General features: G+C 40.3%; 3 protein-coding genes and 2 non-coding genes across 8 annotated transcripts; 2 read left to right on the top strand and 3 right to left on the bottom strand.

Annotated features, from left to right (window-relative positions):
• The first annotated feature begins 2,340 nt into the window (after positions 1 to 2,340).
• LOC131226563 (small nucleolar RNA R71) lies at positions 2,341 to 2,447 on the top strand. Its single transcript, XR_009161936.1, has one exon. It is a non-coding gene; the product is annotated as a small nucleolar RNA R71 (small nucleolar RNA).
• Positions 2,448 to 5,906: 3,459 nt separating this feature from the next.
• On the bottom strand, positions 5,907 to 6,013 carry LOC131226345 (small nucleolar RNA R71). Its single transcript, XR_009161736.1, has one exon. It is a non-coding gene; the product is annotated as a small nucleolar RNA R71 (small nucleolar RNA).
• Positions 6,014 to 16,514: 10,501 nt separating this feature from the next.
• Positions 16,515 to 18,055, bottom strand: LOC131224889 (3-ketoacyl-CoA synthase 7-like). Its single transcript, XM_058220335.1, has one exon. It carries the CDS (start codon positions 18,053 to 18,055, stop codon positions 16,694 to 16,696), a length of 1,362 nt encoding a protein of 453 aa, XP_058076318.1. The 3' UTR covers positions 16,515 to 16,693.
• A 40,523-nt stretch (positions 18,056 to 58,578) lies between these two features.
• LOC131226143 (blue-light photoreceptor PHR2) lies at positions 58,579 to 69,240 on the top strand. Its single transcript, XM_058221858.1, has 4 exons — positions 58,579 to 59,657; positions 66,760 to 66,989; positions 67,104 to 67,202; positions 68,879 to 69,240. The coding sequence occupies exons 1-4, from the start codon at positions 58,692 to 58,694 to the stop codon at positions 68,958 to 68,960; spliced, it is 1,377 nt and encodes a 458-aa protein (XP_058077841.1). The 5' UTR covers positions 58,579 to 58,691; the 3' UTR covers positions 68,961 to 69,240.
• A 1,827-nt stretch (positions 69,241 to 71,067) lies between these two features.
• On the bottom strand, positions 71,068 to 98,176 carry LOC131224780 (magnesium/proton exchanger 1). 4 transcript variants are annotated; one of them, XM_058220145.1, is made up of 10 exons: positions 98,040 to 98,176; positions 97,755 to 97,857; positions 95,598 to 96,049; positions 92,533 to 92,708; positions 84,666 to 84,784; positions 83,100 to 83,260; positions 72,882 to 73,009; positions 72,325 to 72,535; positions 72,058 to 72,187; positions 71,068 to 71,504 (listed from the first exon to the last, which is right to left on the bottom strand). In XM_058220145.1, exons 3-10 carry the CDS (start codon positions 95,989 to 95,991, stop codon positions 71,207 to 71,209), a joined length of 1,617 nt encoding a protein of 538 aa, XP_058076128.1. In that variant the 5' UTR covers positions 95,992 to 96,049; positions 97,755 to 97,857; positions 98,040 to 98,176; the 3' UTR covers positions 71,068 to 71,206. The 4 variants fall into 4 exon arrangements, with proteins under 4 accessions (XP_058076128.1, XP_058076125.1, XP_058076127.1 ...); XM_058220142.1 differs by having other exon boundaries at positions 72,325 to 72,541; XM_058220144.1 differs by having other exon boundaries at positions 72,325 to 72,541; positions 97,755 to 97,892.
• Between the last annotated feature and the right edge of the window lie 27,919 nt (positions 98,177 to 126,095).

The raw sequence follows: 126,095 nt of genomic DNA on the forward strand, positions 1-126,095 counted from the left end.
GACCAGCTAACCTTTCCAGGATCTGATCAATGAATGGTAAGGGAAAGTGGTCTTTCCTCGTGACGGTATTCAACTTCCTGTAGTCAATGCACATTCTCCAACTAGTAGTGACTCTAGTTGGCACGAGTTCATTATTAGCATTGGCTACGATGGTGATTCCGGACTTCTTAGGGACCACTTGAGTTGGACTCACCCATTGACTATCAGATATAGGGTATATAATACCCACATCCAATAGTTTAAGAACCTCGGCCTTAACCACTTCCTTCATGTTTGGATTTAGTCTACGTTGTGGTTGCCGAGCGGTTTTTGCATTATCCTCAAGATATATGCGGTGAGTACAAATCGAGGGATCGATTCCCTTGAGATCCGCTATCGTCCATCCTAGGGCTCCTTTATGCTCAATGAGAGTAGATATGAGCATACTCTCCTGTTCTTTCTCCAGGTGGGCAGAGATCACCACCGGGTATGTCTCATCTTGACCTAAATAGGCATATTTCAAATCAGAGGGCAAAGGTTTTAGGTCAAGCTTCGGCGGCTTGAGGTTAGACGGTAGAGGCACTACATCGGTTTGTGGTAATTCTTCAAATTGTGGCCTCCACCGGTTAACTTCAAGTACCGGTGCAGTATCAAGCAAGGCACACGTCTCCCTAATCATGTCATCATCAAAATCATGGGAGTGGGCTAGGCACGTCTCCAGATGGTCGGAGGATAAGGTCAGCGGTGTCGTATCTTCCACGAAAGAGTCAATCATATTAATGTCGTGAAAATCGTCATCATCCTCTGAGTTGCTGCTGTTATTAAAAAAATGTTTGACTCCAATGTCAAATTTTCAAAAGACATAGTCATGATACCATTCCTGCAATTGATAATTGCATTTGACATGGCAAGGAATGGACGACCAAGAATGACGGGAATCTGAGTGCTCATATTATTGATGGGTTCGGTGTCCAGGATGATAAAATCTACAGGGTAGTAAAATCTATCGACCTGGACTAACACATCCTCAATTATCCCTCTTGGTACACGAACAGAGCGATCGGAAGTTGTAGTGTGGTTAGGGTGGGTTTTAATTCACCCAAACCTAATCGTTTGTATACCGAGTAGGGAATCAGATTGACGCTCGCTCCTAAGTCAAGAAGTGCGTGATCAATTTGATGGTTCCCGATTACACATGATATGGTTGGGCTACCGGGATCCTTGAATTTCTGCGGCACGTCTTGCTTCAGGATGGCACTCACTTTCTCAGTCAAGAAGATTTTCTTTTGAATAATTTTTCGTCTTTTGGTTGTGCATAAGTCTTTCAGAAATTTGGCATATGAAGGTATCTGTTTAACGACATCAAGTAAAGGAATGTTGACTTTCACCTGTTTCAACACCTCTAGGATATCCTGAGAGTTAGAGAGAGGTTTTGGTGAAACCAACCGTTGGGGGAATGGAGCAACTGGCTTCTCTAGAAGTTTCGGTTCTACTTTTTGTGGGGCATCACTGGATCCATCATTGTTGTCCTCTTCTGGTTCTTGAGGCTTTTCGGGCCTAACCGGAAGAGTTTTATCAATGATCTTCCCACTCCTAAGAGTGGTGATGGATTTAGCATGCCCCATCTGATTTGAAGAGCTGGGATCATTATTCTCGTACTGCGGTTTAGGATTGGGGAGAGGTTGTGCAGGAAGCATCCCCTTTTCTATAACCGTCATACGAGAATCTATCTTTTGCATAAAATCTGTAATTCCCCGCATTGCCTGAGCCAGCTCTTGTATGGGATTTTGAACCGGTTCCTCTTGAGGTTTCACTTGATTTGGATTTTGATTGAAGAAACCTGGAGGAGTAGCCGTTTGTCCGTTCCTCCAACTAAAGTTTGGATGATTTTTCCAGCCAGGATTGTATGTATTGGAGTTAGGTTCAGTAAAAGGTCTTTGATAGTTGTTTACGGCATTGGCTTGTTCATTCAACACTCCTCGAAAGGCAGGTATTGTAGGACAGTTTTCAGTTGTGTGAATGTTGCAATCACAGATGCCGCAAACAATTTCATTGACCTTATCCTTCTTTCCTTCCATGGCCTCAACTTTCCTTATGAGCGTAGTCACTTTACACTTGAGATCATCCTCTTCTTTCAAGAGATATAATCCACCTTTCTCCTTTAATTGAGTCGGCCTAGACGTGGTGTTCGCCATTGGGTAATAGTCCCATGATTGTGTTTTTTCAGCGAGACTATCGAGGTAATCCCATACCTCGTCAACATCTTTATTAATGAACTCTCCATTACACATTGTCTCGACCATTTGGCGCATGGAAGATGTCAGTCCATCATAGAAAAAATTTGTAATGCGCCACGTTTCAAATCCGTGTTGTGGGCATAAATTGACCAAATCTTTGAACCTTTTCCAACATTAGAAGAATGTTTCATCTTCCTTTTGGGCAAAGTTCATGATTGCTTTTCTGAGGGTAATCGTTTTATGATGTGGGAAGAATTTTTTTATGAATTCCCTCTGCATATCGTTCCATGTGCCAATGGATCTAGGACGCAGTGAATGTAACCACGTCTTAGCTTTCTCTTTTAAGGAAAAAGGAAAGAGTTTCAGCCTAATTGTATCCTCAGATACATTAGGAAAACATAATGTAGCTATAATCTCATCGAACTCTTTCAAATGTAAATATGGACTTTCTGATTCAAGTCCATGGAATTTGGGAAGGAGTTGGATAACTCCTGGCTTGATGTCCATTTGTCCCGTGTTTTCAGGAAAAATCATGCATGAGGGCATACTCACTCCCACCGGTTGCAGATAATCTCGTAAAGTACGAGGCGGGGGTGCCTGTTGCACCTCATTCTCATCTTGGGTATCCTCCACCCTGGGTGGAAGTAGAGGAGGTTGGTCTTCAGCCATAACTTCAGTTAACTCAGGGGATTTCGAGCGGTGTCTAGTCCTGCGATGGATAGTCAACCCCTCAACCAATCCTCCTTCAGTCAAGAGACGTCGAGTGTCGTCACGGGCCCACTTGGGCATGAAAACACTCGCAGCCCTCAATTAAAAACCTAATCCCAAGAAAGGAAAAGAAAATCTAAGAAGAAAGAGAGAGTTGGAAAGAAATTACCAAATTGGAGTCCTAAGTTAAAAACCTGTAAAATAAAACAAAAATAAGTTAGATTCTAAAAAGAGAAGAATGATCCTTTAAAAGAAAAATAGCAGTAAATTAATTTCTAAAAGAAAGAATTCTTAAAAGAAAGTGGAAATTTCTAAAATATATTAGAAAATATCTAAACTAGAAAGTAAATTATTAAAAGAGAACTGAAAAATAGAAAGTAGGGAAGGAGCTTACCGAATTAGAAATTTCTATCTTAAAGGCCTACAAAATAGGAAGGTTAGTTTCTAAACAAAAATTCTAAAAATAAATTAAGAAACCAATTAGATTCTAAGAGAGTTAAAATTACTAAAAATAAAAGTAGAAAGTTAATTAAGAAATAACCTAGTTTCTATTTCCTACAGATGAGAGGATACTAGAATTAGAAAATTTCTAAGATTTAAACCTTAATTCTAAAAACAGAAAAAGTAGAGAATTTTAGGAAAGAATTACCAATTTAGAAATTTATGTCAGGATCCTACAAAACAGGAAACAAGTTAGTTCTAAAAATCAAATAGAAATAAAAATCTAAACTAAAGTTAATAAAATCCTAATCTCAAACTAATTCTAAAACTAATTAATTTCAAAGAATCGTAACCGTCAGTCCCCGGCAACGGCGCCAAAAACTTGTTCACTCCCCAAGTATAGGGTTGTGATGTAGTAATAAACTCGGTAAGACCGAGGTCGAATCCACAGGGACTGATACCTGTACGTTATCTGAAACCAAGTAGAACTAGAACTAGAACTAGACTAAGATGTGATCTAAACCAAATAGAGTTTAAGGAATAATTGTGGAATAATTATCTAAAACTTTAAGGAATTCAGAGGAAGGAAACTAGGGATTCAGAGGATCCACTTGTAGAGATCAGGGAGATCTTATGCCTGCGGCAAGGATTATAGAATTCAAACTGAACTTACTTGATCTGATTTTTAAGAGATGAGAAGTATATGAATTAGAATGGATTCCATCATCTAACCATGCCCAGGAGACAAAGCAAACAACAGGATAAACTAATTACCAACTAATCAACAATGTATGAAGATCAGGAAGGGTACCGTCATCCTACCATGCCCATGGAACAATGATGAACAACAGGGCTTCCTGGCTTCATAAACATAAAAAGGGGAAGAAAAAGGGATATTCAAAGCCGTTGCAGACCCATTGTAATTTCAGTCACAACAGACCATTAAAGACTAAAAAAAATTCCATTAATACAAATCAACTTCAGTTCATGAATTTAAATGAAAAGCAGAAATATAGTATCTCCCATCTCGCTACAGGCTTCACCTCTTAGCCCTAGCTAAGAGGTTTAGCCACACATGATATGGGCTAGAAAACAAAGTAAAATAAAACAAAAAGAAAAAGAAATAAACAGAAAAAGAATGCCAAACTCCACTCCTCGTCCAAGCTCCTGTTGCTCACGTCCAGCCTTCCAAATTGAATGCCGCATCTCTCTCCCGCACCTTCCTTTTTAAAGATGGAAAGCTCTCTCCAGAGCTGCTGTGGAGTCCTGAAAGGATTAGGCTGCGGAAACAGTCCTTCCGCAGCCAAAAAATGCCCTGCCCTCTGCTGTGAGGAACCTCACGCAATCCGGAATACCACGTCTCCGCGCTTCTTCTTCTTTATTTTTTTTCAAAAGGACAACGTCCTCTGGGAGTTTTCGTGCAGTCCTACATGATGAACGGTTCAGATCGTCCGTCCGATCGCTCCCAGGAGTGCACAATCCGCCGCAAAAATCGGACGGCTTCCGGTTGCGAAAATAGGGTAGCGTCATTGACGCTGTGACGATGGTGGGCCCCACTTCACTGTCTTTTTAGAAAATCCGAGCCGTCCATTGCGTTCTACTCGAAAAATCAGGTGGGAAGCACTACTTTTGGACCAAATTCCATGTGGCCCACAATACCTTCTACTCCGCCGTTCATCATGTCTTTAACGGTTAAGATTCTGTAACATTTTACATGGTCTCAAAAGGCCGCCTTGGTGAGGTAAATACCCCACCTACGCACACAATGGACGGTCCCGATTGATGTTATGCATGATGTGTGGGGCCCACAAGCAGAACGGACGTTGGTGTGGATCTTCACTGTAACGGCACTTGCCGTTTTGCGCAAGGAGTCGGTCAAATCCGACTTTGACCGAGAATCTCGGTCCAGTGTACACTGAGTGCGCATGCACTTGTGTTCGTGCGATGTTGATGTTTGTAAGAAATCTGCTCCATCCATCTGTTTTGACACGTAGTTTAAGGCGTTGAGACCAAAATTGGAGTATATCCAGATATCAGGCGGGGCCCACATAATGATTAAAGGGGCTGATCTGTCCATTGGGCCACTTCCACAGTGATCCAGGAGCTAAAATTTTACGTGTACGGTTTATTTATGGTCCTCGGGCCACGTATGAAGTTTCGAACTGATCAGATGGTGGAAACCCTATGATCTTGCATTCTGGAAACTTTTCAGGCCACTTGAGCTTCAATTCCTTGATTCTCTTGGGTCCCTGATGTGTAATTCTGTTGATCTTGGGTCTCTGGAGTCCGTCCCATGCTTTGGTGTCATTAGAGCGTTAAGTCCATGCTTTAAGCACCCATTTTGGTCCAGGCTCGTACATACACTCTGCATTATAAACACGATTAATCAGGCCATTAAGCAGTATCATGCATGTAAATCTATGCAATAAATGGGTCTGATATGCAATATTTGACCATACACTGCGTCCTAGATCCATTGGCACATGAAACGACATGCAGAGGGAATTCATAAAAAAATTCTTTCCACATCATAAAACGATTACCCTCAGAAAAGCAATCATGAACTTTGCCCAAAAGGAAGATGAAACATTTTTCCAATGTTGGGAAAGGTTCAAAGATTTGGTTAGTTCATGCCCACAACACGGATTTGAAACGTGGCGCATTACAAATTTTTTCGGACTGACATCTTCCATGCGCCAAATGGTCGAGACAATGTGTAATGGAGAGTTCATTAATAAAGATGTTGACGAGGTATGGGATTACCTCGATAGTCTGGCTGAAAAAACACAATCTTGGGACTATTACCCAAAATCAAACACCACGTCTAGGCCGACTCAATTAAAGGAGAAAGGTGGATTATATCTCTTGAAAGAAGAGGATGATCTCAAGTGTAAAGTGACTACGCTCATAAGGAAAGTTGAGGCCATGGAAGGAAAGAAGGATAAGGTTAATGAAATTGTTTGCGGCATCTGTGATTGCAACATTCATACAACTGAAAATTGTCCTACAATACCCACCTTTCGAGGAGTGTTGAATGAACAAGCCAATGCCGTAAACAACTATCAAAGACCTTTTACTGGACCTAACTCCAATACATACAATCCTGGCTGAAAAAATCATCCAAACTTTAGTTGGAGGAATGGACAAACGGCTACTCCTCCAGGTTTCTTCAATCAAAATCCAAATCAAGTGAAACCTCAAGAGGAACCGGTTCAAAATTCCATACAAGAGCTGGCTCAGGCAATGCGGGGAATTACAGATTTTATGCAAAAGATAGATTCTCGTATGACGGTTATAGAAAAGGGGATGCTTCCTGCACAACCTCTCCCCAATCCTAAACCGCAGTACGAGATTAATGATCCCAGCTCTTCAAATCAGATGGGGCACGCTAAATCCATCACCACTCTTAGGAGTGGAAAGATCATTGATAAAACTCTTCCGGTTAGGCCCGAAAAGCCTCAAGAACCAGAAGAGGACAACAATGATGGATCTAGTGATGCCCCACAAAAATTAGAACCGGAACTTCTAGAGAAGCCAGTTGCTCCGTTCCCCCAACGGTTGGTTTCACCAAAACCTCTCTCTAACTCTTAGGATATCCTAGAGGTGTTAAAACAAGTGAAAGTCAACATTCCTCTACTTGATGCCGTTAAACAGATACCTTCATATGCCAAATTCTTGAAAGACTTATGCACGACCAAACGACGGCAAAGTATTCAAAAGAAAATCTTCTTGACTGAGAAAGTGAGTGCTATCCTAAAGCAAGACGTGCCGCAGAAATTCAAAGATCTCTATAGCCCAACCATATCATGTGTAATCGGGGATTATCAAATTGATCACGCACTTCTTGACTTAAGAGCGAGCGTCAATCTGATTCCCTACTCGGTATACAAACAGTTAGGTTTGGGTGAATTAAAACCTACCCTAACCACACTACAACTTGCTGATCGCTCTATTCATATACCAAGATGGAAAATTAAGGATGTGTTAGTCCAGGTTGACAGATTCTACTACCTCGAAGATTTTATCGTCCCTGGACACTGAACCCATCAATAACATAAGCACTCAGATTCCCGTCATTCTTGGACGCCCATTCCTTGCCACTTCAAACGCAATTATCAATTGTAGGAATAGTGTCATGACTATGTCTTTTGGGAATATGACATTGAAGTCAAACATCTTTTTCAATAATGGCAGAAACTTAGAGGATGATGACGATTTCCATGACATTAACATGATTGACTCTTTCGTGGAAGATACGACACCTCTAACCTTATCCTCTGACTCTCTAGAGACGTGCCTGGCCCACTCCCATGATTTTGATGATGACATGATTAGGGAGACGTGCGCCTTGCTTGATACTACACCGGTACTTGAAGTTAACCGGTGGAGGCCACAATTTGAAGAATTGCCACAAACCGATGTAGTGCCTCTACCGTCTAACCTCAAGCCGCCGAAGCTTGACCTAAAACCTTTGCCCTCTAATTTGAAATATGCCTATTTAGGTCAAGATGAGACATACCCGGTGGTGATCTCTGCCCACCTGGAGAAAGAACAGGAGAGTATGCTCGTATCTACTCTCATTGAGCATAAAGGAGCCCTGGGATGGACGATAGCGGACCTCAAGGGAATCGATCCCTCGATTTGTACTCACCGCATATATCTTGAGGATAATGCAAAAACCGCTCGGCAACCACAACGTAGACTAAATCCAAACATGAAGGAAGTGGTTAAGGCCGAGGTTCTTAAACTATTGGACGTGGGTATTATATACCCTATATCTGATAGTCAATGGGTGAGTCCAACTCAAGTGGTCCCTAAGAAGTCCGGAATCACCATCGTAGCCAATGCTAATAATGAACTCGTGCCAACTAGAGTCACTACTGGTTGGAGAATGTGCATTGACTACAGGAAGTTAAATACCGTCACAAGGAAAGACCACTTTCCTTTACCATTCATTGATCAGATCTTGGAAAGGTTAGCTGGTCATTCTTATTACAGTTTCCTTGACGGGTATTCGGGCTACAACCAGATAGAAATAGCCCCTGAAGACCAGGAAAAGACCACATTTACATGTCCCTATAGCACCTTTGCCTATCGAAGGATGCCATTCGGACTATGTAATGCCCCTGCCACCTTTCAACGATGTATGCTTAGTATCTTTTCTGATATGGTAGGGCAATATCTAGAGGTCTTCATGGACGATTTCTCTGTTTACGGTTCATCTTTCAGCAAGTGCTTAGAGAGTCTTAAATGTGTGCTGAAAAGATGTGAAGAGAAGAACTTGGTACTTAATTGGGAGAAGTGTCATTTCATGGTTCAGAAGGGAATTGTCCTTGGGCATATCATCTCGTCCAAGGGAATCGAGGTAGATAAGGCAAAAATCGATCTTATCTCTAACCTACCTCCACCCAAGAACATCAGAGACGTGCGATCCTTCTTAGGACACGCAGGATTTTACAGGCGATTCATAAAGGACTTTAGTCTCCTCTCTCGTCCTTTATGCACTCTTCTTCAAAAGGATGCTCCGTACAAGTGGACTGAGCAATGCCAGGAAGCTTTCACCAAGCTTAAGGGCACGTTAACCACTGCACCTATCATGCAGCCACCCGACTGGAGCCTTCCTTTTGAGCTTATGTGCGACGCTTCTGATTATGCTCTTGGGGCGGTCCTAGGCCAGAGAAAAGATAAGAGGCCCTACGTCATTCATTACGCAAGTAGAACTTTAAATTCTGCCCAGGTGAACTACTCGACTACGGAAAAGGAACTCTTAGCTGTAGTGTTCGCCTTGGACAAATTTAGGTCCTACTTGATCGGATCCAAGATCATTATCTACACAGATCATGCGGCACTTAAGTATCTTCTTTCTAAGAATGATTCTAAGCCCCGTTTGATACGATGGATCCTTCTACTCCAAGAATTTGATTTGGAAATTAAAGATAAAAAGGGAGTAGAGAACGTAGTGGCCGATCACCTTTCTCGCCTTAATACCTCTGAGTCCCTTGAGACGACTCATATCAATGACATGTTCCCTGATGAACAACTATTTAGAGTCTCCCATTCACCTTGGTTTGCTGATATTGCTAATTATCTTGCTACAGTGCCATACCCACAGTGGACTCGCAAGATAAGAAGAAATTCTTCACCGAGGTGCGCAACTTTTTCTCGGGATGATCCTTACTTATTTAAATATTGCCCGGACCAAATCCTAAGGAGATGTGTACCGGATAATGAACATCCGAGCGTCATCTCCTTCTGTCACTCACAGCTGTGGTGGTCACTTTTCTCGCTAAAAAGACCACGGCCAAGATTCTGCAGGGTGGCTTTATCGGCCCACTATGTTTAGGAACACTCATGAGTTTTGCAAAGCTTGTGAGCGTTGTCAGAAATTGGGAGCATTGTCCCATCGAAATATGATGCCTTTGAATCTCATCCTTATCATTGAAGCATTTGATTGCTGGGGCATCGATTTCATGGGACCATTCCCCCAATCATTTGGAAATCTGTATATTTTGCTCGCCATGGATTATGTCACTAAATGGGTCGAAGCGATTTCGTGTCGAACTAATGACCATCGCACGGTCATTAAATTCCTAAAAGAAAACATCCTTTCTCGATTCGGAACGCCTCGAGCCATCATTAGTGATGGGGGCTCACACTTTTGTAATAGACCATTCGAGAGCTTAATGAAGAAATACGGTATCTCTCATAAGGTGAGCACCCCGTACCACCCACAGACAAGTGGGCAAGCTGAGATTTCTAATAGGAAAATTAAACACATTTTGGAGAAAACGGTTAACCCTGATCGTAAGGATTGGTCAATCCGATTGACCGATGCCTTATGGGCATACCGTACTGCCTTTAAAACTCCTATTGGAATGTCTCCCTTTAGACTTGTCTATGGGAAAGCTTGTCACTTGCCTGTGGAGCTGGAACATAAAGCGTACTGGGCGATCAAAAATCTTAATTTCAATCTGGACAACGCTGGCTCGCTACGCAAACTTCAATTGAATGAACTGGAGGAAATCCGGAATGATGCGTACGATAATTCGAGAATTTACAAGGACAAGATGAAAGCATTTCATGACCAACACATTTTACGAAAATCATTCACGCCTGGTCAGAAGGTCCTTTTGTACAATTCTCGATTACATCTCTTTCCGGGTAAGCTTCGATCTCGTTGGACCGGCCCTTACATTGTTGTTACTGTTTTTCCTCATGGGGCCGTTGAAATTAGAGATCCCGACAATGGCAAGGAGTTTAAAGTCAATGGACATCGATTGAAACCATTTGTCAAGAAATTTGATTCAGAGGACATGTCCATACCTCTGACTGATCCTGTTTACCAGGATTGATCTCCTAGTCTGATGGAGGACTTGGGTAGTTTGCTTTATTTGTCTGGTAGAAGACGGTAAACTTAGCGCTCCTGGGAGGCAACCCAGCTTTTCATTCCATTTCATTTTTCCTAGTTAGTTAGTTCAATGTTTGTGGGTAACATGACTGCAAACCCTCACGAGACTACAACTCGTCCACTAGGGGCAACCTAGGGGTTTAAAGGCTTGTTGCATATGCTAAATGCAATCGAGAGCACCTGCAAAAGTGGTATAGGTAGGATTTTGTCTTTACTTTTGTTGGTTTCTCTTGTACGGACCCCCTTTTACGTAAATAGCTATGGAAAGCCTCTTGATTCTTTAAGGTATTATCTTCCCATCACTTCTCATTTACTTATTTTGTCCCATGTGCATTGCATGCTTATTTCTTTTACATTGAGGACAATGTAGATTTTAGGTTGGGGGTGGGAGATTAGGTTTCCTAATCAGTATTTTCTTAGTCTTGAGCAGAACTTGTGAAAATTTTTAAAATTTTCTAGAATTTCGTATGAATTCGAAGCGATTTTGACGGCCATCTTGGATTTAGAATTACAAGATAAGTGATGTTGGAATTTATGACTCTTGGATTCAACTATTTGTTAGATTTCACAGTTAAGTTAGAACTATTAATCCATGATTAGAAATTTTAAACATTGATTGAATCATAATTCTACATGTCACATCTCACTTACACATTAAGGTTTCATTCGATATGGAAGGATTAATTTGGTGATCACTAAGCGTGAACGAATGGTTTTCACCATAGGTTTGCTCCCTACAGGTGTAGATTCGATTCCCCAAGGTTGACATCCATGAACTTTTTGGTGACCGGTCTTTACCATAGGTTTGCTCCCTATAGGTGTAGATTCGATTCTCCTCCTTGGCTGTACTTTTAAAAAGTAGACATAGTGTGGAAATCATCAAAAGCTGGAAGAATGAATCAAGCTTTGGTTTAGGTGTTAGTTATCATGAATTCTATTGTGGTTACCAATGATATCTTGAAATAAAGGAGTGAAATTTAATGGTGTTAAGCTGAGATTACACTATACACTTATGAAACTTAATATTTAGAATCATTCTAATTAATGGATTAATATTTGAGCTTGATTATGAAGTAACGTGAGCTTGATTCCAGGAGAAAGTAATACCAACATTCATGAATCTTAGAATTCGAGTATCTGAATTGTTTTTCATAAATCTCTTGAGTTTGTAGAAATTGTCCTGTAATTCTCAATTTATTTTTCGCATACCTTGCTCGGGACTAGCAAGATTTTTGGTGGGGAGTTGTGTTGAGGGTCAAATATTGCATATCGGACCCTGTTATTGCCTAGATTTTCAAACATAGTATTGTTTAACGGCTGATTTAATCATGTTTGTGATGCGGGGTGTATTCACTTGGATTGGAAAAAGGTACTAAAAGCATGGATTTAACGATCAAGAGCACCAGGTAAGCGACGGACCCTAAGAGACTAAGATCGACAGATTCACGCCATGGATCCAAGAAAATCGAGAAATTGAAGCTCAAGTGGCCTAAAAAGTGTCAGAATGCAAGATCATAGGGTTCCCACCATCGGATCAGTTCGAAACTTCATACATGGCTCGAGGACCCAAAAATAACCGTACACGTCAAATTTTAGGCCTTGAATACCTCTGAAAGTGGCCCAACGCTTAAAGCAGCCCATAAACAATTGATTTTGGGCCCACCTGAGATCTGGATATGCCTAAAATTTGCTCTCAACCCATTATTTGAGGAGACAAAACGGATGAACGGAGCGGATTTCCGGGATCCATCATCATGGACTCCAAACGAGTTGGACGTGCGTATAGTGTACAAGCACGTGAGCTGCACCGGACCAGCCGGTCCGGTCAAACCGCATGCGACCCGTCTCCCTCTCTCTTCTGCGAAAAAACGGACAGCGTCTTTATGCTGTCCGTCCATTTTTCGTTAGTGGGCCCCACACAGCAGTTATTCGAAGGATCCAAGCCGTTCATGAGACTCACACCGCCAATCTTACTCAAGCCTAGGTGGATAAAAATTAAAAAGACTCCGGAGATCCGTTTTTTTATCATTAAAACGGACGATAGACGGTGGAAGAGAAACATCGGTGGACCACACCAAAACTCGACAAAAACCAGCCCTTCCTGACTGAAATTTCGAGGGGAAACCAGTGGACGGCGTGGATTTCCCAAAACGAAAGCTATGTGGGCCCCACCATCAACCACTCTGTTTTGCGTTCGACGCCGTCCGGTTTTCATGGCGAGTTGTGCGCTCGTGGGGGCGATCGGATGGCTGATCTGAGCCGTTCATCATGTAGGTCTGCCAAATATCTCCCAGAGGACGTTCTCCTTTTGAAAGAAAAGCAAAGAAGAAGAAGAGTGAAGGCTCTGAATTTGGCTGCTGTGCGTAAAGAACGCTTCCACATTCTTCTCTGCGTAAAGCAGGCTTCCGCACCGACCTCCTTGCTCTATATAAGGAAAAAGAAAAAGAGAGAAAACCAGGCTAGATCTGGGCTGGACGTGAAGCAACGAATGAGGGAGAGAGAGCAGAAGAAGAAAAGAAGAAAAAGCTGAGGAACGGAGAGAGAGAGACTTGGCTGAGTACAGGGCAGCCGTGGGAATGAAGGGTGGCTGCTGGACGTAAGCCTGTTCTTCTTTTCTCTCCTCCTTGTTCTTTTCTTTCTCTTTTTATTTCTATTTTTATTTGAATTTAGCCCATTCATGTGTGGCTAAACCTCTTAGCTAGGGCTAAGAGGTGAAGCCTGTAGCGAGATGGGAGATTTTACTGTGTGCCTTTAATTCATAAACTGAATTTGATATAGTTGATTATTAAAGGAATATTTTTCTTAGTCTTTTATGGTCTGTTGTGACTGAAATTACAATGGGTTTGCAATGGCTTTGAGTATTTCTTTTCCCTTTTTATGTTTATGAAGTCAGGAACCCCTGTTGTTCATCATTGTCCCATGGGCATGGTAGGATGACAGTACCCTTCCTGATCCTCATACATTGTTGGTTGGTTGGTAATTAGTTTAATTCTGTTGTTTACTTTGTCTCCTGGGCATGGCTTGGTGATGGAATCCATTCTAATTCATATACCTTTCACCTCTTGAAAACTATATCAAAGGAAGTTTAGTTAAATTCCATGATTTCTGAAGCAGGTATAATTTCTCCCTGATCTCTACAAGTGGATCCTCTGAATCCCTAGTTTCTTCCTCTGAATTCCTTAAAGTTTTAGATAATTATTCCACAATTATTCCTTAAATTCTATTTGGTTTAGATCACATCTTAGTCTAGTTCTAGTTCTACTTGGTTTCAGATAACGTACAGGTATCAGTCCCTGTGGATTCGACCTCGGTCTTACCGAGTTTATTACTACATCACAACCCTGCACTTGGGGTGTGAACAAGTTTTTGGCGCCGTTGCCGGGGACTGAAGTCACCTTGGAAATGCTTTTAATTAACAGGTAATCCCATGTTGAAAATTTTTGGAGAATAGACAAACGAATTTGATGAGATAATTGATTAATGCAATCCAACCTTTCACCTTGACAATAACTGCAGTTTTAGTCACCTTGGAAATGCTTTTAATTAACAGGTAATCCCATGTTGAAAATTTTTGGAGAATAGACAAACGAATTTGATGAGATAATTGATTAATTTTTCTTGTATAAATTGTCTTGAAATACAATGGAATTTTTCAAAAAAAATAATTCAAAATCACAATTTTGTTTAAACTTCTCAATTTTCCTTTTCAAAATGTCAATTTTTTTGTCAAACTCTAGATTTTTAAATCTTTTTTTTTTTTCATATTTTCTATTATTTCAACCTTCTCCGTTTTCTTTTTCAAAATGTTTTTTTTTTTTTTGAACTTGTCAATTCTTTATTCAAATTCTTCTTCTTTTTTTCAAAATCTCACTTTGTTATCGAACTTTTCAAAGTTTTTTTCAAAATACAAAATCTCAATTTCTTTTTCAAAATATATAATTTTCCAAAGTTGTCAAAATTTTCACATTTTTTTAATCTTTTCAATTTTTTTTTTCCAAATTTATCGACTCTATTCAAAGTTCTTAATTTTTTTTTTTTCAAAATCTAGATTTTTATTAAATTACAGTTTTTTTTTTTTTCAAAATCTCAAATTTTCTTAAACTTTGTTAATTGTTTTTCTAAACTTTTCAACTATTTTTTTTCAAAATCATAAATTTTTTTAAACTTCCAATTTTCTTTTTCAAAATGTCAATTATATATCGAAATCTCAATTTTTTTAAAACTTCATTTCCTAAAATCTCGATTTTTAATAAAATATGAAGGATGTAGAGTGGGATTTTTCATGTGATATTGCAAAGCATTTAAATATCAGTTTTAAAGCAATAATAATAATAATAATAATAATAATGATAATAATAATAATTTCCATTCAACTGATATAAAAACAAAACAAAAAAATCGATGCATTCAATCAGTTGATACAAAAAATAATCTTAGATACAAATAAATACAATAAAACCACTGAAATTTTATTAAAAAAACACTTCTTAGACTACAATAAAACATAATTTTCCACCATATTCTACCAAATATGTGTGTGGTAGGGGCAAAAGTCAATTTACGACGGATCATGATCTGTCGCAAAAGCAAATAAAATCCATTGCAAAATGCTTTATGTTCGGTTTTTTTGGGCTGTAATTTGCAACGGGAATTCATTGGAAAATCTTCATTTGCGATGGACCCAATCTATCATAAATTTTACTTTAATGACGGATTTTGATCCGTCGCAAAATCCCACCACTTTTAACCTGTCCAAAGTTCGATGGAACTTTTCCGTTAGCGACGGACTAATTCCGTCATTAAAAGATCACAAAACCACAATTTTGGCTGTGTAGAGAACTTCAAACATCACCGCTATCATAGGATTGTTTCCTAGAGGATTGTCTATATAAAGTTATTTCCTAAACCATTGATAGATGTCATCGAATCCAGAAAAGACCTTAGTCTAATACCAACTAATGCAAGAAAGTGTGTAATAGAGAAGAAGAAAATCAACATCTTCTCCAACTAATAAAATCTTGAATTCATAAGAAAGAAAATTTATGTATTTACCTTTTAATAATAATAAGATTGCTCGATTACATCATTTATATGAAAGACCCAATACTCTATTCAAAAATAAAAATATCTAAATAAATCTTATTGAAGAATTCTCGACATTATAATAAGCAACTTTTAAAAAGGACGAAATTTTTAAAACTACAAGAAATAAGAAAATATGATGAAAATGATTTTTTTTTTAATAATAAAATTTTCTTTAAATCTCAATTTTAAACTAAATGCGGCGTGCATTTTCTTGCGTAATGGATGAATTTGACTATAGCAAAGTGGGTCGGTTAACCCAGAAGCATCATAACATGAGAGAGTAAACCTGTGCATACTGCACTCTTAAATTATCACGGAACTATCCACCATAATAACACATACCAAACTGGCCGCATAATCATATGATAAAACAAGTGAAATCAACTAACCTCGAAATCTTACACGTTCTCAATCAAAGGCAGACTAAATAATTAATTATTAATCTCTAACAATGATAAATACTAAGCAACCTAACTGCATTCAAAGACCAGCCACTCAACATGAATGCTACACAAAGATACAATTTGTTCATTTCCATTTTCTCAGGCTAACAAATTTCAATCCAATCTGATAGTCCATCCAAACACACCCAAAAGATTTCTTCTCTGAAATGAGCACGAACAGATGAAAAAAAAAAAAGTCCCATCTCTCTTTGATTCAGTTCAATATTCTCTCATACATTTTCTTTATTTTCAAATTTACACGAGTTCTAAGGCCCAATTAGAATGGCATAAAACAGTGAGAATTCCTAAAGCAATTCCAATCAATCAATGGCCATGACCACATACAATTCTAGGCTGATCAACAGCTCCCAGCCGTCGATCAGCAGGCCCCATCAATGGTCTATGACCTCCGGTACATTCACCGGATACAAATGAATCCGATCCGACCACACATTCCTAACAACCGGTTGGAGGTCCGAAACACATCTCCACACCGCACTGTTACACTTGAAACCGCTCCCGAAAGCAATCTGCCAAACCCGATCGCCCTTCTTCACCCTCCCCTTCGCTTCAAGATAACAAAGCTCATACCATATGGAAGAAGACGATGTGTTACCGAACCGATACAGCGTCATCTTCGAAGCCTCCACATCTTCGTCACTCAACCCAAGCTCACATTCAATCGCGTCGATCACAGCCCTTCCTCCTGCATGTATACAAAAATGCTCGAACGCCTTCCTAAAATCCGGCACGTAGAGGCCCACATCCCTTCCCAGTGGCCAAACCTTGCGGCGGATCACCGAGAGCCCATACCGGACCTGCTCGGCGTAAGGCAAAACCAACGGCCCTAACGAGATGATGTTGGACCTCAATGCAGTCCCAGCCACTTGAATTATCGCTCTCGATAAAGCGACACCAAGTAGGCCCGTCGGGTCTGGTTGCTGGAAAATGCACCCGTATGATCGGTCGTCCGACCCGAGATGGGTTCGCACAAGGTGCTGGAGTTCATACCTGGCGGTGCTTTTATCATTTTCCCGGTTGGATAGCAGGATAGCGGTGCCACCCATGCGAAACAAGATGTTGGTTAGAAGCATGGATTTCGAACTCCCTGTGTAGCCGCCTGGCGAAACCGCTTCCATGCTCAGAACCAATGCCAAGGAGTTGTTATGAACTTTGAGAAGATCTTTCACTAGGCTTACCGACAGAAGCCCGGCACTGCAGCCCATGCCTGAGAGATGGAAGCTCATGACATTGCTTCTAAACCCAAATTTGTGTATGATCATTGAACATATGGACGGTGTCGGGGCGAAAATGCTGCAATTCGACACGATAATGTCAATGGTCTTTGGGTCTATGTGATTTTTGGCAAACAGGTCTTCGACAGCGGCGAAGAGGACATCCTTGACCTCTCGACGGGAGGCCGACAAGGAGCCGTCATGCGGAAGTTGGTTCATGGTCATTGGTAAGCATGTCTCATTGCCGAGGCCGGACCGCTCGAGGACTTTGAGTTGGAAATCTACGAGGTCCTCATTGAAGGCGTCGATGAGGTGGGCATGCTCAATGTAGGTGGCGGAGGGTATGCGGAAGAAGTCCGGTGGGCTGTAGCATGAAAAGTCGATGAGGTAGATGCGTTTGGATGGCCATGTTCTGTAGATTGTGATGAGGATGAGAATGGCTAAGGCCATGAAATGAAGATGGGTGGATGAGATGAGTGTTTGGGTGATGCTGGACTGATTGAGTTGGGATATCTCCATTAACTCCTTTTTCAAATGAAGGTTGATTTGATGGGCTGTTTGGATGATTGATGAAGTGGAATTTGATATGGATAGTGTTTTGGGTGTGTTTGGATGGGCTTATTGTATTTTATTTTGTTGGGATTAATTGGTTTGGAAAGGCTCATCTCTTTCATGGAATATCAGCTCAACCCAACCGTCTGAAAAATTGGTGAGTCATGCAACTGGGCATGCATACATACGTAGTATACGTTTGGTATTGGCAAGTGGCAACGGACGCATGCGTGTGGCCCAGTGCCAGTGCATGCCGAGGAATATGCGAGTGTGGCACATGTGGGTGAGATCTGTGCCGTTCATTAGGTGGGCCCATGCCTAAATGGTCCGGCCTGAGAATCCGGCGCGCCAGATTATCCTGATTGGGCTTTTTGATTGGTGAAAGGAATAGATGGTTAGAAAGGAACGGAGTTTGTTCATTGTCTTCCTTGGGGGTAATTATTCCGAATCCACATATTTTCTCTAGACTACTTACAGAGATTCTTCAAATCGATCCACGATGGAAATAAATAAATTCTACTAAAAATTGTCTTCCTCGGGGGTAATTATTCCGAATCCACATATTAAGTTTACTATTTATAAAAAGTCACAATTTGTAAGAGTTTGAGTTGGAATTTGATGATGAAACTTTTCTTAAATTTGATATCAGAATCTCTGTTAGATGGAGAATCAATTGAATTTATAGATGGAGTGTGTATCCTCTGTTTCCCGGAGGCAGGAACTCCCTGCCTCCAGTGTTTTCATTGGTCAACGTTACTATAAGTACCGCATCATCAGAATTTTTAAATATATTAAAAAAAATACATTTAATAAGGAGTATAACGGGAGACGTTAAACGGAAGCGGTTTGCGTGCTGAGTAAATCATTATGGTAAGTGTTCCGTGTAAAGTATGTGGAGCCCACCGTCATTCTTGCATTGTATCAACTCCATCCATCTCTTTTATCATCTAATTTTAGGGTTTTAAAACAAAAATTAATCATATCCAAAGATCAAGTAGACCACACCACCTGAACAGTGTGAATTGAATTCTACCGTTGAAAAGTTGTTGGGGGCCCGCAGAAGTTTTATATCAATATGATATTTGTTTTTTCCATTCATCCATGTCTTTGTGATCTTATGAACAGTTTGGATGAAAAATAAACATCATTGGGGGCTTAGAAACATTTCAATGATGAAAATCAATACTTCCATTGTTCCCTTTGGTATGGTCTACTTGAGCTCTTGATATACTTCAGTTTTGGGTTCAACCCCTAAAATCATATAAAAAAGCGGATGGACGGCATGGACAAATCACATGAATTCATAGTGGACCCAATAAAGTTTACTCAATACGATAAGACTCGGTACGCAATCCGATTTGGGGGACGCGGATTTCCTGCTAAAGCCTTTTGCAGTAAGATCCTGCGCAAGGATTCTGGATGGGCCCACTACGATGTTTGTGATAAATCCAACCCGTTCATCCATTTTTAGATATCATTTTAGGACATAATACCAAAAATTATATTTCAGAAAAATTATAACGCCATTAAATATATTAAAACAGTTTCGCTTGGAAATTGGATTGCGACAAGCTCTTGCTCTCACCGTAGTTGGGCCCACCTTGTACGTATGTTGTCTATACAGGCCGTCCATCCGTTTTTCCCTCTAATTTAAGGGGTTAAGCCCAAAATTAAAGTATATCCAAATATCAAGTAAATCATACCACTGTAAACAGTGGGGATAATGATTTCCATTGTTGAAAACTTGCTAGGCCCCACAATGATGTTTATTTGTCATCCAACCAGTTCATAAGATCATAAAGGCATGGATGAAGAGAAAACACAAATATAAGCTTGATCCAAAAATTTTATAGCCATGAGAAATTTTCAATGGTAAACATTCAATTCAACTGTTTCCTATGGTGTGGTCCACTTGAACATTGTATATGCTTTATTTTTAGTCTCAAGCCCTAACATTGTCTGGTAAATTTTATGGATAGAGCGGATAAAATACTTAAAATCATGGTAAACTCCATGGAGTTTACTCAGTACGCTGACACAAGAAGTTACTCACCACACAATCAGCGGAAATGGATTGGCTACTCCCCCTACCACCAGCCAATGTCGGTGCTCCGCGGGCTCCAACATGATGTATGTGTTTCATCCATGTCATTCATCTATTTTTCCAAATCATTTTATGGTCTGAGAAAAAGAACGAGGTATATCACAATCTCAAGTGGACCACATTACACGAAATAGTGTTGAATGAGCATCGACCATTAAAAACCTTTTTCGGGCCATAAAAGTTTTGAATCAAGCTAATCTTTGTTTTTTCTTTTCATCTAGGCCTGTATGACCTAATCAAAAGATTGGATGTCAAATAAATAGTACAGTGGGCCTTAGGAGGATTTTGAATGGTGGATATCTAATCACTGTTGTTTTCCTATGGTGTGGTTCATCTGAGATTTATATAAAATTGATGGGCAGAGCAAATAAAATACATAAATCATGGTGGACCCCACAGAGTTTCCTCAGTACGCTAAGCGTAGTGAGTTACTCATTGGGCAATCCACTTCCTTCCCTTCGAGGATTCAGCACATGGGTTGAGTAGCGAGACTGCTACTAAAGTAATGTCACCTAGTTATGTGGGACCCACCATGATGTATATTTTGTATCCACATCATCCATCCATTTGGAGAGATCATTTTAGGGCATGAGCCATAAAATGAATCGGATCCAAAACTCGAGTGAACCCCAACACAGAAACAGTGGAGAGAGTCATGCCCGCCATTAAAAACTTTAAAGGGTTACAAAAGTTTTCCATCAAGCTAATATTTGTGTTTTTCCTTCTTTAATGTCTATGTTAACTTAAGGTCCATTGTGATTTTTATTTAAGTTTTCATTTAGGGATTCAGTGCACAGGTTGAGTAGCGAGACTCACTACTAAAGTGACGTCACCTCGTTATGTCGGTCCCACTATGATGTATGTTTTGTATCCACACTGTGACAGGGTACAGTAGACAAAGTGACGGGGTACAGTAGACAAAGTGACGAGGTTGTAGCACAAAGTGACGAGGTACAGTAGACAAAGTGACGGAGTTGCAATACAAAGTGATGGGGTACAGTAAACAAAGTGATGATGTTGCAGTACAAAGTGACGAGGTTTTAACAGACAAAGTGACGGGGTTGTTGGAAAAAGTAACGAGATTTCACTAGATAAAGTGAATCGGGTGCTAGACAGAGTGACAAGGTTATTGTAGACAAAGTGACGGGATTACTGGACAAAGTGATGAGATTCGTTTAGATAAAGTGACGAGGTTGCCAAGTAATTTGTCCAATAATCCCGTCACTTTATCTAAACGAATCCCGTCACTTTGTCTACAATAACCTTGCCACTCTGTCTAACACCCCATTCACTTTCTCTTGTGAAATCTCGTTACTTTGTTCAGTAACCCCGTCACTCTGTCTGTTAAAACCCCATCATTTTGTCTACTGTACTCCGTCACTTTGTACTACAGCCTCGTCACTTTGTCTAGTGAACCTCATCACTTTATACTAAAACCTCATCACTTTGTCTAGTGAACCCCGTCACCTTATACTGCAACCTCGTCACTTTGTCTCTTAACACCCCGTCATTTTGTCTACTATACCCTGTCATTTTGTGCTGCAACCTCGTCACTGTGACTAGTGAACCCCATCACTTTGTACTGCAACCTCGTCACTTTGTCTAGTGAACCCCGTCACTTTGTACTGCAACCTCGTCATTTTGTCTATTGAACCCCGTCTCTTTATACTATAACCTCGTTACTCTGTTTGTTAACACCCCGTCATTTTGTCTACTATACCCCGTCACTTTGTACTACAACCTCGTCACTTTGTTTAGTGAACCCGTCACTTTGTGTTGCAACCTCATCACTTTGTCTAGTGAACTTCGTCACTTTGTACTGCAAACTCGTCACTTTGTCTAGTGAACCCCGTCACTTTATACTGTAACCTCATCAATTCATTTAGTGGAACCAGGTAATTTTGTTCGGCAACCCGTCACTTTTTTCAACAACCTACTAGTTGCATTGGGCCCCAATAAAGTCAATTATACCGATTCGGGTCGAGTCTTAAAATAATGTGAGAAAACAGATGGATGGAGTAGATATACAACACATAGATCAAGGTGGACCCACGGTGAGGATCCTATGGACATCACTCATCCTGGGTCGCAAATAATATTCCTTGCTAATCAAGCAGATTTTGTAAATAATTTTTTATCTTATAAAATTGCTGTGAGATGACATGGCCTAATTAAATTTTAGAAGAAAGAAATTAGAGGCGGATTAGCTGCCGAAACGTTGAGTAGCTAGACTCGCTATTGAAGTGACGCCACCAAGTTTCGTGGGGCCCACCACGATGTATGTGTTGTATCCACACTGTCCATCCATTTGGGGAGATCATTTTAGGGCATGATCAAAAGAATGAGGCAGATCCAATGCTGGACTAGACCCTACCACAGAAAACAATGACCAGAGTGATGTCCACTATCGAAGCCTTCCTAAGGTCCTCCATGATTTTTATTTGAGATCCAACCTCTTCATAACTTAACACAGACATTAAAGAAGGGAAAACACAAATATCAGCTTGATCGAAAACTTTTGTTGCCCTTATAAGTTTTTAATGGTAGGCATGACTCTCTCCACTATTTTTTGTGGGGGCGTTCACTTGAGTTTTGGATCTGATTCATTCTTTGGCTCATGCCCTAAAATGATCTCTCCAAATGAATGGACGGTGCGAATACAAAACATACATCATAGTGGGACCCACATAAATAAGTGACATCACTTCGGTAGCGAGTCTCACTACTCAACGTGTGCGCTGAATCCCAAATGGAAACAGAAGCGGATTGGCTACTCTCCCTACCACCAGCCCAATGGTGGTGGTCGCGCTCTGTGGGCCCCACCATGATGAATGTGTTTCATCCATTCCTTTAATCTATTTTTACATATAATTTTAGGGCTTCATCCCAAAAATGAGAGGGATATAAATCTCACATGGACCATACCACAGGAAAACAATGGTGATCGGATATCCATCATTAAAGTCCTCCTAAGGCCCACTGTACTGTTTATTTGACATCCAATTTGTTTATTTGGTCATAAAGACCTAGATGAAGGGGAAAAACAAAGATCATCTTGATCCAAAACTTTTATGGCCCCCAAAAAGTTTTTAATGGTCGACGTTCATTCAAAACAGTTTCAGGTAATGTGGTCCACTTGAGATTAGGTTATACCTCATTTTTATTCTCATACCATAAAATGAACTAGAAAAATAGATGGACGGCATGGATGAAACACATACATCATGGTGGGCCCACATAACACTGAATTGCAGGGGAGTAGCAAATCTTTTTCGAATGGAAACCATATAATAGCCGCGGATTAACCGGGGAATGCCTTTTGCAGGAAATTCCAGTGTTGGGATGTAAGGTGGGGTACACCGTGATGTTTATAAGAAATCCAATCTATTCATCCATTTTTAGAGCTCATTTTAAGACATGTAACCAAAAATTAGGATGATCGAAAACTCAACTGGACCATACAAGATGAAACAGTAGAGAAAGAAATTCCTACCGTTGAAACCTTCCTAGGCGTCTTGATGTTTATATGCCATCCAAACCGTTTATAAGGTCATTTTTACCGGGATGAAGTGAAAACACCAAAAAATTATACATATACAAAACTTTTGTGGCCATATAAATATTTCAACGATGGTCACTAAATCCCCACTGTTTCCTTTTGTGTGGCCCATTTGAGTTTTGTATACACCTTGATTTTGGTATAATGTCCTAAAATGATATCTAAAAATGGATGAACGGATTGGATTTATCACAAACGTTGCAGTGGGCCCCATCCAGAATCCTTGGGCAGGAACGTACTGCAAAAGGCTTTTGCAGGAAATCTGCGTCCCCATGTCCGACGGAAATGGATCGGCTACTCCCCTGCCACCAACCCGGTGGCTGTCGTCAGTGCTCGGTGGGCCCCACCATTATGTATGTGTTTCATCCATTCCGTACATCCATTTTTACGGATCATTTTAGGGTTTTTTTCAAAAAAAAAAAAAAAAAGAGAGGTAAGTAAATCTCAGGTGGACCACATCACAGGAAAACTTAAATGGATCAAAAGTTATCATCGAACTAAAACTTACTATAAATAGTAAAAACGGAAATAAAATGGATTTTCGACCATCGATCGAATAGAATCTCGCAAATTCGGTGTGGGAAACCCGGCATAGCAGGTTGGTTGGCTAAAATAGCTTCTCCTACCAAAAATCATATATGTTACGTCGAATACTGGTTTGTAAGATATGTTTGTTTTAAGGTTCTGACGGTCTGGATCACTTTCACCTCTGATCAGGCCTTCTCTGGCCCATCTTGGCCTTGAAATTGTCCACGACCCGCTCTACATCATGGATGAATGTTCCAGATCTCACAAACGTGTGCCTGTTTGGGTGAGGCTTCCTCTTCATCTCACTCATGCGTGTCCCATTCGTATTCATCGGTTGTTACAAGTTTAGAGTAGCACATGGGTTTCTCTCAACACGATATGGCCTACGGAATGAGTGGTTCGTGAGTTTTTGCTTTGTGTGGAGCTATCAATGGGCCGGGTTGATCTTCAGGGCTTTGGTTTTGGACTGAAATAATAGGCCCATGGGCTGGGCTTGGATCGGGTTCGGTCAGGTTCTCGAGGTCGTTTAGTTGGGTTTGGGTTGAAAAATGCCAGCCCAATTTGAATTTGAGTGTGTTTGAGTTAGGCCGGGTTGGGAGTAATCACAGGTATTTGGGTCGGATCAGGTCAGGTATAGAGGACGTTAGGTTGCGTCTGACATTGCCACCTCAAGTTGGATTGGGGTTGGGGTTGTATGTGAAACTGACCCAACCTGCCAGAGATGCATCTCTACTAGGAGGTGGCCCACTTGGATGGTAAGAAGCACGGGGATCGAGCATAAAGAACTCTCAAACCAAGGCCACCCCATATGTGGGTCAGGTCCATTAATTAGGTTCCAACTTAAGCCGCACTCATCTACTTATATGGCCCACATTTTCTATCACTATTTAAGACCCGTTTCTTTGCGGGTCCCTACTCTTGCTCGGTGGTAGATTCTTAAGAGTTTCAACACCTGGTCAAGGGTTCGAGTACCCATAGGCGGTGAAATCCCACTTCGGTGTGAGTGTGTTGCGATGTGTGTGTAGGGGTGTACATGAACCGAGCTAGCTCGATTCGACTCGGTTCGAAGCTGAGTTCGAGCCGAGTTTGAGCTGGCCCCAGCTCGACTTGACTCGGATCGAATCCATCTCTAACTCGGCTCGACTCGAACCAATTCGATGACTTGGTTACTTTGATATTGATGTTGCTCACCAAGTGTTTGATGAAATGACTCAACGAAGTGTGGCTGGTGGCAAGGAAGGTATGTATATGAAATTTTTCTTGATTTTTATGTTGCTTAGAAGGTGTTTGATAAAATACCTGTAAAACCATTGCTATTGTAAGTAAAATAGTGAGATTTTGAAGGTATGGTCCATGTGTTTGTGAAAATATTGCACGGGCGAACTTGGCTCGAACTAGCCTGAGCTACTGACTGAACCGAGCTGAGCTAGCTAGTTAGGCTCGAGGACCGAGCCAAGCCGAGTTCAAGCTGGGGTCAGCTAGTGGCCGAACCGAGTCAAGCTGTGGCCAGCTCGACTCGGTGTACATCCCTATGTGTGTGCATGTGTTATAAAAATAAATAAATAAAAGACATGTTTCTTTGCTAATTTTGCAAAAGTGGTCCCTTCAAAAGCAAGTTCATATTGACTCTTTTCAATTGACTTTTTTTTTTAATTAGTTTGATTAGACTTCAACAAGTGAATTTTTAGTATCTATTTTGATAAGGGGTGGATCAACCAAGGTTTGTAAAAGTGCCTTCATTCATATAATATAAAAAGGAGTTTGGCTTCTGTAGCATCAAAAGCTTATTTTAAGTTGCATCCAAATGTTGTTAGCTTGGCCTGAACCTGGCTTAGAAGTGCGTAGTGCTAATTGACCCATGGGCCGACCGGAACCATTGCTAGCCATATGTATTTGGCTAATCACTGTTAGCTAAGACTTCAATTGCTTTTGTTTAAAACAATCTCTCTCTCTCTCTCTCTCTCTCTCTCTCTCTCTCTCTCTCTCTCTCTCTCTCTCTCTCATATATGATTTCCAAATAGTCTTTCTTTCCTCTCTTCCTGTGCTAACCACCCATCCTCATCCCTTCCGAGACTTCCTCCGGATAGTTAGCATGTGACCTACGGCACATTCAAATCTCAAAATATTTGATTTTGTATTATTTCAAAATTAAATTGTAATCTCTTTTCTATAAATTTAAATGGATCCATGAAATCCAAAGCATCAGATTCATATTACAATTCTATCATGGTAATGATTGCTTGCCTCCAAATGCAAAGGTTCATAAATAATATCCTGTGAATACAAGGTCGATCCCACAGGGAGATGATTTATAAAAATGAGAAAATCAAATGCAAAATTAACTAAATAATAGAAAGTAAACAAATGAAATAATTTTGAAGGTTTTAAAGGTATAAAATTTAACAGAATTAAAACAACACCCAAGCTTCAAAGTTCCACATATAAGTTAATGATCAATAAATGATGATGACTTTGATAACACAACTAGGATCCGAGAACTATGGCCGGCCTAATCGGAAAATAAAACAGTTTAAATATTTTAATAAATGATATATAAGATTAGAGAATCATGGATTAACACCATTAATTTATATTCTCAAGCGCCAATGATTTTAAGCATTCAATATCTATGAGATAATGAATCAAAAAAATGTAGCAGGTTAAGAACATCTCTTATCTAAGAAATCTAATTGATCTAGGTTAAGCCTATGCACTGATATGGCTCTCACATGTTGGAAACATATAGATCTCACATGAGGATCAAAAACCTAAACCTAGATAATCAATAACATGCACACACACCATTCATCTCATCATTAAAAATAATCAATCATCATAAATTATGAAATCATTAAATCAATTTACTTCACTTCTAGCTTGGGCTAGAGGGAACTAGAAAAATATAACTAAATTGCAAAATGAAAAAAGTAACAAGAAAGTAAGAAAATAAAGGAAAAAACTTGAAAAGATCTAAAAACTCTAAATCTTGCCCTTGAATGCTCTAAATGATGCTTAGGAATGCCCTGGGAAACCATATTTATAAGTGGGGAACTCAATCCTTCAAACTAACTTGAAAAATCCAGATACCGCCTCAAATTTTCTCACTCCGCGTAGGCTCCGCGTAAACCCTTCGATGATATCAAACTACTTTCAATGTCATCTAAAATTGGCTTTGATGTCACGAACTGGTTTCGATATTATTGAAGACTGTATCCAATTTGTCCAGTAACCAAACTCAATTTTTCTGTAATTCTTCGATGTTATTAAAGATTAGCTTCGATGTCATCTAAGCTCAGATCCTACGAATTTCTGCACTTCTTTCCTTTTCCACTTGGTTTTCTTGACTCTTGGGGTCTTGAAATCTTCAATCTTAGTCTCCAAAGGTTCATTATTTGCCTCGGTGATTCTTGAGCATCAAATTCATGCTTTTAACATTTTTTTCACTCTAAGCTCTCAACTTCACCTTGCAAAACTAACATAAGTAAAACATAACAGTAGGCAGTATAATGTTCATAAAACTAAGAAATAGATTGGGAAAAATATGTAATATTTGACACTCAACACATCCTCCAACCAGTATTTTGTTAGTCCCAAGCAAAATAAGCAAAGAAAAATAAAAATAAGAATAAAAACTAATTCTAAAAACAAAAATTCTAACTACACCACTTTCGCAGGTAATCTCAATTGCATTTAGCATATGCAACAAGCCTTTAAACCCCTAGGTTTCCTATAGTGGATGAGTTATAGTCTCGTGAGAGTTTCCAGAAATGTTACCCACAAACATTGAAAACATGAAAAATAGTTCAAAACTCAAAATTTTATACAATTATACCTCCATTCATCATTTGAATTCCAAAACAAAGCAATACTTGTCCTAAGTTTGAAGTCAGTTAGAATCTCAATTTCCTAATCCATTACATCCTTAAGTTCAGAGATCTAATCAAAACTTAAAATAGTTATGATCAAATATACTTAGGTGCTCGATGACACTAGTCTAACTTTGAGAAATATGCATGTTCTTTATCCTAACTCCTTTCAATCATCCCAAGAATATGAAATCTTTAGTTATCTCATTTCTTTTATGCCCTTTCTTCTTTTATTATCATATCTTCATTATTATAAACCACCCTTAAATGAAGATTCCCATCAGGTTTGCTTTATAACGTAAGGTATTGTAATTGTAATAGTAATAGTAATGGATACTTAGGTATCCTTCGTATTACTGACACGATTGTTATGGTCATTACATTCATGCTCTATGATAAATTTTTCTTTTTCCATCACTGTTTTTTCTTCTTCTTCTTTTTTCTTTTTCTTCAATATTCTCTGTTTTAAGCATATGTCAATACTAATAGTTCATTCAACCTTGTTTGAATCCAAATTTGTTATTCTAGTTCACATATCATATTCCTCACTTAGTTAGCTAGGGTGTATTATGAATTCAGTACATTAAATTACAACTCACTCTAAACTAGCAATTAGATAATCGAACTCGAGTCTCTAATTTTCAGTTATCAGAATTTTGACTACTATCAACCTAAAATAAGTATTAACTTTGCCTTTGGAATTTGCATAATATCATGTTCGCATTCTTGTATAAAAAAATTGAAAATTTTGAAAAAAATCTCCCATAAACCAAAAAAATGTAGACTCTTCTAGTCCTAAAATATAAACTCACATGGATGACTATCCATACACCCTAACCTAAAATCTACATTGCCCCCAATATAATGATACATGTAATGCAAAAAATATAAGAACAATAAAAATCAAAGAAAGGATGAATAGTGGACATCGACAGCACGGGTCGATTCTATCGAACAGTGTATCGATAAAATCGACAAAACAAAAAAACTTAGAGAATTTTCTGATTTTGAAATAAGTTTTCTCAACTTTAAAACTCTATAATGTTCTAGTTTATTTTAAAGGTTTATATACCTGGTGTTTTGGGACATGGGATGTGAGGCTTAGATTTACCTGAAGTGAGCTTGCACACATTCCGGTTGAGGCAGACGCTTGAATTGATCTTCCTATGAGGCTCTGCAGTCTGTCCAACTCCACATTCACGCTAATTGACAAACCAGGGCACTTTTAATCTCCCCCTTTGTCAATTACATGACAAAATACCCAAACACCCTAGAACAGTAGCTAGACAAACACATCCTAAATTATGTGTACATGCATTTTACATAATTTTACAATTTCTAAAAAACCCATGTACACAACCTAGCATTTGCTCCCCCTAACTGCAAACTCCCCTTTTCTTGATACAGCTGCTCCCCCTAACACATGCAACACCATTCAAGTAGATATACAATTTTCTGTTCAAGGTGTTTGAACTATTCTCCCCCTTTTTGTCAGTCATTGACAAAGATATGGCAGTTGATATTAACTAAAGTTTAAAGACATGTGAGAGAACCAATATTCATGGAATATGCATATATCAGATAGATATATAATGGTCAATCAGTTGATTAATCAGACATCATTTGTAGTAATTATATATGCATAGCAGATCACATAGAGCAATGATAGACGCAGATAGAATAATCATTAAAATCACATGCATTCCATGCATAGCCTAGATGAACCAAGGGATCTAAACTCATAGTCATGGCAATAAAACTAGAATTATATTCAACCATATCCTAACGAGCCAAAAACATAAATATCCAAAAGCATATAGATATACTGCCCCAGACAGCAGTAAATTTCACGGGCCCCCAACACCGAAGTATATTTTTACTTTGAAGATATCAACAAAAACTATTAACACTTGGTGAATTAGTAATGCATAACACACATATATATGAGCGAAGAGCATTCAAAAAAACATTTTATGCCCTTCACATTTCAGGGAGACTCCATGTGTGTGATGCATTGGTTATACGTTAGACAATCAAAAACCTTTATTGTGCTGGTAAAGCATCGAGAATTTGTTGAGTAGCATGTTGTTGAGTTATCAGCATGGTTTTGATATTCAATAGACAGGCTTCACAGTCATCCATCCGCTTCATGATGTAGGATTGTCTCTCAAGCAGATCCTGGATAGTATCTTGTTCGAGAACAACCTGAATGTTCTCAACAGAGACGGGGCTGTACACAGGATAGCCTTTGTCTGAGCTTGAATCGATTTTTTCCTTACGAGGTACTTTGGCAAGGATATTGCAGATGTCTTCATGATTAAACCAAGCACATGGGTGTGGGAGATCATTAGTAGGAGACAGCCCAAATTGTCGAGATAGCTTGGATATAAGACATGGGAATGGAAGTACAGTGATGGATTCATCTGAGGACACCCGAATTAATTGTTGTAGAATAAGAGTGGGTAGGTAGATGTGAATACCGAGATGAACATCATACAAGATATTTAGCATGTATGGAGAAAGCATGTTGCCAGAGACTTCACAGGGATAGACATTTGTGCTAAAAATGCTGTGAAGAATTTTGTATGCATGATTGAGATATTTAACATGAAGGATATTTTTTGCATTTCTTGGTATAGTAGCACCATCACACAGTGCTCGAGTAACTTCACCCCATACACCAAGACCATTCATATTTCATTTTGATACAGGTATTTTAGTGACCTCTACCCCAATCAATTGGCTTATCAGTCTAGGAGTGATGTGCTTGGTCTGATTTGTGATAGCTACTAAAACATTTGGAGGATTAATTTCAACATTGTATATTAGACTCAAAAACTAATGCACCAGATTATGCTAAAATCCTCCACCAAAATTCATGATATTCCCCCATCTAATCAATTCTAAGAGGTTAATGATTCCAAAAGGTGTAATTCTCTTCCTTTGAACTGACCTTTCTGCCACAAGGTTCAAGTTGAAAAGTGGAGATGAGCCAGTTGCTTTATTCTTTCCTTTCTTGCTCTTCATTGAGGGTTGTTGTGGAAGAACCAAATTTTTAGACATTTTTGTTTGAAGGGAAGCCTATTCTGAGAATTATGATCTTATTCCAAGATCAACCAGTGAGTCTCTTTTTCCGTTCTTTTGTCTTTAATTTTTCAGTAACCGTCAATATCATCCAGCATCATGTTGATGACATTGGGGTTCCTTGTTGATATTTTCAATGAAGATCAGAAGGAAGTTCAACCGTCCCAACGATTCAGCTTCTCGAGAGATCATCGATGATATCAATTCTAGGTCGATGCAATCGAATTGTTTACTCGAATTATCAATGGGTGTCTTAAAAGTGAATGTTTTCAATTTTCAGCATTTAGACAGTCTTCCATGCATACTATAAGTATATCTATGTATCAATAGTATACACAGCAAAATTTTGTACATTCAATGCACATATCAAAATTATAAACATTTGAATGTTTATATACAAAAGATTGAGGTGGGGAACCTCAGATATATCATTTAGAACTCAACAAAAATTGCATCATTTCAGTAAATATCCACATATAGATGCATGATCTGGACTTGTTTTTCTGTGCTCAGTACTTTTAGGCATCAGTCCTTTCTTTGCCTTTGATAATGTAGCAATGGTTGTTTGTGCGATGACCCTTCATTTTAGATTTTCCTGATTGGTTTAGGATTTCACATTCTTGTTTGTTGAATTTGACCACATGCTCATTATCACATATTTGAGATATGCTTAGGAGATTATGTGCCAAACTTTTTATGCAGAAAGCATTCTCATTTTTGAGCAAATTAATCCCTTTTATGATTCCTTGTCCAATTACTTTAGCAGTGGTTCCATCTCCATAGGTGACTATCCAATTATAAAGATTCTTATAGTTTGAAAGAAGAGACTTGTCACCTGTGACATGTCTTGAGCAACCACTGTCTAGGTACCACTTAGTATTATTGCTTGTTAAGTGATTTGAGTGAGTGGCAAGACAATTTTTCTTTTCTTTAATAACTCACTTTGTGACAGAATTCTTATCTATAGTAGATTTAGTTTTCTTATTTGATTCAACTACTTGATTAGTTTCTGTGTTGCTACTAGAGGCATCATATTTTTCAAGTATTTGTGTTCCATACCCAGTTTTTCAGTTTCCTCATTATCTGACAGAGATGATTCAGTGGCTTACTGTTCTATCTCATTCTCAGATTCACGGGGGATGATTGGAGTAGTGGAGACCATAAGAATTTTCAAGAATTTCTAGTCTCCATCTTTTTCTGAGTCACTAGATTCTGAGTTTGACTCTTCTATATCATCTCATGTGGCAGCCATCGCTTTGCCCTTAGTTTTTCTGTTTGGGCATTCCGTAGATAAGTGTCCATACTTCTGACAGGCATAGCATTCTGGTTCTTTGGTCTTTCTACCAAAATTACCTGCAAAGAGTTTGTTGTCTACCTTTTTACCTTTGGAGGGACGGTCACGATTCTTTTGAAAGAATTTCCTGAATCGTTATGCCAGCAAAGCCACTTCCTCATCTTCATCATCTTTTTCACTTCTACTATCCTCATTTGTTGTTTTCTTTGAAGTTTTTAGGACAGTATTTTTGGATTTTTGGGTTTGTTTGAAGTGTAGTTCAAAAGTTTGTAGGGAACCTACTAGTTCTTCTACTTTCATTTCATCAATATTCCTACACTCTTCAATGATTGTTACTTTGGGGTTAAACTGTTCCGGCAGTGATCTCAGTATTTTCCTACAGATTTTAGGAACCAGAACTTTTTCTCCCAAACCACCCATGGAGTTGCAAATGATATTCAGTTTAGTGAAAAACTCCATAAAGGTCTCATGTTCTTCCATTCTGAGACTTTCAAACTGTAAAGTCAGGAGTTAAAGTTTAGATCTCTTCACAGTGCTTGTGCCTTCATGGGTTGTTTCGAATAGATCCCATGCTTCTTTGGATGTCCCACACATACTTATTTGATTGAATATATCCTGGGACATGGCACAGTAGATGGCGTTCATAGCTTTAGCTTCAGCAATTTGTCTTTCTTTATCGAACGTCGTCCACTTCCTTTAGGTTTGGGTTTTGTGATGGTTGTGCCACTATCAAGTACAATTTGTTCAGATGGTGGCACATATCTACTTTCAACTATATCTCAAACATCATGATCTAAAGATCTCAGAAAATAGTATATCCTAGCCTTCTAGTATGCATAATTTGATCCATCAAACACTGGAGGTCTAGTAACCGATGAGCCCTCTCCTTTGGCCATATTTCAAACTTCAGTCAAGATCACTCTCTAAGCGGTGAAGCCCTTAAAGAGAGAACCGTTCTAATACCAATTGAAATTGCGGTGAAGACCGCTTTAATCGAAGTAGGAATATGTCAATATGTCTTAGAGGGGGGTGAATAGGACTTTTTAAGGTTTTATGGTTTATTTAAAATCTTATTACACTAATCCTAATAATAGACACATATTAGGATTACTCAAAAGTAACTCTACTGGCTTCCAAGCCCGGTAGAGGATCCAATCACAAACTCTTTAAGAAGTAAACAATATTCAAACTAGTTTATAATGGATATGACTGTGTAAGTGTGTGATGTGCGATCATAGATATTCAGATATGAAAATATTAAAGCAAATCACACAAACAAAAGAATAACAATCTCAGACAGAGTCATTTTTATAGTGGTTCAACTACTTGTTTACTCCACTCCCAGTAACCGCACTCAACCCTTGAGTGTACCAGATTTCACTAAGGAGGTTTTACAACGGTTCACCTCAAACCTAAGGTTTTAAATCAAGTTCACCTTCAATCTTTACAACCTACACTGAGGTTGACTGTTTATGCTCTCACGAGCAAGGGTCGACACAACGCACCCACTTTTAGGCACACTGGCCAAGGATCTTCCATAAGACCCTAACTGAGGTTTCACACGGTTCACCTCTAACCTGAGGTTTTAGACAGGTTCACCTTCAACCGGATGTTTATGCTCTCCACAGAATAAGGATCCACACAATGCACCCACTACGTACACTTCCGCCGGAGGCCTCATACGAGGGCTTGCAAGGGAAAGAAACACCTTAGACCCAATCCTACAGAGGAATGATCAAAGGGTCATCTAGATTCTAGTTACTTACAGATAAGTGGATAAGTCTCATTCAGCGCATTGACGAAGATCTCCTCTTTGTTGATGAAAAATCTTCGACTTCCTTGATCCGCAACACAGATGATGTACCAATATGAGGCTTTGGGTTGGGTCAAGGTTAAGATGAAATCCTACTCTATAAAATGTTTTCCTATACGGAGATAGAGTGATTCCAGTTATGCATTCAAGTCATCCCAACTTAATGATTTGCCATTAAGGTAGTAGATGGAGGATCCTTGAATGCGGAAGTTCATTTCCCAATCCACTCTATTGAATGTCATGATGAGGGTGGATTGGAGGATGAACTTCTCCGAGAGAAAGGGCTTTGGATATATGTTATAAGGTAAAACACTCAAAAGTACTCTCTTCTTTCTCTACCAGCAACAATAGACAAGCTCTCTTTATATAAGCAAAAGGTTCCAACGGATATAAAATGGTCACATTTATGACAAAGTTCGATATCATCGAGCAGGGTCAATATCATCGAGCGTATACTCTCGATAGCATCGACTGGCCGCTCGATGAACTAAACTCAAATGTCATACACTTTGGAAACATTTTGCCAGCTGGTCGAGGGAATCGATACAAGCGTCGATGTCATCGGATTTCGAACTCCGATATTATCGATACTAGGATCGATTCCTCGACACATGAAAATGAGAGAGACTTGCTATGAAATATTTCAGGTTTACAAGAATGATCGAGGGACCTTCGAGATCATCGAAATTTGAATGCCGATGATATCGATAGAGTGTCGAGGCATCGATAAATCTAAAGGATTTTCGTTTAAGCTTGCTGGACAGTTTGTCCCTGTTCGATGCTATCGAAACCGTACCGATATCATCGATATTTGAATATCGATTCTATCGAGTCCCCCTCGATCGCAGATAAATAATTGCTGGAGAACTTAGGCGCCCATAACCGATAATATCGAGAGTCTTCCGATATCATCGAGATTTAAACTTCGATGGTATCGAAAACGACTTCGATATATCGATGCACATGTGATTTTCTTAAGTAAAAACAAGGGCGCCGGAGATCTGTCTGTCGATACTATCGAGTCACCTTCGATGGACTCGAGATTCAAATATCGATGATATCGGTAGGTATATCGATACATCGATAAATCAGTCCAGATGAGTATGTGGTTGCTAGGCATATTTTGTCCTCATTTTGATGATATCGTTTAAGCATCGAGGACATCGACAGCACAGGTCGATTCTATCGAACAGTGTATCAATAAAATCGACAAAGCAAGAAAACTTAGAGAATCTTCTGATTTTGAAAGAAGTTTTCTCAACTTTAAAATCCTATAATGTTCTAGTCTGTTTTAAGGGTTTATATACCTGGTGTTTTGGAACATGGGATGTGAGGCTTAGATTTACCTAAGACGAGCTTGCACACATCCCAGTTGAGGTAGATGCTTGAATTGATCTTCCTATGAGGTTTTGCAGTCTGTCCAGCTCCACACCCACGCTAATTGACAAACTAGGGCACTTTCAGTATAATGTTCATAAAATCAAGAAATAAATGGAGAAAAATATGCAATATTTGACACTCAATAGGTATCAGAACAGAAGGTCTTGCGTTTGAATTATAGGAGTAGCAAAAATGCATCCCTCATATATTCTCCCATGAAGGGATGTTTATAGTGTGAGTTGTGAGTGTCCCTCTACCCTTGCCCAATATATTCCCGTGCAAAATTTCACATAATATACATTGATATGCCATTCTCGTTGCCCAATATATTATTGTGCAGAGTTCCACCCCACACATACAGGGAGTGTTAACAAGCTAACATAAAATAAAAAATAAATAAACAAATAAATAAAGTGTAAATGTTCTCACTCAATATCAAGCTAGTTCACTCATTAGGCAAGGCTACAATGTAAAAATAGTTAGATGAGTTAAAAATCTTCACCCTAGTTTTTCATAAATTAGGCATGGTACATTTTTTTCATAAATTGTGGTCCACCAAATGGACTGGTCTAAAATGTCACTAATCATTGTGTTGATTTGCTTTTTAAGAAATAATAATCTTAGAAAATAAGCTACTCAAATGTCACCAATAATCAACTATTAGGATTCATAACAATAAGCTTGAGAAAATTAACATCTACATTGGGCAAAATTTTCCTAGCAACGGATTTGCATTTTAACCGTTGATTTAAAGTATTCCACAATGGATGACTTTAACTTTACAAATTATCCCCCATTAGAAGAATCTAATGGCTAGGTCGTTGGATACCACTCAATAAGTTACTTTTTAACTTACCTTAAATAATTAAATTACTTTCTTTTACTTAAGTTAGTTTGGCAAGCATTAACGTAAATGTAAAAATAATATTTGTGCCAAAAGCTAATTATCTTAATAAATAATTTCTTTTAAAATTTTAACTTGTGACTTTTTTACTTCTTTCTTTAGGGGTACATGTTAAAGCACGTTGTCTCCACGTTTGTATCAAAGGAGGCCCCACGTGGTGGACTGCCCACATTGAAGGTGGGGCTCACATGGTGGACGGTCCACATAAAAGGTGGGCTCCACGTGATGAATGGCCCTATATTAATGTGAGCCCACGTATGGATGGTCCACATCAAAAGTCAGCCCATAATGATGATAAAAAGTCCACATACAAAGCAGGCTGGTTTGATGGACAAGCCACTTCAAAGGTAGGGCCTACATGATGGATGGCCCACATCAAAGGTGGGCTCAACATGAAGGGCAGTGGACATTGAAGTTGGGCCCCACATGATAGATGGTCCACGTCAAAGGTCGGCCCCAATAATGAGTGGCCCATATCCAAGGTGGGCCCTACGTGATGGACAACCCACATCAGAGGTGGGGCCCACATGATATATGGTCCACATTAAAGGTGAGCTCCACATGATGGTCGGTGGATATATATTGAAGGTGGACCCCACATCATTGACAATAACATTGATGGTGGGCCCCACTTGATAGATGACCAACATCAAAGGTGGGCCCTACATAATGAATGGTGGGTCATAATAATGAATGACCCACATCCATGGGATGTGAGCGGATTAAACAAACTTGAGAAATGATTTCTTATAATGATCACATGAAACTCCAAAAGAAGCAGGCTCCATTTCTTCCATCCAACTTGAATTCAATGAGTAATGTCCTTCTCGAGCTCCCCATTTACGTGAATTGTTGACCTAAGTTATTAAAAATAATCATTTTAGAATAAAATAATAATAATAATAATAATTGTTAGCAATCTTAACAAATTTCTTATCTTCATTTCTATTATTATTAAAATTGTACTTTATGTGCTTTGTTATGGTCTAACCAATTTTAAATATTTTAAATTATAAAGCACCATTTCATAAATCTAACCTTATTTTTATATCATCTTTCCTTGTGTAGATCAAAACTATGTCATCCACCAGCAACATGGGCCATGGGATCCCAGCCAGAAAAATTTTCGGTTCATGCTTCATCCGAGCCCCATCCTATCAACAGTTCAGATCACTTAAGTATGGATCCTTCTTACCCTCCTATCCCACATTGTGATGATCTAGACCGTTCATCTAGAAACTTTTAAAGCATGTCATCAACACGGACAAAAGATCTCTCCTGTTACCCGATCAGAGACCGTCACGGTTCATGCAAATGTGAGATTGATGGTCCAAATGGCCCATCAACAGTGGGAACTTCAAGATGAAGGGTCTGGATCATCACATGGTGGGATAAAGATGGCAAGCAGATTACGTGAACATGTACGCATGTGCATCCATTTACATCAATCCAACCGTCCAAAACCAATTATCCATTATGGATCATGGCTAGAAGAGCTGGCGGAACAGAAAACTTCAACCATTGATGATGCCCTTTGAATTTGGACCGTTAACTGTTTTCTTTTTACCATACATCTGATGGCATCCTTTTCGGAAGTTTAGAACCGTCGGATCAATATCGTCATTGGCCCATGTTCTGTCCACACTTGGTCCAGTGATTCACAGGATCTGGATTGATCTCAGGCTCGCGTTGGAGCAAATCAAGTACCATCTGAAAAAGGTGTATCTGCCCTACAAACCGTTGATTGGTGCATGACAATGGATCTGGATCGTTCCGACAGTGGTCCAACTCTTAGATGGGCCACAGCGAAGCAATCGTGGCCGTTGGAAGTCCACAATTATCCAGTCCATCCCTACTTTCATACGGTCAAAAATGTTCGGAGTGACGGTCCATAACAAGATCCAAACTTTGAACGGTTGAAAATTACAGACGTACTGTAAGTTTGGAGCATTAGCTTATCCAGATGGTAGGTATGATCGATTGATTGACCAATTAGCTTGAGTTAGAAATTGAAGAGGTTTTCTAGTCCCACACGCCTCCGCTCCACATGCACCTTCACAAGCGAGACACGTGCCAACCAGGCACGTGTGTTGGAACATCTAAGCCGGGCATAAGGTGGGTTACATCGTGCAGATGACCTTGCATGAAATCACGCCGGTTCACGTGATAGAGCCTGACTTTAAGACGTCTGCACGAAAGAATCCGTATGGACGGCTCAGATGTCCTCTGCAAACTTCCTCTTGGAAAAATTACCAATATCTGTGGGGCCTACAGAGATTTATTTATTTTATCCACTCCGTCCATACATTTTGAAATGTAATTTTAAGGCTTGAGCCCAAAACTGAAGCATATCCAAAGCTAAAGTGTACCACATCACAGAAACAGTATGAATTGAATGTCTATATTTAAAAGTTCTTGGGGCCCACAGAAATTTTGGATCAAGCTGATATTTGTATTTCTTTTTTTTTTTTTTCCTTCATCCTTGTCCGTGTGATATTATGAACAGGTGGAATGACTAATAAACTTCACCTTAGGCCCTAGCAAGGTTTCAAAGGTGGAAATCATTATTCCAACATTTTCCTATGTTGTGGTTTAGTTGAGCTTTGAATATGCTTCAATTCATTGATCAACAACTAAAAGTATAAAATGATCAGTAAATACAGTGAGCTTAACAGTGTTTACTTGGTACAATAAAAGCGTAATAAGCAATTTAGTAGGTGGACCGATTTAGACCCTTGAGAGTAATATCTGAGGGCTACAAATGTGTTTTGAATATTTCATCAAAGTCATTCATAAGATGCGCCCTGTTTGGATGGATGAACGGTATATAAAAAAATGTTTGTTTGAAAATAATTGAGCTCACGGTGTTTTGGGAATGGCCCCGCATAGGAAAGAAAAGAAAAAAATAGCGTTTATATAAAGGGTGTGAGGTACCTTATTATTTACTTAGTAGATCTTTAGAGTACTAGGACTTATGTTTGCACTGGAACACATACACGCACGGGTTGGGTGCGAGGGCGTGGGCATGTGAGGCAGTGTGACTTTATTGGTTGTAGAGGTATTACTGGCGCACTTATGTGAACCGGCGCAACTGAGTCTATGGGTCAGGTGGCTAGAGTGAAGTGCACGAATAGTTGAAAACTAACCCTTTGAGAAATGTGTAACTGTTTATGCAATATTAAACCAAACCATGCAGACATCGTTGCATGTGGCTAACCCGATGGTCATAAAACAACTAGCCAATGAGTCTAAATGACTAGCATGCAGCAGCTGGTTGTCCGATACGCATAATGGTCATAAACAACCAAATAATAACTAATTTCTCACCAACAGTTATAAACGATCATATAGAGTCATGACCCTGGACCAAAATAGCCAGGAATCCTAACCTTTATAAACAGTGCTTGTGTGGTTCATCGGACCATCATTAACAACTCGAACCATTCTCACATACGATCCAATAGGAAGAGTAACAGTGACTTATAATCAAGTCAGTAATGTTCAATATGAAGCTTAGCCAGCAGACCTCAAGATATATACCAAAATAATGATTTAAACCAGCTACAATTTCTAATCTTTTCTATAATTAAAATTTTATTTTATTTTATCTACCAGACAAAACTGTGTTCATAGAGTTCCATTCGTGGTTCTTTGTGTTTCTTGAACACGGAACCACATGTAAGCTCGTCGTATTCTAGAAACTATTTGACTGCAATCTATCAACATTAATACTTTAAGGACAACATGATCACACATGCTTCGGCCTGTCCTTAACATTTTGATTTCTTTATTATTTTATAGGATTTGTAAATTGTAATTTGCGTTTACATGTTTTGAAGTTCAGGTGAGCCATAATATTATACCACATGATTTTAGAGGTTTTAGGCATGGTATTACATGGTGTGGCCCACATGAATTTTGGATCCAAGGAGAACATGAAGGGGAGAACATGATCAACAGAGTGGATTTCATCCACGCATCAAGGCGGGCCATAGACATGTAGTTGTAGAATATTGCAGAGGAAATGAGCAAGGAATGTTGAATTCGATTTCCATCCAGCAAGGGGCGGCTACGGAGAGGAAGGACGGCCCACGCAACCCACGTGAGTGAAATAAAAAACCCTGATGTGGGCCCAACGGGCACCGGAATTATACCCGCCACGTCATCCGATTGACCTGACTAGCCGACAGCCAAACGAGAGAGACGGGATCATCCAAGATTCTAATTTCTGGGCCCGGGTCCACATCCAACCCGACGGTCTCCAGTAGAGCGTCCAAGGACGGGATCGTGCTGGATAAGATCTGGACCATTAATTCATAGGGCACCACTGCTGATTAGCCATCAAAAGAAAATTTCCTTGATATGGGCAATATTAACCGTTCAGCCGATGAACCTTTTTATGAGTTACTTTAAATGTCCATTTGTACACTGATTAACGGATAGGATCGTCTGATCACCGGTACCATGAAGATCAGTCCCTTTTGAGAATTTCACGTCGAGTGCAGAGTAAGAAACCCAGATCTGTCACACGTGTGCGAAGCTGGCATACGTGCCCCGTTATACTACCTCGCGCGGATTTGAGTCCAGGGTGACAGCTTGATGGGTAAGTCCCTGAACGTGGGACCCACCTCGATGTTGTATATCCACCGTGGGGCCCATTTTAGAGGGTTGGTGGAGATTGGTAGGTGAGTCAGCTTCACCCACCTGACGTGACTTGACTGTAACCAAACGCTATGTGCCTGTCACGATCTTTGTGTTAATCCAGTCCGTCTATCCGTCAGCTCATTTTAGGACATGAGCCCAAATACGAGGGAGATCCGAAACTTAAGTGGGCCACACGAGTGAGGATCGAATGCTCTCCGTTGAAATTCTAAAGGGGGTAAAGGAAGTTTTGGATGAGAGCTATATTTTTTGTTTTCCCTTCATCCAGGTGGGAATCGCCTTATGAACAGGTTGGATGGCATCTAAACATCACAGTGGGCCCCAGGAAGGTTTCAACGGTGTTGTCTCCGTCCCTAATGTTTCCTGTCGTATGACCCACTTTAGCTTTGGATCTCTCTCATTTTTATTTTATGTCCTAAAATGAGGCAACGAAGCGGATGGACGGAGTGGATATAACAAAGACATGTTTGTGGGCCCCACAGAGCTTTGAGTTGCAGGGGAGCCGTGGAAACTAGGGTTACAGGGAAGTCGCGTCCCGCCGCAGCTAAATGGACGCGAATTAGCTACTGACAGCGTGAGTAGCGAAATTATGCTGAAGTGACGTCACCAGGTTTTGTGGGTCATCATGATGTATGTACGGTATCCACACCGTCCATCCATTTTTATAAATAATTTTAGGGCATGAGTTGAAGAATGAGGTAGAAAAAAAAATCTCAAGTGGACGCCACCACAGAAAACAATGGGACAATGACGCTCACCGTTCAAAAATTCCCGGGGGCTACAGAAGTTTTCGATCAAGATTATGTTTGTGTTTTCCCTTATTACATGTCTATTTTAACTTATGAATAGGTTGGATCTCAAAAAATCATCATGATCGGCCATAGAAAGGTTTCAACGGTGGGCGTCACTGTCCCCACTGTTTTCTGTGGTGGGGTCCACTTGAGCTTTTATCTGCCTCATTCTATGGCTCATGCCCTTAGATAATCTCTTCAAATGGATGGACGGTATGGATTGATCACATACATCATGATGGCCCCACAAAACCTGGTGACGTCACTTCAGTAGCGAACTTCCCTACTCACGCTACCAGTAGCTAATCCACGGAGAAAATGACCACTGTAGACAAAACCTTTTACCCAGCGGTTTTTATGAAGGAAGACAAACTTAAGTTACCAAGTTAGACTAGCACGTGCGGTCAGCGACTTTGAGGACGAAACTACACCTCCTTTTTACTGCCGTTGCTTTTACTCTCCTTTTAACAGAAAACACACGCGCTTTTTCTCAGTACACATCCCTACGTTCCATTGCAACGAAAAACCGACGCACGTAGAATCCTTCAAAGTGGTTGCACCTACAATCTTCGGAAAGATACAAATTAATCCCTCATTTGAAAGCATTCGTCCTCAACTTGCATTGAGCGAGGCTACGGTTCCTGGAGGTACAGATATTAAAAAAAAAAAACCCCTAGTGTAGTTTATAGATTCTTTCCTTTGTATTATTGAACAACGATTGACTAAGTACCTGTGGAAATTCAGCTTGTAATTCAGCAAAGGTGCTTGGTCAAACTTAGCCATTGCACACTTTAATTTGAAGAAAGAACTCACGGAAATTGAGATGAGCGGAAGTCAACGACAATTGATCGACTACTCATCGAATTTTATGTGAAGTTCGGTGAATTTCATGTCAGGCTCTTACAATTTCATTTGTTAGGCTTAGTCAATTTTATGCGTTGATCATTCAAATTCATGTGAAACTTGTTTAATTCCATTTTAGGGCTCACTCAATTTCATTTTAGAGTCGCTCAATTTCATGTTTGCCCAGCTTAATTTAATGTTTGCCCAACTCAATTTCATGGTAGGCTCGACTCAATTTCATGGTAGGCTCGCTCAATTCAATGTTTTCCCAACTCAATTTCATGCTAGGCTCGCTCAATTCAATGTTCGCCCAACTCAATTTCACGATAGAATTGCTCAATTTAATGTTTGCCCAACTCAATCTCATGCTAGGCTCGCTCAATTTAATGTTTGTATTGATAAATTTCATGTTTGCCTCAATGAATTTCATTCTTGTCTCACTCAATTTCATGTTTGTGTTGCTCAATTTCTAGTTTGCCACGCTCAATTTTCAGTTTGCCATGCTCAATTTCAGCTTTCCTTGATCAAATGTTAGTTTGCCTCGCTCAATATATACTTTACCTTGCTCAATTTTCCCTCTTCCCTTGCTGAATTTCTTGTTTGCCTTGTTCAAAATCTAGGTTGCGTCGCTAAATTTCCAGGCTTCCCTTGCTCAATTATTTATTCCGTGTCGCTCAAATTCGAACTTCCCTCGATCGATTTCATTTTTCCCTCGTTCAATTTGTAGTTTGCCTCGCCCAATTTCTAGCCTGTCTCGCTGAACTTTCACTTTTCCTTCATTGAATATCTAGTTTGCCTCGTTCAATTTATAGGCTGCCTCATTGAATTTCTAGTTTGCCTCGTTCAATTTATAGGTTGCGTCGCTGAATTTTCATGTTTGCCTTAATCATTTCCATGTTTGCCGCGCTTAATTCTAGTTGAGGTTTATTCCATTTTATCCGAACCTCGCTCAAATTTATCAAGTGCTTGATATTTAGTATGAATGTATATGATGTAATGCTTAAATTCTTATTACTCTAATTCTAATTAACCACGTGTAGAGAATTTAGCCTTGTATCCCCTTATGGTACATTTGTAATTGCTTAAATATAGGTATATTTCTAGTAGATATGACATGAACCGTCAAATTACATTTTATTTTGTCTTATACACCATACAATGTGGAATATTTGTTGAATGTTGAATGAACTTTTAAATATTCCAAATTGCTTAACCATACTTGAGATTGATATGACACATTTGTGGGCTGTCATTTGAGCTTAGAGGAATTATAAGAATCCATCTTAAATTCATGTGTTGATGTTTAATATAATGATTTGATAATATGTACAATTTAAAGAGCAATCTGGACAAAATTTAAGGGATGTATGTGGGTACCATGATGCCATGATGCATAACATCCACCCATGACATATGAGCTTTACCGGGTGCTCAATATAAGCCACATGCTGCTCCAGTTACTAGAATAGCTAATTGAACCTATATAGAATTCCCTCAGAAGAAGTAAAATTGCGAACCTAGGGACGTAAAAGTTTAGGACCTTAGGAAATTTCAGATTTAGTTGTTTGAACGTAGAAATGAAACTTAGATTCCCTTAAAATCATTAGAATAGCCATTCAAACTTGGTTGGAATCACTTTGGAATTATGACATTTGAAAAGATAGAGACTCAATATTTTAAGTTCTCTAGGAGATTGATTGCATAACCATGAAACCTAGGAACAACACGTAGGTCCCCATTAAAAACTTTTAGAATGATTGTTTGAACTTAGAATTAAACTTAGGAATTATGGGAGAACAAACAATCTGTTATGATGTATATTAGACTAAACAAGAATGTTCCTTGAACTTGACCTCCATTGAACTTTTTAGTAACTTAGGATTTGAATTTTACCATAATTTTCCTTAGTTGAAATGACATTGCGAAGACACTCAGTAGACAGTAGGTGAAATGAGTTTAGGCATTGTAAGCAGTTCCTTACCCATTACATTGTACATTAGATCCAATTTAAGCACTCCCTACACTTAAAACCCGCACTAGGAGTTAACAATGAAAATTCACTAAGAAATCTCATTAGTTAGAGATGATATTTCTCATAATAACTTTTAGCAATTAGCACTAACTAGAAGCAAATGTATAAAGGTTTGAGAAAAAAATTCCAGCACTAAATGGAGCATATTGAGATTAGGATTTTGTATTTCGAATCCTCAAATACATCTCGTTGATCAGAAACAACATCTCTCGTGTGCTTTAACAATTAGAAATAATTAATAGTGAAATTTTAGGTGAAATTTCAACCCTAGACTCTGCTTGTTGAGACTATCTTTGAAAATATATGTAAGTTTAACATATTTTGAACCCAAATCCTCATGTAGAAATGTTAGGTTTGTATATTTTTTTTGAAAGTGTACTAGGCCATCATAGAATTGTCCCTTGTTAAAATAGAAGACTATATGGATATCCCATGATAGATAGCATCACTGAATTTAACAAGCACCACATGAAATCATTCTTATCTCTGAATTTGTAATCCATATAAGCTCTTCTTGTTTATTTAAAAAAAATTAACGCATTGTTTACATTTTATTTCCTTAAGCTATGTATCATCGTCATCTATTATGGAACGTGAGTACTCGCTCCTCTATTATTTAATCGAGTTTTGTCTTATGGCAAGCTTCCATTGCTTAATGATTCACTAATATAATGTCATTGTATCGGTTTTCAGATAATGTCTACTACGAGAATCATCTGTTGTTATGGCGGGAAGATTGAATATGAGAACAAGCGATACTCGTACACTGGTGGGGATTCGAAAACTTTTTCACTACGTGTCGACACTACGTACGAGGAGCTTCTATATAGAATTTACAGGATTATTAAGAGTCAACCAACAGATTGTGATATTAGGATGAAAGTAATGTATCCTTGCACAAATGAATCAATCCCTCCAACTGTAATCGCAGACGACGATGACGTGCGAGAGTTCCTGGCAACACAGTTGGAGCATTCGGATAAATTCATTCCCTTAGTCATCGAGACAACGCAACACATTAATTGGAAAACACACATAGATAGCTTGCCTGAGGAGCATGGCGTGGAATTTGAATACAGGGCATCTCCATTACAAGTGGTAGTGAGCAATGATCAACTGCCCGAGCCGCCTCAAACGTCAAACTTTGTGAGTAGCCAAGTCAGCTGGGCACGTGACCTTAACCTTACTTATGAGTATATGGCACCGCCTTTAGCAACAACAGCAGATCTGCCATCATCATCTACCACCCGAGCTGTACGTGTAAGCGATACTCCGCTTTCAGACCTTGCTAAAAGCGGAAACTTCATCACTCGTCAAGTTCCCGTGCCATTTGATGATGCTGCATTCACCAATGCAGCACTGCTAGAATATACAGATTCGTTGGGTGCACCGATCGATATAGCCGTTGGACAAATTTTTAAGGACAAGAGACAGTGCCTGCATGTTCTGAGCCAATTTGCAATTCGTAATAAATTTCAGTATAGGGTACTGTACTCAAATTCTAGGAGATTTACTGTGGTGTGCTTCGAAGATAAATGCGAATGGAGGGTTCACACATCTCGAGTGAATGATACCGGGATATTCAAGATATGAAGTTATACGTCAAAACACATGTGCGGCATGTCATGGATGAAGAGTGATCACCGGCAAGCAAGCACTAAGTTAGCGTGTGATCTGATTGTTAGTCACATTGAGCAACGGTTAGGTTTGAGGCCACGTGATATTATCTTCGCTGTGCAAGAGAAATATAATATTCTTATCAGTTATAGGAAGGCATGGAAAGCTAAGGAGCTTGCAATTAAACAGGTGATGGGGTCTTACGAAGACTCTTACAATCAACTCCCCCTGTATTTGCATGAGTTGAGGATGGTCAACCCAGGGACGGTGACTGCCGTGCTCGTTAACCAAGAGACTTGGAGGTTTGAGAGGTGTTTTGTAGCACTCGGACAATGCGTTCGAAGTTTTCAGAATTCTATGCGGAGGGTATTAGCCATTGATGGGACACACTTAAAGGGTAAATACAAGGGTGTTCTATTCATCGCCACGGCCTTAGATGGGGACAATCGTATATTTACAATTGCGTTTGGCATCGGGGAATCGGAGAACAACATGAGTTGGAATTGGTTCCTTACCTACCTCAACGATGCGTTAGGGTATCTGGAGGGTCTTGTGATTATTTTCGATCGACATAAAGGTTTAATGAAAGAGGTTCCCAAGTTTTCCCACATGCAATTCATGGGTATTGTGCGTACCATATTTATAGAAACTTGGTGGACACCCAGATCCTTGTTTCCAGGTTCTTTATCGTCAATATTATTTACTTCCCCTTTATTCCTCAACTCCTCACCCTCCTCCATCACAAAACCTCCCTTTTGTGTACGACTACCTTCCTTCTCCTTATTAAACTCCTCCCTCTCATTCGCTAACTTTTCCTTCTCCTCAAAAAATAAGTCCTTCTCCCTCTTAAATTGTTCTTTCTCTTTCAGTAAGGTATCCCTCTCATTAAACATTGCTTCTTTCCTCCTTATCTCTTCCCTCTCTTTTCTCAATTCGTCCCTCTCCTTCTTCAATTCCTCTCTCTCCTTCTTCAATTCCTCTCTCTCCTTCTTCAACTCTTCCCTCTCAATCCGACATTCCTCCATAAAAAGAACATTCTTCATAATACCCACCCTCGGTCCCTCTCCCTCCACGCCTTTCTTATCATTATCATCTGACTCGTCATCCTCTTCATGATCAATCTCATTACCCTCCTCATCCTCCTCATCATCTTCCTGAGTCTCAGTGAGCTGCAAAATGTATACATGGATACGTCAGAGTAAGGATAACTTAACAATGGTAGATAAAATATAGTTCATTTTCATAACATCTCACCCGAAAACTGTCACGCACCAAGCGAATGGCATCCGTTTCCCATTCTCGTAGCGTTGGTTCTAATTTCATTACTACTGATGTCTGCAAAAGAACAAAGAGTAATGTTAAATATAAAAGCGTATACGTCAAGTTAAGCAAAGTAGATGGAAGATATATATATATATATATATATATATAAAAACTTACAGCTCTACTCTCGAAAATAGCATGTATTCTCTTGTACCTCCAACCCTTCCAGCCTCGATATTGAATGAAGCGTGGAATTTGATGGGGAACATATGAAACAACACATTCTTGTAGGGCTGGTAATATCTCTACTGCCCATACCTATTAGAATGAAATTGTACCTGGTTAAAAATCCAAAATTAACTATAGAGGGTGACACAACCATACACAGTGTACCGAGGGGAACTTGATGCGACAACGGCAGATTCGATTCCTTGCGACATTGTATTGTATCCCAAACTACCCCAGAGATACCTATAGAAATCATCTAGCGAGTCCACCGGATGAATATAATCCATGTTACACCTAGTTTTCGGTTCGTTTCCCCTAAGAAAGTACTCCACAACTAGAAGTAGGGCAACCTTCACGACGTCTTCATGCTTATTGGTGTCAACTAATCTCTCAAACACGTCCATTAGGTGCTTCTTTAATACTGGATATTCTTTAAATTATTTGTCTCTTAATGTACTCGTAGTGCAAGAAATATTTGGTACAGTAAGATCTCCAGTCTTAAGACCGGTAATGAGGGCGAAGTCCATCTCGGTAAACTGTAATCGTCTCCCCCTGATCTCAAATACTAGATCACCTTTGTATCTTACAAGAAGAAGGTGAAATAGAGCCCCTATAAATCTAAATGATGTAATATGCAATAGAAACGAGAAAGGGGATTGCCTAAACAGATTTAGCCGACTATCGTGCTTCTCTACTCCACCCTTCACCTTATCAAACCACTATGTCAGTGTACACCTAGATGTTGGGTTGGAGATTACAGCAGAATATTCGTCGCCTGCAGAGATGAATTGAAAAACATATCAAACATAAAATTCATAAGATAAACATAGTGGACAAAATTAGACATAATTGAAAACAATGTATCTATGATCTTATGAATAGGTTTGATAACAAACAAACAAGTTATCCTAATGAGCATGTTATCCATGTTAACACAATGAACATGGTGATGTATTATTGACATCCTTATACATTGGTGATCTAATATTCACAGACAATGATAGTGTTATGGTTGATGAGTTTATAAAGGCTACTTCGTAAATTTGAAATGACAAATATGGGTCTTATGGCGTATTATCTTGAATCAGGATAAATTAAATACATGATGTAATTTTTACATTTGAGAACACGTATATTCATGAAACTCTAAAAATCATTGAGATGAAAAATTCTAAATTAGTGTGCATACTCATGGAAATTACGTTGAAATTGAGCAACGACAAGAAAAACAATCTAATAGATCCTAAAGGGTTTCAAGTTGTTGATTAGAAGTTTTAAATACTTAACTCATACTAGCCTAAACATCTTGTATATTGTGGAATTACTTAACTACCACATGAAATTTCTAAATTAGATTCATTTACAAGTAGGGAAAAAAATTTTGCATCATTTGAAAGGTATACTTGATCATGGTATTTATATGTGTGCTAAAGAATATACTCTTTTTTTCTTCACAAATAGTGATTACGTAGGCCAATTTATATAGACAATAAAAAAGTACGTTAGGCTACTTATTCTATATTCGAAGCGGTTCATTCACATAATTTTTAAAAAAGAAAGATGTGATAACAAACAAACATCACTGTTGGGCCCACTACGGTTTCAATGGTGGAAATCATTATGCCCACTGTTTACCGTGGTATCATCCACTTGATCTTTTGATATGCTTCAATTTGGGGTTAAACCGCTTAAATTAGATGGAAGAATGGATGGACAGCGTGGATATACTACGGGCCAAACTGGAAATTGAGCGGGCCAAGCTGGAAATGAAATTGAGTGGGCCAAACTGGAAATTGAGCGGGCCAATCTGGAAATTGAGCGAGACAAACTGAAAATACAATAAGACAAAGTATAAAGATGATCATTTCATCATCTACCAAAATTACAAAGTATGTTATACATCCACCTATGCACTTCCAACAAATATGAAATTGAGCGGATCAAACTACAAAATCAGCGGGACAAACTAGAAAATCATTATGCTCACTGTTTCTCGTGGTATGATCCACTTCATATTTCCATATGCTTCAATTTCAGGCTCAACCCCTTAAATTAGATAGAAAAACGGATGGATGGCATGGATATACTACATGAAACGGATTAGCTACTCCCCATGCCACCAGCCAATGGCTGGTGTTCGGTGCTCTGTGGGCCCCATCATGATGTATGTGTTTCAACCATGCCGTCCATCTATTTTTATATATCATTTTACGATATTATACAAAAAATGAGGTATATCCTGATCTCAATTGAACCACATTACAGGAAACAGTGTTTAATGAACATCAACCATTAAAAAGTTTTTGGTGGCCATAAAAGTATTGGATCAAGATGATCTTTGTTTTTACCCTTCATCTGGGTCTTTATGACGTAATAAACAGATTGGATTTCAGGTAAAGAGTACAGTGGGCCTCAGGACGATTTAAATGATGGATATCCAATCACTATTGTTTTCCTGTATTGTGGTATATCTAAGATTTATATCCCTCTTATTTTTAGGATAAAGCCCTGGATGAACTTTAAAAATGGATGAACGGAATGGATGAAACACATACATCATGGTGGGGCCCACAGAGCACCGACCAGCAGCCATGTACATCATGGTGGGGCCAACGGATCACCGACCACCAGCCACGGGGCTGGTGTTAGGGGGAGTAGCCAATCCGTTTCCTATATTAAATACATTCAATGTGGGCCCAACTGAGTTTAAAATATACCTGTGGTGCGTGCTTTCTTCATTGGACGGACCATTTTCAGAAGAAGACAAAATGTTGATAAGGGGGGCCCACAGAAAGGGTGTTTTTTTGTCTTTCTAACGGGTGAGGAAAGGAGGTGAAAGCAATGGCAGTGAAACAGCAGTGGAAAGGGAGAGGAAAAGCAACAGTGAAAAGGAGGGAGAGAAAAAACAAACAGTTGAAAGGGAGAGTAAAAGCAGCGGTGCTGGAGTTTTCGTCTTCGTTTTTCGAAAATGTAAAGAGGGAAGTGAGGAAGAGGAAAAGCAACGGCAGTAAAAAGGAGGGGTAGTTTCGTCCTCAAAGTCGCTGTCCGCACGTGCTAGTCTAACTTGGTAACTTAAGTTTGTCTTCCTTCATAAAAACCGCTGGGTAAAAGGTTTTGTCTACAGTGGTCACCCAGTTTAAGTCACTACTGCCCACTTCGTTTGAGAAATGCTGCTGGATACGCTCTGCTGCACTTGGTAATGGCACTCCCTCGCACGTTGACTAGAGACACACGTGTGTAATATCAGAGCCACTGATCTGGAGATTCCCCTTGGTATGATTCTACATCTGAAAAAAGAGAATGATTAGAAAGCATTAGCCTGATTTTGGCCCAAATCGATGGGCCTTCACAGATCAATGGCATAGATTAGATTGAATTATCTGGCTGTTGGATCTAAGCATTTGGGATGCTGGTATGCATCACTTGATAGTTACCATACCCAGCATGATTTTAGGGGACCATCAGCTCTGTATATATATGTGTGTCCATGTCCTTTTCCGCCTCGAGTTAAGGACTTGCCTGTGCTCTAAATTACAATAATGTTGGAAATGGATTGGCTACTCCCCCTGCCATCAGCCAATGGCTGGTGGTTGGTGCTCTGTGAGCCCCACCATGTGTATGTGTTTCATCCATGCCGTCCATTTATTTTTCAGATCATTTTATGGTATGAAACCAAAAATGAGGTATATCCCAATCTCAAGCGGACCACATTACAGGAAACAGTGTTGAATGAGCGCTGACCATTAAAAACCTTTTGGGGGGCCATAAAAGTTTTGGATCAAGCTGATCTTTGTTTTTTCCCTTCATTTGGGTTTGTATGACCTAATCAACAAATTGGATGTCAAATAAACAGTACAATGGGCGTTAGGAGGATTTTAATGTGAATATCCAATCACTATTGTTTTCCATTGGTGTGGTCCACCTGAGATTTATATCCCTATCATTTTTGGGATAAAGCTCTATATGATCTGTAAAAAAGAATGAACGGAATGGATGAAACACATACATCATGGTGGGGCCCATAAAGCACTGACCACTAGCCAATGGGCTTATAGCAGAGGGAGTAGTCAATCCGTTTCTAATAATGTTTGTCAAAGTGTAATAATTATAAATTATAATATTTGTCCATATGTAAAAATTTAAAAATGCTCATAAAATAGTAATGATGATACTTATATATTACTTAAAATACTAAATTGACAGAAAAAGTATAATTTAAAATTGTAATGATTGCAAATCTTGGTAACTGTCTCCTATTATATTCGTATATGAATAACAATTTATAAATCAGATTACATGTTTAAACAAATATTATAAACTCATAATGAGAATACTTTTACATCTACTTAGTGATATAACTTGCAATCTAAATAGGTTCTTAAGGAATTCTTTTATAACTTAGATTTGAAATGTAGTATAATCCAAATCATAAGATTATTAGAATTGAAGTGATTTTAAATCTTTAATTGTATTTCACTATTTATAATTAAAACTCATGGAATTAATTAAAATAAATGTTTACATAGTTAGATAAGTCCTTTCTTTAACAGTCCTTTCTGTCAACCATGCATGTAATGGGGATTAGCCATTTCGATATCGTGCATTAACTTTTCAAATCCAGCCTTCCTGTATGTCTTTACAGCATGTCAATAATATTTTTCCAACAACTTGTTTTAAAATGTGTCAACCAAGTTTTTGTAGATATAGTAGGTGTAATAACCTTGAATTGCACATCAAAAGACTTCGGGGACCTTTTTTTTTATTAAACCTTTATATCAATCTAATATAATGATAAGACCTGGAAAATACCTTAACGTACAATTCAGGTGGGTAAAGAATCAATTCTAACTATTACTGTTTTCTAATTCCTTAATACCAAATGCTACTGATAGGATATGATTGTTTCCATCAAAGGTTGTAGCCACAAATAGAACGCTCTTGTATTTACTTATTAGGTGTGTCCCGTCGATGGCCAACACCCTTCACAAAGACTCTTGAAAACTTCTAATCCATTGTCTGAGAGTAACAAAATATCTCTTAAACATGCTTGTCTTTGGGTTAACAAGCACGGTAGTCACCGTCCCTTGGTTGACTCTCCTCAACTCATGTAAAATAGACTGAGAGTTCATTGTAAGAGTCTTCACAAAATCCTATTACACACGTAATTGCAATTTTCTTAGCCTGTCATGCCTTCTTATAACTAATAAGAATAATTTATTTCTCATGTATATATAATATAATGTCACTCAACCTTAATCCCATGCGTTGCTCAATACAACTAATAACCAACTCACTGGCTAACTTGCTACTTACTTGTCGGTGATCACTCTTCATCCATGACATGCCACATATGTGTTTGGACATGTAAGTCCTTATTTTGAATATTCTCGCATCATTCACCCTAAATGCATGAACCTTCCATTCACAATTATATTTGAAACACGACACGATTAATCTCTTGGATGATGAGTACAAGACCCTATATTGGAAGTTTTTGCAATTGTAAATTAACTTAAAATATACTGGCACTGGCAATTGTCCTTAAACTTTTGTCTAGCGACTATCTCAATCAGGTCATCCAATGAATCCAATGATTCTAACAGATATGCATTGACGAATGCACCATCTTTGAAAGGCACATTAACTTGGTTAGTCATGAAGTTTGATGTTCGAGGCAGATCGGGCAGTGAAATGTCACTTAGACGTATACATTCGTCACCGGTGGTAGAGAATGAAGGCACATGTACTCTTGTAGAAAAAGAAGATGCCATATATTCACATTTGAGGTTAAGATCAACTGTCCAGCTAACACTATGTTCCTGACACATATTTTCATTTTCAAAAGGCACATTAACTTGACTAGTCATGAAGATTGATGTTTGAGGTGGCTCTGGCGGTGGAATGTCGCTTAAACGTACTCGTAAAGGTGATGTCATATATTCACATTTCAGGTTAAGGTCAGCTGTCCAGCTAACGCCACATTCCTCAGACGGATTTCCAATTGCAAGGGCATCATGTTCAATGACGAAATTGTGTTCAACACTACTACAACCGACGGGGTCTTTGTGTATTGTATCATTAATGCGTTGCACTGTCTTTATGATTGAAGGCATGTATGTATTTGGATGCTCCGACTGTGCTGCCAAGAACACTTGCACATCTTTGTCGTCTTTGATTTCAGATGGAGGGATTCATTAGTTTGAGCACGAGTACAATCCTTTAATCCTAATATCATAATCCTTCTATGTAGTCTTAATAATCCTATACATTTTACATATAAACTCTTCATATATAATCCCCACACTTAAAATAATACTTTTTGACTTTCCACCCTTATACGTGTATCATTATTTTCACATATTAACCCTCCACTATAAGAGCATGCGATGATTCTCAAAACTATTTAAAAGTAAAATTTATAAAGGAAAATTTCTTTAAAAACATTGAAGGTATTTAATACTCTAATCATGTACAATGCTCAGTACGCATGCACTTTAAAACGGAACACATGGAATATATTAACACAATTTTAACAGACTAAATTGTGGAACCTACAATCTTTAATTTAATAAGATTGGTTGAAAAATTCAAACCCTTGATTCTCATCACCAATTTCTTGATGTATGACCATTGGATATTTCTTTATTTTTAACCATCAAATAAGTTCCCACCAATCTAAAAGGCAGATGATCAAATAAGAATAATTTTTTATTCAAAATACATCTAAATTGACATAAAATAATTTGGACAACTTAATTAAATTATTATATACCAGGTTTTCTCCTGCCTATCATACATAAACTCTGCTAGAGTATAAGGGGTCGTTTGGTTCAATGGATTTGGGGGGATTTCAAATCCCTTGGTTGTTTGTAGGGCTGCACGTGAGTCGAGCTAGCTCAAAAAGCTCGCTCGACTCAGCTCGAGTCAACTCGGATTTACTTGACTTGAATGGCTGATTCGGGTTGAGTCAAGTTAATATTCTGAAGCTCGAGTTGAGTTCGAGCATAGTGTATTTCAACTTAACTCAACTCGAAGCTCGAACTCGAGCTCGACTTATATATACTTAAAAATTAAAAAAAGCAAACCCTACCCAATTGCCCATACCCCTTACTCTCCCTCTCTTTCTTTCCCTTACCTAACCAGTCGTTGCCCGCCCGCACCGCCCCACCCACAACCTTCACGCCTGCTGCCCGGTTGTCGCCGCCGGCTTGCTCCTCTCTACTCTCTAGTCTCTATCTCTCTCTTTCTTTCCCTTACGACCTTACCCAACACAGCTGTTGCCTGCACGGCCCCAACCAACAACCTTCACACCCGCTACCTGATCGTCACCGCCAGCCTGCCCCTCTCTACTCTCTATCTCTCTCTTTCTCTCATTCTCCGACTCGGCCTGCTCAGCACAACAATCAGTCTATTCGGCCACCATCCAGGCATCCACAAACAAAGTATGTTTGTTTTATTTATTTATTTATATTAATACAATAATTATATGATTGTAAACTATAGTTGTATATTTTTTTAAAATTTTATTTTCAAAAAGATTGGGATGGGTTGGCCAGTTGGGCAATGGGTGATGGGTTGGGTTGGGCGATGGGTTGGGTCGGGTTGGGGTTTGGGTCAAGGTTTGGGGGGGGGGGTTGAGTGGGGTTGAAGGGGCTGGGTTAGGTCGGGTTAACTTATGAACAAGCTCGACTCGACTCGACAGCTTTGGCAAACAAGCCAAGCTTCAATGTTAAACTCGAGGGCGAGCATGAACTCTAGTATAGTATGGATAAGTCGAGCCAAGCTTGGCCCACCTCGACTCGACTCGGCTCGATGTACAACCCTAGTTGTTTGGTAGCATAAAGTAACTGGGTTTCAAATCCCCTCGATGAGGGGGTTTGAAATCCACGTTGAGAGCTTGGATTACACATAAAATCCTTTCAATACTTGCATGTATAACATGTCTGTCACCAAACTATTGTTCTATTGGGTACATGGCGCACTAATCATATCAAAAAATAATTAGATTATCAACTGCATCACTATAATTACTTTAATATGATGATCAACACCGTCCAAACATTATCTATGTAAATCAACCGTTAAAAATTGTTGGTTAGTCACTCAGACATGATCTTGTACTTGTGGCCCATCTAAGACTTGGAATTTCATCATTTTCAAGCATATATTTCAGCGGGCTTATTACAACCATTGTGTCAAACATTACATATGTCACTAATTAGATATATTAAAGTTAATTTAGTAATTAAATTCAAACCCCTATAAATATACCATGGATAGCTACTTTTGATTAAAAGTTGATTCCGAATCCACGATGCCAAACACGAGGATTTGAAATCTACGGGTTTCAAAAGGGATTCCAAATACATGCTCTCAATTACGCCCTTTGATTTTTCAAAGCAAGTGTAAATACCCTGTAAATGGGTAATTATTACCATTTCATCCGCTTAAAAATTGAGAGGGATTTCAGTCTTGAAAATATGTTTAAAAGTATTAATTTAAATTTCTAGACCCCAATGTAATGTATATGATATATCCGTTCTATCCATTTGTTTTACCACAACTTTTTGAGGCATGAGCCAAAAAAATAAGGCATATCCAACATTCAAGTGGCCCACACCAAAATAAACAATGGCCTCAAGAAGTTTTTGACTATAAGTGTTTAATTCCCTTTTTCACATGGTATGGTCCACTTGAACTTTGAATCTGCCTCATTGTTTGACTCATGCCTTAAATTCAGTTGGCATAATGGATGGACAGTGTATAATTCACATATATCACAATGGCCCCCACATATATTTATGGGCAACCTCAATTTTAGGCTTCAAAAAAGCAAAAATCAAATCAAATCTCAAGAATGATGAGGTAATTATCAGAAAAATAATTATTACATATTTGCAATGCATTTAACATTACTTGGAAAATCAAACCAGCCCTCGATGTATTTCTTATTAAAAAAGCGAAGAGAAATGCTCTAGTACTATCAAAGCACTTATAAGTTACGGCGCTCCTATTTGCATAAATTTAGTTCGAAAATCTAACACATGGGTCAATCTTAACTATCCGTTAAGCCCATAAAACATTTCATGGGCGAAGATGCAAAAATGACATTGATTAGACAATCTAATGCGAAACAAAAGTGATTGGGCCTGTTTGGCCAGGTGAATTCCACGGGATTAGGAGGGATGGGATGGATTTTAAGATAATGATGGTGGTGTCAGTGGATTGGATAAACACATACATCATGATGGGTCATGGAGCACTTGGCATTTACTAGTTGGAGTGGATTTCACTTAGGGCCTGTTTGGCTGGACGGATCCCACGGGATTAGGAGAGATGAGATGGATTTTAAGGTAATGATGGTGGTGTTAGTGGATTGGTTTAAGATCCATGGGATTGCTATATCTCCGGACAAGTTCACTAGGTCTGTTTGGCACGCCCTGCGTATCTTGGGATTTTATCTTCCAATCCGTCCCAATCTGTCCAACCAAACACGCCCTAGGCACGATTGAATGAAATTAGGAAGGATGTGATCAATATCTGGGGACAAGTTCACCGGGTTTGTTTGGCTCGTCATGCATATCCCAAGATATCGCGATTCGATCCTCCTAATACCATGGGATCGGTCTCGCCAAACAGGCCCTTAGAATCATGAGCAATCCACGGTGGAATCTAACAAATAAACAGATCAAATTGTTGATTGAACCTATTTATTTCTTTTTTACAAATTATTTGGACCCTCCATATTAAAGGACATTGATAAATGATTAATATTTTTCGGATCAGTGTCATGTTTGTGTGATAGATCATCAAATGTGCAATGGACGTAATGAACAGTCTAGATCAATTGATTAGACTCTCTACGTGTCCCAATAGAAATAGAAATAGGAGCTTCATAATTTATGGTGATCTGAGATGGACGCGGATTGGGTAGTACCCATCAGGACCTATCTAGAGACAGACAGTCCCGTCAAGGGATCCGTGGATCCCACCGTGATTTTTACGTTTTGTCCACGCTGTCCATCTATTTTGAGGTACATTGAAGCCTCATGTATCACACCACAGGAAGCATTGGGGGAATGAACTCTCACCGTTGAAAACCTTCTAGGGCCCGCCATGATGTTTACTTTCCATCCAAACTGTTCATAAGGTCACATAGACCTGGATGAAGTGAAAAAATAAATATCATCTTGATCCAAAACTTCTATAGCCCCCAACAAATTTTAAACGGTAGGATTTCAATCCCCAACATTTCCAGTGGTGTGGTCCACTTGATCATTATATATGACTCATTTTTGATTTCATCCCTTAAAATATAGTTTTAAAATGTATAGACGGAGTGGATAAAACATATACATTACAGTGGGCCCCACAGAGGCCTTGATAGGACCATCCGTCTCTAGGTCCTGGTGGGGGTGGTACCCAGTCTACGTCCATCTGGGAGCACTCTAGCATTAAAATAATAAGTAAAAAAGGAAAAAAGAAAAAAACAGAGAAACGGATAATCAACGAATTCAAAACGGGAGGGTTGGTGGAAGAGTGGTAGTAGGTGCTCTGTACCTGTAAAAATCATCCTCAGCTACTTCCATCTCTCTCTCTCTCTCTCTCTCTCTCTCTCTCTGTGCTTCCACCACCATGGATCTCAGCCCTCTTCCCCTTCAACCCCAACCTCAGGAAGAACAAAAGCCCGAACCAGAGCACGAAATTACGATCCTACCCTCCCCTCTTCTCTCCACAGCTTCCCTCTCTCTTTCCCTCTCCTCTCTCCTCTCCTACAAACCTCCTTCCTTCCTTCCTCACTTTTCCTATAAATGCCCCAAAATCCCTTCCCAAATCTCATCTGTCTCCTCCAATCTCTCCCCTCCAAAACCCTCCCCATCTCTGAGATCTTCCACTTTCAAATCCTCGCCCTCCATCATCCCCCTCCAGTCCCCGCTCTCAGTGCCCCACCGTCGCGTTCCTGATCCGTCCAATCCCTTCGCCCTCCGTCGATCGTCGATCGTCTTCTTCCGCAACGATCTCCGCCTCCATGACAATGAGACTCTCAAATCCGCCCACGACGAGTCCCTCTCTGTTCTCCCTGTCTACGTCTTTGACCCCCGTGACTATGGAAAATCATCCTCCGGCTTCGACAAGACCGGGCCCTACCGCGCCACCTTCCTCCTCCAGTCCGTCTCCGACCTCCGCCACAGCCTCCGGTCCCGTGGGTCTGATCTTGTTGTCAGGATCGGGCGGCCGGAGACGGTCCTCGCCGAGATGGCGAGGGCGGTTGGGGCTGAGGCGGTGTATATGCAGCGGGAGGTGTCGAAGGATGAGGTTCGGACGGAGGAGAGGATTGAGTCTGCGTTGAAGGAGGATGGGGTGGAGGTGAAGTATTTCTGGGGAAGCACACTCTATCATTTGGATGATCTGCCATTTAAATTGGAGGATATGCCGTCGAATTTCGGAGGGTTTAGGGAGAGAGTGGAGGGTTTGGAAGTGAGGAAGACAATTGAGGCGCTGGATCAGTTGAGGGGCCTGCCGAGGAGAGGCGATGTTGAGGTTGGGGAGATTCCGAGCTTGGTGGATCTCGGGCTCAGCCCAACTGTGACGATGGCTCAGGTTCTAGGATCATAACTTATCTTCTCTGTTCCTTTGTTTTTTCTTTTGAATTCGTAGAATTAGAATTGACAGAAAGAGGAATGCTAACATCCAGCACCAATGAATGCATCTATAATGCACATGGAGCACATTTGTGTGGTGATTGATACTGTTGATTTAGTGGGCCCACTTGCAGATTGATTGAATTCCCAAAATGAAAGCAATCAAACTACGGTATCAATTGGATTAAAAAAATGGATGGCTAAAACAAAGTCAATGAAGAAAGGAGAAACTTTCCACATTCAGTGGATAAAGTTCACAGTGATTGCACAGTTGTCTTTTTTTTTTCCAATGACTGCATGATTTTGGTCGTGGACCACCCACGAGGTCACCCACCAGAGAACAGTGGGTTGTCCATACATGTTTGCTGCATGTATGGTGGAGAGCATGATTTCTCACCCACAAATCGGGTTGGTACACTCATTAAGTCGTAATGATATTAAAAACCAGTGGATGGCTTAGAAATTGTGTTGATGATGGTCCCAACAATTCAACAGTATAGATCACCTAGCTTTGGACTACACCTGTACCAATCAGGTGCATAAGGACATGTTTGGGGTGACCTTGTGCCTAGGATCAAGGTGAGTGTGTGTGCCAGGGTTGCAAGAGGAGATAAAGGGTGGCGAGGGTGGTGAAAAAGCAAGAATTGTGCACATGCTCCAAGTGAATGCCTGTCTCAAAGACATGGTACTATTGTTTACAGCAGGGTGATGTTGTTTCCGGGTTTTATTGTTTACAGCAGGGTGATGTTGTTTCCGGGTTTGTGCCTAAACTGGCGAGGTCGTAAGGGATTTGGTACGGTTGGGCTCAGATAATGTACATGCAACATGGGTAGAAAAAGGGATGATGCAGTAGCGTGTAGGCTTAACTATGAGACCTCCACTTACATGAGAGAGCCAATAAAACAACTAAGGACAGGTACTGGGTGCAAGCAAACAACAACAAAATCATCTGAATACAAGGTAAGGAAAACGCATGCAATGAGAGGAGTGAGGATGCTCAACTACCTAAAGTGGTGTGCATAACAGGTGAGAGGTTGGGAGCTATCATAAAGCTTCTGCCAACTGTTGGAAGCCCATTATCTCTCTCTCTCTCTCTCTCTCTCTCTCTCTCTCTCCCTCCATTTTGGGAAAATTTCCACCCTTCTTTTTCTTTGACACCCTTTCCACTACCTTTTTTTAGAAAGACCACCTCTATTTGTAAGGGGGCATGAAAATGTAGTTATCTCATGGCCAATTCCTATTTGACAAGTGACATCTGGTAGCCTATGAAAGAGCAACATATGGCACAACCTAGGGTGACATGTCACCACAAGATGAGGTAAATGAGATGCAAATGGCAAGGGGTCCTATAAGTGGGGAAGCAAACATGTCACTGTGTAGAATGGGACTCCAGCTTCATGCACTTATGCAATGAGTATCCGAGTTGTGATGAGCTCTCTACAAGTGCAAGCAAGTGTAGAGCTGAACTAAAATGGTGGAGATGTTGTAGATTGTAGGGCTAGAAGGGTACATACTGCACTTTGGGTGTCTGGGAATGAAAGGTTTTGGGGAAAATGTGGTCATAGGAGTTTGCTGGAATGGTAGATACAATAACGGATCATAGAGCTTAAAGGGTAGTAACACTGATCATGGCGTCTAGCAAGGCTCTCATACTTGAAAGGGTTGCTAGGCATTGAGGGTATTGGCGTCAACTTGCTAAGAGCCTCTCCTAGAATAATTTGATGCATGAAGAAGGTAGCATTGCCTCGACGGAACCGTACAAAAGTCATAGGGTCAAGGGGGCAATGATTGCATCCAATGAGGATTGGTGAGGCTGGGTACACGAACAACTTGAGAATTTGGTAAGTAGCAACATAGACATGCGGTCAGGCATACACCCTAAGGGCCCATTTGGATTCAAGCAAAGTGTTTCGGCACAAGCTGTGTTGGCACATTACCTTGTTTGTGGTTTGTTCAACCCATTTATGCATGGGAATGTAAGAAATAAGGGTCATTTATTTCCAACATATAACTATTGGCGATGATTTTATGTCTTTCTAAAAAAAAAAAAAGATGGAATAATAATGAGGATAGCTTGTCCCTAGTTTAGTACACCTGGGGAACGCAATGTTCCGAGCACGTGTCACATGTGTCACATGTGCAATTGTATAGGTTCATGGGGCCCATACGTGCTCTAAATGCTACATGTGTGACCATCCACATTAAGCTCTCTACATATGCCACAATCCATCTTTACTCTATTTTTTTGGTTGTTTGACAAACAAGTAGTAGAATAACTAGTTTTGACAGCATGACCTAGATAGCCTGTGCCGACACTATTGGACCTAGACAGCCTTGCATCCAAACTACCTTTGAGATCCCCACTTATAAGGTTCTTGATTGAAATGGGATGCTTTGCTTGCTTTAAACGTAGAGGCTAATGAGTTGGAGCAAGTCACATGGGCAGGAAACTAAAGCCAACACATTGACTTGGCGATGTGGCACGCTTGTGCGAGGTCGACTCTCTCATCAGATGGGTACAACCATGTAGATGCCTTTGCCAAGAATTTAGGCCACTCCACTCATCTGGCGGGACGAACTTGTATGTTGGACCACTCATTTGGCGAGACAAACATGTATGTTGGATCAAGAGTGGCTCAACCACTAATAACATCTGGCTTGAGTTCTTAGGCAACATATCTGCACATTGTCCCAAGCCCGGATAAAGGAAGGTTGCATTGGGTTGGCTGCCAATGCAAAACTTTAGCCATTACTTCTATCATGAATCCTAATCATTTGACATTTCAATGATAGAGAAAAATGGCACAACAGGATTCATGTAACTGGCCCCAAATAGTTGGGGAAAGGCTTACATGATAATGAGATAATCTACACATTGTTGTGGTCCAATTGATGTGTGGTTTGCAATTTGCATGTGCGTAGTTGGCACATGTGAGTCCCTAGCGAAGCTCTAGCAACAAGGATTCTAACAACATGGTTCTTGAACTTTAGATGTTGTGATAGATTTGGCTATGCATGGAAATATGTAGAGGGGACATAAGATACACGTAATTCACCAGATCGTGGCAACATTATAAGAAAGCAGCAACAAATCATTTCGCTAGCAAAATAAGGTGAGCACAAGATACAAAAGCATTGCTCACATACAATGAACAAACAAGAAACATCTCTTCTTATCCTACAATCAATAGAACCTTTAGGAAAACCATCTTATGCACTTTGCCAAATGCATGAAAAGAAACATATTGGAGAAAATTCACCTCTTGAAGGAAGCCCTTATATCTCTCTCTTCACTATCTTGTTAGCATAAGGGAAAACCCCCAAAGAAAAAAATGTCATCACATGAAACCAAAGGTAATCTCACATTAGGTCCTTTGACCGAGCTAGAACATTCTATAAGTTCCAATTCTGATAAGCTTTCTTCTTGTTCTCACAATGAAATAATCCCCGTTGGATAGGCAATTTGGATGCAAGTAAAGTTGTGTTGGCGCATGCTATCCAAGTTATGCTGTCGGGACTAGTGATTTTGTTCCTTGTTTATCAAACACTGTGGTACCTAGAATAAGGTTGGTTTGTGGCGCATTTGGAGAGCTTAATGTGGATAGTGGCATATGTATTAGTATCATGTATAGTGCGTATGAACATCGACATATGTGGTACATGTCAGTGCTTGAAGATTTATGGTTGGCACATGTGCACATATGGAGTGCTTGAATTTAGATAGTTGCACATGCAGATATGTAACACATGTGACACATGTGTATGAAACATTGTGTTTCCATATGCACAAAACTATGGACAAGTTATCCTTATTGTCATTCCATCTTCTTTTGCAAGGATATGCAATCGTTGCTAATGGTCATATTTTTTTTGGACACATTGTCCTTATTTTCCTACATTCTCGTGCATAAATGGGTTTTCCATACCACGGACAAGCTGTCTTGTCCATACAGCTTGTGCTGACACAATTTTACTTGAACTGAAACAACCCCTAGGTGTAGAGCCAACCTCGGCGACAATCTCAACACAAGCAACCTCATCACAAGCAACCTCAGTAGGACCTCAACACTAACAGCCTCAACGTGACCTTAGTGCAAACATCCTCAACAAGATCTCAGCAACAGTCTGGAGTGTCCACATAAAATGAACATGCTTTTTCACAAGGGGTTTAAGTGCCACAACGATGTGATGCCAGATTAGGGCAGGGTGTCCCGTATCCGTTACGATACGGCCGTATCGGTCGATACGTATCGGTAACGGTCGTGGCCGTTACGCAATACGGGGCCGTAATGGTCAACCCCCCTCCCCCCTCGGCGATTCTGTAGTTGTAATGGCCCCGTAATGGCCGTTACGGGGCGTAACAGCCATTACTGCCCCGTAACGGTAAAAAAATGACCCCTTTTTTTTTTTTTTTGCTTTTTAAGGTCTATTTTTTCACTTTTTTTGAAACTTCTTTCTTTTAAACCCTTCCTAAATCATTCTATTGCTATTTTCGACCACTCTTAGCTTGATATTACAAATAAAAACAACTTATGTTAAGGATTTTCTTGATTCGAAGCTCTGTGGGCCATTTTCCAGAAATTCCTCAAAAATAGGTATTTATACTTTTTATTTAATGTTTTGCTGTTTTAATGGTAGAATATGATATGTTAATAATCATAGAAGATATTAATGTCCATTTTATAGATTGTTGTTATCATTTTATATGTTTTTATAATTTTTTTCTATTTAAGCACTATTTTCAGCCTTTTTTAAAAAAAAAAATTTGAAAAATTATTTTTTATTGAATGTTTTGATGTTTTAATGATAGAATATAATGTGTTAATCATAGTAGAACATGTTAATGTTCATTTTACAGATTGTTATTGTCATTTTATATTTTTTTATGAATTATGAAAAATGATTGCAAATACCTACACATGTAAGATATTTTCATATTACATTCATTCTAATATATTTATCATTGACAGTAGATAGTTAGAAAATTAAATATATGAGTTTTGCAGTCAAATCCAGGTTGTTTGGTTCATAAATTCATCAGACAATCCAATACAACTTCTCACCAAAGAGTGGACCGTTACACCACCATAAACATGTTCCAATTTATAAATGAATGCATATTTGGAATGCTTAGAATATTCCGGATTTAATCCATATTTTTTCATATTTTTTTGGCATTTTTTTTTTTTGCACCGTTACGGGCCGTTACGCCCCCGTATCGCCATTACGCCCCCGTATCTGTATCGGTATCAGAGGGCACCGTTACGCCAACCGATACCGATACGGGATACCTTGGATTAGGGAGGTATAGACACCCTCATACAAGATACTATTAACATCATGATGCATTAGATTGGCGCCAATTGTACTATTCTGATGGCATGTTGTTGGGTGAAATCAAGAGCTACAAACACTTGAAGCATGGATGATCACATCATCAATGTGGACCATCCAATTATGCGCACCAACTTAGATTGCCTACTGTGAAAATAGCTCTGATTGTACAGTCACGACCATTCGATCAATGGATTTTGGTGGCCAAAAGTTGACTACTACACTACATGTCCTTTTTCTACCACCATTCATTTGGGGGAAATCTAATTAATAACTGAAATGAAAAGGTCCAGCAATCCCAGTCAAAAGAGCAATATATCTGTTGAGGCTGGGATCACTCAATCAATTGGTTGGGCTAATGAACTACCCACAGTATCCTATCATTTGGATGGGTTGATACTAAATTTACAATTTCATAGTGCATGCTCGTGAACCCCTCTCACTCTGCTAAAGCATCAAATTACTCCCCCCAAAAAATCATGCACATTCATTTTCCTAACTAAGTCATGATATGAGTGGCTCCACATGTGAGGAGGTGAAACATGTGTCAGAGATTCAGGCGGACTGCATGCGTCTCAGATATCTGTGCCATTCGTCAAGTAGGGTAGACTGTGACCATGCCATGGACAAAAAGTAGTGTTGTTCCACCAATTTAGCAGGTCAAACTTGTATGAGAAAATGGGCCATGAGGGGAAAAAAAAGTCCTACATTCCAAATTTAACCTACATGTTCATCTCATTTGATGAGTACTGCCCTGATTTTTGGTATATGGCATTTCCCAGGTTCACTCTACTTGATGAATGGTCCAGATCCTTGACATTTGTTTTGTACTAACGGATACACGCGTTATGCATTCTCACATGAGGGTCTGCTCATTGAATCACATGACCAAAATGCCTCTTTGAAACATGTCCAAGTCTCTTATGGAAAGGCGCTTTTTCGGCAATTGCCTTTTAATAGCAATTGACATCGGCTCTTACAAGCAAGTTTGTCACTTAATTAATTGTTTCTGGGAATTAAAATCTCCCAGAAGTGTTTAAATTAAGCAATGCCAAACATGACTTCATGATTTTTGTTCATGGAATTGTCTGTACCCATGTTGCTTTGGTTTGAGACAACTGCACTCAGCCTTTTTGGTCAAGAAATGTATTCCAGTGTGCTATTATTAATTGAAATGGTGTGTAGGATGCAACTTAATGAATTCTTGAGCAGGTACGTGATCAATAATCATTCCACTCTGCCATACAAATTTGTGGACATCTCTGCAAATTGCACAACGATCACTATAAATCTTTCAAATTTCTGAGTCTTGAGTCCATGTTCCCTGTGAATGCTATTCTGTAGCAAATACCAAGAAAAATGCAATGTCATGATGGAGATTGGTTATTTGTGTTAAAATACATACACCCAAATTACTAAATAACCAGAGGGATATTATTCAGTAACATCGAATGGAAGTCAATGTTTAACTCACGGTAACGAAGATTAGGCACACATGGAAGAACTCTTTTATGTATTTCCATACACGTGGTAATCAGTACATCGTTTTGTTCTCTTGTTTTTAATCCTTAGCTAATGCTTACATGGGTAAATTTTTCGTAGATGTCATTTCTGGTATCTTATGCTGATGAAAGTTCTTTTTTCTTTTTTTCAAAATCATGGTTTGAAAAATAGAAAAGAGTTTTGACTAATTATTGTGATGATAAGTATTGTTTCTTGTTGCTCAGGATGGGAAGCCCACCGCTAATGCTTCTCTTGTGGGAGGTGAAACCGAAGCATTGCAGAGGCTCCAGACATTCGCAGCAGAATGCCGGGCACAGCCAAACAAGGGTGATAAGGATAGTGGTCGTGATAACATATATGGAGCCAATTTCTCCTGCAAAATCTCTCCTTGGCTTGCCATGGGATGTCTCTCTCCCCGTTTCATGTTTGATGAGCTGAAGAAATCTGCAACCAGGTAAATTTCCTGTCTGTAGGGTGTTCTCATTCATGACAGTTTCTTTACTGCATCGTGTTCCTTTTTAGCTTTTCAAGGGGTGTCCTAACTCAGAAAACAAATCTTGCTTTCCAGAATGGTTTCCGCCACCTCAACTTCGAAAAATGGCACTGGCCGCGTTGACAATGGAATGAACTGGTTGATGTTCGAGTTGTTATGGAGGGACTTCTTCAGGTACTTAAAAAAGTCCTTGAACTTAGTATATATGCAGACCAGTGGAATCCATTATTTCCAAATCATGGGGCCCACTGTATGAATGATTTGGATCCTATAAGGTTGGCCCAACATGTACTCTTTGTACTTTGTTGGTCGGACAAAAACCTAGATCAAGCACTGCAATTTCCTTGTTTAGAAACCATGTTGCACTTTCAGGGTCTTCCCTTTTTATGCCAATTAGTGAAGATCAATGGATATGGCATGTGGAGATGGGAAGCAGTTTGTGAAAAAAAAGAAAAGAAAGAGCTGTTCGTGAGAAGTGGGACGATGAAAGAAAAATGGTGGTAAAAGGAAGTTATTTGGTAATACTCTGATAGAGGGCGATGATCGATACTCAGGCACTCAATTGTACATGTGGCGTACATTCACTTAATCAAACTGTCCATGTCATGGGACCCACTTTAGATAGGTCATAATTTGAAATTTCAGATAAATTCAATCATCTTTAAAAAATATATAAAATAAAATAATGATCCTAACCTCTCATTAATGAACAATTGTATGTTGAACTTGGACCATTGACTATTTCATTTTTATCTTCCATTGAATGTTCATGAATCATGCAGTTTGAAATTTTAACCAATGTAATTTTTATTTTTATATTTATCTAAAATCCTGACCAACAATTTTGATGGTCTAGTTAGTGCCTGCAAATTAACTGTCACACTGTTGTATCAAAGTTTTTCTCTTTGTAAAAGGCTGTTCTGTTTTGCGGAGAGCCTCCCACCAGTTCGATTCACTGAAAATTACCTGTGTGCCCTTCTTTTCTTTTCTTTTTTCTTTTTGGTTTTGTTTTTTTTTGTTTAAAACACAAATGTTGTATGTTAACCAGTGTTTTAAATAGCGGTAGCGTGATGCGTAGCGCTTAGCCCTCTATAGCGTGTAGCATAAATATGTAGCGTGTAGTGTAAGCTACACGATATTTCTATTTTTAAATTTAAAAATAGGACAAATATATTAAATAGTGAAAAAAAAAGGAAAAAAAATATAAATGCCTAAAAGATGATTCATTTTATCAATTATAAGCATGTTCAAAAAAGTTATTAGTTATCATTTATCAAAAGCCAATCCACATACGTAAGCCAAATCAAATAATTATCACGTCAACAACTTCCTAAGCAAACCACTTTAATTAATAATGTCTAATTGAAACCACAAGTCACAATTATGAAAAGAAATAAAAATCCCATAGGTTAAAAGTATCAAGTACAATACAAGTGTCACATTCCTCAACATTAGAAACAAAGAAAATGTGAAAAAATAATAAAAAAACTAAAATAATAAAAAAATACATTGTAGCTTACGCTACGGACGCTACGCGCTATGTAGCTGTAGTGTACGCTACGACCACTGTAGATTTATGCTATTTGGAATGCTACGTAGCGCTACGACCACGCTACGCTACGTAGCGTACGCTACCACTACGCTATAGGCACTATTTGAAACACTGATGTTAACAATGCATAGTTTTAACCACTTGAAAAACTAATTGCGGGCAAATTGTTGCCCCTCGCTGCTCTCGTTTTATGTGATAGAGATGGAAACCCACGGGTAAAATTATATTAGCAATGGGTGAAATGCAGCAAGGCCCACTATGATTTTGCACTCATATTTCATGTGTTTTCTGGTTTCAGATTCATTACGAAGAAGTACAGTGCTGCCCCGAAGAAACTTGAAGCTACTCCAGCTACAGCTTGCATGGGCGCTCTTGCCTGAGCTCAGTGAAATCCATCTGTTGTAGGTCTTTTTGAAGGAAGTGGTGGGTTTTCCTTGTTGGGACCCTCTCAGCTTTCATTGTCCCAGAAAGAGGTGGGTGTAGAGTAGCCCGTTTTAATGTTTCTTTGAGATTGCCGATTTGGCAATGTGAACGAGCATGTACGTTTGTCCAGACATGAATAACAGACCCTTTTAGGAGAGGGGTCCTGTCGGAGAATCAAATACCGTCAATCGGTCCGTGTATCTGTCTTAAGTGCATATCATGTTTCCCTTTTCTTTCTTTCTTCTTCTTCTTATTTTTCTTTTGTCATTTCATTATATATTTTTTAAAAACTTATGTTGGGATCTAGTGTGGGACCACAATTGAACATAGGTGGGTCCAATCACTTCAGCAAACGGGTGGAATATTTAGTGAAGACAATAGACTTTTGGCAAGGAACCCTTTGATGTGTCTAGAATGCAATTTCTGGAAGAACCACCGGTTCTCTGGATCCTGCAGAAATGAACACTTGGGATCTCATAACGATTCAATTGATCATGTGTTTAGGAGATCTGATCTTTGTAGAAGGTTGGCCCCATCATTTAGAAGAACCCAATGTGAAAAGAAGGCCCATCCATTCATGTCAGGTATATTGGGTCAGATTAATGCTTTTGATTTACTTTAATGTTGTGGCCTACCTAGTTCATAGATTGTTCTGATTTTAATTACAAGTAATATGCATGATGAACCAATCTTTTGCAGGGCCTAGATGTACTATACAAGAAACACATTGGTGGGAAAACATGCGCGCAATACATAGGAAAGTCATTTCTCAAATGAAATACGAGTATCCATAGGTGGTGAAATTCCACTAGCGTGAGTGTGTGGGGTCTGTATGCGTGTGTAAAATAAAAAAATAAAAAAAATGAAATACCTTGATCCAAACTCCAGACCATTATTAAAGTTGGGGGAATGCAGAGGTTGAAAAACTCAGTACCCATCATGGTCCGGTTTTGGAATTTTTCAGGAAGTTGTGAACAGGGATTGATGACTGGTTGGCTTCAGATGTGACTCATCTGAGTCGAAGTCGGCTTGGGTGAGGCCAATCTGGTACTGCACCATGAGTTAGCATTGAAAATATGGGTGATTCAACCCAACTCGGACCGAGCAAAGCGTCTTGAGTCTCCCAGTCTTAAAATCATGGTTGGGATCTCATTGAGTAGTGCTGCCAATGGGTCAGATTCTGGCCTGGCCCACCCTGAGTGGTTCTGCTAATGGGTCAGTTTCTGTCCTGACCCACTATCGGAATGGAAGCGGGAGGAGCCATGCTCTGAGTAGGGAAATCCTACTACAAGAGTATAAATACACCTATACTGAATATCACCATATCTTCACCTCAACCAGCAGTCCGAGCTAGTCACGTCTAGCAGCCTTTAATGCCCTGCTTGTGAATGTCTTGAAAAACAAGAAGTAAAAGTGCCTTCTCTCCATTAGCCCAGTTCAGGTATTCATGTGCAAGGTATGTTGCTATTCTCAGACAACAAGAGGCATGATAACTGTTCCAATCAAGCAACTAGGATTAAGATTGTCCAGTTGGTCAGATTATTTATCAATGACCCATATGTTATGGGGACCACCGATGAGTGGTTCAGGATATCTGCTGTGTTCCTGTTGGAACTCGTTGATACAGAACATGGTGACAACTCATTCATGTTAATTTCTCAGCCTGGAAATTCTTAGGAGATTTTCAACTTTTGAGGTTTTTCTCAAGAAAATCCTGCCAAAAGTAAAAATATGTACAGTAAATTAATAAATAAATTTGAATTTTAAATATTTATTTATATAACAAATTCCCTGAGGTTTTAACTATTTTTCAAGCTAATATCATAATAAAAATGCTGTATTTTAAATTCTGCCGTTGGTTTGAAAATATCATGATAATATCTTTTAGTGTATTTTTTGTAATATTATCGTGATATTTCAAAATCTCGACAACATTTGTCACTGGTGCAGAGTGTTTTCTCAATGTAAATGTCTCAAAAGTCAAACAATTAGCTCATTCATCTTTTTCCAATATGCAACAACGCAACAACATGTTACAAAACAAACAAACAGAGGCAAGTAATGGGATCGAAACCTTTTCTCTAAAAATTCAAAGTAAAATGAATCTGATATATTTTAAAATTGAAATGCCAAACGCCCCATAAAGAAAATTGGGCATATTGTAAATAATACAAGAATTAATTACAATACATGGTGAACAGAATCAAATTATGCCAGAAACTCTTAGGGATGACAGCACAACAAAAACAACCCAAAGGAGCATGAAGTAGATAAATGTGACCCAAGCCCACAGCCTTGGCCCACCCAATTCGGCACCCAAGGTGATACGCCGAAACACCAAAACGGCGATGCAGCCAATGGAAGTCAGGAAGAACATAAGCAAGGAGAAACTGAGACCTTGTGCATTCTGGATACGCAATGGTTCCCTATATGCAATGAAATTGTATAACGTGTCAATCAGCCATGGGACACCAATGCCAATGTAAATATTCACCGAATTGCTGTGAGGCATAAAACCATGTCAGTGAACTCTTAGTTTACAGTTCAACTCCAATAACAAAAAGCATCTCCAATCACTATTATAAAAGAAAAAAAATGCAAACAGATAATTACTCTTATGTAATTCGTGGGAATGTGAACGAGACTTAGCACGAGTGAGGTGGAGAAGGGGCTTCGTGGCACATGTGCCAACATGGAACAACTATGAAAGAGATGCCATTCATCAGTTGGGGCCCACCATGAACACACCCTGACCTAAGATTCAGGCCAGTCCATTCATCAGGTGGCCTGCTCATGTACAATGAATGGGGACTGCTGTCATGTTTCTCATGCAAGTGTGGCCCAGCCGATAAGTGGACCAGCCCAAGTTTCTGAGCAGGGACTGTTCATGATGAATAGCCTGGATCTGTCACATGTGTCCATCATTGGCATGTGTGGTGTGAGGCCCCTTCACCATCTCACTCATGCAAGTACCTGGTTGCAGAGCACAAGTTCTGCCTCCAGTAGTAAGTCAAGTGTACCATAACACTCTTTGAAAAGCATGAGGAAAAGAACCTGCAAGTGATGTTTGCAATGGCAGAATCAGCTGTTATTTGACGTTCAGCAGCAATCTTGCTTGCAACTAAATCTGGCCAAGAAGTCCCGCTTGCTAAAGCTGTAAATGCTATGATATAAGCATTTATTCCTACAAGAAAAGAAAATCGTAAAACCATTTCAAATGTCAATTACATGCACCGACGCAATAACATTCTCACGACGAAACTATCTTTGGCTTTAAAAAAGAAAAATAAATAAATAAAAAAGCGAGAGAAGGGGAAAAACCTGTGACGCAGCTTATCAGATCTGTAAGCTTTGTAACAATGTAAGCAATTCCACTAATGAAAATCAGAGAGCAGATGAAGGCAATCCATCCATGAGCAATATGATAAGGAGGCACGAACGCGAAGAGAAGTCTCCAAGGAGCAAGGATTGATTGCCAGGAAATTCTTGCAATCCTTAAGTAGACACTGTTCATTTTCTTTGACTCGGTACTCTCCAACTGCTCGAGACAGAAAGCAATTAGACCATTGGTTTCCCACCATTACTGTGACTACTATTGAATAAGATATTTATTTCTGTGAACAACAGAGTCGCATAGATGTTCATTTTCACCTTCGTATTACTTCATCACCTCACAAAATTCACATAGATTTGTGGGCTTTGTCAGAGCATTTAGGAAAACTTTATCCATCACAAAATTCACGTAGATTTGTGGGCGAGAAAATATGGAAATTCAGCATCCTGTGCTGTAATTCTCTGTTGACAGAATTTCATTGCATATAACTCATGGCTATAGAGAAACACAATAAAATTCAACATTCAGCAAGCAAGAGAGATACCGTTAGTGCATCCAGAAACTGCTGTCCCCAAATAGAGAGCAAGTGGAAATTTTCTTGAGCGACCTTGCCAAAAGTTTGGTTAGATGATTCCGCTGCGTCATTGTCAGGCACAGGCTGATAATCATCACCTACAAACATAAACATGAAGAAAAAAGGATGTTTAGATCCAAAACTAATTTGAAGACAAACAAACAGCATAGAAGAGCTAATAACATTTGAAACATCAAATAATCCTTTCGTTGCGTACCACTCAAACTGAAATGAAATTTTATGTGATCATTGTGTACCACTCAACTGAAAGGGAAATTTTACAGGATAGCCATAAGACCAGCAATGCTTTTATGGACAGAATGATGGGCAGTTAAGGAACAACATGTTCATAGGATGTGTAGCTGAAATGAGGATGTTGAGATGGACGAGTGGCAAGACAAGGAAGGACAGAATTAGAAACAAATGCATTTGAGAGAACTTGGGAGTAGCGGCAAATAGGTAATAAGATGAGGGAAAGTAGACTTTAGATGGTTTGGTCATGTGCAATGGAGACCAACAACTGCACCAGTTAGGAGTGGGTTGGCACCAGTTGAAGGCACTAAAAGGGCAAGGGGAAGGCCCAAAAGGACGTGGCTGAAGGTAGTAAGAAAAGACTTGCTGAGATATGGTCTAACTGAAGGTGTGGCCCTAAGAGCGGAATGGTGGAAAAGGATTCATGTAGGCAAACCCAATTAACTGGGATAAGGCTTAGATGATGATGATGATGATGATGAAATAATCCTGTCATCGTCATCATCACATCTTAGCCTCTCTCCCACCATTTCGGGTAAGCTTTTAACTGATAATTTGGAAAAAAAAAGGCTTTATGATTGGTGGCCCACCAGGTGTGGACCTTTCTCATTTACCTGGCTATGGAACCAATCATTGCAGAGCCTCACATTGACAACACCAGCACACCAACAAACTCCCAGCCCAACTAATACATGCAACCCAAAGGGTAAGCAAGCAAAGGAGGGTTGTCAACAGAAATTGCCAGACAAACTGAGCATGAGGTAATAAACACAGGCATCCAAGTTGGCACTAAGGCATACCCCAATTGGACCAAAAGTTGAAAGGACAAGTTTCCTACTTGAGTACCCTATGGCCATTAGCACTAATTGACTTTTTCTCTTTCTTTCCATGGAAACAACTTTTATCAAACATTTAATTTTTTTACATCTAAGGATTAAAAAGATGTCATCTACAGAAAAATTTAAAGATCAAAGCATCAATTTTGATGCCTCTAAGATTGGGGCATAGAAGATCAAAGTATCGAAAATATAAACATTTCATTGAATAGACCAATGTCTGAATCCAATGCAAGGTTTCCATTCATAATAAAATCAAGGTTTCCATCAAGGTTTCCCATGCAAGAAGAAGAAGAAGAGTTGAGGTTTGATGTCCCCTCTCTCCCCTTTAGATTATTCAATAAAGAAGTGTACATGACATAAGTACCCTTAAGAAACAAAAGCAAAGATTCCCCCCAAGTCCTAAACCAACATAACAACTAATTAGCAAAGAAAATTAGGTGTGGTACGACCCATATTCACATCCATTAACACTCTCTCTCAAGCTGGAGCATAGATGTTATCGATGCCAAGCTTAAATATATATGTGTAGACTAACTTTGACTAAGGGCCTTGGTGAACACATCAACAAGTTAGATTTGAGTCCAAACATATGGCATAGAGATTTCACCACTTGAGACCTCACATATAAAGTGATAGTTGACTTCTATATGTTTAGTTCTCTCATGATAGATCGGATCTTTTGCAATGCTGGACACTACTTGATTATCACAAATCAACCGCATAGGTAGATTCAAACCCCATCTCCTGCAATAGTTTCTTGATGCACATCAAAGTAGTATAAACCATTGCTCTATGTTATGCTTTAGTGTTTGATCAGGCCATAACACCCTGCTTCTTACTCGTCGACATGACTAGATTTCCTCCCTCGATCATGCAACACCCAATAGAGACCGCCTATCTATTAAAGTACCTGCCCAGTCTGCATCAACGTACACACTACAATTGTTCCGCCTGTACAAAATTCCCTGATGTGGTGCTTTTTAAGATACTGCAAAATCCAAACAACTACATCCATGTAAGGTACCTTTGAAGAGCTCATAAACTAGCTCACCACACTCACAACATAGGATATGTTTGGCCAAGTGATAGTTAAATACATGAGTTTTCCAACCAATCTTCTATAACTCCCTGGGTCTTCAAATACATCTCCTTGATCGATAAACAGTTTGTCATTCAGATCCATTGGTGTACTAATTGGCTTAGTACCAAGAAGAGTCGTCTTCATGAACAAATCCAAAACATATTTCCGTTCAGGCATATTAATTCCTTCCCTTGATGTAGCAACTTCTATACCAAGAAAGTATCAAAATGACTTAGATCTTTTGTGAGAAAATGCACCTGAAGGTACCTCTTCAACTCTCCAATCTCCCATTGTCACTTCCTGTAACGACAATATCATTAACATATACCACTAACATAATAAGACCTGAGGTGCCTTTCCACACAAAGACGGAATGATCAGCATGACTTCAAACAAAACCATAGTTCAACACAACTTTACTGAACTTGTCAAACCATGCACGTGGTGATTACTTCAGCCTATAAATGCCTTTCTCAGTTTACACTCTTTGTCCGATACCCCATGAGCAACAAATCCAGGTGGTTGCTCCATATAGACCTCTATGAGATCACCATGGAGAAAGACATATTTAACATCTAATTAGAAGAGGGGCTAACCATAATTAACAACCATGAAAAAAATAACATGAACTCAACTTGACCACATGAGAGAACGCGAGTATAATCAATACCAAGGTTCTGAGTATATCCCTTGGAAACCAAGCAAGCCTTCAAACGTTCAACTGTACCATTAGGGTGAAACTTAATGGTTTAAACCCACCTGCACCCAACAACATGTTTACTGGCAGGTAGACTAATGAGCTCCAAAGTGTTATTATGATAAAGAGCAGCCATTTCCTCCTCCATTGCTTGCTTCCACTCCTTTTGCAACGTGTTTTCCAATATAACTTGGAAATAAAAAGAGAGGACAAAGATAAGGCAAATCTATGAAAAGTGGGAGATAAATATGGAAATGAGATATATTTAGAGATGGGGTGATCAGTACTCGCACGCTAATCCTCAAGGCAATAGAAACATTAGACCTATCTAGAGAAGACACTGGATCAATAGGGTTAAAAGAAGAGATGGTGGATGGCACATTACGAGTAGCTGCACTATCCCTTCATTTTCGTCATGAGTAAACTTGCAATTGATGCACAGTGGGAATAGAGTATCACATGGTTTACACCCCATCAATCCAGTTTCTTTTAAGAAGTCTAGTGTATATTTTCTTTGGGATAGATTAATCCCAATGGATGATCGCGAAACTTCAACCCCAAGAAAATACCATAGAAGACCAGATCTTTGGTTTGAAAACGATTCTTGTTGCGACTTTTAGCTTCCAGAATACCAACTTCATCGCTTCTAGTGATGATTATGTCATCAATGTAGACAATTAATACCACCATTCCTTTGGAGTTGTCTCACAAAAACAGTGTGATCCACCTGGCACTTGTGAAAGCCAAATTCCACCATTGGTTGACTAAATTTTTCAAACCATGCACGAGGAGATTGCTTCAACACATAAATAGCTTTTTGAAGTTTGCACACTTTCCCTTTCTCCCCCTGAGCAACAAACCTAGGTGGTTGCTCCATGTATACTTCCTTTGTTAAATCACCATAGAGGAAAGCATTCTTGACGTCTAACGTGTATAGGGACCAAGCCCTATTTTTGATCCTTTTTTTTAAAAAAAAAATTGTAAATCATGTTAAATAAGTGTCAAATTGTTATAAATCCATGATTTTTCATGTTTTGCATGAAAAATCATTAGTTGGGAGCTTCGATTTTGAGATTTGGAGATGGGCCGAGTTGCAGAAAATTGAAAAAAAAAAATCAAAATTTTCCAATTTCTCGCAACTCCATTGCAATCTGTGTTCAAACATAAAATCATTTACATGTATATAACCTAATGTAGTGATTCTTCTTTTGTCTTTGAATGTATTTCTTGTGTTTCCACACGTCTTCTTACATTTATAAATTATATGAATAAACTTTGAATATAATTGCATCAATTCAGTTAGACAACACATATTAGGACTCCATACAAAGAAAACCTATTATGTGCAATTGTTTTTGGTAATGTTTTGATTTAGAAGTGGGTATTGATGCCTTTTTTTAACAATCACCGAAGTTTCATTGAAAATTACAAAAAATTCCCCAATGTTTCCCCATGTTTCCAACAACAACGATACATTACGCGATACAACCGATATATCCCATGTGATAATCGATATGTATCCGTATCCCAAGGGTGCGATATGTAACGTGATACTGATATTTCGAACACTAGTTTTATCCTTTTCCAGAAACTAAGATTATTCAATCATAAAATCAATGCCTGGAAAAAGGAGGTGTTAGGGGCACGGGAGGAAGAAAACTCCAACATTTTGCAAAAAATTCTATCTCTTGATATCAAAGAGGAGCACAAAGATCTCTTTGAAGAAGAAAGAACATGGCGTGAAGTTCATGGAGCTAAATACTATGCACGGCTTAAAGAGGGAGAAACTAAATGGAGGCAACGGTTGGGGGCCACATGGTCAAAGGCGGGGGATGAGAACACTAAATTTTTCCATGCTATGGCAAGTTCTCATGTGCGCACCAACAGAATCAAAAGTGTGTTGGTGGAAGGCAAAGAAAAGGTATGTGCAACAATCATCAATTTTTGCTCGAACCTCTTATCCAAGGATGAATGGTCTCGTCCATCCCTAGACAATCTTCATTTTGATGCTACCTCAAGCGAGGCGATTGAATCCCTTGAATCCCCTTTCTCCATCGATGAAGTAGAAAAAGCCATTGCTAAGTTAAGCAACGATAAGGCCCTTGGACCGGATGGTTTCCCAATCGCATTCTACCCAAATTTCTGGGGAACTCTCAAGGAAGACGTGAACAATTTTGTTAATGAATTTCACGAAAAAGGTTTCCTTCCGACCAAGATGGGAGCTACTTTTCTCGCTCTGAAAAAAGAAGGGGTAGAAAAGCTGAAAGACTTCCGGCCAATCAACTTATTGAGTAGCCCGTATAAGATCTTCGCAAATTTCCTAACATCACGATTTTGGGCGGCAATTTCTGAAGTTGTTTCCAAATCACAAGCCTCTTTTGTTATTGACCAACAAATAGTGGACAACTCCCTCATAGCTAATGAATGTGTCAATGCTTGCATTAGAAGAGGCTCTAGAGGGGTAATTTGCAAACTGGATATAGAGAAAGCTTTTAATCATGTAGATTGGGGATTCCTCGATTACATGTTACATTGTCTTGGATGTGGGGTGAAATGGAGACTGTGGATTCAAACTTGCATCAAGTCGGAAAAATTTTCAATGCCTGCGAATGGTTCCTTGAATGGCTACTTTATGCATCGAGAGGTCTGCGGCAACGCAACCCGTTATCGCCTTATCTCTTTGTGGTGGTTATGGAGGCCCTAGGTAGGGTGATCATCAAAGGTGAGGAGCTGGGTTTAGTTAGTGGTTTCAGAGTGGGCAATTCTTCATTCCAAATATCCCATCTCCAGTATGCAGACGACATGCTTCTTTTTTGCGAGGCAAACAAATCCAAGATACTCAATCTTCACAAGATAATAGTATGCTTCGAGGTATTATCAGTGTTAAAGGTCAATATAGGTAAAAGTGAATTATTCGAAGTTGGCGTATCAACTGAAGAGGTTCGATCTTTTGCTACAATCATCGGATGCAAGGCAGTCACTTACCTAGGACTACCATTATGCCTACGTAAACCTTCTAAGCTTATTTGGGATAAAGTAATTGAAAGGCTTGAGAGGAAACTATCCTGTTGGAACTACAAACTCCTATCAATGGGAGGCGGGTTAACACTCATCAAAGCATCTATGCCCAACCTTCCAGTTTATTTCATGTCTCTTTTCAAGTGCCCAAAATCCATTTTGAATAGATTGGAAAGAATCAAGCGGGACTTCTTATGGGAAGGGACGAGTGATAAACATAAATTTCACCTTTTGAATTGGGAGAAGGTATGCAAGCCGCAAAGGCAAGGGGGAGCCGGTCTTCGTTCAGATGGACATGAACTTAGCACTTTTGGGAAAATGGGTCTGGCAGTTCAAGGTGGAAAAGGATAACTTATGGATGATAGTAATGGAAAAGAAAGACGGAGTGTAATAGGATCGTGGTGGACAAAAGACTCATCATTGTACAGGGCTTCATTTATATGGGAAGCGGTGGCTACTCTCAAACCTATGGTATGGGAAAGCATTGGTTTCAATGTGGGAAATGGCAAAAATACAAGATTCTAGGAAGATATCTAGATAGGAGATCAAAAGCTGAGATAGAGTTTCCCAAGACTAGTAGGTATAGCAGCAAACAAAAATATGAAAATAACTAGATGCTTCTGCTATAATTGGAGAGGAGGTTGTGTGATCCCCCCCATGCAAAAGAAATATGGAAGAAGCAAAGATAACAGAATTTTTGGAGATGTTGCGCTTGCTTAGCAGTTTTCGCCCATCTTTTTCGGAAAGAGATTCCTTGAGATGGTTAGCGGATAAATCTAGGTCTTTCTCAATGAAATCATTCCCTATTAAAAATTTTGGTACAACATTGACCTCAACGATCGCTCGCACTGCTTTTGTTTGGAGTTATGGTGCTCCACCCAAGGTGGTTGGTGGGTAAAAATAAGATTCTCACTATAGACAACTTGCAACAGAGAAAAATGATTCTCCCAAACGTGTGCCTCTTATGCATCAAGAATGAGAAAACAGTGAACCATCTATTCATACACTGTCCATTTTCCAAAAAGATATGGGAGTTTTTCCTTGACAAGACTGAGATTCAATGGGTCCTGCCAGCATCCATAGACTCGATGCTAATGTCATGGCACAAATGTGGGACGGGGAAGGAAAGGAAGAAGATTTAGCATTTATGTTTGTTAGCAGGTTTGTGGTCAATCTAGTGGGAAAGGAATCAATGATGCTTTAGGAACAAGTCAAGCAGCATATCGGACGTTTGCAACCATGTGGTTGCCCTTGTTCGAGATTGGGTGGCCAACCCCTCAACTTTGTCTCAGTTCTTTCCTGTTGGGGTTTTGCATATAGCTTTTCTTTTCTTTTTTCTTCCTTTTCCTTTTGTATTTTTTTGGCTTTGGCCTTGTGAATAATATTACCGCTTCTCAAAATTTATATTAAAGAAAAAAAAAACCACTTAGTCTGAAACTAGCATGACAACTAATTAACAAAGAAAAGGACTGGGTCTTAAACTAGCATACCCCACGGTGCTACGGCCCACATTTACATCCATTAACACTAAATTTAGTCACTAAACCCTTCTCGATGTAAAACATTAAGACTATGTACCCTAGTGCAGACGCATTCTTACTATCCTGTATTGGCATCATTTGAATAGTGGCTTCTAGTTGGCAATGTGAATGATGATATCTTCCATAGGTGTCAATCTGCATATGTACATTTGATATCTTATGTTGAATGACACCTGCCTTCAACAACCCACCTCATGTAGATGTAGGATCCCAACCATTTGTCTCAACTGATCTTAGAATGTGGGTCATGTATCTTTGATTTTGCAGGAATATAGTTAAGCACCCTCATCTAAGGCCTAACCCAAACTTAGCCATAAACTGCCCTAGAGATCCCACCCCAACCTACCCAATATTCCCATCGTGGGCCAAAGATGGAGACATGGAGGGTGTGGGACCTGGCCTGAGTTTTGGCCTAGACCCTTTTTTATGGACCTCCCTAGCTAGCAGAAGTCCCCTTTTCTGCCAACCTGGGAGCATAATTTTCATTGGCCTCTCCTAGTTAGCGGAAGTTCCATTTCTGCCATCCAGAGAGATGCCTTAAGAATTGTGGCCCCTTATCCTACTTGCTGAACTCAATCTTTAGGCTCCAGTTGCTCTGGCCTCCCATATCCAATTTCCATGATCTTAGGTCCATTTTGAAGCTATCTTATTCATGTTTCTATCAAGATGAAAGTATGCTCGTCCCGACTTTTGGACACCAAGTTAAAGAGTGAAAAACCGGGCAAAGAATGGAAATTGGGTCGATAGCTGAATTCAAAAAACTGACTCAAATTCCAGAAGCCATATCTCCCTAGCCCCTAGGAATTTTCACCCAAACCAAAACCACAGGATGACTAATAAGTTGGCTTTCCAAAAAGCCCTACATTACCCAAAACTAGCGACTAAACATGAAGCTACAATTGAAAAACCGAAGTTTGAGGCTGATATTGATGTAATGAAGTTCAACAGATGTACCAAAATGCCATTTCACAATAATTCAAACCCCAAACCCATTTCCCTCTTACCCTTTGACCCAAAATATACCAAAATAGACTTAGGACTCCCAGTTAGACCCTAATCTACCCTTTGTTTGCAAAAGCTACCACCCAAACTGCCTTTGCTTGTGAAACTACTCCTTAACTTAAAAGTGTTCAAAACTACTCCTACCTATTCAAACCCCCCAGACCCTAGAAAACTCCTAGAACTTTCCCCATAACCAAATTACCCCTCAATTATTTCCAATTTACCTCCAAATTTTCCCATCAACAACCCATGTTTATTCACTTGTCACCCATTGGTGAACCTTCTACTCTTTAGAAAGCCGATCACCTTCCCTCAAATTGCTAACCTACCCCTCTAGATCTCTATAAATAAATAGAGACCCTCCTCTCTAAGATAAGGGTCTTGTTCCTTGCAATCTCTAAGTACTACCATAGGAAAATCCCTCCCAAAGCCTCCTCCCACCCGTTAACTAAAATTCCCGCAAAAACAAAGAAAAACATATCAGAACTGGAGAAAATGGAAAAGCTCAAGTATTTATCCTTGAATCTTGAGAGATTAGACATGTATAGATTTAAGAAGTCTAAGGACTCTCAGCCTTTGAGTTTTGGGAAAAAGCTTTGGTAACCTCTCGTCTAGAGATCTCTTTAATTCTCTTCTATCCACTCCCTTAGCTAATGCAAATTCAAAGAAAGCCTCTGATGAAGACAAGACCCTACGAAGAACCTTCAAAAGGATTGAAATGATGAAATCAAATATTCCGGAGGAAGATCTGCCACATCAATATGCTTTTTCCCTTTTTCCCTTGATTTTCTTATAATTCCCTCCATTCCTCCCGCTCTTCCATCAATTTTTCTTGCTTATCATGCGATTGACTATAATAAAAAAAATCCTTCAAATTAGGTATTGTATTCTTATCATGTCATGTCGGATACTTCAATTTTATGTGTAAAAATACATTGGACACCATATCTGTGCCAGATAAACAGTGTATCCGTTTTGTATCAAGGTATCATAGGAGATAAAGACTTTCACCCAAATTCTAAATCACTGGAGAACTCAACTTCTCTTGCCTGGGATTACTCAGGTGAACAAATCACAAGTTTTATTATCATTTAATATTTAGGCTGCCATCTCGATGCAGAAGTGAATTGAATTATCAATGATTTTTTTAGTATCATTCATAATAAGAAGGTATAAGTTGCAGTGTGTTTCTTTCAAGTCCAACATGAAAGTAATGTAACTGCAATCTCATTAATGGCAATGAAGGAAAGTCCAATTTGGTTATTTCCACTCTATTAGACCAACATGCATGATTCAATCTAATGGTGCATCCTGGGGCACCCTTAATGTATCCAGTAGCATTCACATATGCCTGGATCAACTGTGTCAAACATATATTACAAATGAACTCCCACCTATCCAGCAACGATTAGATTTTCCATTCTATGCTCATCTGCAACTCGAATTCGAACAACGCATTATCGTTTCCATAGCAAGCAGATGCAAATAAGCCTACCCATTGCTTTCTCTTTCTTGCTTTCTTTATCTCTAAAGAAAACAAACACATATTTCTGAACATCGTCTTCCATATTGTGTAAAGATAAGGATTTCCAAGAACATGTTAAATTGTGTAAATGAGTTATTCTGTCATATGGAACCACCTTTCTGATGCCTCTTTAAACAAGAGAACAAAAGGAACTGCTGAATCAATGAAGAGCCATACAAGTCTAGAAAGAATTTTATCTGATGAGGAAAAACAAGCCTTGGAATATTCAGTACCTGTTCTTGTTTTGGAATGGATGGAAAAGATATCAACAATGTTTCCATCTTGCTCTTCATCAATTGGATGTATCTCAGAGCATTGGTCACATTCGCCATCAGCATTTTTGACAAAAATAGGCTCTTCTGGAACCCATTCTTCTGGCCTCTCACTTCGTTCCCTAGGTCATAGAAAAAGGCAGTAGTATTGTACAACCAAGGTTACAACTTCAAGCTATTATTGAATATACAGCTCTAGAGGCAGTATTTTATTAAGAGAATTGTAATACCAGCAATGATTCAAACTAAAAAAATGTGAGTGGGGGTCTCAAAACCTAAGGGCCTGTTTGGATTCGCGTTTAGGGTGTATTGTATTGTATTCGGGTACTGTTCATGTATACGTTGGATGATTTTCAGAATACATCCATTAGAAACATGCCACTAACCAATGTTTGGATAGGAGGTATTGTCCCAGCATGTATACAGTTTCTTGTACAGATCAATGTTTGGAAACGACGTATAAGGGCCACACATTGTATATACATATAAATATTGGTAGTCTGTGTAGTAGTGTCGCATTTTGTAAACTCTCATACATTCTATCTCAGGCGGGCTCAGTGTTGTTGTTGTGATTAATCCTAGCCGTCCATCACGTTCTGATTAAATAATGATGACCGTTCATCCATTGTCCCCAACTTGGATTGATGTGTTTAACTGAATTATGAACCGATGAAACCGATGAACCGACTGGATATAAGACAAACATCACGGTGGGACCCATAGAGCACATCAGATCTATAATCCCGAGTCACAGGAAAATCGTGTCCTGTGGGTTTCGTGCAAGGTAGTGTTACTGGTGGGACCCATCTGATGACTGGTCCCGATCTCTTACATGTGCCAACGCATCTCTCCTTACACGGATGATTATAGTCATCATATAGCATATGAGGTTTTACTCGTCCCCATTTCCTCCAGTTGCGCTCTATCCTACTCTCCCAAAACCAGCAAAGAATCATGGAAGAGCTGCAACTTCTTCCACCATCAAAACAAATGATCAACTCAAAGATTGCCGATCTAACGGTGGAGAACTGAAGATTGAAATCCGAGAAGGAGCAAATATACAAAAAGAAAAGAAATCTGCAATCCAGAGTTTCCGAACTGGAGAAAAACAAAGCAGATCTCCAGCAAGAAATCGAAAGGCTCCGAACAGAAAAACAACGCCGATCTCCAGCAAGAAATCGCCCGTTCTCCTCGTGAACTGACAGTGGGGTGTATTAACAAGCTAACAAAAAAAAAAAAAAAAAAACCCATCTGAAGCGTTTTGAAAGTCCCTCCCACGCGAATACAAGGCATTGAAGAGACTGTACAAATGGCAGTGCATCCGTTTGACAGTACATTACAATCGATGCAATTTTTTGGCTACACGCTGTATTCGAGCACGTGGAATTCTTCGGTTGCCTACTCTGAACCAAACACCATACATGTCACATCACACACTTTAATACCATACAATACACCCGCAAACGTGAATCCAAACACCCGCAAACGTGAATCCAAACAGGCCCTAAAAGAAAAGAGGAAGTATACAGTGGAAGAGAGACAAATGGCCATCGCTTGTCTTGAGCATATGCATGTAGCAGTAGCAATCCAAACTGCAGCACAGTCAGTAAGGCCTCCCACAGAGTAATCACATTCGGGGTCCAAACCTACAAAGTAGTGAAAAGAATTTGATTAGGAAGTCTGTTTTTTGCCCCTCCAAGCCAGTGCGGTAATAATCAAGAAAAATTTGATCTACTAGATGCATAAATTAAGGGAAAATGCAATAGGTTGAATACTATATGGATGGTCCTAAGTCTTAACCATCAAATTGATAGAGATCCAATTGACAGCTAAAACAGTAAAACAGAAATGATCAGTAGTCAAAATTCAAGGCAAAATCAGATGTTTAAGATTGCATGATCAGCTTGATTCCCGTGCCATGCTTTATGAACAATGGGGCCCATGATTTGGATAGTTAGCATCGAAATACGTGTATGCCATGTGTACAGTCGATGGGCTGACTACTTAATAAATGGTTTGTTGAAATAGTTAGTTCGCGCGTGGTGGTATCTGGAATTGTGTCCACTTGGGCCTTCTATTTGTAATTGGGTTTTGAGATGCCTTGTTACTGGAATATAAAGTAAGAGGGTGTGATGTCTTAATATTTACTAAGACATCACAGACACTCCCTCCTATCTTCCAAACAATCTCTTCTCCCTTCTCTAATCTCCCTTCTGGTCTGCTCTCTTCTTCTTTCCGCTTCGATGTTCTCCTCCTTTCCCATTCTTTCTCCTCCTTCCGTCCTCTTTCTTTCATCCGCACCTGGTCACGGTGTGGACAGCACACATTGTCCATCTTTGGGCCCAACCGGTTGGATGCTCTCCACATCGACAGGCCTCCTCTTGCGGATTGCACTGCCTCACTGAGGTGAGGACATTTACGTGGTATCAGCACATCGATCCAGTCTCAGATATTCCGTTCGATCAGATCTGCAAAAGTGTGATTAGCATTGGGTGTTTTAAGGCAGTGCTTTTGATTAAGGAGTTTTGCAATCTTTACTACTTTTTTTTTGGGAACCAGTTTGGTTTTTCCTCTTCTTATCTTCATGCTATAAACGAAGTTACCATTTCCGATTGGTGTGGAGGATCAGTGGGATCCATTCATGATGATCAACAAAACCTGGGAATGTTGGATTAATCCTAGACACAGACCAGTTGACTGTTTGGATGTTGTGGAATGCTGGACAGTGATCAGCGTACTTAGCCACATTTTTTGGCTGGATGATTGAATCATAATCTGATGTTGGGCATGCCAAACTGAGCTGTGGGTCATTCTCTGCTGGACGCTGGACAGTGGGCAGCGTGTTTGGGCCATTTTGCTCTGCTACATTCTGGACAGATTGTGTTTATTTGTCTCCTTGTTGATATGTTGTTCTATTGCTTCTTGATATTCATGGATTCAAAATCAGATACATGGACCAATGCCTGGAAAATTTCCTCCATTAAACTCAGAAGGGTTGAAAATTATCTGCCCTGGGCCCATTCTGTCCGCATATTTCTTACCTCCAAGCGAAGACTGAAACATTTAACTGATGCAGGGCCAACCAACGATTCAACTACACATTCCAGCAGAAGTAGGATGATTGCCAAGTTATGCGCTAGCCCTTTCACAGTATGGATGAAAATGTCTATCGCAATGTGATGCATGGTGATTGGGCAGAAAGAGATATGGGATACCCTCCAGCAGTTGTACTCCAATAAGAAAAATATACAACGTTTGTACGATATTTTCAAGGAGTTACAAAATATGAAGCAGGGTGACAATCTTCATGATCATTGCGCACGTTTTCGAGGTCTGTTTGATGAATGGAAGCTTGATCATTTCTTCACTACTGACATTGCCCAACAACAACGCCAGCGAGAAGAAATTGGTGCCATTTGCCCATACCTTGACCCAGTCAAGGCTCAACTTCTTGGAAGTGAATGTGCTCCTGCTTTGGTTGATGCCTTTCCTCAAGTGCTGCAAGTGCCGGTTCCATCCTCATCATCTTTGTAGCAAGAATACTGCTCTTATCTCGCATGGGGAAGCAATGCTCGTGGTTGTTGTACAGGAATACGCAGTGGCCGTACAAGAGGAAGAGGCCATGGACACACTAGTGGACAACAATGTTTGTGTGTTTACTGTAAGAAAACAAACCATACAATCAACAAAAGTTGGGATCTAGACTGATGCCCACACGTCTCCTCATAAAGGAGAATCTTTCATGACTAGTGGGGACTCTTCAAGAACCAATGATTTTGTGATGATATCTCATGCCAAACTCAAGAGGCTTCTAAATAGGAACACAGCTGCAGATTCTCTCTTCCTCCTCAACATTGCTTACCTACTCAGGTAATGCACTAGCCGCATCCTTTGGTTCATCACCTTGGGTGATTTCCTCCAGGGCCACCAACCAAATGACAAGTAATGTGTCCATTTTCTCTTTCTGTTAACATTTCAATTCTTTGCGTTTATATATATATAAAATAATAATAAATAAATAAACACTTCAATTCTTTGCCCCCTTTTTCTCTTGCTGATGGCTCTGTCTAACGTCCTCGGTAAAAGAATTGTCTCACCCACTAAGAACATAGTTTTGCCTTCAATTCTTTGTCACAAAATTTCCCCTTAATCTCCCTTTTGTTAGCCTATTAACCAAAACCTTAAATTGTTCAATGACCTTTTATCCCTCCCATTGTGTATTTTAAGACCTTAAGACGAAAGCGATGATTTGTGTGTGTGTTTTCTTTTCTTCTTCTTCTTTTTTTTACTTCATTACTTCTTGGGTTGGGTATTAAAGCGACTCTCGATGTTCGGGATGACAAGGGTGTCACTTGTCTACAATGGGACGCTCTATTTGGTCATCCTTCTTTAGAATTTCTTAAGAAACTTGTTCCTTCATTGTCTAGTATAGTCTATTACTTCATTACTTATTGGGTTGGGTATTAAAGCGACTCTCGATGTTCGGGATGACAAGGGTGTCACTCGTTTACAATGGGACGCTCTATTTGGTCATCCTTCTTTAGAATTTCTTAAGAAACTTGTTCCTTCATTGTCAAGTATAGTCTATTACTTCGTTACTTATTGATGATTTTTTTTTTTTCGAATGACACAGGTGTTTATGATACATGATAGATTTGAGTTGTTTGATACGTTTAAATCCTTTTATGTTGAGCTTAAAATCAATTCAAATATGAAATTCAATATCTTCGTTTTGATAATGTTTACAGTACTAGCAAAACACATTCCACAATTATTGACGAGGACATCCGAGCACCAAACCAAAGGAGGAGGGCTGAGCCAGTCTCCTGATGGTTAGACGGCCATTACATGGGGCCCACTTGGCCCAATTCACATTCCTAGCTACGTTGAAGACCCCACGTGCATGTTCATGCATCTTTGAAGACCCTACCCTGGGAAGATGCACGTGGGCTACATATATGATCTTGATAGACACATCGGACCATTGGATTGGGTGGACACGATGATCGGACCGTTGGATTGGGTGGACACAATGATCGGACCGTTGGATATCATCATCGGATATCTTGATCGTGGACCCCCATGGGCCACAAAATAGTTTAGTTGTTTAGATTGTTTACACGCATACTTTTGGTATACCTTATATTTGTGTTGAGATTAGGGAGTTATGAACAACTTTTAATTTATTAAACGTCTTTATGTTGAGAATTTTATCTGAGAGCGTCTTTTTGTAAAAGATCTTTTCTGAGACTATAAAAGAGAAAGATGAGTGTGTGAAGCCCTAATGCCATTATTTTATATATATATATATATATAAAAAGCTTTGTATTTTCTTTTCTTCATATGATTTGAAGAATACTCCATGTGATTTGGAGCTTGGGTGTGGTGTGATTCCATTCCCCATTCAACGGAGGTGCGAGGTCTCCATTTATCATCTTCCTTCTCTCTTCCTTTCTATTCAAAAGAGATATTTTTCTAAAAACTTCATCTCTTTTATTCCCTTCCTATCCAAGACCATCCAAATCATATTTTTCTTCAACTTCTCATCATCCAACTTCAACCCCAAGTTCCCAACCGAAATCAACCATTGATGACCCAAAAAACCTAGCCAACAACCCACACGTATGAGCCCCTAGGCTAACCTCATGGACAAGCGTTCAATCCTTTGATTTTCTTTTGCTTCCCCCATAAAAACCTATTGATTTCCCATCCATAACTCTACCCTAAACCCTAGATCTCCAATTTTCTATTTTCCCCAATTTCTAAAAACCCTAATTCTAAAATTCTCAATTCCCATGAACCTTAATTTTTCAAATTTTAGATTTTTTCCTTCCTAACCCTAATCATAAAGCCTACAAACCTGTCCCTTGAGTGCAGAACGTGCCTTTGCTAAATTGGAAGTTCTATCCTTCCATCGGGCCTAATTTTAATTGATTTATGTGATTCCTTGGCATGAGAGCATGTGATTTAAGTTAAATAAGATTTTATTGTCTATTGTTTACTCTTAATTACTTGATGGATTAACATCTTTTGTTAATTAAATTACTTTATGGACTCTTTCATAATCTCCACGTTGCATGCTAATATTAAATCATGTGTCCTGCATCAATTACCCTACCTCATTCGGTATTACCCATCAGACTTCATGTGCTTACGCAGCTCAACAAAACGAGGTTGCAGAAAGGAAAAACTATCATATTCTTAAGGTGGTGAGATCATTTTTGATTCACATAAATATTCTTAAATGCTCCTGGAGTTATGTTGTCCTTACATCATATCATTTGATTAACTAGCAGCCATCCTTCGCTCGTCATGGATAAACACCATTCTCTATATTGTTCCTTGAAGCTTTACCATTTCCATTGCCAGCCCGTGTATTTGGTTACACAGCTTTTCTCCCAAAAAATGGACCACAATCCGATAAGCTAAATACTCATACTACTAAGTGTGTCTTTCTCGGTTTCTCATGTACACAAAAGTTACAAGTATTTTGATCCCTAAATTGCCTCACCTACATACCAGTGCTGATGTAAAAAAATTTGAAGATACTCATTATTTTCTTACCTCTTCTTGTGAGGGGGAGTTGCAATCCAAGCATCCTTTTGTGACTCCTCGAACACTAGACATTCCTGCGTTTGTGCCATCCACTCATGCTCCAACATCCCAAGTTGACAATCATAGACTGTCTAATTCATGCTGACCACCCTCACCTTTCAATGAGGTTCTTAAATCAACACAGTCACTTCTAGATATTGATCTATCCATTGCTCTCTGGAAAGGTACTCATTCTTACACCTTACATCCTATCTTTGATTTTGTCCCTTACATCTTAGCCCTACTTCTTGCACATATGCTTTGACCCTATCCATGGAGGTGGTCCCCACTTCTCACTGTGATGCGTTAGCTCATCCTAGGTGGCGAAGAGCTGTGGAAGAAGAAATTGTTTCTATGCATCGTGTTGACACATGGACACTTGTCTCTTTGCCCCCTGGAAAACGGACGGTTGATTGTTGGTGGGTATACATGATTAAATACCAACCTGATGGCTCCATTGAACGTTTAAAAGCAATAGTTGTTGCAAAAGGAAATACCCAAACCGCAAAACTAGATTATGAAGAAACCGTTTCACTTGTTGTCAAACTAAATTCGGTACAAGTTCTGATTTCTATGGCAACTAATAGGTTGTGGTCCCTATACCAGCTAGACATCAAGAATGCCTTCCTAAATGATGACTTGATTAAAGAAGTCTACATGAAGCAACCTCTTGGGTTTGTTGCTCAGAGGGAGAAACGGAAAGTGTGCACGCTTTACGGGTTGAAGTAGTCTCCCAGGGAGTGGTTCAAGAAATTTAGTCGTGTTTTGGTGAACTTTGGCTTTCACAGGTGCCACTTGGATCACTTAGTATTTGTGAAGCAGAAGTCCAGATGGCATTAGTGAAGCAGAGCTCCAAAGGAATGGCGGTGTTAATCGTCTATGTAATGACATAATCATCACTGCATGATGACATTGGTATTTTGAAACCCAAGAACCACATCAAGAATCAGTTCCAAACTAAGAATCATAGACCTCTAAGGTATTTCCTAGGGATCCCAATGGAAATATGCACCAGACCTATTAGAAGAAACTGGAGTAATGGGGTGTAAACCATGTGACACCACAATGGATCCAAATAGCAAACTATCAAACAATAAAGGTGAATTTCTTGATGATCCAGAGAGGTACAAGAGGCTTTGTTAGTAAGCGTATCTACCTAACTGTTACTCGGCCAGATATCTCATTTGCAGTTGAGATGGTAAGGAGGTTTATGCATAAACCAAGGGTCCAACACTAGGATGCAATCCTACGAATTCTTCCTTATTTGAAAAACTTTCAGTACAGGACTTGTCTATAGATCTCACGGACATCTCTGGGTCAAATCCTATGGGGATGCAGATTAGGCTGGTTCCATGACAGATAAAAAAGTGCACTGAAGGTTATTACACTTTCGTCGGAGGCAACTTGGTAACCTGAAAAAGCAAGAAACGGACAGTGATGGTGAGATTGAGTGCAGAGGCAACATATAGGGCCATGGGCCGCACAATTTGCGAGCTATTATGGGTTCGACCTCTTCTGCAGGAACATCAACTATAGGATGGTAGGCAAATGACTCTCTAATGCGACAATCAAGCAGTGCCCCATATAGCTGGCAGTCCACTTTTTCATGAGCATACTAAACATAGAGGTGGATTGCAATTTTATCAGAGAGAAGATTGCCTCCAAGGAAGTAGTCAAAGAGCATGTTTTGTCTAAAGCCTTGTAGGAGGATATCTTAACCAAGTCCTTGCCCTGCATACAAGGTTCATACATCAGTGGCAAACTGAGCATTATTAATATATATGCTCCAGCTTGAGGGAGTGTTAAACTAATTAGTTCTCTTATGTGTGTGTGTGTGTGCATGCGTGCATGGTGGTATTTGGAATTCGGCCCACTTGGGCCTTCTTTTTGTAATTGGGTTTTGAGATGCCTTGTTGCTGGAATATAAAGCAAGAGGGTGTGATGTATTAAGGTTTACTAAGACATCAAACACGCTCTCTCCTCCTCTCTTCCAAACGATCTCTCTTCTTTTCTCCAATTTCCTTCCTTCTCTTCTCTCTTCTCTCTTCTTCATTCCTCTTCGAAATTCTCTTCCCTTCACATTCTCTCTCTTTCATCCACACCTGGTCATGGTGTGGACAACACATGCTGTCCATCTTTGGCCCAACCAGTTGGACAGTCCATGTCATCGGGCCCTCCTGCTGGTTGCACCGCCTCCACTGAGGTGAGGACATTTACATGGTTTACACACCCAATCATATAAACCTGGGGTGGGTCTTTACCATAGTTCAGATTGTGGTTATTCAAAATAAGAAAAAGAAAAAGAAATATGCGATGTCAGAAAATAACACAATGCGCAATATGTATGCAGTTGAATAAAAAATTAATGCCCTGGTTGGTAGACGCTAAAAACTGAGTTCATCTCGTTTTAGTTAACAGTAATTATGCATGGAGATCTTGATCTCTAATACATAATTACTATTAACATGAACTCATTATGTATTAGAGATCTCTAGTATATAATTATTGTTAACTAAAATGAGATTAACTCATTTTTAGGAGTCTACCAAACAGGACCTAAATGATTCCAGATTCGCAAGAGCATGGCCTTCAACCTCTCCAAGGACCAAGACCCAGAAAGCATTAATTAACAACACAAATCATTCAAATCATAGAAACAACATCCATGTGAAAGCTCAAAATATGAAGGATTGACAGCCACGAGCCTGAAAGGTGAGGATTTGTACTCACTGATAAAGAAGACTTAAGCAAGACTACCATCAAAAGCAAGTAGAAAATTAGCATGAACGAAGACTCATACCTCTAGAATTATGTAAAGCCAAATGTAAGCCCAAAATGACCAAAAGAGCTCTACCAGCCAAACACCTATATCTGATATCTTTTTCAGTGTTCCTGCTTTAGGAACCACCACACAAACGGCATGGATAGGAAACAGATCGAACGCAGCAGAACCAACTAGTGTCCCAGGACCCAAACCTACAGACCAAGTAGATATTATGAGACTAACAACATAAAGAGTACTGTAGGAATTATAGAGAGAATATATTAGCATATTCTCATCTATCATGCAAAGGTGTAAAATCCATGGTAGAATGAGTAAAATACTCAGAGATTGCATGTTGAAAAGCGATAGACAATGAAATACAACCGATGCATCGTGTGAAAAATGAACTAACAAAATAATTAAAATTTTTGGTGCATCTGGATGAACTGATCAGTTCAGTTCATAATTTACCTAAATGAATTCACAGAAACTATCTGGAGGCTAGAGTGAATGAGAAAAAAAAGAAGTGTGCTCCAGTGGTACTGGTACCACCTTAAGCTTACAGAGGTACTGGGTAGATGTGAGGCCCACATGATGTACATATCACATCCAACCCATCCATCAGATGCATCACCTCAATAACCTTCCAGGGCCCAAAAAATCTGCTCGATCCAAAACTCAGGTGGGATACAGCATAGGGAACAAGGAGGGCATGCTCACCCTTGATTTTTACAGGGAACCAGTATAGTTGCAAAACTACCAGGTTTTGCCCTGACCCTTCGTCCAGGCCAGTTTAAGTGTCTGAATGGCTGGGATTTCGTATATATAACATTGTAGGTCATCCATGCCAATCAAGGGTGGGCATCCCCTCCCACCTTGTTCCCTACGTTGTGGACCACCTAAATTTTGGATAGGTGTGGGCCCTGGGATACTTTGGGGTGATGCATGTGACAGACGGGTTGGATGTCATGAACACATCACGTGGGCCCCACATATACCCAGTACCACTGGAGTGCACCCCTAAAAACATAGGGAGTCCAAAGTGATATTAAATGTTGGTAGCTCTATAGCAGCGGCTCACTTGACAATAGCAAAACCTGGATAGACCAAGCCAGAATCAAGTTTATGTAACTTGATCAAAGCAGTTGCATCATGTAATAACAAATGGAATATGCACCATTGAAGTCAACACTGTATAAACATTTTTTCTATCAGAAACTTTCTATAAACAATTTATTCCAGAGAGGGCTTTCATTAGGACCACGTCAGGTGCAAATAACTGCATCTGCATGTAAGATAACACAGAAGGAAGGCCTCTTTCAAAGAAAGAGTTGAGGCCTTGAGAGAAGCCATAACCGGATAACTTATCCATTTAGTTATTAATCTGTAGAGTGGTGGATATTTTTTTGGTGTATTTAGTGTTGCCACATAAGAGTGGTAGATACTTCTAGTTTGTGATCACCGTGTCTTTTTTGGGAGAGGCAAAATCCTTCAGCATTTGCTTCCGTATGCAATCATTTGGAGCATATGGTTAGAAAGAAATGGGTTTTCTTTCAAGAAAAAGGGACTTCGCTTTTGAGGCTCATAGATAAGATCCAAGCGATGCTTGTTTACTAGGATCTCTATAGGAAGGAGTTTTGGGTGTCTGTACTAATGATTTTATCAGAGATTGGAAGGTAGAGGATGTAAGGAAGGTGGAAAGAGGAAGTCTTTGATGGTGAAATGGAGACCTCTGTAGGCTCAGCTGGCATTGGCGTTTCACTTTAGAAATGAGAAGGAGCACATTGAACATTTTACTTCTTTGGGCATTGAACATAATGGGACTTCAATGATGGCACAGGGATGGGCGTGATGAGGTCGATCACCATCTTCCTCAAGGGGATAACTACTCCGAATCCACGGAGCTTCTCTGGACTCCTCACGGATACCTTGAATCCATAAGGAAAAAATAGGAAAGAATAGAAATAAATTCTAATAAATTCAAATTTTCATTAATAGATAATAAAAACGAATTTACAACCCTTTCAATAATGACACCAAACCTTGGAAGAAGTTTCAGAATCAAACTCCAACTCAAACTCCCTAAAATTCGTAACTTACTATAAATAATAAATTTACTATTGTCCTATTTGGCTTAACCATGTTATTCTCCTAATTTTTCTAAGCACTTTTCATGTTGGATACGACTCCTAAAGCTCAAAGGATGAAGAGTTATAATCAAACTAAAATTTACTATAAATAGTAAAAAAGGAAATAAAATGGATTTTCGACCGTTGATCTGATGGCATCTCGCAAATTCTGCATGGGCAACCATTGGCTAAAGTATCTTCTCCTACCCCAAAATCATATATGGTACATCAAGTAACACATTCCGGTTTGCAAGATACACCTGTTGTAAGGTTACGACAGTCCGGATCACCTCCACCTCTGAACGGGCCTTCTCTGGTCCATCTTGGACATGAAAGTGTTTGCGACCCGCTCTACATGAAATGAGGAAAAGGAGCTAGAGCTGTGAAGGGGCTGTAGCAGTTTATGGAATCTTTGAATGGGAGACTTCTTGTCGAAGGTCATTCAGCCAATGCAATCACTTGGGAAAGATCCAACAACAAAATCTTAGGATATCTCTCAATAGCAATGTCATGTTCCTAAGGAAGGCTAATGATGTGGCTGATAGTCCAACTAATGTGAGAGATAAAAATGAGGAGCTTGTTGGGAAATCTCGAGCCAGTTTGTACTCTTTCTTAAAACAGTCATCTATCAAAGAAAAAGAAACAATAGACCCGTAGAGATCTGAGAAAAAACAGTGGCTACATGGAAACTATGATGAGAAAGCCCAAAGATCAAGCTTATCTACATTGGGAGGAGCTTCAAGTACAAACGTAAGCTAATCTTAGCCAAGGTGGTAGCGATTTCAAAGTTTAACTTACATAAGTAGATCAGTCAGACAAATTTAGGTATCATTTTTACAATTTTAACAACAATTCTCACAGAGGAATAAACTTTTTTTATAAAAAAATAATCTTACAGAGGAATAAAGGTGGTAACAAATGCTTGAAAATAGAAAGTTTTTTTTTTTTTTTTTAAAGTACAGAAACACATACCTCCAGCATAGATCTGACCAAGGTTTCGGATAGCATCTATTGTGGCCAAAGAGATTTGTGGAAAGCTTGTCCCAAAGGCCAGTAGTGTAATGTCTGCTATCACGTAGTTCCAAACCTTTTGGTGTTTAATCACTTCAGTCTTTGTGTCGGGATCTATCTTCACAACCTCCCGTGTGTGTTTAACAACATTCTCCATTGAACGGAAAAATCTAGCAGTTATAGCCGATAACCCAATAAAACAATAGGCAAGGCCAAGAAAATACAAGAAAGCCCGCAATCCACTTCCAAGGACGGTCTCCCCATGGAAAAGCAAGTAGCTTTCACATCTTCCACGTGATGAAATATTGGTAATTCCTAGTATGCTCTCTGCCATGTAGTTATGCTTCGAGGCCATTTTACCTCTTCATTTCAGACATGATATGGCGAAGACCCTTGAGAAATGATGGCTTGGCCTGAATTCATGAATTAACACGTAATATTTCAGAAAACATATCAAAGGCTTGTCCCGCAAGGGATTTCTACTTTCAACCTAACTATGATGAAGAATTGAAGATGCAGTTCTTTATAGTATCATGCTGCTATGTATATGGATTGGTTTATTAATGGTTTTATAGGAACTATTGTATATTTAGGTCTTTTTTCCAGTCCAAAAAACAGCAGCAACCCAGGGATCAATAATGGTAGCGCTTGAGTCTGTGTAAAGCCTACTTGCACAGTCACATTCAAACATGGTTTTAAATTGCAGTTTTGGAGTGGAAGTCGACAAGACCAAACCCGTTACTCCTCACCCAACTCTCTGTTTCCGTCCATTTGACTCATTTTTCTGCCCACCAATGCATTCGAATCTTCAATCAACATAACCACAGCTACATCAATATTGATTCCTAGATGGCAAATGGCTAGTGGAATTGTTATTTATGACATGTTTGCCTTTCAATAGTCTCTCTAAACATTAGTAAGTTTTTTTAATCTATTTCTTTAATTTTATTCGTCTATGGATGGTGATTGAAGACTCTTTTTTTAGTGTTAATTTTATTCTCTCTTTGAATCTTGCCCATTTCTACCTTCTTAGGTCAAGCGCACTCTTTCCCGGGACCATGTTGGACTCCATAGTTTGCGCATTCATTAATTTGTGTTTTTATTTTGTTATTCTGGAATTGGGATGTAATGTGCATTTTATATTTAATAAATATCAGGTGGTGTGACTCCCCCTGTTTATAAAAAATAAAAACAAAAAACATGCGTTACTTTGATGGAGTTACTTGATGATAAGATGTTTGATTTCATGTGTTAGTTTTACTAGTTGCAGGTGTTAGTCCGACCCAACCGGTGTAACCCAACCTAACCTGAATTATGTTATGGTTGAGTATTCAATACCTTAGTTGGACTTAGGTTGGGGTGAGTTGGTTTGGGCCTCTGGCCGACTCTTCTTGAGTTTAGGTTGGTCTTGGGTTGGGCCTCAACCCAATCCGTCCCACTCAAATTGCACCCCTACTTAGGAAGGCGCCCACACAACCTTTTCTAACTTCAACTCCCTCTTTACCTCCATGAATTATTCTATTTCTTAGGATTCACATGTGGTGACTTCTCTCCAAATTGTAATTCTCAATTCAACTCAGAGAAGGCTACTTTGGCATCAAAACTAATAGGAAACATAACAGCAAATTTAGTCATCTCTCTTTATTGAAATTGAATTGAATCCTCGCAATCCAATTCTGCCATGTTTAGCCTGTGTTTGGGTGCACGAATGCTATGGATTGCAAACTTCCAATGAAAAACGACAAAATGGAAATGACATAATTACAATTTGGGGTCAGTTTCTTTCAACATGGATACTAAAAATTCAAAATCAAGTCATTTCCATGTTACTACACTAAAAACTGCAATCAATTTGACAGTGCATCCAAACGCGCCGGTAATGTCAGAGAAGGCCTTAAGTTTCACATTATGATTTTCACAGAGTCCCAGATCAAATTCATATATCTAACTGCAGAAACAGCATCTTTTTGGAAGTACCACACACCAAACGAGTTCACAGACGAATGCAAGTAATCGAAAAAAACAGACATGAAGAGAACTATATTTCAGTATCAGTAAGAGATAACAAAAATTCAATAACTCCCAAACAGAAGAATCAAGATACATGAATTTCATAACTTTGTACGCAGGAAGTGATCTGGACTGCTGGTATGGTGGACCACACAACAGAGGGTCCGTCTTCATAGTCCAAAAATCACACCAATCAGGAAATCCTAACCGTCTGATAACCATCCAACAGATATAGAGGGGAAAAATCTACAGTTATAAGCGTTAGGATCGTCCAACCAATGTGAGATTATGAGCAATGGGCCGTCCACCGTCTGTCCGACCTGATGGACGGTCCCGATCCTGCCCAATTGTGTCGGTACGGACACCGGTGTGGAGAAAAGGGTGGGAGCTTACTTGTGCATGAAAACGGAGAGCGGAGAGATTCTGTCGGACTGTGGGTCAGACGGGATTCGCCGATGAATGGAGTTCACCGGCGTCGGATTCTGACGCCTGGGTGAGTTCCGGCGAGGTCTGGAGAAGGGAAGAGGACAGATTACTCCGTTTTAAAATAAAGTAAGTTATTGTTAATCAGGCAGCGACTGATGCTTGATACGCAGGCACTCAGAAATTGTACACGTGGCATATATGGACTGAAATTAAACCGACTAGATTGTGGATCAACTCTTGGTTAAGTCACATTCGGAAGATCAGATTGTTTGAACAATCTTAACCGCTGATCAGTGGACATACGACCATTACATATTTTTCATTCTTAACCGTCCAATAAATATCCACCGATCTTATAGATAATCAAATACCCGAACTGGGAACTGTAAAAATGACTTGATTTCATGCCACGTGTGCAATTTATAAGTGCCTGCGTATCATCCATCACGAACGGGGATTGCGTCCTACACGGAGACGGATTGGCTACTCCCCCTGACACTAGCCCCGTGGCTGATGGTCGGTGCTCTGTGGGCCCCACCGTGATTTATATGTTTCATCCATTCCGTTCATCCATTTTTACAGATCATTTCATGGATTTATGGAAAAAACTATAGGAATATAAATCTTAGGTGGAGCACACCACAGGAAAAAAATAATGATTAGATATCCACCATTAAAATCCTCCTAAGGCCCACTGTACTGGTTATTTGACATCCAATCTGTTGATTAGGTCATAAAGACCCAGATGAAGGGAAAAAATAAATATCAGCTTGATCTAAAACTTTTATGGCCCCCAAAACTTTTTTAATAGTCAACTTTCATTCAACACAATTTCCTGTAATGTGGTCCACTTGAGGTTGATATATATCTCATTTTTCTCTTCATATCATAAAATAATTTATAAAAATAAATGGACGGAATGGATGAAACAAATACATCATGGTGAGGCCCAGAGAGCACCGACCATCAGCCAATGGTTGGTGGCAGGGGGAGTAGCCAATCCGTTTCCGTCCTACACCCGCCCGGACAGTAATCCGTCCGCTCAGGGTTCTTAGGGCCCACCATGATGTAAGTATTTTATCCACGCCGTTAATCGTTTTCCTCGTATCATTTTAATATATTATCCAAAAAATTAGGAAGGTAAAAGGCTTAGGTGAACCACAAAGTGGGGATTGAACGTCCACCATTAAAAACTTCTTGGGAGCTAGAGAAGTTTCGGATCAAGCTGATATTTGTGTTTTCACTTCATCCACGTCTAAATGACCTTATGAATAGGTTGTGTGGTAAAAAAAACATCACGGTGGCCTTTAGAAAGGTTTCAACGGTGGGTGTCATTATCACTGCAGCTTCCTTTGGTGTGTTCCATTGGAGCAGTAGACCTGGCTCATTGCTAAAATCAAAGCTTAAAATAATCTGAAAAAAGCTATGAACGGCGTAGATAAAATACTTACATCAATGTGAACCCCACAGAGCCGGGGGTAGGACGCAATCCGCGTCCCATCCATAACACCCTAATAAGATTTTATCTTGAAGCAAATGCAAAATGCAAAATGCAAAATGAGTAGAAATGCGGGATGGCGAGAGAAGAGGGCGGTTTGTCAATACAAAATAAAGTAGATTTTAATGCAAAAAAACTACCTGTTATTATAGAAATTAAAATCTGGAACCTTTTTTTGATAAAGTTTCAATAAGCTGCCCTATTAATTATAACTGAATTATTTTTGTATTTATATTTTCATATTTATATCGAAATTGTGTCCACCATGCAAGGAAAGGGGGGCGGCGACTTGGGTTGACCCACCGTGATGTCTACATGAAATCCATTCTGACCGGTAAGTGTCACCCCATACTAGGCCTAGGGTCCAAAAATATTTCATATCCATGATTCCGTTGATTACTGTGAAATACATTATTGGAAACAATAAAAAGGTTAACCATCACCCACCAAACTATTTTCCCTTGGTGTACTCTATTTGAATCATGAATGATCCTAAAATTTAAGCCTCAGCATAAATTTTAGTATGGAATTTAATAGTTAAAGTGAATTTCATATAAAATTCATGATGGGCCTTGTATAAATCAAGGGTGGATGTCTCTTTTAAATGTTTTGTTTGGCATATTTCACCTGAACTACAGATTAACTTGAGTTTTTAGCCGTAAGCCTAACAAATGATACACATCTAATAGTTCAAGTGGATTTCATATACACATCAATGTGGGCCTTGAATAAAACAAGGGCTATGTCCCTCTTTAAAAAAATCAGGCATTTAAAGAAAATTTTATGAAATGACCTTTAAGTTTTCATGAGTCTAGATATCTATGTAAGATCCACTCTAACCATTAGTCCCAAGAATTAATTAAAAATAAACAGTTGACCTGTGATTCAAAGGAGCTATATCAAAGAAAATAATTAGGAGAAAGACATCCGCCCTTGATATTTACAAGCCCATTGCAATTGTTATATAAAATCCACACCAGTGCCACACCAAAATTATGCATGAGGACCAAACATCATGCTCATCTATGATTTAGGTGGGTAGAAGAAGAGAAATAATTTTAAGGGTGAGAGTTGCTTTATATGTTGTTTTCGATAATGCAGTCTACTTAAATCACCGATGAGGTTGATATTTGGGTCCTATACCTGACAAAGAGTGAGGCACCTGATTGTCAAGATGGATTTCACATAAACATCATGGTGGCGGCACGCCTATGCTACCCATCCCCCCCATAAAAACGACCCACCTAACTTACTCCAATAATAATTAAATTAATTGGGTAGCTTATTGAAAACATTTTCAAGAAGGGTAAGTGATACGAAATGTGATATTAATTAGATATATTTTTTTTTTTTGTAAAACCTATTTTATGAGAGCATATTAGGTGAGGCCGATGGTGCGGCCCTTATTGGGGGATTATCATGGGGCCAACCTTGATGTATATATTATGTATCCAGTCATCCATCTATTTTTCTAAATTATTTTAGGGCATTATCCCAAAAATGAAACAAATCCAATTATCAGGTGGACCATACCATCAGGAATAGATTGATTGACCATTAACGGACTAAAAAAGTTTTGGGTCAACTGTTGTACTGTATTCCTGACTGTTCTTGGAAAACCCAATTAGAAAGGATACATGTTATAATAAGGAAAAAATATAATAGGTTAAAGATCTTCAGCTATGCTTAAAATGTTTTTACGGAATTACAAATAACAGGGTGATAAGACAGTGAGCAGTTGAAATGAATGTAAAAGCACACCAAGCGGCTGATAGTCATCTAGGAGGTCGACCAAGCGATTGATAGTCATCTACGAGATAGACAGAGCGGCCAAATGAAATGTGGTCGAGTCAACAGTGAGGTCTGAAGTAATTACTAGGACATGTGATAAGTTTAGAAGGAAGTCTCCAAAAGAATTACAGTAATTGTTAGAAAGTGGGGAACATCCAAGAGGCCATACAAGGCTGAAACGTTTATCGCAAATGTTAAAATGTGGGAAGCATCCAAATGGTCAGGTTAACACTATAAATCATAAACGATTTCAGTAAAGCAAATTGTCTCGTACCAACCCAATCAAACTAAATCTATCTTTCAATGATCCATCATTTACATTCCTTAGGATAGTCGATCACCACTATTTCTTATGGTATGGTCCACATGATAATTGGATCTGCTTCATTTTCAGAATAATGCTATAAAATGATCTGAAAAAATGGATGGACGGTGTGGATACATAATACATACATTAAGGTGGGCCCCACAGTGATCCTACGGTAAGGGCCGCACCATCTTGGGTGAGGGCGGGGTCTTGCCTAATCCGCTTTATTATTTTATATTGCCATTATCTTCCTACATCATCCCAAAATTTTGGGTGGTAACCATTTTTCAGAATTCTTACCAGGTGCTAGTCGATGCTGGAAAAGCTTTGTAGGTCCACCATGATGTGTGTGTTTTATCCATGCTGTCCATCTATTTTCCCAGCCCATTATCCTTAAGAGGAGGCAGATCCAAATCTCAGGTGGGCTACACCACAGGAAACAGTGGTGACTGGACGCCCACCATCAAAAACTCCTTAAAAAGTTTTAGATCAGGTTGATATATTTGTTTTTCATTTATCCAGATCAATATATATGACCTAACAACCAGGTTAGATAGAAAATAAACATTACAGTGGACTTTAGGAAGTTTTTAATAGTAGATGTTCAATCACAACTATTTCCTATGGTGTGGTTCGTCTGAGATTTAGGTCTGCTTTATTTTTAGGCTCATGCCCTAAAATTAGCTGGTAAAATGGATGAACGGATTTGTGAACCACATCTCGGTGGGCTTGATAAATTATTACAAATGTTTTAATGTATGTGATGTGGCCCACCCAAGTCATGAATTGACTTGATTTTTAAGCCCATGACTGACATGGAATGGTGCATATGGATGATGGGGTAGATGTTCGGCTTCGTAGTACCATCTCTCTCTCTCTCTCTCTCTCTCTCTCTCTCTCTCTCTCTCTCTCTCTCTCTCTCTCTATATATATATATATAGGGCCGATTGAAATGTTTATTTATTTATTTATTTATTTTAATTATTTTTTTTGTTAGCTTGTTAGTACACTCACTGTCAATTCACACTACATTGTTAGCCACCCCCACTAGGGAATCGATACCAAGACCTCAGTGTTGAAATGAGGTATCTTTCACTCAGTCTACCACTTGAGCTATGGATCTGGGTGTCATTGAAATGTTTATTTACCATCCAACCTATTGATTAAGTCACACGGCCTAAATGAAGGGAAAACAAAAATATCAAAACTTTTTAAGGCCTATTTGCATTATCGATTACATAAGAGTTATGTATTGTAATGTGTAGAAAATAAGGAATGGTTATCATAAATATGGTAATTGAAAGTAAGAAAAGGGTACTAGCTATAAGCAATATTCCTCTCTTGCTTGCTCACAACATATAAAGTACTTTCCCTTGTTAAATACACTTAAATGTAATTTTGTTAATACATGTTAAATTTAAGCTGTCTATCCATTTTACTATATCATTTCAAAACATGTTCCAAAAATAAGGAAGATTGAACACTACAGCAAGGCTGAAGAAGTTTTCAATGACGAGCATTCAATCCCCACTCCTAGCTTTGATGTGATCTATTTTCTCTTTGGATTTGACTCTATTTTTGTCTCATTCCATAAAATGATTATGTAAGATAGATAAAAAGCGTGGATATAACATATACACCATGGTAGCCCCCACATGACTATGGCATGTGAACATGGGCATTAGGATTACTGCAGTTAATTCCATGGTGTTGTCTGCATGATATTTGAATTCACCTCATTTTTTAGGCACATGCTTTAAAATAATTTTTAAAAAAAATGAATAGACAGTGTTGGGAACAAAAAATACAAGTCCGCAGACTCGGACTTAATGCCTCGGGTCACCAAAGGATGTGTCAAATCCGATGCATGATTCGCTAAACCGAGACAAAGGTTGAGTGGGTTCGGACGACTCATCAGCATTCCGGGCATGCGTCGGGCGGACCACCTTACCAGAATCGACCATCGCAAGATCAAGCCTCATCCCGGATATCTTGGGATAAGATCTCCGACCCCGAAGCTCACGGGATCGGATGAAGGCTCGAGATGGGCACGATCCTATCTCCGTGATACCAGGAGAAGATCCCGCGCACAATATCAGGAAGAGAATTCTCGTGCGATTAAATGCCCCAGCAGCTATAAAAGAGGGACCCCGGTCACCTTGAAAGGTACGAAAAGAATTCTCTCTAAAAACTCCTCAATACACTTAGACCCAGAATCCTGGCCTGACTTTGACATCGGAGGGTCCCCTGCTCAAGCCAGGGTCTCCTTTGTCCTCTCTCTGTGCAGGTATACGAAGGTCTAAGAGGACGAACCAGATATTTGCATCAACAACTTGGCGCCGTCTGTGGGATCCGTACAAAAAAGCCATCTCATATATTTATATTGATTTCAATGGTAATGACTAGAAGGACGGTCCCAGAGGAAGATTTGAATGAGATTGAAGGGCCGGTGGGTCCAGTCGCGGTCCCCGCAGCCCAGAACCCACCTAACAACCGCCAACGAGGAGCGACCAGGACAAGCAACAATCAGCGGGGTCGCGACGATGGACGGTTGGATAAGGAGGTTCAAGAAATCCGGTCTGATATGAATATGATGAAGCAGATGCTGGAACGAATGTATCAGCAACAAATGCAGCCGCTCCCGCATCCTCAAGGGGAGACAGCGCACGTACCAACTACGGCGGTTGATCCTCAACCTTCCGCGCCGCAGTCTTTCCGGCCGAGCCAACCCCAAGGCGGATCAGAACCATCTCCAGCGCAGTCAGCCAACGCTTCCCTACCCCCGACTGATCTTCGGCACGAGATAGAGCGAAGAAGGCGCAATCGCCCATCCATGAAAGGCACGGCAGAGAGCAGTGAACCTTGGAAAACCGATATTCAAAATTTTAAAAGAGAAGTGCGGGAAGAGATGGCGAAAGAGATGGCGGACATAAAGCACGGCCGGAATGTATATTCAACCGGGTCCGAAGCGAAGGCGTCCCCCTTTGTGGACTTGGTACTGAAGGCCCGGTTGCCCGAGAGGTTTCGATTACCTCAAATCACTCCTTTCACCGGCAAGACCGACCCGACCGAGCATATTGAATGCTTCAGAACCTATATGGAGCTCCACGATGCCTCGGATGCAGTAATGTGTCGGGCCTTTTCTCTTACATTGACCGATGTAGCTCGACTGTGGTTCAAACAGTTGAAACCAAAGTCCATCAGTTCGTTCGCTGAGCTGAGCGACGCCTTCCTCACCAACTTCATCGGCGGAAAGAAGAAATTGAAGCCCCCTGCACATCTGAACAACGTAGTTCAAAAGCAGGGAGAGCTACTGAAAGATTATATCAAGCGTTTTAATTTCGAATCCCTTCAGGTTCGAAAACATTCAGAAGAAACGGCTCTCAATGCGCTCATGCAAGGAGTTAGAGATAAGCCATTCCTGGCATCTCTAGACAAAACTCCGCCCGATACTCTGGCAGAATTTATGGCACGGTCGGATAAGTATGCGAATGCCGAGGAAGCGCGAATCCTGCGTGAAACTAAACTTTGGCCAAAGAGTCGGCCAAAAAGGAAGCCGACTCGGCCGGAGGAAGGAAACGCAAGGATGATCAAGCGCGTGATGAGCGAAGGTCAGGCAAACGGCCGGATCGAAGATTTTCCACATATACTCCCCTGAACAAGACTCGGGAAGAGGTATTGATGGAAATAAAAAACGAAGGCTTTGTTAACTGGCCCAGTAAGCTCAGGAGTAATCCTAATCGGTGGGACAAGGATAAATACTGCCATTATCACCGTGATCACGGGCATAACACAAGTGATTGTCGTCACCTAAAAGAAGAGATCGAACGACTCATAAAAGATGGCCGACTCAGAGAACATATGGTTAAAGCTGGGGCAGCTGAGGCACGCCCGACCGAGAGTCAGCCTATGGAAGAAATCCGGACGATTATCGGCGGTCCACAAGGTGGGGGCGACTCAAACAATGCACGAAGGAATCATGCAAGAAAACTTAGTCAGCCTCAATCCGAGCTTATGATTATAGATCGGCCACCAAAGGAGAAGAAAAGAGAAAGATATTGCATCTCGTTCACAGAGGAAGATGCCCGAGGCATCTATCACCCCCACGATAACGCTTTGATTGTCACCCTGACTATCGCTAACCGAAAAGTGTTTCGGATACTCGTCGATACGGGATCATCTGCAGACGTGTTATTTACCCAGGTGTTCGACAAAATGGGGATCGAACGGTCCACACTACGCCCAGTTCGGACCCCGTTGATCGATTTTTCGGGAGGACAGGTACTGCCCGAAGGGATTGTCTCGTTACCACTCACTGCTGGTAGTGCCCCACATCAGACGACGATGATGATTGACTTCCTGGTCGTCGATCAACCCTCAGTATACAACGCAATACTCGGCCGACCTTCATTGAGTCTCCTCCAGGCCGTGGTATCCACATACCATCTTTTAATGAAATTCCCGACCGAGTCGGGAGTCGGAATTGTCAAAGGAGACCAGCAAGATGCGAGGCGATGTTACATGATAGCTGTAAAAGGAGCCGCCGACAAAAGTCCAACTAACATATTAACGATCAAATCATTGGACCCTCGGGGCGAGAATTGTGAACGAGGACAGCCGGTCGAAGATCTTGTCTCGGTCTCCTTGGTCGAGACAGATGGACCCAAGACGGTACGAATTGGCTCGTCTCTGCAGTACCCTTTGAAAGAAAAGCTGATAGCCCTGCTCCGTAGGTACGCCGACGTATTTGCCTGGAGTCATGAAGATATGCCCGGAATCGACCCCTCTGTGGCGACTCACCGACTCAACGTCGATCCGTCGTATCGACCGATCCGGCAGAGCCCCGAACGATACGCCATCATTGAAGAAGAAGTCAACAAACTCCTCCAGGCTAATTTCATAGAAGAAATACACTATCCAGAGTGGGTCGCGAATGTCGTGCTTGTAAAGAAATCCAACGGGAAGTGGCGAGTCTGTATTGACTATACCGACTTAAATAAAGCCTGCCCCAAGGATAGCTTTCCGCTTCCGAGGATAGACCAGCTAGTAGACAGTACCGCCGGACATGAGCTCCTTAGCTTCATGGATGCATATTCAGGGTATAATCAAATTGTAATGCATCAAACAGATAAATCAAAAACTACCTTTGTCACCGACAAAGGCCTTTATTGTTACCGAGTGATGCCATTTGGTTTGAAGAATGCCGCGCGCAACTTATCAAAGGTTAGTTAACAAAATCTTTGCTCGGCTTATAGGCCAAACCATGGAAGTATACATCGACGACATGCTCGTCAAAAGCATACACGCGGCAGATCATGTGAATGATTTGGAAGAAATGTTTCTAATCCTACGGAAGTTCCGGATGAAGCTAAATCCAAGTAAATGTGCTTTTGGAGTAAGCTCCGGAAAATTCCTCGGTTTCTTGGTCAGTCAGCGAGGAATAGAGGCAAACCCTGAGAAGATAAAGGCTTTGATTGATATGGAATCCTCCAAAACCATTAAGGACATCCAAAGGTTGACCGGACGAGTCGCAGCACTTAATCGGTTCCTGTCCCGAGCCACGGATAAATGTCTCCCTTTCTTCAAGCAATTGAAAGGAAGGCAAACGATGAGTTGGACGGAAGAATGTGAAGCGGCGTTCCAACAGTTAAAATCATATCTCGGTTCTCCACCTCTCTTAACAAAACCCGAGTCAGGGGAGTCCCTACTCCTTTACCTAGCAGTATCCGAGGCAGCGGTCAGCTCGGCTTTGATACGAGAATTCGAAGGAAAGCAACTGCCGGTGTATTACGTCAGCAAAGCGTTACTGTCGGCAGAAACGAGATACCCAAGCTTGGAAAAAGTCACCTTGGCTTTAGTAACTTCCTCTCGCCGACTCAGGCCGTATTTCCATGCCCATACCATCATCGTGATGACCGATCTTCCGCTTCGCCAGGTATTGCAGAAACCAGAGGCTTCCGGCCGACTCACTAAATGGGCTATCGAGCTGAGTGAGTTTGATATTCAATACAGACCAAAGGCAGCAATCAAAGGGCAAGCCGTAGCTGATTTTATCGCCGAGGGGACGCCTCCGACCGAACTCTCAGTAAACGATACGTCGAAGGACGGTGCAGTTCCGACATCAACCGCTCCCCCTTGCCATGTTCCATGGAAACTGTATGTCGACGGTTCTTCCAACTCGAAGGCCAGTGGGGCTGGGGTTGTGCTGGAAACCCCCGATAATACCTATATACAGTATGCCTTACGACTTGGATTCCAAGCGTCGAACAATACGGCAGAATACGAAGCATTGTTACTCGGCCTCCGACTCGCCGCTAGTATGGGAGTTACGCACCTAAGCGTTTTCAGCGACTCTCAGTTGATTGTTAATCAAGTTACCGGTGTATACCAAACACGGAAAGACCAATTAAGAGCATACATGGAGAAAGCGAAAGAACTTGTCAATGGATTTCAGCTCTGTCGTATCACTCGGATCCCTCGTACAGAAAACAGCAGAGCCGATTTATTAGCAAAGCTCGCCTCCGCCGATGAAGATGATATACCCAGGTCCGTCCCTATCGAATACGTCGACAAGCCGAGTGTAAATGAACCAATTGGAGAGGCCGTCAACACAATCGACTCGAGACCATCCTGGATCGATCCAATCCGCCACTACCTTGACAAGGGAGAGCTGCCTAAAGATCGTGCCGAGGCTCGACGAGTTAAGATCCGAGCCTCTCGTTACACCATACTCAACGGAACGCTTTACAAGAAAGGCTACTACGCTCCGTTGCTGCGGTGCCTCAAACCCAGTGAGGCGAACTATGTATTACGTGAAATCCATGAAGGAATCTGCGGAAACCACTCTGGAGGGCGATCTCTCGCCTACAAGGTCCTACGACAGGGATACTACTGGCCCACTATCCAACATGACGCTCGCAAGCTCGTTCAAAAATGCGACAAATGTCAACGGTTCGCGGCAATTCCGAGGCAAGCACCCGAGGCACTGACACCGATGACTGGTCCCTGGCCTTTCGCACAGTGGGGCGTCGACATCATAGGACCGCTCCCTATGGGAAAAGGTCAGACCAAGTTTGCTGTGGTAGCAGTGGACTATTTCACGAAGTGGGCCGAGGCAGAACCATTAACCAAAATAACCGAGCAGAAGATCACCGAGTTTGTATGGAAAAACATTATCTGCCGATTCGGAGTGCCCCGTACCATTGTCACAGACAATGGAAGGCAATTTGATAATAGGAGCTTTCGCGAGATGTGCGACAACCTCGGAATCAGAAACGTTTATTCTTCACCTCATCATCCTCAAACCAACGGACAAGTTGAGGCGGTTAACAAGATTATCAAGCAACATCTTCGGACCAAGCTTGGCCGGGCCAAAGGAGCATGGGCCGAAGAGCTCCCGAAAATTCTTTGGGCTTACCGAACTACAGCTCGAACAGCCACAGGAGAGACTCCGTTTTCACTAGCTTATGGCTAGGAAGCCGTCACTCCCGTTGAAATCGGATTACCTTCGGCTCGAATCACCTCATTCAATGCAGAAGAGAATGAAGAACTCCTTGCACTCGGACTCGACCTTCTGGACGAACAAAGGGAAGTGGCGCGGCTGCGCACGGAGGCGCGGCAACGACAAGTGGCTCGGTTCTACAATACCCGAGTTAAGATTAGAAGGTTTTGAATGGGAGATATGGTTCTCCGGAAAGTATTTTCCAACACCAAGGAATTTGGGTCGGGTACGCTGGGACCCAATTGGGAAGGACCCTATATCGTCTCGGGCACCATCCGACCAGGAACGTATCGGCTAGAAGACCTAAACGGACAACCATTGCCTCACCCTTGGAACGCTGAACACCTCAAGGTCTACTATCCTTAGCTCGGTACTCAATGTTTAAAGACTCTGAACTAAGAAAGATTAAAGCCAAGTCAAATGAATAAAGCTAAGCATTTTTCTTTCATTCATCAAAACACATGCAAATACAACGTGTGAATACATCAAAGCAAATAGAAAAAAAAAAATCGAAGGGCCCTGGTAACTGTCCTCATGCACCGGCCTCGTCCCCAGCAGCAGTGTTTTCAGCAGCGGCGTCCGGGTTCTCGGATTCCGAGGCTGCTCCACCCTCGATTTCTGAAAGGTCAAGGTCAGGAAAAGATTTCTTTATATCCTTGACGCATTCCAGATATCCGCTTTGGAACAAGCGGTCCCTCTCGTCCTCGAACTCCGCCGACTCAAGGAAAGCTTGGACGGCTTGGTCCCTAGCCTTCTCAGCCTCCCGAGTCTTCTCGTCGGCCTGCTGAATATGCTCCGCCGCCTCAAGCTTAGCCCGAGCTAAGTCATCTGCGCACGAAGCATGAACTGCGAGAACTCGCCGGTTCTCTTCTTCAGCTTCGGAGAGAAGAGCCAGTACCCGAGCAACCTCTGCTTTCGCTTCATCCAAGGCTCTTCTGGAGGAAGCCGCCTCTGCTCCCGCATCTTCGGCAGCCTTCCGGGCAAGGGCCGCCTCGCCTGTCAGGACGCCGACCCGGATTTCGGCCTCCTCGCGTCGCCCTTCGGCTTCCGACAGAAGAGTCTGCAGCCGATGAGTCGAGGATAGCTCCTTGCTGGCCTTAATCAAGCAGGGAGCGAGTTCAAAAAGCACCCTTGCTGCATGGCCGACGGTTTGCGATGACGGAGCGTTGTAGAGCCTCACGAACTCTCTTTCGCCCCCGTGGGCTAAGGCCCAGGGAACCATTCCCGATACCACCTGCTGCAGGATAGACGGCCCTTTCTGGTTCGTCTCCTCCCCTCTGGAGGATGCGGTCCTCGTCTCACCTTCCCCTCTGGATGACGCGGCCCTAGTCTCTTCCTCCTGTCTCGGAACATCCGTCTCAACGTGTACCGAGTCGGGTGCCGCCTGAGGTTCCGAGGCAGCGACCGCCGTCTCTTCCGCCCTTTCTTCCAGGTCGGGAATTACGACGACGGAAGGGGCAGAAGAACTCGCTGGCTCTTTCTCCTTCCGCACCACCCTTTGCCTCTTCGGCGGCCGAGGCTCCGACAGAAGCCGACGCGGCGGAGCCTTCAACTTCGTGACTGCCCTAAGGGGAGGACGAGCTCCAGTCATTTCTGAGGGAGCCGGTTCGTGAACAGTCCTGAGATTGGGACGGGCTTCGGGCAGATCTAAAAAAAAAAAAAAAAAAAAACGACGTAGTAAGTCAGGGGAAATTCGGAAAACTCAGAAGATACATTTTCAATTACCTGTGACTTCCGAGTCTAGACCTGCAAGATGAAGGCATTCCGGCTGTAAAAGCACCTTCCAAGACCTATCCGCCGGATCCAACGTCCTCAACTCTTTGATCCGAGCCGAGGCACTTGAGCCGAGCTTCGGCCGCTTCTTCGGAATATCTGCCAGACACAAGCCCTTCAGATTCAGAATATTACAAAAAATGAAAAAGGGCGAGAGAGAGAAGACCCAAGTCACCTGCTCTCTGGAATGTCCGAGGAACACGAGCCTCGTAAGACCCGGACTCATCCGTCTCCCAGCGACCACATGCACAAAACCAACGCTCTCTCCAATGTTTGTTGGAAGTGGGAGGGTCAGTTATCAAGGAACCACCTCCGCCTCGCCAAGTAGAGAAGATGTAGAAGCCAGGGTAGTTCGGATTCACTCGCACTTGGTACAGGTGGAGAAATTCGTCGACTGTAAGCGGTGGCTGTTCCATCTCGGCCCACAACACCGCACACCCGAATAAGTTCCTCCACCCATTCGGGACTATCTGCCCCGGGGCAATCTGAATGCGAGACAAAACTCCCCGGAGGATGGCCTGAAGGGGCAGACGCAAGCCGCATTGCATTGACACTTGGTAAATCGCGACCGCCCCAGCAGGAGGGTGATCCGGCAAGTCATTCGGACGGGGGAGATAGGTGATGACCGACTCGGGGATGTGATACCCGATTCGGATTCTGTCTAAGTCCGCCTCAGTTAAAACTGAGGGAACCGGACCGCTTAAATCTTCCCCCGATCCTTCTCCTTCAGACTCGGCGTGCGCCGATTCATCGACAGGAACTGGATCAGAGGTTCCCTCGGCAATCAACATTTCATCTTCTTCCTCCTCATCTTCCTCCATGCCCCTTGGAAAGTTAGGCCTTCCCGGGCGGGTTAATAAAGACGACCCACCACGAGAAGGAACAACGGAAGCAGGGCGCTCCGCCAGAGCTTCAGTGACTCTCTCAGATAGAAAAGCAGCGTTGGCATCCACTGCTATCTCCGTCAGTAAGGAAGGCGATTCCGCAACATTTTAAAAACATTGCGCTTCGCCTTCGTCTCCGGAAGCTCCCCCCTGGGGACTTCGAGAACCCCTATCCGCCATTATTACCTAATAAAGAGGAAGGAGAAACTCACCGGAGGGAGAAAGGAAAATGGAAATGGCGGAAGGAAGCGCTGACGGTTAAGAGAGAGGAAAGGAAGAAGATGAAAGACTGAGAAGGCTCCAAAGGGAATGAAAAGTAGGAATGGCAATAGAAGTTCGAAATGCGGGACCCCCACCAATTTATAAGATTGCCATACGGCGGAAGTAATTAATGGGGAAATGATTCGACGCCTGCATCGATTCCCCCACTCGACACGTGGCGCTGGTCGACCGACGACAATAATGCCCTTGCTACGTGTCCAACCCTCATTGGCGGGATGAGTGATTTGACGGCTGACGGCGCATGCGATGTCAGGAACCGAACCGCCTCCCGTCAAAGGCGACACGGAACGCATTAAATGACTACCTACTGTCTCGGACTGGGTTGTGAACCAACTCAAAACTCGCTACTCCTAAGTGTCATATGAAACACACGGAGTAGGGGGGCTTACTGTTGGGAACAAAAAATACAAGTCCGCAGACTCGGACTTAATGCCTCGGGTCACCAAAGGATGTGTCAAATCCGAGGCATGATTCGCTAAACCGAGACAAAGGTTGAGTGGGTTCGGACGACTCATCAGCATTCCGGGCATGCGTCGGGCGGACCACCTTACCAGAATCGACCATCGCAAGATCAAGCCTCATCCCGGATATCTTGGGATAAGATCTCCGACCCCGAAGCTCACGGGATCAGATGAAGGCTCGAGATGGGCACGATCCTATCTCCGTGATACCAGGAGAAGATCCCGCGCACAATATCAGGAAGAGAATCCTCGTGCGATTAAATGCCCCAGCAGCTATAAAAGAGGGACCCCGGTCACCTTGAAAGGTACGAAAAGAATTCTCTCTAAAAACTCCTCAATACACTTAGACCCAGAATCCTGGCCTGACTTTGGCATCGGAGGGTCCCCTGCTCAAGCCAGGGTCTCATTTTTTAGGCACATGCTTTAAAATAATCTTTAAAAAAAATGAATAGACAGCATAAATAAAACACATATATCATCGAGCGGTCCTTAAGTACTGACAATATAGTAGGCAAACCCCATCATATACGGTCTGTTATGTTGTCCATCCATCTTCGCATGTCATTTTCAAAATAGATCTAAGGTGCTAAAGTGAATCACACGAATGAGAAAATTTGAGATTGAAATCCAACCATCAAAAACTTTCTACAGGCTACAAAAGTTCAAATCAAGTTAATATTTTTCACCCTCCCTCTGTGTGTGACTTAAAAAACAAGTTGGATGGCAAATAAACAAGGCAAGTATGTCCTAAGAAGGTTTCAACTGTAGGAGATGAGTATTGCTCTTTTTTTTTCCCTTTTTTTTTCATTTTTTGTATTGCTCCTGGTGGCACGGTGTAGCCTGAGCTGTGTGGGACCCACCATCATGTCTTCCATTCTGCTGGCTAATTTTAGAATATGGGCTATAAAAAAAAAAAAAACTAGTCACATCCAAAGCTATAGTAGGCCTATTTGAGCTTTGGATGTGACTGATTTTTTTAATTTTTTTTTAAACACACACGCATACACCCTCACGCACTCACGCCAAAGTGGAATTTCACCACCTATGGATATTCGAACCCTTGACCGGGTGTTAAAAGTAGCCCACAAAATGGAAGACATGATGGTGGGTCCCACACATCTCGGGGCTACACCTTGCCACCAGAAGCAATCCACATTCACCGGGGGAAAAGAAAAAAAAACGCAATACTCCACTCCAAGTGGAAGAAAATTGTATCTATGGGATGGCTAATACTGTAGGATCACTATGATATTTTCGTCGTGATCTGTGTATATGTTCATTCATCAAGTCAACGGTTCAGATTTTTCAAAAAGATACATGCAACGTGTACCATAGAAATTAGTCAAAAGAATACTTATGGAGCCACCAAAAGAGTAGTTTTCCGTCCCTATCATTAACCCATCTTCATAGACAGCGTTGACAGGAGGGCACCAAAATATCAAGGACGTAGCTTAGGTGGATCCGTCGCTGTCAGGCGACTGTGATGTATGTGTCGTATATTCATGCAGTCCATTCATTTAGCCATCTTGCAGCAGATCCAAATCTCAGGTGGACCACACCACAGGAACCAGTGGTGATTGAATACCCACCTTTAAGAAGTTTTAGGTTCACATGAGATATGGACTTGCTTTATTCAGGATAATATTACTTTATAGTAAGAGTTTAATCCTCACTATTTCCCGTGGTGTGGTCTACGTGAGCTTTAGATTTGCATCATTTTTGGGCTCATGCCCTAAAATAAGCCAGCAAAATGGACGGATGGTGTGGATTTAAAAAAAAAAACACACATCATGGCAGGGCCCACATAGCTTTTCCACAAGCCAGCTGGCTTGTTAAGGGAAAACACCTCATGTTTGAATCAGATTGATTCGAATAGTGTAGCCCACCTGATCAACAGACGTGATGATTTTTGTGCCTTCGTGGTGGTCCCCACAGGTGGCGTGTTAGCGGGAAAGATTGCAGGATGCAACTTGTGGCATGACACCCAGATCCATAGCTCAAGTGGCAGACTGAGTGGGGATACCTCGTTTCAACACTTGAGGTCTTTGTGTCGATCCCTGGTGGGGGTGGCTAACATGGAGTGTGTGTACTGACATGGTTGTATACTAACAAGCTAACCCCAAAAAAAAAAAAACTTGTGGCATGTTACACACATTAAATACATGTGTCAAAGACTTCGGCCGGGCACGTTTATTGTATGCTTCAAAGGTGAGGGCCCCAGATTTCTGGGGCAGCTGTCATAGGGAGTATAGGGAGTGGGTGTGATAAAACTTATGTGGGTCCCACGTAGGTTTGGATGGCATATAAACATTAAGATAAATCTCAGGAAGATTTCAACGGTTGACATTTCCCTTCCCACTTTTTCCTCTCATGTGGCGTAGTTGAGCCTTGTATCTGCCTCGTTTTGGGGGTAATGGCCTGACATTAGCTGGGGAGTGGGATGAAAGGGGTGAATTTCTCACTAACATCATAGTGGGACCCACCTATCTTCGGACTGGGGTTAGTAGGCAATCCACATCCCTTTATGATGGACGGTGGCACATGCAGCTTTTAATTTGTTACCCGACTCCCTAAATTTTCAATGAAAACGACGCACTTATGCAAATATGTAATAATTGGAGAGGGATTGGTTTTGAGTCCGTCCACCATTCAGAATCCCAGCATATGACACTCTATTTGGATCCACATTTGATAAGATTGGATAATCGGGACCATCCATATTCTGTATTCTATGCTAGGGGGACCACTCTAAGAAATATAGAGTCAACAGATGATTCAAACTGTTACTACCCACATACAAATTTACAGTATTGAAAGAAATATTTAATGGATTACGTTCAACTAAAATAACTAAAGGTCAACACAACCATTTGAATTGTGATTATTGAACAATGGCTTATTTATAGTGTGCCCAGAACTTATACGGTTCAGATCAGTGGACCATCTCCACATGTGGGCCATACTTGGGCAACACATGTTGGATTCTGAGTCACAACATCCGTGATACGATTGCCTAGAAAAACTAGCAGGTGGGTCATCATCTGCGACGTCTATTTCCTATTACAGAGAGTCCGCGTGACAAAAAACCTATGTGGGACCCACCTGGGAGACATCTACTTCATCTATTAGTTGCACCAGCTGATGTTAGGACAGGATCCGAAAAATCAGGCAGATTCAAGCTCAAGTGGGCCACACCAAAAAAAAATATACAGTGGTGACTGGGATGCCTATGCATCATTGATACCTCCTTGGTCTTGATGGCCATTTTGGAAGAGGCTGAAATTTGTAATTCCCCTTTGGTTGGACTCACCTGATGAACAAGCTGGATGGATTATAACTATCATGGTCAGTAGGCCCTTCAAAGGCTTCAAAGGTGGGCATCCATACATCTATGGTTTCTTGTGGTGTGGCTCATTTGAGTTTTACGATATTTCTTATCCTTAGGCTCACGACCTTATATAAGTTAATGAAACTGGTGGATGGAATGGATGTTACAAAGATATCATGGTAAAACCTTTTTATAATGTTTAATAAGTACTATATAAAATTTATGCCCTCTTCATCACCTAGGTGAAGGGATATTATAAGCTTTTCACCTAATTATACAGGCCGCAAGGTTAAATCACAATAATTTATCCCTTGAAAATTTTAAAGATTAATTATTTGTCATCTTCAAATCAAAGACCTGAATATGATCTTTTTCTTTATTATAATTTTTTGTGAAGGTTAGGTAAGCTTGCTCACTTGGCTAAAATGAAATAATCTTTTTTTCATAACAATACAATTTTTTTTATGGTTGCCGGTTTCCATTATAGGCTAGATTTTGGCTCCACACATGAGCTTGATTTCATTAATAATGTAAAAGCTTTTTTTATCGAGATGTACTAGCCTAATTTTAAAAAAAACTAAATTTTATATGAGCCACACAAAACCTAATTATCTACCAGACTATGATTTAATTACAAAATAGATATCTTTACCATAGATTGTACAATTTAATATGATATTTCCTGATCCTAACATGGACCTACAATGGTATGGCTAAACCCAAGTTAAAAATTTTGGTTGGACCAAGCATGGACAAAAACTTGATAAAATCTCTATTTCTCACTTGAATAGTTTCTAATCTATGTGGGGCACATGTAACCAAGAAGTAGACATTTTAGAAGAATGAAGTTGATGGATCACATTCAATATGAATAGTTTCTAACTAAGGATTGGAATGACATACTTAAGAGATAACACATGTATATATAAAGAGGAGTCGAGCTAGGTTACACCAGGCCTAAAATTACTTGAGCTCTGAACCTCAACCAGGAAATTGATCCAGCCATGCATGCAAGGTCTAAGCCCTATCCAAAGCCAGTCAGCCCGTAAGGCCGTGCACGCTATTGGATCATTGCCACCCTTAACGTGCCTGTCAGCAAGCTAGTTATTGGTTTGAGCTGTTCATCTCATCAAGCGCCGGAACATAAGTTTCTTTAAAAATAAAAAATAAAAAATAAAAATTCCAAGCCTCTCTGTTGACACTAAATTGCAATAATCCATCCACCATCACAATGAAATTTTCAAAGATGACTAACGTTTGCATCTAATTAAGTGCGTGAATGCAAGCTGCCGCCCCTCGTTGCTTCTTCTTTTTAATCGTATTTTGAAAGAATAGTCAAACCTATCGGTGAAAGGTAAGGAAAGAGACTTTTATACTTTGGAGAGCATGATGATTGATGGGCCGTGCTTACAAGAGACCTAGAAACTGTTTGTAATGGGTTACAAGTAATTCAAATTAAATTGTCCAAATTATGGGTCTTAGTTTGGATCATCACCCAAAAGTCATGCTTATTTGGCAAGCTTAATAGTGGACTGGTACACATTTATTAAATGGTTGAATGTGAAAATTATGGCACAGGCAAATCAGAGGTAAGGGTTGTTCTATCAAATTAATTTTGAGACTGTGACACATGGATGGTATGTTCCACAATTTAATCAGTTTAATTTAAGTTGAATACAGTGCATATAAGATTTCTTAGCACCACATAATCTATGTGGATGTACTGAAAGGGAATCACATAAATATCTGTATTTGTAGTTTGCATCTTTTCTTTTTTGTTTCTTTTGATTTCGATATAGTTGTGTGTTAGTTTTGAATTTGGCCACGTAGAACACGTGTGAGACCTGTGGGCATGCGAGAATCGATTTGGTTCGATTCAAACCATGACCACCAACCCCTGGCATCTAGGTTGAGCGATGTTCGAGCATGGCTCGACTGTTCATCTAGTTAGCCAACTGTCGCGCGCTTGTTTCACTCAGGCGACTGGCGGAGGTTGGGGCTCTTCCTCCAAATGAACTTTTTTTTTCCTTAAAAATCTAAAGACTTTAGAATGTGCAGCAGTTGAACGAAAAATAGTGCGGAAGATGAGATGACGGAAAATATGACGTGACTTAGCACTACAACATGATCACTAGCCTGGCTGAGAGCAGCGGAATGCTTCTGCAATTAACGTGTTGATGAACAAGGCAAGGCCAATGTCGAGAATTATAACTACGGTTTGCCCACTGTATTAGCATAGGCGAATAGATTCCTAAGCTAAGGTCATCCATATCTAACTCACAGGCATGGATGGAAGGGAATTACAGTTATTGGCTATAGATAAGAGTCAGTCTGACATACGTGCAAGGATGAACTGTAACTATACCTTCCCTAAGGGTCCGTTGCTGATAAATAAGGGATTTCTTAACCTGGAAACACGACATTGCATTGGATAGAAAATTTGACAGTCTGATTTTTTATTCAGGTGCTGGAGTTATTTGGGCTTTTCTTCTTATTTGCTTCTGCTATGTATAGTCTTATAGGGATGATAGGAGAACAATTGTTTGTCTACGTTGCACCTTCGCATGCAATCAGCTAGAAAAGGAGCGGTACATTTCATCGACCATGATCTTATCTTCGTTATATGCTTAGAGCGAGCTTTAGGATTGTTGTGGCTGGAATAATTTCTTGCCTTTATTTGGAGAAAACTAAAATGCCGAAAACACCCTCGAAAAGATGAGTTGATCTTCAAATCACTACCGCATGCTTCTCAAATATTTTTTATGCCACATGACTAAATCTACATCATTTATTTGATTTGTATGGATCTTGGTACAAGCACTCTGTGTGTGATCAAGAAGGGATTTCTTCTCTAACAAATGAGGCACATAAAAATGAATTTATGAAATAAAAAAATTCAAATTATCTCAACTTAAAAAAATGTCCACTGCACGGCCAATGGTAAAACTTTTTTAAATTAATTGTTTAAAACTTAAATTAATGAGAACTAGGCTAAGGTGAATATGATAATGACATGTACCATAATCCATGTCCCATGGATGAGTTAGTTTTGTTACTAATTTAGGGAAAAGGTACTATGAGGTCAACCTCACTGGAGCTTCCCATATGAGGCTGTGATCCATAAGCCCCATTGCACTGTGTGTTAGACATCCACACCGTGCATTTGGTGGGTTCCCTCTAGGTTAAGGAAGTTACAATAAATCGGTTGTATTTGAAAGTCATGTGAGCCACAACATGTGAAATCATGCCTAAAACATATAAAAATACTTGGGTGGGGTCCACTTGAGTTTTGAAATGCCCGAAATTTGGTGTCTCCTCATCCAAGTAAAGCACATGGGCTGAATGTCTAAACCACATCTCTGTTGGCCTCGTAAACAATCATATGCTTTAAGCATGTGAAACCATATGAAATCCTGCCTAAAACATATAAAATCACTTGGGTGGGGTCCACTTGAATTTTGAAATGCCCTGGAATTTGGTGCGACTCTTCATCCAAGTAGAGCACACACCTTGGATGGGCTGTCTAAACCACATCTCCGTTGGCCCTATAAACAATCATATGTTTTAGGCATGTGAAACCATATGACATCATGCCTAAAACATATAAAAACACTTGGGTGGGGTCCACTTGAGTTTTGAAATGCCCTGAAATTTGGTTTGACTCCTCATCCAAGTAGACCACACACAATGGATGGGTTGGATGTCTAAACCACATCTCTGTTGGCCCTGTAAACAATCATATGTTTTAGGCATGTGAAACCATATGAAATCATCCCTAAAACATACAAAAATACTTGGGTGGGGTCCACTTGAGTTTTGAAATGTCCTGAAATTTGGTGTGATGCCTCATCCAAGTAGAGCATACATAATGGATGGGCTGGATGTCTAAACCACATCTCCGTTGGCCCTGTAAACAATCATATGTTTTAGGCATGTGAAATCATATGAAATCATGCCTAAAACATATAAAAACACTTGGGTGGGGTCCACTTGAGTTTTGAAATGCCCTGAAATTTGGTGTGATTCCTCATCCAAGTAGAGCACACACAATGGATGGGCTGGATGTCTAAACCACATCTCCATTGGCCCTGTAAATAATCAAGAAGGTTTCAATGGGTGGGCTCCGCTCTCAACTATTCTCTGTGTGACTAGAGCTGGGCATCGAACTGAGTTGGATCGAATTGGGTCCAACTCAATTCAGTCTGAAATTTATATAAGCTGACCCGAACTCGAACCGATCCGGTACTGAGTTCGGGCCATCTGACTCGAACCGATCTGATGCACGGTTGGCCTAACCCGAACCGAGTCCGACTCGGTCAGGAAAACCGAGTCAGATCGGGTTGGGTACGATTCGGATCAAATTTTTTAACGATGAAAATCATTATCATCACTACTATTTTCAGTGTGGTTCATTTGAGCTTTTGTAACACCTCGGATTTTTACCAACTTGGAGTTAGACGTACTTAGGCAATGGGTCGATCCTAACACCTTAATTACTTTTCAAAAACTCAATCCCAAAGTCTCAAATCCCCTTTCAACCCATTTCCTTCAAAATCTCTCATTTCCTTCAAAAATCTCACCTTTCACCACCTTATTCTTCAAATTTTTCTAGGTACTTTTATATTAGATACTAATCCTAAAGTTTAAATGATGAAGAACAATACTTAAACTAAAACTTACTGTAAATGGTAAATACGTAAATAAAATAGGTTTTTGACTATTAACCTTTTAGAATCTTATGAAATAAATAGATTAGCTTTTCCTACCCCAAAATCATATATTACGCGTCAAATAACTCATTCTGGTTTACAAATGAGACCCGATAATGCCTCGACGGACACGGGGGCCAACCGACACAAATCGGGAGGACCCGAGGTGGGTCCCGCATGTATCCGACACCCCCGGGGGGGGGGGGGGGGGGGGGGTGAACATCGCCCTAGAGTCCAGCGACCGGCGAGGCCTCATCCCTACAGCAGGCCCGGTCGGGCCGCATCGGTTGAAAAACAGTCGGGCGCTTACATTGTACGGTTGTGAAAAACAGTCGAAGTTTTCTAACCTGTCAACTTATTTCTAATATCGTGGCACACTTGTTGAATAGAACACCTTCATCTTTGGACGGTAACATCTAGATAGTGAGACCCACCTAATGGATGGCCTAGATATGTCGCCTATTTTCCACAGTTGTGATGGCATACATTATTAGAATTACACCCGCACGTGGGCTTAGCAATAGCAAAGCTCATATCACAAGCGGGGGTGTCAATGGACTGGGATCAGGCCTACAATTTGGATTTTTAAAATATAGCCGGCCAGATAGCCCGGCCCAAAATAGTTCAAAATTCGGGCCAAGACCAACCCTAGGTCCGACCATTGATAGCCCTGATAACAGGTAGAGGTGTACACGAGTCAAACCAAGTTGAGCTTGGCACACAGTTCGACAACAACTTGGGCCAGCTCGAGCCGAGATAGCCAAGATCGAGTTTATGCAGCATTTTCACAAATACATTGAGTGCACTTTCAATTTTTTACAATATATAAAATAGCAATAGTTGTTTACAGGTATTTCATCAAACACCTTGTAGGCAGCATCAAAATCAAGAAAAAAAAGAGTATTTTTTGCATGTACATACTTTCCTTGCCACCAGTCGACACTTCATTAAGTCATTTCATCGAACACTTGGTGAGCAACATCAATATCAAAGTAACCGAGTCACCGAACTGGTTCGATCTGAGTTCGATTTGAGTTGGGGTTCGATCCGAGTCGATTCAAGATCAGGCAAGCGCGAGCTCAATTTGAAATTTTTCGAGCTCAAAAAATCAGCTCGACTTGGCTCGAACTCATTTTCGAACTGAGTCGAATCAAGCTTTTTCGAGTCGAGTTGAGCAAGCTAACCAAGCAAACTCGGTTCGTGTACAACCCTAAACAGGTAACATTATAACATTGGGCTAATTAATTAGCATGTTTTCCTTCTTTTTTTATCCGAGTAGCCTGCAATCTTTTCTCTTTTATAAGTCTCTCATTGATGGAGGTGATAAGGCGGTGGCTGTTTCCTTGACTATGAGCCCACCTTAATGAATGTTCTGTATATCCACACCGTCCATCCGTTTTTCCATCTCATTTTAGGAATTGGCCTCAAAACTTAAGTAATCGAAATCTCAAGAGGACCACACCACGGGGAATTGTGGTGATTGACCATTAAACACTTACTGTAGGCCATACAAGTTTTTTCATCAAGCTGATCTTTATATTTTCCCTTCATCTAGATCTGATTTGACCTTATCAACAGATTAGATGGCAAATAAATATTATGGTGAGCCCTAGGTAGTTTTAACTATGGGAAATCAAGTACCACTGTTTCATGTGATGTAGTCCACCTCATATTTGGATCTGATTAAGTTTTGGGACGGTCTTAAAATGATTGGAAAACGGATGGATGGCGTGGATATACAACACATTCATCAAATTGGGCCCAACAGTGAGAGTAACACCTACTATCATGTCACCCGGGACATTTTTGAATGTGATTAAAAAACCTGAGGCATATTTAAAACTCGAGTGGCCCAAATCACTAACCTTGGAAACTAATACTCCACACCTAACCACACCCTTTCCTTTTATATTTGTCCCCTCATTCCCTTTGGATTACCTCTCACAGTAGCAAGGTTTGGATGGTGCTTTATGGGTCTCACACTGATGTATGTGTTTTATCTGCCCTGTTTTTCTATTTTGAATCATTATTTTAGGCATGAGCCCTAAATTCAAATATCGGTAGACCACACCACAGGAAAACAGCGGGGATGATTGAACACTCACTATTAAAACCTTCATAGGGCCCACTATAATGTTTATTTGCTATCCAACTGATTGACTAGGTAACACAACCTAAATGAAGGGAAAACATAAATACCAACTTGATGCAAAAAAATTGTGGCACCGAGGAGGCTTTTTACCGTGGGCATCCAATCACTATTGTTTTGTATGGTGTGGTTCACCTATTCACCTGTCTCATTTTTCAGTTCATGACTTAAAAATGAGTTGGCAAAATACATGTCCAACGGAGATGAACACAACATAATGTTGGGGCTTTTTGAAATTTGGTTTTGGAAAAATCAAATATATTTAAATTTTTCAAAGGAAAAAGTATGGTTTTTCCTTTATTCCCACATTGGAAATAAGAAAATAAATTTTGTAGCTTATATAAGGAGGTGTGTATAGTATTCGTACTTAGAGTCTTGGAGGTTGAGATGCTCACGTGTGCGCTCGGGCTGAGCAGTGTCTATGTAGTGTCGCCAGTTGGCGCACTTTATACTTCGCACAGTGCAAGCGGTCTGAGATAAGCAGATTATTGATATGAAACAGTCAACTGTTTTGAGAATGACTAGCATTATTAAAAGCCATAACGTTCCGAAAATGGATGGGTTTTAATGATCCAACGGCCAGATCTTTTGATCCAATGATCTGAAACAGCCCAAACTCATTATCAACGGTCAGAAACGTTTGACCATTGATGGCCACCTAGCAACAATCCACTACCTTGGTGCCTATATAAACTGGACCATTCCGGTCTAAAATTCAATCAATTCCAATGATTCTCCTCATCCATCAAATCTCACTAATATCCATCGGATCTAGATAGGCTTCTCTTATCCTGAAATCAATTCACTCATAATCCATCCCCAATTAATAATGGGGCAAATCACGATTTAAAGATAAAAGTAATTTTACATGATTCAAGTGATAAAAAAAGAGAATAATTTTCTTTAATTATTTTTTCCATATTTCCAACATATTTCACAACAGGGCCCACATCGCACCTTCCTTCCCTTTCTCTCTTAATCTGCATGCCTTGTTCCATGCCCCTTCGGACTTGGATTGAGTCCGGGCAGGAGATTTGAGTGGCCACTGTGATATACGTGTGTTATCCACACTGTCCATCCATTTTTTTTTTTCTCATTTTAGTCAGTCCAAAACTGAGATAGATATACGACAGATGTGAACCGTTCCAAGCTGGAAACGGGCGGGTGTGGACGCCATCCGCGTTCACTTCTTTTGATTGTTACAAACGGGTAGTACGAAAAATATACAACCACCTAACAAAGTGGAAAAACCCAAGTACAGATTGCCAGGATCTTCCTGACCGTAGAACATTTTAAGATATTGCCTGCCGACAATCGATCAAAAGATGATGGGTGGGTCCCACAGAGTGATTGATAATTTAGGTACGAACGTTTAACACATGTTCCCTTTTTCACGACAAGTCCTGAAGAAGATTTTCATAGAACCAAACCTTCTCAGGAATGTACGTAGCTTTCAATACACCATATTTTCTTTGGTACGTCAGCTTCAAAGGGACGGCTGTGATTCTTGTTTTGACAATGGAAATTGATGAGGTTTCAAATGGACGGACCAGGCTGTTCCTCGGCATGTCCACGCCCAACCTATGAGCCGAAGAGTCTGACCCATGGTCAGGCCCCAGCCCAGCGCAGATCGGCTCAAGTTGGGCTGGCATATACGGACCAGTTTTGGCTAGTGACCCCAACAGCAGCCAGCTAGTTGGTGTCAATGGACCCCACCATGATGTATGTGTTTTATCCATGCCGTCTATCTATTATGTCAGCTAATTTTAAAGTATGAGCCCAAAAATGAGGCAAATTGAAATCTTTGGTGAACCACACTACATGAAACAGTGGGGATTGAACTCTTACCGTTGAAATCTTTTTGGGTGGCACGAGAGTTTTGGATCAAGCTGATATTTGTTTTTATCGTTTGTGATCTGCGTGACTTAATCATCAGATTGTATGGCAAAACAACGTTACAGTGGACCCTAAGGGTCAGTTTGGGCGGTGGGAGTAGAAGGGATTGAGATTCGTCTGGTCCTGTGCCAATTCCACTCCATGTTTGGGAAGAATGGAAAAGCTTGGAATTACATTAAATGGAATTGCATTGGGTCCATGTCAATTTCACTCAATGTTTGGGAAGTTGTGTAGGTCCCACCATGATGTGTGGGCTATATCCACACCGTCCACCCATTTATCAAGATTATTTTAGAGCATGGGTCAAAAAATTAGGTAAATCTAAAGCTCAAGTGGAGCCCACCATAGAAAGCAACAGGGATCAAATACTTACCATTGAAAACTTCTTTGGGGCTACATAAGTTTTGGATCTACCACATTTTTAAGCCCATGCCATGAAATGAGGTTACAAAACAAATTAACGGTTTAGATATAACACAAGTGTGTTATTCTCAATAATTTCAAATAATAGTGGGTATATTCATTCAATGTACCACTATATTATCAACAAAGCATGACATTAATTTTATCCCATGGCAACAGTAGACAATTCTTAATCAACAGATTGTATGGCAAAACAACATTACAGTGGACCCTAAGAAGTTTTTAATAGTGGATGTTCAATTAACTGTTTTCCAATGGTATGGTCCACTGAGTTTTGAATATGCCTCATTTTTTTAGCATGCTCTAAAAAATAGATGAATGGTACAGATAAAACATATACATCATGATGGGGTCCACAAAGATTTGACACCTGCTAAGAGGCCATGCCCCTAAGTACTCAGCCCACCATTGTTTAGCAAGTATGTCAGAATTTACAAAGTTAAAAGTTTTTTTATTTATTTTCTGGGTTGTTTAATAAAAGTACAGAAGTAATTTAAAAAAAATGAATTTAAAAAATAAAAATAAATAAATAAATAGATGTTTTGCCTTCACATGGGAGAAAGGGAAGAGTGGCTAGAGGAGCAGACACTATCTGCTTGTGTGCATCCTCTTGAGGAGCTTTAAACTTTTTTTTTTCTGGCCCTAATCTAGACCCTTGATGAGGTTTCCCTGCTCAATCCAACCAGTAGCTCGTTCTACCAGGTCGTTCAAGTGTGAGATAGGGCTTTGGTGATTACATTTCCGATCCAGTGTGATCTGAACCGTTGGATCATCCAGATCGAACAGCCAGGTGTACAATGCCCCTCTATGTTAATCTTAGAGACATTTTATTGAAAAGGTACGGCGGCAATCTTGTAAATGCTAATAGCTTCCTAACAAGTATTAAAAGAGCGTGACTTGACTGTGATGCCCACCTCGATGTGTGCATTGTATATCCACACCGTTCATCTTCTTTTCTCGATTTTTTTACCACGTGGTCCCAAAATTGAAGTACATAAATATTTCAAATGAACCACACCAC

The sequence above is a fragment of the Magnolia sinica genome, chromosome 14 (genome assembly GCF_029962835.1).
Source record: "Magnolia sinica isolate HGM2019 chromosome 14, MsV1, whole genome shotgun sequence".
Lineage (NCBI taxonomy): Eukaryota > Viridiplantae > Streptophyta > Magnoliopsida > Magnoliales > Magnoliaceae > Magnolia > Magnolia sinica.

Excerpts from the sequence above, each read along its gene's own strand:
- LOC131224889 (XM_058220335.1), bottom strand. The coding sequence starts at position 18,055 with ATGGAGATATCCCAACTCAATCAGTCCAGCATCACCCAAACACTCATC.
- LOC131226143 (XM_058221858.1), top strand. The coding sequence starts at position 58,692 with ATGGATCTCAGCCCTCTTCCCCTTCAACCCCAACCTCAGGAAGAACAA. Across the intron at positions 59,658-66,759 it reads CAACTGTGACGATGGCTCAG|GATGGGAAGCCCACCGCTAA; the intron begins GTTCTAGGATCA and ends CTTGTTGCTCAG. Across the intron at positions 66,990-67,103 it reads CTGAAGAAATCTGCAACCAG|AATGGTTTCCGCCACCTCAA; the intron begins GTAAATTTCCTG and ends CTTGCTTTCCAG.
- LOC131224780 (XM_058220143.1), bottom strand. The coding sequence starts at position 95,991 with ATGGCCTCGAAGCATAACTACATGGCAGAGAGCATACTAGGAATTACC. Across the intron at positions 84,785-92,532 it reads GGCTTTACATAATTCTAGAG|GTTTGGACCCCGAATGTGAT; the intron begins GTATGAGTCTTC and ends ACTACTTTGTAG. Across the intron at positions 71,505-72,057 it reads ATTGCAAACATCACTTGCAG|CAATTCGGTGAATATTTACA; the intron begins GTTCTTTTCCTC and ends TATGCCTCACAG.